The 113,965-nt window shown below is 39.8% G+C and overlaps 4 protein-coding genes across 6 annotated transcripts; 3 read left to right on the forward strand and 1 right to left on the reverse strand.

The window, feature by feature from the left end:
- Positions 1-807: 807 nt before the first annotated feature.
- Positions 808-26,869, reverse strand: snx33 (sorting nexin 33). Its single transcript, XM_042495470.1, has 2 exons — positions 24,545-26,869; positions 808-5,974 (listed from the first exon to the last, which is right to left on the reverse strand). The coding sequence occupies exons 1-2, from the start codon at positions 25,974-25,976 to the stop codon at positions 5,721-5,723; spliced, it is 1,686 nt and encodes a 561-aa protein (XP_042351404.1). The 5' UTR covers positions 25,977-26,869; the 3' UTR covers positions 808-5,720.
- Positions 26,870-28,410: 1,541 nt separating this feature from the next.
- snupn (snurportin 1) lies at positions 28,411-37,381 on the forward strand. Its single transcript, XM_042496311.1, has 9 exons — positions 28,411-28,498; positions 29,845-30,009; positions 30,422-30,605; positions 30,823-30,927; positions 34,508-34,604; positions 35,157-35,254; positions 35,419-35,496; positions 36,002-36,082; positions 36,295-37,381. The coding sequence occupies exons 2-9, from the start codon at positions 29,852-29,854 to the stop codon at positions 36,613-36,615; spliced, it is 1,122 nt and encodes a 373-aa protein (XP_042352245.1). The 5' UTR covers positions 28,411-28,498; positions 29,845-29,851; the 3' UTR covers positions 36,616-37,381.
- Positions 37,382-44,409: 7,028 nt separating this feature from the next.
- ptpn9a (protein tyrosine phosphatase non-receptor type 9a) lies at positions 44,410-73,311 on the forward strand. Its single transcript, XM_042495603.1, has 13 exons — positions 44,410-44,907; positions 53,348-53,491; positions 58,647-58,736; positions 60,830-60,954; positions 62,507-62,612; positions 64,090-64,200; positions 64,647-64,963; positions 66,931-67,018; positions 67,380-67,449; positions 68,064-68,142; positions 68,910-69,060; positions 69,625-69,832; positions 70,500-73,311. Exons 1-13 carry the CDS (start codon positions 44,875-44,877, stop codon positions 70,688-70,690), a joined length of 1,713 nt encoding a protein of 570 aa, XP_042351537.1. The 5' UTR covers positions 44,410-44,874; the 3' UTR covers positions 70,691-73,311.
- Positions 73,312-76,434: 3,123 nt separating this feature from the next.
- On the forward strand, positions 76,435-101,786 carry sin3aa (SIN3 transcription regulator family member Aa). Of its 3 annotated transcripts, none has more exons than XM_042495862.1 (21): positions 76,435-76,500; positions 83,589-83,805; positions 84,039-84,236; positions 85,174-85,280; positions 86,748-87,042; positions 87,209-87,457; positions 88,650-88,802; positions 89,073-89,228; positions 89,346-89,435; positions 89,517-89,635; positions 89,742-89,952; positions 90,176-90,292; positions 90,560-90,798; positions 91,391-91,574; positions 92,340-92,916; positions 93,361-93,530; positions 95,475-95,648; positions 97,001-97,093; positions 97,369-97,463; positions 97,759-97,951; positions 99,852-101,786. In XM_042495862.1, the coding sequence occupies exons 2-21, from the start codon at positions 83,620-83,622 to the stop codon at positions 100,080-100,082; spliced, it is 3,837 nt and encodes a 1,278-aa protein (XP_042351796.1). In that variant the 5' UTR covers positions 76,435-76,500; positions 83,589-83,619; the 3' UTR covers positions 100,083-101,786. The 3 variants fall into 3 exon arrangements, with proteins under 3 accessions (XP_042351796.1, XP_042351795.1, XP_042351797.1); XM_042495861.1 differs by lacking the exon at positions 76,435-76,500 and adding an exon at positions 80,943-81,135; XM_042495863.1 differs by lacking the exon at positions 76,435-76,500 and adding an exon at positions 80,943-81,135 and having other exon boundaries at positions 84,057-84,236.
- Positions 101,787-113,965: the final 12,179 nt, after the last annotated feature.

Raw genomic sequence — 113,965 nt, forward strand, 5'->3', positions numbered from 1 at the left:
CTTTAATACCTGAAGCAAATTTCACAGTAATCCATCTAGTCGTTGTTTTGATATATTTGCCTCAAAAACAAATCTTGCAGCCTCTCTGCAGGCACTGGAGAAAAAGTCAGAGGATCACAAAACTCAGTATGCTTCATCTTATGGCAATCATGAATGTCTGTACAAAATTTCATGACAATCCATCCAGTGATTGTTGAGATATTTCAGTCTGAACCAACCGTCTGCCAGCCACAGTGTTACCATGGATAAAAACACAGTAAAAATGCTTTGTGGTCAAAACATACAGATAATAGACTTAACAGATTGACTTCTGCAACACAATGAGAAGAATTCTTCTCTACTCATACTTCTAGGGACACGTGCACACATTTCTGTGAGTCATTTATTGTGGTATAACGTCACTGTGTCAGTATGTTTATGTGTACAGAGAATTTTGGATAACAGCTCCTGGCTGTCCTTGTTTTGGTTATATTCAGGACAAACTGTTTGTGTGTCATCACATCCTGCTCATAAATATCCTGATGCGCTGAGCATGGATAGAAAAAATACAAAAACAGTATTCTGACAACAAAAGCTCACTGGATAAAGTGGATGCATGTTTCAGTGTCTCACAGTTTCATCAGTGTTGCCTCAGTTGCCCTTTTTATACCTTAGATGGGAGATATGTGTGTTATTGTAAATAAAATATGATGCTGGCATGTTCCAGATATAAAACAGAAGCACTGAGTGGTCTAAATATGTCTGCATAGGAATAAACTCACAATATTGCTGCACAAATCCACAAAAGAACAGAAAGACAGTAGGCGATCACCATCATTACTTTTATTACCATTTTTAGGTCCCCTTCCCTTAAATCAAGTAACAAATTACTGACTGGAAAATCACCATCTGTTATTTCAGAGACTGAAACTAAAGCACAAAGTTCCCGCAACTCACCCGCTCTCGCATCTATGTTGAGAAACCGTCACTGGTGTGAAATGCCTGGCATTTAACTTATCATGCAGCTTTGGAGCATGAGCTGATAGTGTCATTAGGAAACCTGATTGAGGCTGCAAGCACTTCTCGAAATGTTTTTTTTTTTTTTCCTTTCTTTTTCTGTTGTACCTGCATGTTGTTCTTTTGCCACAAATCTATCTGTGCCTTTGGTGTCCTTATTGTTTCTTTGTGGAATGTTTTAATTATTTATTTATTTTTTGGGGTTTTTTTTTTAAAGTTTTTCCAAAAGCTCTCTTCACATTTTCCTCAGAGTAGAACAGATTCAATTACAAAACCAGAGAGCACATTTAATTCCATTTTAGTCAAAACACAGTAAAAAAAGGAAGCCCAGTAGAAAATGCCTGACTTCTTTGGTCTTGGAGAAATGGTAATGAGTGCAAATGCAAACAGATATTTAACAAAACGATGCTGAACTATGAAGAAGCAAAGGTTTTTCAAACAACAAACATAAAACAACACCACATTTAGACTGCAAAGAGTTAAAGGCTGCAGATGTGGACTGAACAGTACCAGTAACTGAGACACTCATAACTGAGTCACGCACAAACAGACACACACAGGGACCATTTGTTTACTGAGAAACCTGCACCATGAATCAGCACTTCTTTGTTATGGGAGAACCAAAATACGGCTCTTGACAATCACAAACACCAGGCAGAGCAAAATAATGTCTCCTTTCACTTTTCATATGCACCCAAACACACCACTGAGAGATCTAACTCTCTTCGATCAAAATGAAAAATCAAGTGTCTCACAACTGACAAATAAACACTGGAAACTTCTTGAAGAGAAGCTAAAAAAAAGTCACGTCTTGAGGTAATGCTTATAACTGCAACGGAGACTCCACATAAACCTCTAAGGTTAACACGTCGCTAAAGATAGTCTCGTCAACCGCAAGTTGCCATGAAATTTCTCTCTTGTTAAACACAATGAGTAATGTTACTGGAACAACTCTTATTTGGTGATAAACGCAGTAAAGAGTGGGACTCATATCCTCAGAGTCACTCAAATCTTATCGTGTGGAAACTTTACTACATTCACAGGCGAATGCACAAAAGGTTTGCATAGCTTTTGCGGCCGCTAAACCTGCTCAAATAAGATCCTGTAAGCGTTAAATGCGCCACTGACTGCGCTGCCAAGCAAATAGCGCCTCAGAGCTCCTGTGCTATTTGCATGGATTTAAATGTGCATACAGATGTAGCCAGCTAGAGTTTACCGTTCATCTGTGATGGGGCCAGGGCAGATTTGTGACGCAGTTCCTTGGTTGGTCCCTGGCTGGAATGAGATCCCCATTGTTGACATAGTGAACATAGAGCTGTCTCATAACGCCCCAAAGTGAAACCAATTGCAATGGTTTAACTATCCACCAGGCTGTGCAGTGATTATGGAACCAAAGTGTTTTTTCCGCACCTGAAATCTGCTGCAAAATCAGTTGTTTTGTATATTCCACCACTGAAAATCTGTGTTTCAGTGTACGTCACTGGTGTACTAGTTTTTGTGAAGGAAGCACTATCTCATGGTGACATGTTGAAAAGGAATGGGTGTGTTTATTGTTGAATCTTGTCATATCGTGTCAGGAAACAGGAAGAGAGTGAGAGGTTCCCAGTGGCTAGGAGCTGACTGATAACTGGCTGGGAACTGCCTGGATGATCAGTTCGGAAGGAAACTTCTAGGTGGCTGTTTCTATACATTTGGTGCAGAATTGCCCCCCCCTCTGAGCCTCAATGCAAAATCAGTTTAATTCACAAAGATCAACACTATTAGTCACAGGCAGTTACAGTGAAATTAATCGCATCTTTAGAGTTTGTGGTAACTGAATCTCATTTATGTCACACCCAGTACTAACCCTAATTCAGTTTCTTTTTGTCAATTTTAAAGTTCTGAGGAGTGCCTCTGCACCTCATCAGTCAGTAGCTTCAGGTCTGAAAATTTCATTGTTGTTCTTGGCAGAAAAGCATATTTATACTTTGCCACATGGATAACTGCAATCAGATGCAAAACAGGACAAATTGCACTCACCTGCAAAAATGTATGGCCATAATATAATAATATCATTAGCACAATATATTTTGTGAATCAGACCTTAAGAAGGAGCAGGTAGTGGTTGTAAATGATGCACAATCCATGATGCTATCAGCGGCCGCACTCCATTCTTTGTGAATTCGCCAGTAAATGTAAAAAAAAAACAAAATGGAAAAAGTGAAACTTCACTGTGGAAGAAGATTGGAGAAAGAAGATTATTAAGATATATGTATTAATGAATAGTTTAATATTTGGGGAAATATGCGTATTCCCTTTCTTGCTGTTAGTTGTTTAAGAAGAATGATGTCACTCTGCCCTGCAGCATGAATTTAACGCAGTAGTGAACAGTCAGTTAGCTTAGCTTAGCATAAAGACTGAAAAAAAGAGAAACACTTAGCCTGATTATCTGCGGACACAAAATCTACCTACCAGCACCTCTAAATCTCACTGATTCACATGTCGTATTTCATTTGTTTAATCCAATTAAAAACCCAATTACGGACAAGTTGTGGTATTACAGGAGGTTACATGCTGTAATATTGTCATAACCGCATGTAAAACCGCAAATTGACATTTTTGGTTGGATGAAACAAAATAAGATATAACATTTTTAGTTAGTGAGTAACGAGATAGACAGAGCTTGGTTTAGCTGTTTCCAGGCTATGCTAAGTTAATCATCTGCTAGTAGTAGCTCAATTTTCATGAAAGCAAAGTATATTTTCTAAAATATCAGAACAGTTTCTTTAAGTTATTTTTGGGTACAGTGCGGATATAATCTGAATTATGTAATGTGATTTTAGATGTTCTTCTAAAACACTTGATATGAACATTAAGTCGTACTGTTTTTTGACCCAAACTACATTAAACACAAAACTCTAGTAACAGGAAGAATTCAGTCTTGTGTCTACAAAATGACTTAAAACAAACATTGAATGCCAAGTTGATGTTCTGCCTCACACAACCAGTTAATCCACTTCAACTATCTGACTACTATCCATACTAGTTGGCTAGATAAACCTGCTGCTACATAAAAAGATATATTTTGTTTTCCACCGTGGTAAGGGGGAACTGATCAGCACAGTAGTTAAATCATTTCACTCTCACCCACACAAACACACCTCCACACACTATGACCCACCACAGATAAAAACGTGCAAACTTGTTCCTAAATCATTCCAAATAGTTTCCCCCTATATAACATAAGCCATGCTACAGACAAATGGTCCATTTAAAATATTCCATCAGAAGGCCTCAGACTCTTAAGGCACTTACTGCATGAAAATCATAAAAGAAGACATACTAAACTGAATTACATGGTATCAGTAATTCTTCCACGTGCTGCAAAGTTAAGACAGTCATTTGCGAATTGTACTAAGAGATACCAGAGAAACTTATGTGAATTTCAAAGCAGTGAACACCTGAGCGAGATGAGCACTCAACAAGATGATGGTGAAACTTCACTTTATGCAGTTCATACTTTCAGTGATTTCAATAAAATCCTAAAATGCTGCATTGAAAAGACATTTTGAATGTTTAACAGATGTTGGTAAATTCACCAGAAGATTAATGTGTTTAAATGTGTTTGCGTTACACATTAAAGGTACAGTGTGTAGGATTTAGTGGCACTGAATTCCTTCAGTTTTAAAAATTAAAAAAAAAAAATTATCTGCAGAGGTCTAATAGGCAGTTTCACATAAGTCTATGTTTTTCCGACACCGTTCGGCTCATCGCAGGCAGGCTGCTAGCCTAGCACCTGCTAATGTGTGCTCATCTTTTTCTCCAGATTTAATCCAGATTCTCAAAGTTTTTTTTTTTATGGGAGCTAGATTATCAGGTCAGGTTTCTTCCTCTCCAAAACAAACTGACTTGATGATTGAAAATGGCAAAAACGCAGAATAAAGTGGTTTCACGATAAAAATCAGTCTTTTTCCAACACTGTTCAACTCGCCACAATGGGGCTGCTAACTAAGGTAGCTGACGTGAAAATGAAAAACGCTAAAACATTATTGGCCCTGTTGAGAGCCAATGTTTTGTTTGTTTGTTCTGGAATACTGTAAGAACATGGCGATGCAACATGGCTGCCACCGTGTAAGAGGACCCGCTCCCTATGTGGATATAATAGGCTCATTCTAAGGTCAAGAAACGCAATGATTCTTATTTTCAGCTGATTATAGACTTAAGGAAACATGCTTAATTAATATTATTCCATTTCTGCCAATATATCCATCTAAATCCTACATACTAGACCTTTAAAAGCAACTTGGATCAGTCCCAGCATAAGCCAAAGTGCATGATGTTGGAGAGAAGGGGACAATGTCAAAACAGAACCCGTTTCATGGTGTCACACTACAGAACAATCAACTAGATTCGCTTAGATCTGAAACCTATATTCTTATTTTAATGTTACAAACACCTTAAATTATGTAAAATAAACAATATGCTGTGACACTGCCTATGTGATGTGTATTCCATAAAATAATAGGTACAGTAGGTTTTTAAAAAAGCAAACAAACTTTGAATCCATCAAAGTGAAAGACTGACTGGCTTTGTACGTCTTTCCAGTAACTAATGCTTCATTTATCTGCAGGTCCTTTCAAAATGAACCAAAGAAAACGCCTTGATAAAAGAGTCAAGACTTGGATCTTCCTTTCCTTCTCTTCTGTGGTTTTTGGCATCTTGAACTGGACAGCAGTTCGGCGTCCTTACAGACAGTCGTACATGCGCAGGGTGCGCTCCAGTTGCTGGACAATACGCTGGTAAAAGGCTATCTGCTCCGTGAGGTAGGCCTGCATCATGTCTTTGAAGTCCACCTCCCGCTGCCGATGGAAATGGCTCATCTCTGCCTGGAGGGCAAACCCAACCGTCCGACAGCGTTTTCTAATGCCATCTGCCTCGTCCTGGTCCATCTTCCCTTCGTCACTCATCCGCTGGCTCTCCTTCACCTTAGCAAAGGCACCTGGGTCAAGATAAAAAGAGATATTATTTATAAAACTGTAATATTACAGACACAAAATATTGCTGTCATTATCACTTCCGTCAAGAACTTGCACAGATAGATTTGTTGTCTGTTTGTCAGCAGGATTACGGAAAAACAGTTTTCTAGGGCTGCCTCTTGGAAGCTGAAGATCCAAATCATCCATCTTGAGCGCAATTAGCTTGTTTACCGTATTACCCTTTCACAAACAGTAGGCCTGTTAAAGCGTCCAAATGACATGGTTCTTTATTACCTAAAGTGGTGTGTGATGACACATAGTTTCAGTTTAACCTGCCAAATTTTTGAGATACCCATCTTTGCCACCACCCAAATGAAACAAAAGCATTTCATCACATACACAGTGCTATCTAGCTATGCCAGTAGTTTGGTTTTATTTTGTAGGTTTTGAGTTGGTTTTTTTTCATAACATTTATGCCTCTATCTTAGTTGTTTTTGCCACAAGAGCGACTGCCTTGCATCGCCAAGGTTCTTCAACAGTGCCAGAGCAGCCGTCCATATCACTGATTCATCACATTTCTGCTGATCACTGTAACAGTGAAATCTTAATCATCATTATTATTGAATGTCAGAAGGACGATCAATGATTCATTCATGGCGCTCATGTGAAAACCAACTGTACAGAATGCTCAACATTAAAAAGTTCAGCGACCACTGACAGAGAGATGAATGTAAATAAAAATAATCATGAACTTAATCACTTACAAATAATTTAAGATTAACTTCATAAATGAGCCTTTGAACGACAATTTACACAATGCAGTATAAGCTGTAAAAAATAAATCACACAATCAGTGAAGTTGTCAGATAACCTTAAAACATTGTTTTCTAACCCCTAATTTATATTTAATTTCCTTCCTATCATATCACCAGCAGCTCTCTCAGCTAAAACTGTGTGTACGCCTGCTCTGAATATGTGAATATGTGAGGTTGGCACATTTTTTACCACATATTCCTTCTTTATGAATACCATCTTATGTGCAGGAAAAGGCACGTGTTGGTTTTGTGCGTACACATCGTTTATGCATCTGGCTCCTGGTCAGTATCTTTTTATAAAGCCCTGACTTCACCTGAGCGCTGTGGGGGAACACACACTTAAACATCCCAAAACAGAATATGAGAAAATGCAGGCAGAGGGCAGAAGCTCTGCAGAAAAAGACACCACTGCAATCTTTTAGTGGGTCTTTAGTGGGGACTGAGAGGTATTACTTTTATAAGAGTCTGTACATTGTTTGTTTTTTTTAGAAATATCCTGCTTAGGGTACCTTTAAATTGACAGATAAACATGGCAAATACAACAAAACTAACTGAGTGATTAGATGCAAAGTGAGAAAATATGTTTCTTTTTTGTATCTGGTTGGACTGACCTTTTAACATCACTTTCAACATACAAATCACTATTTTCAGACTATGTAGAACTAACAGAGTATCTAAATAAGATGTTTGTGGTGGTAAGCTGACGTGAATAACTGAAAAGCTTTAAAATGTGGAAAAAAGCATACAAATAAAACACTATAACAGAAGTTCTCATAAAAGTCAAGTATATTTAAAAACAGTCTCATGTATTATTGCTCTTTGGTTGGGTCTATATTTCTGTACGTTCTGCTTAATGTAAAAAAATACAACAGTAATGTTATACCAGTATCTCCTCCATGGCCCTCAGCAGTAAAGACCAACATCGTAACTTTTACCCCAGAAATAAACTACTGCGAAGCTGTGCGCTTTATAGGTAGAGCAGGGACCACACAATTGCTTTTTGTTTCATTGCATACCAAACGTCTCGTTTCAGTATAATGTTGTAACCACATTTACCCAGACTGAACATGACGTCACTTTCCAAGAGAAGAACATGGCAGCCTAATGGCATGTTGCCATGCTGCATTTCCCATCAGATTAGCGAGTCTCACACAAGCTGAGCTCGATACCAGGAAGACGGCTGATTTTAGTCAGATGAACTAACTGGCAGGACTAGTTTACAGTTTGTTGTTGTTGGGTTTTTAATGTATCTGCTGCAGAATTCAGGTTTTATCCATTAATTGTATCTGCGAGTTCATGCTGCCCTGGATTTTTCATGGAATTCCTGGCAGAAGTCTGGGAAAGCATGAACAGCACTTCCAGTCTGTTCCAGCAAGGAGGCGTGTGGACTACAGTCTGTGGCGGTGACCTACATTCATGTATTCTGTTTTCCACATGAGAGGAGAATGTGCATCACCAGATAGCATGTCTGTGGGATATAAAGGAAAGGCTCTCATGGTTGTGTGTGTGTGTGTGTGTGTGTGTGTGTGTGTGCAGTGGGGGAATAATGGGGGGGTTGAATCAACATTTTTGGATCTGCTTTTGCAAAATCTCAACACAAAGAAAACTTGACATGCTCTTCCTTGCAGCAAAATCTGCTCTCACTATTGAAAGAGAAACTAAAAGCTGCAATAATACGAGCTCAAAAACAAATACTGTTTGAACAAAAAGCAAGGATGTCAAGGCTGCTTTTAATTCTTAAACCAAATTCCATTTTTAATGTGTTTGGGTCATCTAACGCTAAACCTCATCACAAAGAAAACTTGACATCCTCACCGTTGAAGCTAAATCTGCTCTCCAAATTGATGCAAAATTCAAGCTACAAACCCAATTCTTTTTCATGTTTGGATCAGATAAGCAAAATCGAATCACAAACAAAGCTTGGTGTCCTCTTTGTTGCAGCTCAATCTGATGCAAAATCTTAAAACCTAAAAATACAAGCTACAAAAAGGAAAAACTGTGACTGAATAAAAGGCAAATCTGTGTTAGTTCTCTTCTGTTGTACAAAAACCAATCCCTCTTTCCCACTTCAGGCTTTCTGCCTTTTTTCACCGAGTTAACAAATGCTCTATGATACACGGCCAGTGGGCTGGAAAATCACCAGATTTGTTTATCTTGCCCAACCAGCCTGGCTACCGCATGTTTTATTGCTGTGGCCGAAGAGAGACTTGAACTATTTCACGTGTGACAGCTTCATGGGTCTGTGCTGGGGAGATATTAGCACTCTGTAGGGGATTAAGAGGGAGTGAGAGGAGAGGAAAGAAAAGGAAAGGACAACAGTGTGCAGGGGAGTCAAAAACACTAATATGACTCCCAAGCAGGGTTTCTGCAGAGTTCACCAAGTTGAAATTAAGACCTTTTTGAAACCACACAAAATACATATTTTGTGGCAAAAGAATGGATTAATTAAACAATTAAATACAATTATGCTGCTGACTAAAATGTCACAAAAAAAGGATTGAACAGCCTCCTGTGCATATAAGCCACTCTTGCAACAATGTCACTTTTCGTTTAAGTGTGTACATGAAATTGGAAACAAAAACAGTTTGTAGCTAACAATGATGTCTATGAAAGGCAAGAGAAAGTATTCATGACTTTCTGATAACTTCTAAGACCTTTTTGAGAACTGAAATTAGTGCTTTTTAAGCCCTGCGGACACCCTGTCTAGTTTCATAAGTCACTCAGTATGTGTATGTGAATGAGACGGAGAGAAAAAGAATGGGGACAGTCAAGCGTCATTATGGCCACAACCCTCTGGGGAACCGAAGTCAGGCATCTGCTAAATTCCCCACTACCACAGCCCGAGGTCACTGTGGGATGAGTTCAGGAAGTGCAGCACTTCTTCTCTACGTCTTCATCTGTCTCTTATCCATTTGACACAAACATGAAACTGAGGACAGAAGTGCCTCTTAAAGATGTTGTATGTGTTTACAACATGTGTTGCTTGTGTGCTTGTACATAGTGTTGATGACATTTCCCAATTCCCTTTAGATGGGCTCCTTTTAAGCAAAGCCAGCATTATTTTCCTCCACAGACTGCAGATTTTTCTAAGATCCAAACTTAAGCACACAGCAGTTTCAAGACAAATGTGTCTAATTTTAACTCATTCTCATCTGGGACTGTTTCCAGTCACTGCCAATTAAATAATTCTTCCTGTTTAATCCCACAGTAAATACGTCATCAAACTGGAGAGGAGCCTTTTCAGTTGAAGAGGGTTTGTAAAAATTAGTTAAACCCTGTTTTTTTTGTATGTACACGGTCAACATAACTTAACATGGTTTGATAGGTGGTAGTGATACGTAGGTCAGCGTTTTCAAAAACTTGGGACAGCGCCAATGCGCCCTGCCCGAACTGCAAACATATGTGTTAATCAATGACCTGGCTGAGCACAATCCTGAAACTGCCAAATGTATACACTATAGGAGCACAATTGCTTACCATTATTGCTGTTTCATCTCTCTCTCTCTCTTTCAATGTCCTTTTTGTCATTATTGTAATTTAATTGTTATTTACAACATCTATTGCACGTCTGTCCGTCCTGGAAGTGGGATCCCTTCTCAGTTGCTCTTCCTAAGGTTTCTACCATTTTTTTCCCTCGTTACAGAGTTTTTTTGGGGGAGTTTTTACTTAGGTGATGTGAGGGTCTAAGGGCAGGGGGATGTCATATGCTGTAAAGTCCTCTGAGGCAAACTGTGTTTTGTAATAATGGGCTTCATAAATAGAATTGACTTGACTTGATTTGACTTGATTTGACTTGATTTGACTAGGATTAAGGGCTGGGGCAGGACAGTTGCTACAGCTATTATAATGTTCTAACTGTCCTGAGCAACGCAGCACTGCAGAGCATGCTGTTTTGAGCTTAAGTTTTGTCAGTTGCCCTGTTTTGCTCCACAATGAATGAGTGACAGCTGAGTTTTCAGTTAAAATGAAGCGTTTCTTGTATGATACCTCTGTCACTACAAAAACCTATGTAAGGTTGAAGCTGACTAGAGGGAGAATGTCAGGGAGCTGAAAGTTTCAGATATATAACCATTGCTAATAACTACCTATTTGCTGTTGGATGAATTTTATGTCATTTCCAGTAAATATTACAAATAAATGTATGTTTTCACTCTAAAAAGTACAAATGTGGGAAGAAAGCAAGTACTCCCCCATCTTTTAAGTTGTCTTAAGTATGATCCGGAGTGCACAACTGATATTTTACATGCTTTGTTTATGACACAGCAGAAGTGCATATTTAAAAGACTCACTGAGGACAGAGAAACGCATGCTTGCTGTTAGGACACGGTGTTAGGTCCACATACTCTCAGAGGGAAATATTTCAATTGGACATTATTACCAGAGAGAATTACATAGGTCCAACTTTTACAACCAGCAGATTTTCCTGGTCAGAAACTGGATAATGGAAACCCTAGGTGCAGAAGTGCTTGCTGTGTGTTGGTGGTGTGATAGTATCAACATTTGACAAGAGACTTTACTGTAATGGGTGTTTTTGGACAGCCACATGTAATGTGACCTGACTTGTTAGCTTAGCTAGCAAGCTGAAAAAAATGTCTTCATGTTAAAAATCCAGCTTGTTTCTTGCAGTACTATAGCCCCTGGCTGTGCTGTTATCAGTTTAGTTTCTTTTCCTACAAAGTAACCTCTTTAACCTCTTTTTGCAGAAATGATTGCATTTCCAAAACAAAGGCATTAGCAGACTGTTATTTGGAATAAACCAAAATGCCCTCATCATTATAAATCAAGATATTCTCCTACAAAAGTTGTACTTTCCCTTCAGAGGTTCAGTTGGATACAATCTCCAATTTCTAAAATCATTGCTTATTCCTTCACAATCCCCTCGAGTTGTGTGAGTCTGACAGTGAAACAGTACTGAGCTAATGTGTGAAAGCACAGTCACTAGTATGTAGTGACTTCCCAACTGCAAGGCAAACCACAAAACACACAGCAGCCTCATTTTTCCTTTAAAACTTGGAACTGGGCTAAATTTCTCTCTTGCAGTGTGAAATGGAAAATATTTGGCAGGTAATGGCATGACGCTTTCAAACACAAGATATTGTTTGGTAAACCAAAGTGACTGAAACAGCCATTATTCACATATATTAAAATACTAGAATACAGTCTAGTTTAAGTCTGAAACCCTTAAACTGCTTTATTGTCCAAATACTGGCGAGGAAACGTGGTGTAGCTGGGTATTCCATTTCGTGTTTGCGTAATCAGAGTGAGTCACTGTACTGTAAAATAAACTTAAGACTTCAAACACAGGAGGGATAACGTGACAGGGTAAGATTAGTGGATGTTTTTCACATTGGACAGACGGGTAAACAGAAACATTTTTCAACTGGGGACAAATGAAGCTTGTCCCCACAAAACACTGACCATTAGTTAAGGGCTGAGAGTGTGTGTGGGTGTGTGCGTGACGTCTGAGTCAAGCACCACAGTGAACTGATAAGACCTTTGTTCTCTGTTGACCTCTCAAAAAAGGTCAATGAAAATAGCTACAAATAAAAAGCTTTTTACTGAAATATATTGATAGAGGTCATTCCTTTTTCTCCCAGGGTCCTGTGCGCTTGTTCTAAACTAACATTGTAAGAGACTGGTAAAGGCTATCTTCTGCAAATAAATTAAGGGAGATTGGTGTTTTTAAATGCAGTTTGAATTGTAAATATCCATTTAGCCATTGGAGATATCAGTGTCTGAAAAAAAGAAAAGAAAGCTGTCTGCAAATTTGAAGGCTTTAGGTTTCAAGGAGTTCAACATGAGTAGACTTGAAGCTGTGGGTGGGTAATTTCAGCATATTGACCCGTGAAAACATACATTTCTGAGAACATGACACCCTTTTAAAGGTCTCAGTAATGTGTCATATTAGATGGATATTATGCTGGGGAACATAGGACCCTGGGAACATAGATATGCTCCCATATTGGCGATACAAAATGTTCTCTTAGCTGAGGTCACACCAGAAATGTATCTGTAAATCTAGGTGAAATAGGTGCTAGACACTTGCTGACATAAATTGGGCTGTCATCCAAATGAAGCGCAAAGTCTGACTAAATTTTCTTGGAATCAGCAGAGGAAAATGCAGTGTTATGTGCTTTTGCATCTACTGCTGTTATGCGAATATTCGGTGTTGGTTTGTTGAGAAAGGCAGTAGGTGGTGCTCCAGTCAGATGCTACTGTATCATTACAGAGGAAAGGGGTGCAGAGAAGCTGCTAAATCTTTCCATTTTAAAGGGGACCTATTATGATTTTATTTATTCTTTTGTCATGAAAATAATATTACAGTGGTGGAGGTTCATACGAAGTGTGACCAAAGTTTCAAAAAAATAGTTTACATTTGAGACAAGAGTTCATAATGGATCTCTTTATATGGTTATCTGCTCCAGCAAAATTACTACAAGTGCCATAACCTTCACTGCTACATGTAGCTACATGTAGTAAGTAAACGTGTAAACTTTTATGTCGATGCTGTTAATTTCTCCATGTTTTCGGATCATATTCTTGCTGGAACATGTCCAGTTGTGAGGGTTGTACTTTTTTTTACTGTAGAAAGCTGCACTATACTTTAATACAATCATTTCTCAGCTGCAAGTTCTACATGGGCTACATGCTATTGTCAGGGAAACGTGTATTCCTGGTTGCCGCTGTTGTTAAAATTTCCACGATTTTGGATCATATTTCCCCTGGAACATGTCTGATTACGAGGTTCTAGTTAAGAAACTTTTATTAGTCATTTTCCACGTTGAGATGTGTCACTACACTCAGTGACAGTTATTCCCTAGGTTGCTAGTACACTGCTATTATATGCAGCTACATGCTAATGAAATGCAAACATGTCAGAGCATGTCCGGTTGTGAAGACTTTGGTTTGAAAGGTTTTATTGGTGTTTTTTTTTTTTTTTTAATGGTAGAATGTGTCACTATATTTTCTAACAGTCATTCCCACAGCTGCATTGACGGTGCAGACACTGATAGTGCAGATAAGGAAGACCTAGAAACCCTGGCCTATCAAAGTGGACTAAAATGTATTTTGAACATACAAGCATATGAACATTTTCTAATAGAAATCCACATACAAGTATGAACCTGAAAATGAGCATAACAGGTCCCCTTTAAATGCCCATATGACTCAACCTTAAGTCTATTATGACAAGACAAATTAAAGTAAATAGGCTAGTGCCATTTAACTTGATGGAAAAGAGGAGATGAGAAAAGGAAAGAAAAAAGAGAAGGCAGAGGGTGTGCAGAAGAGCTTAAAATCTGAAAACAGAGAGGAAAGGGAGGCTTGAGAAGAGAAGAAAAACTGAGACACAGCTTCAAGAATGCATGACAGGGTCAAAAGGACTCTGCAATATCTGACAGTGTTTAATGTGGGCCCTAAAAGCCCAGAGGATACACAAACATGACAAAACCCACTGCTGAGTAAGCTAACAGTAAATGTGTTTACACCAGCCAATCAGATACTCAGATAAAAACAGAGCCAGGGTTTGTGTCCTGACCTGGAATGTGCTTTCAGATGATTTTGCCATCTCAAATATCCTTTGGCCATTTATCTTTGGGGCTAATTGGCTACGGGACACTGAAAGAAATATTTCCAATTCTTTGATTTTTCATTTTTTTATTACTTCAGGGTTCAGGAATGTTCAAAACAGAACCACCCTCTTTAGCCTGCACGGAGAATTAGGCACCAGAAATGCTTAATCTGTGCAACTTTCTTTGCACGCTCAATACTACTCTATGCACTCTACTACTTTTTTGACCGTTACACTTACAGAAATAAGACATGAAGCTTCCAAGAGCTCCAATAGAAGCTCTTAATTGAAGCCATGCATAGAGATGTTCAACAGATGTTCTTTCTTTCTTAAATATGTCCAGCGAATCTGATCTAAAACTATTATATACTTCAGTTTCACACAGATGGTGTTGTAAATCCCTGCTTCTGTCAGACATGTTCCTATCAAGATGTATTTGTTTATGTTTCGCACTTATGTTGAAGGGAGGTGTAATTAATCACCACTAATATCTCCCTATTTATCTCGCAATGTTTTGCTGCAAGGGGATTAAATTCAACCCTTTCCAGATCAGGTTTTCAAACATTTTTTTTAATGAAAAAAGGGTGTATTCAGTGAAATTAAAAGTTGGACTCTATGGATAAAAAATATTTGGGATTTCCAGCTGTCATACGGAACAAAATTAGCTTTATTATGAGTGATGTTGGCTTTTTAAACTCAACCAGCCTCAAAAAGTTCCGAAAAAAACTGATGTCATCACAAATCAAGTAAAATAAATAATCATGTCAACATTAGCTGTGACATCATAATTGTTTTGTATAACTTATCATTATTACTTTAAGCTTTGTGAGACAAGCGTTGTAATATCCCGAAATCCCTCCGAGTCTTAAGGCTTTCTCTTCTGTTTCTGATTCTGACATTTAATTGATTTCAAACAGTTCCAGCTCTTTTGTTATGCAACAGATGTATTATTTCCTCTGTGTGTTTGCTGTGCAACTTATGTCTAACTCTGAAGTGTTGCAATAACTTGAGAGAGGCAGTAAAATAAAAGAAAAATGCAAGATGTTCCTATGATGGGCTGATCAGAATGTTAGCTGTAACTGGCAATACAAAGCAATGTGCAACTTCAACCGACGACTGAAATTCTTAAATGACGAGGGTTTTCCATAGTCCTTACTTTTATGATGGTCTTTTTCGTGACACTAGAAAAGACCAGCAACAGCTAACAATGCTCTCCTCTGAGGGATGGCGTCTCCAATGCCAACCACAAGCATTGTGTCAGCGCTACCATGACTACAACTGGCAGTCACCCAGAACCTCTCTGACAGTTAAAGCTTCATTCCTGTCAAGGGAGGGAAAAGATTAGCAGGCTGGTGGGACGAATCTTCCCTTTAAACTAAACACTTGTAGCAAGACAGAGACAAAGAAGAAGTTGTTTTGTGGTACTTTAGCTGCACTGGAGCTCAATAGAAAGAGCCTGTAAAACAATTAATGTGTGAGCTAACTGGTGAACGTGATGCCAAAGAATGGATTGATCAAATCATGAACATATGCAGATGCCAATGACTTTTATTTTCCATTTATTCATAACAATGCAAGCAGGGACAACTTCCAAAACCACTTTTCCTGTTAACGGTTGACGGGGAGTAAAGTCTGCCCCAACATGCATTCAGTCAGAGGCAAGGTACACCCTTGGCAGGGTGCCAATCTATTACAAACATATAGACGAATAAACACATTCACATCTACAGGCGTCTTCAGGTTTTCCAATTAACCCAACCTGCCTTTCTTTGCTTCGAACCTCAACCTACCCGGTACCAAAAAACTACTATACAGAACTTTTGCAAATGGAAAATTAAAAAAGGAGCTAGTCGAGTAAAGCCCTGCAGTACCATGCAGTGGAAATAACAGTATAAGCTACCACATAATACTTAGAAGGTAGTGATGTGCAACAACTCGCAGGTCCCACAAGTTGAGGTGGCTTGGGTAAGCTTGTTAGAAAACCTCAAGGGGTTTGGTAGGTGGGTCTTTAAGTGACAAAGGAAATATTGTACAACAGTCCACCTTTTACCATGAAAATCTTTTGAAGTCTGAGATATGTCAATCTCTCAATTCATCATCATCATCATAACAGGCCAGGCTGGTGCAGGTTTTAAAACCTGCGCTTCACTATGAGCAGGCTCTCAGACTAGAGCAGCACTGGGTCTATGCTGTAAAAAATAATCTTCTGGCCACTTGACACATCTGGCGTAAATCTATTCACACTTCCAGCAGACACAGAGCAACATTAGCAAGCATTTGGAGTCTCGTTTTACCTCCGCTGTGGTCTCCACCAACTTCTTGAGAAAAATATCTAGCTCTTTAGCTTTGAAATGCTCTGCTACCAGCTAGTTGCTAACTTTGTCTGTCCACCAACGTGAGCTGGGCAGGTAGCCGGCTGAATTACACTTAAATGCCCCTGATCCATCTAGGAATGGGTGCGTACATGTACTTTATTGGCTAAACTAGTCCATGCCAAACGACACTGCATTGCATTGAGGTAAAAACTGAACATTGTTGAAGTTGGCAAAACTTTGATACCAATGCAGTGGTCCATTCAGAAATAAATGAGAGGGCTGCATTTCTTAACCCAGGGCTATTTTTTGTCTGGATGACCTTAATAACTATGGACTAACATGTTGTTGTAACTTAGGCTGTAAAAAAGTTTTTGTCCAATTCAAGTTCATGAGCGGGACAGAGCATTAAAAAAATGATGTGGAATAGCTATGGCATTAGTCTTTTCAAATTTAAGCTAACTCCTCTCTTACCTCATGCCTTTTCAGTCTAATGACACTTAACCACATAAGCTGTGGTTCTCTGAGAGGAGGAGGGAGGTGGCGGTGGTAAAGACCAAGTTCTTGGAGACATCTGTAATCTCCTTCAGTGTGAAACAGCAGTGCACTGGGGCCAACACAGACAGGAATGCAGAAGCATGTGGATACACAGTGTGTGTGAAGAAGAGAACCTAGCCTTTGTCAAGATTTATGAGTACGTTAACAGGAGAGACAAAACATTTGCTCTCCATAGTCACCACAGACAGAGACAGGGACTGCGGCCAACAAAATAACATACAATCAATGTTCAAAAGGTGCCATAACTGAGCCACTGCACCCTCCTGAAACCCTCGCATGGTTTCACGGACTGAGGTTTGCTTACCCGCTTACAGTGCTGCATTTGGAATTATAGGGAATGTTAATCTGCAACATGTTTGTCAGACAATCTAAACACCACACAAGCTTCTGGTCAGCACTTTGATAGATTAAACAATACTGAGATCTGTTCAGACAAAACACACAAAGACGTTCATATGTGCATGCAGGCACAATCCCAAAATATGTAGTTTAGACAACACTCTGTTGCATATCAAGGGGGCATTCACATTTACTCAAAACTGGCAACTCAAAATCTTTTCCTTCAGACAGATACAGCCTGCAAGTGGTGTTTTAACATGTTGCCATATGGAGGACAACTAACCTCTTGGCCAGATTAAAAGTCTGCTGGAGGCATCCCAGCGGATCTAGCTCATTCTCAACTGAATAATGCTCTGCTCTGGATCACAGAAGGTTTTATCCCACTATCAGCAATAGTTGATATGGGAAGGACCATCCTTTCTGTGCTTAATAACAATCCAGATGCCAAAAGCATGAGTCAAGATAACAGGAGAACAGTTTAAGTCTGGTGGATTTTATTTGAAAAAACTGTCATGACTTTTGCTTTGGTTTCATGTTATTCATGACCTTGTACTTCAGGATGTTCAACTTACTCATCCTTTTGGATTATCCACAATAATTTAACAGTAACCGTTGAGTTGCTTTCTTTAATTGAACTTCAAGTTTTAACATGTCGTTCTAAGGACACAGGTGACGCAGATCCAGATCTCCTGCAGAGCAAACGCCTCAGATTTCATCTTACACAACATGTGATTAGATCAGATCAGACTGATACCCACAGCGCGGGGCGGGTTGGTTTCACTCTATTGTGAAGCCTTTTGTGCTAATTCAAAGCTTCATGAGGTGGTTTTATCTCAGATTAGTGCCTCAGTTGTTGCCAGGTACAAAATCTGCAGAACATGATACTTGCTTTACTCTCATGAATACCTGACATGTAACAATTGCTGTCTATGTAACCTCAGTTCCAGAGAATAGCCCACATATTGAATATTTAGGATCAGATTGATATTAGACAACTCAATCACCAGAGTAAATGTGTGTTTCTGCAAACCACAGATACATCACACTTGCATATTATTATATAGTAGATGTATTAACACTTCATGCTTTAACAATGCTGTGGTTAACATGTGGTTAGGTTTACGCATAAAAAGCACTTGGTTATGATCAGATCATGTTTTGGCTTAAGGCCCAGACTCAACAAACTGACATCAAAGAACTAGTTCGGACAAAGACCAACTGTTGCATCGCCTCAAGTTTCTTACGTCTCGGCTAAAAGGTTGCACTTAAACACACTGCAAAGACTACTGTCAAAAGCCAGCTAGCATGTACGTTTTGCGCCTGCATGAGAGGAAATAACTTTTCATACCAGCTGACAGCAGTAGTCTATATTCATCATTCACAAAGGGAAACCTGGAGACCAGCAGGACGGATTCAAGATGATAGTTAGCCAGTTAGCACATTCACAGTCAGCACCACAAATGATATTTCCCTTGCACTAGAGAACAATAACACAAACCACTATGAACAGTTTATGCTAAAAAGCTCAATGGATAAAAAAAAGAATCTTAGCTAATATGACAAACAGAGGTGAGGAAAGCAAACAAATGACTATGATCAAGAGGACGGGAGACTGAAACAAACTTTTCTACTCGTGCACTGAGCTGAACTGCAAATCAGAGTGATTTCTCTAACCAAGGGCTCCGCCGGCTCAGACAAGAGCTGACTGGGGCTGACTAAGACCGACAACAAAGACCAGGTTGAGAGATGCTCACCAATAGCCCAAACATTGTCCAACAGCCGACTGTCTGCTTACTGTGTTAGGGTTCAAAATATACTTAGTTTTGGTGGCACAATCCCGGCAGGAAAAGAAACAATGTCTTTATAAAAAAATAAGTGCTTTTCGTGACGCTATCCCTAATGGAACACAGAGACGGGTTGCTAAAAAATACCAATTTTTGGTGGTTAAAAAGCCGCTTAAAAGTGATGACTCACTAAAGAACACCAGGTTTTGTTGTTTGTTGGTTTAAAACAGTGGTCTGCAGCTTGGCAGGCCTCTTACCTAGATGTCCCGTCATCCAATATCTCCTCCACTGCCTAATGACAAACTCAGCTCATATACAAAGTCACTTTAGAAACATTAATGTGATAAGCATGAAGACTACAAATGTAACAATCTGGTGTTTGCGGAAACATGCAATGCCAACATTTTCCTCTGGTGACGGGGATGTAGAAGAACAGCATTGCTCAGTTTATGATTATGTACATAAATGCATAAGAGGCACAGTCAGTTTCAGAGTCCAGGATCATTCGAATGAGTAATTGTGACTGGCAGTACAGATGTAGCCGGCAGGGCTCACATCTGTCTCTCGCACTGAAGCCTCAGAGGTCCATTATTCTATAACACTGCAATGTAATTAACCCTATAGATTGAGATTTTCAATTGTATTCAAATGAGATCATGGTCTATGGGATTAGGGTTGGCAGAGGTTCAAAGTACAGCAGAGCAATGTTAGGAGTCCACGCCTTTGGACCACACTAGATTTACTTTGTCTATTATTGAAACCAGGGCAGCTGCCCAGACAGACAGCTCTGATGTGGGTGTCTTTAGGGGAAACATGAGGGGGAAAGATTAAAAGAAGAAGATGGACTTGAAGAGGATAACGAACCAGACAGACTAACTCGTAGACTGACTAACAGTAGAAAGCATAGCAGAAAAGACTCAAAGATCTGTGGTCTAAAAGCTAAAACAGGACAGAGAAAATGGAGAGACAGACATGTCTGGAGCACACCCTGATTTTTTTCTGACATTATCCCGAACCCTTCTCCTCCCTAGATCCATTTTATCAAGGCCACATGCAGTCCCTGCCCAGCACCACGTTTCAAAGACAGTTAACATTCCTGCAGTTCACATGCTCTCCAGGATCACAGTTAAAAAAAGCTCCTATAGAATTGGTGAAGAGGAAAATCAGGTAGGAAAGAGGCAATAAGGACATGAAGAGGAGGAGTGCACCGGAAAAGGCTGACCTCAGTTCTGTGTGTTCTGAGTGTTGCCACAGCTGTATCTGGTTCAGCAGAACACAAGTCACATCAAGGGGAGTTATCTGGACCGGCAGGGAAGACCCAGCAGAGGGAAAAGGTCTCTGACTGCGCTAAAACACTGCTGCAAAACCTCCTTGTGCACATTATTTGTTGTCTTTGGGCTAAGGTTGGGTACCATTTTACTCTTTAAAAAAACGCTTAGGTACAGATAACAAAACTATAACAAAAGAAGCCAAGCTTTGTCTAAACACAGCCAGTTTTTTAAGATATTGCCAACCTAAAATAGTCTAAACTTGTCAAGATTATGATTTAAATAATAAACAATTTGTTAAAGAGAAAGTAAACAAAGCCACAAGGCATTTGCCATTGACTTTCAGTGTCTGAATAATTACCAAATATTAAAGGAATGCCAACTTTCAGGCAAGTATCAGGGTAAATACAAGTATATAGGGTGGCAAGAATACTGCTAAGTTGCAAATATATCATGCAATGCATTGCAGCATTTGCCACAAGACAACCAAGGTTATTAAGCTTAGGGTCAGTTGTCCATTCTCTTCAAGATAGAGAAATATTAGATGAAGCAAACAATCCCTCGATACTTTATTTTGTTAGCATAAAGCACACAATTGGGCTATACACAGGATATAAAACCCAATCTGCAAAATTAATAAAATAAATGTTGGCATTGTATGTTTCTGCTAACCACAGAGGCTGCACTTGTATATCATGTAAACTTTTCATTTCTTTATGTTTCAACAGCACTATGGTTAATGTGTTTTTGAGCATTTGCGCTTAAAACACTTGGTTGGTGGCTAAGAGCTGCAGCGATGTCTTGGTAAAAAAGCAACTGCTTTTCTTGGCATTAACTCTGCAGGAAACACAGTGTGACTTGGTAAAAAAAAAACAACTGTTTATCATAGCACTATCCCCACTGGAAACACAGCAATGTCTCACTAAAAAAAAACAATTGTTTTTCATGGGATTAGCCTTGCAGGTAACACAGCAACAGATGGCCTAAAAACAACTTATTTTGTTGATCTCACATCTTAGAGAAGTTGATATCATACATATTAAGCATACAATGTACAATGTGTAATGTATTTGTGGTTGGTAGAGCCAAACTATGCCAACATTTTCAATAATTCTCATCATCATCCTTTAATGGGGAAAAAATCCCTTGATGTTTGCAAAAATGCCAAAGATGATTGCAAAAACAATATTCAAATACCTCTTTATACTTTCTCTCTTTACTCTTCCTCCTACTTTTGAAAAAAAAGTTCCCTTACAGTGATGCAATGTGACTTTTGATGAACAGTGTGGCTACAAGTGACAATTACCAGATGGTTAAACTGGCTCACTCATGACAATAACACGGCAAATCCAACAAAAGTTTGCCAACATTAGCCATCATAGGCTTGAGTGTATTAAATTGAGCAGGCGTGGAAGTGTTGTTGCTTATTCCGTTTATAAGAGGAAGAACATGTTGCTTCTTTAAACAGTAAGTGTTATTTTTAAATGTCAGTTTGCCAAAATTAAAGAGAGACATATTTTTCTACTTAACCCCAGTGGTACATAGCCAAGCAAATATTTTTGGGATATCAACCTTTGTCATCTCATTATAATAAAGATGAATGGAATTTCCTGTGTGGTGCTTCAAGCATTTAAAAATTAAATTTCACAGTCAAATATTACACAACTTCGGCAAGTAAAACTGCAACTATCTGCACAGCCTGACACCAGCAGATAGAATAATAATGTTAACTTTTTGTGATTTTAATATCATTCATATAGCTTTGTGGAGTGACTGTGACAAGTTGATTTGTATTACAAATGACCTCTATGATAACCATCGCCTGCTGTTTGAAGTTAGATAACATATACAAACAGCACTATTCCTCACTGGTAGCCGCCCTATCCTTCCCCCGTAACTAACCCAATCAGCTGATAGTGTTATTTGTCTGTGAGTTGACACAGAACGCTGATATGCCACTGCTCTTATGGGCTGATCTAAAAGGGTAAGAGAAGAAAAATCCTGATTTGCAATGCAGACAAGAGAAGAACTAATATTCCACCATGAGGTTTATGAAAATCAGCTGCCACAAACACGACTGTCATGAGTATGCAAATCAGGAATGTAACAGATACAGGAAAATTTTGGTTACTGATTAAACACCAGTGAGCTTATGAGAGTAAAATAAAACATTGATTCCAGTGGTGATGCAGCAGTTTTCAGCAAATATAAGCAGTCTCTTGTCCCTAAAGGCATTTATTTGGCCCCGCGGAAGTGTCACCTGGATCTTTTTTTTTTGCCACATTTACAAGTGAGTTTGTTTACTCTTGATTTAGGTTTACAGAAATAAAAGTAGTAAAAATAGTGGATATTGCAGGGCCTAGTGTGACTAGCATTGTACTATAAAAATAGTGGTAACTGATTTTTTTTTTATTATTATTATTTTATTTTATTTTTTTTTTCCAGTTTTTGGAAACCTTTGCTTCTGCAGGCGAGAATACGTTTGAAGTTTGAAAAGAATATGAAATGGGTAGTTTGCACAGCTGGTAGGCATTAGTATCAATTTAAAGTATATTTTGATGGCACAACCACTGTGAGAAGGAGAAAGATGTCAAAAACATTGTAGAAGCAGAAGGTATGTAGTTCTCAGGGGAAGCTCCCCTGTGGACAGTTCCTCTCAGGAAGTCCCCAGAACAGTTTTCTCCAGAAGTGCCTAATGTCATATATCCAACAATGACTTCTATCACCAGCAACTCAGCTTTTAGGCTACTTCCCCTACCGATAGAATTCACCAAAAGTTTGAGGAGGGCCAACATCACAAAGGTTTAGATAAACTGATGACATATCACTTGTACATAAGCTACTCCCTGCCTGCGTTACTCCGGCGCCCTTGTTACATCATGGCTGTTGGTTGTAATATTACACCACAACAAAGCGCTCGCCTATTTGTCTCATCAACGTTTGAACAGAACCCAGAGGAATCTAAGGTGAATGTCCACAACAACAGGCACTGCCAATTTAAGACATATTATCAATAGTAGTTTTTTATCACTATGTACATAAATAGTTTAACTTTTTCTCTAATGGCTCTTTGGATCGGATTTTCTATTTGAGTATTGCATTATGCTCCACCATCTCTCCAGTGACATGTTCGTGTGGGTTGTCAAATTCCATCATTGTTATAAAAAGTATTTGTTAAACTGAGATATGTGGTAATATGTGGGTGTGTGTATGTCTGGTTGGAGAGAAGTCAAGGAGTTGAAGCAGGTGACCTCAAGTGCTGCAGGCAAACACTGGCCTAATATTCATCCTAGACTGACACATAAAACACACTGGCACTATGTTTCATTCATTCATGGGTTCAAATGGTGTATGTCTGCATGTGTGTCTGATGCTGGAGGCAAAACTTGACCCAATCTGTCAACCATAACTAAATACATAGCACATATTGTGAAGCAAAGTGTGATCACAGGCCATCAGCTCTGTTTGTTCACATCAGCAGACAGATTCTGTATTGTAACTTACAATTATTGAAACTTCTGACACTTTTAACTCTTTCCCACATTCTCACTGACTGTCTCGACTGTAGAACACTACAGCAGTTGTTACAAAGTTGTGATTGGTGGCTGTGTGTCTTAGTATTAAGGTGCAATAATAATCAGTTTGGCCACTCTGATAAATTCTACCTGCTGTGAGATGAAGAGCTCATTATGTGGCCTGATGGCTAGAAAAAGTTAAATTTTGTCATTTCAAACAGGGAATTTTCTTTGGCCATTTAGTTAAAACATGAATGAAGCTGCTGTAATTAAATTCAGATGGGACGCTGAGGATACTTCCAAACATCTGTGTTGATCATACTTGTAATCATTAGTATGGTCGCATTTATAATTTTCCGATAATTGGGTTTGCATGCATGATGACATTAGAGAAATCTCTCACATGTCAGAACTACGCGTGGATGATTTTACCTTTCTGTAGATGAATGATGTCGGGGAAGTTGCCGAGCAGGCCTTGATAGAGCGACAGCTTGTCCAGCATATGGAAGAGGTCATACTTAGGTTGCTCTGCAAACATCTCTCCAATGTTCTCATAGGTGCGGCCTGTATGGGAGATGGCGTTGTTGAGGGTCTCTGAGCTGTGTGGAGGGTCCAGCATGAATGACTGGCTGATGGACTGGAAGGCATTTCCAAGTCGCTGGAACTCCTTCCTGAATCCGCCCAGGTGCTTGCGCACCAGCTCTGAGGCAACGTGTGTGAGCTGCATCACACTGTCATCCATTTTCTTAGCAAAGGCCTTGAAGGTGTCAATGCGCTCCTCTACATCCTGAAGATCCTGGTGCTCATTGGGGATTTGGAGGGTCAGCATGAAGTGGGCACCAACCATCTCATCCTTCTCCGCCCGTCTCTTGCCCAGTTTCCACTGCTTGTCATCGGCACACATGAGAAAGTGCTCAAAGCCTTCGTACTGGGAGAGGACTGGATGACTGGTCATGTGGTTCATCCACAATATCAGTCGTCTCTTACGCTTCTCGATGAAGTCTTCCTCAAATCGCCCCGTGGCCTGCTTCTCAGGCAGGTGAGGCACAGAGATCACAGTGAACTTGTGCAGCAAGCGGTTGTACAGCCAGTCAAAGTGTTTGTAGCGCCTGTAGACGGGACGCCCTGTGTGGCTCGGCGTGACCCGGTACGAAATGTATGTCTTGATGCCCTTGAACTTTGTCTGTTTTGTGGGGTCTTCAATGGAGCAGGAAAAAGGCTGCGGACTCTCCTTCCACAGGGGACCCGTGGGACCCATTTCAATGGTGTATGACTCGGCTATCTTCGCCATCATGGGCACATCGCCCAACACGAACGCTTCTACACCTGAGCGGACAAAGCTGGAAAACCTGTTCAAGTTCCTACCCACCATGCTGCCTTTCCTCGAGCTGGAGATACTGTCCTGTCTCTCCATGTGCGGTTTGGCCCGGTAGTGCACATTGGGGTTGTTGGACAGTGGGCTCTGATGGGCATGTCCATTGGCCCCCGGGCTCCTAGTGTGGTCACCATCATCCACCACCGTCGATCTGTCGTCCCAGTCATCCCAGTCATCATCATCGTCATCATAGTAACTCTGCTGCAAATGCAGAGTGGTGTTTGGGGTTGAGGGGAAGTAGGAGGAGTCATTTCCTAAAGATCCCGCCGGGCTTATGGAGCAGTCAGTCACATTTGAGTTTGAGCGAGTGCGAATAATCTCCACATATGATGCAGGAAAGAGACCCCTCTCCCCTCGGCTGTTCTCCCCCTGAAACCAGCCATCCACCGACTTCTCATCAAAGATAACCAGTTCCTCATTCTCCTGGATGCTGATCTCCTCTTTGTTTTCACTCAGAAAAGTGTAGATTGCTTTGGCTTTCACTGACATCTTGATACTCAAGTGGGTCCAAAAGCAAGAAAACTTCTACACGCACATTGTGCCTAGATGATGCTACTGTCCTAATGCATGCTGTGTTGGAAACATCTAGCTCACTGTAATATTTAAAGTCATCTCAAATTACATGGCAGCTGTTAGATCAGGTGCAACAGTATGACTTGTGAAAATTTAATGAGCTGGCACTCAGTAAACACAGGAGAAGCCAACAGTTACGTAAAACTATTATTCCAAAATAAAAGCCTAAAATGTACCTACTGTGCCCACTAGCATCTTCAGCCCATTGAGGCTATCGCTCTTTTGTCTTACTTTCTATTATACTTAAAAGTCTATCAATAACTTTAGGCTATAAATGCTCTATAACACATTAACTTCCTCATAACAGAAGGGCTCTCACATTCCTCTCCTAACACAACAGGTTCAAAAACAAAACTGGTTTCACCACAGAGATCCTCCACAATCACCCACGGTGGTTTTAATCCTCAGAAACTGCACTGCAACCTCGCGTTGTTCCTTTATCGGACACTTGTTTCTCATCACGGAGCCTAAAAATGATCCTTGGTGAATACATCTTTGAGACAAAGTGTACCGGCGTGCAGAAAAACAGAGTGAGAAATGGTATCCCTGTGCATTGTGAGCCTGCTCCGCATTCCCTCAGACTGAAACTTGCTGCGTTTTCCTTGTAAACAGGTTCCTGCGCATCTTCACTCGATCCTTAAAACTGGATACAAAAAGACGCACATCAGTAACCAAAACAATCTCCTTCTACAGAGTATCAACACATCACGGCTCCGTGTTGTTTCTTTGGGTTTATTCCTGTGCGCGCTGCAACAAAGTAACTCTTTCCATGACGTTAGGCTTGAACAATTGAAGGCAAGTTCGCCTTTTTTCATCAGCTCCTTTATATTCTTTGTGGAGGAGAAACTGGCTCAACACCGCCCCCGACAGGAGGAACACATTATAACCTGCAGCCCACATTACAACATCCAAGATTTTATAATACATCCATGCAGCCAAGGGACACTCAGGCTTCAGATGATGATGATGATGATGGCAATAATCGTTAATATTAGGAGTATATCTTCCAACATATAGGCCTGTTTGCATATTGTACGGAACCCGAATGGCTTCTTTAGTAAATCACCACTATAAAGTTACTTCTAAACAACTTTTTTTTACTAGAACTTTTTCAAATGAAACTTTAAATGTTGTTTATGCAGTATTTCATATGCAATCTGTTCAGTTTGCTTCACGAGACAATAAGACTAAGTAAAGAGGGCCTACTTAGGTACAATTTGTATGCCAGTGTGTACAAGGCATGCACACACACAGACACACACACACACACACACACACACACAATGGTGGAATATAACAAAGTACATTTATTTAATTCAACTACTGAACGTAGTTACAATTTTGAGGTAGCTTTACTTGAGTATTTCCATTTTATGATACTCTATACTTTGACTTTAACAACACAATGTATAATTAACACACGATGTCAGATGTATTATCGTGGGTTAAAAATACCGAGCATTTTAAAACTATTAAATTGAGGCCGCCATTAAAGCTGCTACATTTAACAGGGATCCCTCGGGTCCTAAAAAAGTCTTAATAGGCATTTAATTCATTAATCTAAAGATAAAACATTGATTGTTATTAAATTGACTTAATCTTTCAAAAGGTCTTGAAAATGCTCAGAAATAGGAAGTAGGATATCATGAATATTTTTTTTAAATTGCTTTGTAAGAGCTCAAAATAATTGGTAACATCTATATTTTTTGTTAAATAATTTAATAGATTCCTTTTTTTAAACAAGTCATGATGGGAGTCCCAATAGAGGAATCTCACATGCCGATTGAGCGATACGAAATCACCCAGGAAACCCAGGATACTATAAAATGTTCATTGTCTTCCGTGTGCTCCACTCTTAAAAGGGTTGTTGTTCTTCAACTTTTGACGTAGATAATATAACTTTTTCCCCGGACAAAAAAGTCATGTTTGATATTACACTAAAAATTAGGCAAAATAAAGTTGTCCTCCTCTAGTTTTGGTTATAAGAAAGTTTGTATTACAATTTTATTCCGAGTGGCATTTAAAAAATATTTAAAATGTTTAAATCTTCCTTGCCTTAAGATGCAGGAACCCTGATTAAAGTGATTCTAATCCACTAATAGAAAAGGATATATTATTCTGAAATGAGCCATTCTGCATACAAACTAATAAAGTATTCAGGTCTTCTACTTGCCTATGTCTTTAAGTATTGTGAATAGTTCTACCACGGCACACACATATCTTGAGATGCAACAAACGCACTTAGTTTTGCCAAATTGTCTTTCGAAACAATTAGAAAATAGAAATAGAAATGGCCGAGCCTTTGCGTGCACCAGTAATTCTGCAGTTTGTGCTGATAAACTCCGGGTTAGTTCACTGCTGCTGTCGGCCAACAAAGAGTCGCCGCTGGTGGGAAAGATGACAGCGTGACGTTACAGCAGCCTCCCTGAATGTCCAAGGTATCTATATATTTAATTGTATTACTAACGCTTTGATCTGAACAAACTTGCTGTTCAGTTGTTACTCTGGGCTTCGTAATGAAGTTTATATAGTCGGAAATGAAAGCAGCAACGTAAGAGTCCAGAATCAGTGTTGCTAACGAGTGGCTAGCTAACTGTATGCTAGCAGGTTAGCGCGATGCTACCTGCTACGATGACAGGCTGGCTAGATGCACTTAGCAGTCTGTTATACAGGAGTCCCGGGATTTTTTTAATTGCCACCTGTTTGAGTGTATGTTTTTTTATGTATGGGTGTAATACATGTGCAGACATTGCAGTGACATAACAGACACAACGTCACATGTTATTGTCGTACCAGCTAACGTTTGGTGTAGCATGTAGCATTAAAACTAACTATCCAGGTGAAGTCAGTTGAGCTGCCTGTGCTCTGTTTAAGGGGCCATGTGTTGGTAGGCACTGATATAATAAACAGAAAATTTGTGAGCACAAACCGGATGTTAATAAACAATAGCCGGTGATTTGTTTACATGCTAACTGTAGTTGTGAGATGTTGCTGTCACAGTATAACGATAGTATCCCATTAAAGACTTCTACCAGCAGACTGCATTTCAAAAAATAAAGTATTCGTTACTTTATGAGTCTTTTATGGTTTTAGCTTCTCAAGTGTGAGATTCTTCTGCTTTTCTCTGTTTCTTTTATAGTAAAGTGATTGTATTTGGGCTTGATTTTGTTGGCAGAGCAGGCAATTTGAGGACATCACCTTGAGCTTTAAAACTGAAAAATAATCTTTAGATTACTATTAATATTCGTTATTTCGGCTTTCCGTTTACAGATGTGGAAAGCCAGTTTAGAAAAGTCACTGCGTGTAAAGCAACTCAGAGTCTACGTCACTTAAGATCAGACACAGAAACATGAACACGTGTGCCACCATGCAAATGTGAAACAGATGTTAGCTCGCAAAGGGCTGAATTGGTTAAAGTGAATGACGCATTTGTCTCGAATTACAAAATAATGCAATGCAGCAACCAGCGTCACTATTAATTGTTAAATTTTAGTCATCCCACCCCTCTTACACTGTTTTAATCACATATTGGTCATTTTGCACGTCACTCTTCTGAACTCACACGTGTTCTAGCACAGAGAAATAGTGTCAGTACTATTTCCAAAGATTGTGGAAGATCTGTGACACAAATATAGCTGCTGTTCTCAGTTTTAGACTTGCATGTTATACTGATACTTAATTAAATTCATCAAACACCTTTCCTCGCAATATAAGCAGTGGATTTGGCCTGACTGTCTCAGAGTAGGAAAAAGCTTATATAATCATGGTTGTATTGATGAAACAGAGTCCCCATGGATGACCTGACCCAAGCCCTCTCGGCCAGCTTTGCTGTGTCTAAGGAGCCCAACAGCACAGCCGCCCCCCACCCTCGGCTGGCCCAGTACAAGAGCAAATACAGCGTGCTGGAGCAGAGTGAGCGACGGCGGCGATTCCTTGACCTGCAGAAAAGGTAAACAGTAAACTATTCTGAATTAATCTTATTTTAATATACAATGGAATTGCTTCTGCCCTTCTTACTTCCATATTGCACCTTGAGCACATTTTACCACCATTGCTTGTAATGCAATGGAGATATATGCTTTTGCTTTGTACTTATTCCAGCTGCATATGTATGGTTGCACTAACAGTTATCAGCCTTAACTCAATAACATGCAGTTATAGAAAGCCCTTTAAAGAAGGCTTCTTTTCAACATGACAGAATTGGTAAATTCAAGGGGGGACATAGATGCTTGGGTGTCAGCTCCAGCTGCAGTTTTATACATGTGTAAATGTTTGGAGTAAATTATATAAATATTTTAATCTCTAAAATAAAGTCACAGTGCATGTATCTGAATGAGCCTTTTTTTCATCACTAATCTCAGCAAAAGATTAAATTACATCAATCATGCGCGGCGTCTGGCCGATGGGGACTGGACGGGGGCAGACAGCGATGGTGAGGAGGACATGGAGAAAAAGGAGGAGGGGGAACAGGGGCAAGACGATCACACAGAGGAGGAGGGGATGGAGATCGAGAGGAGGAAGCTGCCAAAACATTATGCGAACCAGGTCAGTGTTTGATGTTGTAATACTCATAGATATTGTGTTTTATTTCTCTGTTGCATTCTTCATCTTGGCCAGCAGAGGGTGCATGAGTTTATAAAATCACACCTCAGCTAGTAGCTTGTTGAATGCCAACACATTATCATGTTTGGTCTTTTTCAATGCAGTGTTGCTGAAGATGAAATGCAGATTTGCTGTTAACAGAGCTCTTCTTCCTCCTCAGCTCATGCTGTCAGAGTGGCTGGTGGATGTGCCATCAGAGCTGGACACTGATTGGCTGATGGTGGTCTGTCCTGTGGGAAAAAGATCTCTCATCGTTGCCTCCAAAGTAAGAATCTGTCACTGCTTTTCTGTTGATTCACTGCATACAATGAATTTTTTTAGTCCAGCAAGAAAGAAGATGATTTTATTTTTAAGACATCACATGAATAATTCCCCGCGAACAAACCTGTCAGTCAACCACAATTGAGATTCTGTGAGCTGCTTCTAATTGTCTTTTGAACTGGTTTTCATTGCGGCTGTTTTTGATGTGTCATCTTCCAACCCTGATTGAAAGTCTTGACCACTTTTGAAATTTGATTAACATGAATTACAGCAGTCATGATGTTTTCTGGTCTGATCGCACTGTCATGACTGTAGTGAATCAATATTATTAGAGGATCATTTTACTTTGCATTTATTGCTTTTGAATTCAGCACCGCGGTATCTGGAGAAGAACGAGATGAGTTGTGCTTGTGAGTAAAATAAACCACCTTGTCTGAGCAATCCCACACAAAATGAATAATGTGGGCGAACAGTTGGACGGAATTTTCCTGAGCCTGTGATGGAGTAAGAAATGAACAGGAAGGGATTTTATTATGAAACTGTAAAGATGTGTGCTCATAATGCCGTATGAATCATAAAATGAGTTATCTCCTAATTTAGTTCTTGTAATTTGAGTCTGAGTTGCTATTTGTGGCAACTTTATTAAAATATAATGATGTAGCTGCATATATAGACACTGGTAACACATAAGTATGCTAAGGGACTGCAAGAATATAAGGAAAAAAGAAAAAAGGGTCTGACGGTGACGCAGAAGAAGTGTTGAGAAAACTTAAAAACAAGAACTACAAAAAGCATGTTGCGTCAGACTCAAAAGCAACACAAATTTCATAATAATGGTCGTATTGAGCCACAGTGTGTCTCATCGTTCATAGGGAAATGAGAAGTTCTGATCATGCTGATGTAAATGTAAATAATGTCATTAGATTACAATACAGGAACAAAAAGAAAGGTGATCAGAAAACAGGAGGGGTTGTCTGCCTCCATACCGGAAAGGCATCTTGTGAAAAGAAGGAAGGTTTTAAGTTATGTAATATTTTGTCAGTTTTCTTCTACTTTGAGGTATGCTTAGGCAGTATGTAATATTTCATACCTTTCTGGAATTTTACGGTAACTGACGGTATAAGTGTGCCAAACAGACCAAAGGTTTTTGTGTATTTTCTAAAGCTGTAGTATCTCCAGCAGTTGTTCCCAAACTAAGGGTCATGGGCCATTACCGGGGTTCAGAGCTCAGCTGAGCTGATCACTTTTCTGGGTGGGAAAAAAAGTTTAAACAGGATTTCAGCAACTGTTTTATTTTCTCTGATTCTAAACACAGTGTAGATGACATTAGAGATTATTTGTGGAACATTCATTTTCATTTGGGTTTCTCAGTTAGGATAAAAAAAAAAGTTGCCTGCCTGCATGGCGCTCATATAGTAACAGAGGAAAAGGGCGATATACTGTCAGTAGTGCACTTACTGCTGCTTGCAGTAGCACTCATGGGAAGAGTGTCTCATCCAGGGAAGTTACATGGAAGTGAAGCCCATATTAAGTAGAAAGATGTTTTTGCATACTGCTGGTGGTTACGCCCTCATTTGAACTGAGAGTTTTACATTATAAGCAGCAAGGTTGTGAAATGAAGTCATGCTTTGGCCATTTCTTCCTCTGTACTGTGAATCTGCCACTATGACTCCTCCTTGTTGCAAGATTGACATCATTGTTTCGCAATGTGTAACTGTCAGAAAAAAAACATGCCAGCATCAATAAAAGGAATCGATAGGAATTGATAAGGTTGAATTCACGTGATTCCAATGGGTCGCACAATTTCGAGACTATTCTTGATTCCCATCCCAACTGTTTTGATTCATAACAAACCCATCAGTCAAATTCAGTATATCTCTAAACAATCCCCCAGGGTTCCCACAGTCCTGAAAAACTGAGAAAAGTCATGGAATTTCATAGTCACATTTTCCAGATCTGGAAAAGTCATAGAATTAGCAAAAGTTGCTAAAAAATGCAATAACCTTCCATGAAATATAAGGGCAAATCTATTTTCTGTAGCTGTTGATGTGGCACAGCTCTAATATGCTTCATAGTGTGACGTTTTTTTTACCATCATGTGCATTTCTTCATTTTCTGCCCACAGGACATCTCTTTCTTCATGTATGCCAGCTAACTGAATGTATGTTTGAATATATTTTGCATCTGAAGAAAATACAATTATTAGGGGTCCTTGAAAAGTCATGGAAAAGTTTTGAAATTTTATCCATGAAAAATGTGTGGGAACCCTGATCCCCCTCAACAGTAGTTTCAAAATCATCACAAAGACATCATTTATAAGAAGTGATATTAGCTTTCGGTAACTTGTAGTAAGAACTTTTGTTTGGGGTTTTTCCAGTTTACTCTCTGACAACATCGCATTTTTCTGTGGTCGTGTTAAATGTTACCACATTTACTACTCAGTGTATCAAAGTCTGTGGTTGATGAGTTATGGCAAGACTTGAAAATGCTTATCAGCGTGAGATTACTGGTGACTCTGGTACAACATGCCTGTCCTGTCTTACTGGCCGTGGACTGCAGTTTTCCACTCTAAACACACACAAGTCTTTGTTGCACCAGTGTCACTCAACACACCCTGTGATGCAACCGTCTGCATTATCATGATCTGGTCGTCATCTGGTTCCTCATTTCATTGTTTCATATCTTTACCTCATTGACAACAAATGTTTGGGACACAACAACACATCACTCATTATAAAACAGAAGCAGCGCACGTTCTCCGTTGCTTGAGTAAAAACTGAATGAGACCGGTTCCATCTGCTCGTGAACATTCACATTTATTTGTCAGTTACCCAGCGTGGCACCTCCATCTTCTCCAAATTTCTGTACAGCTCTGTTGGAACTTCAGGCACCTGATATCAAAAGTTAGGGGTTAGATATGTGTTGAAACAACCTACACCAAAAATCTATAAACTTTCTGGGATCTGTGGCCCCATTTTTAGGTCTCATTTCTCTCATGACTCCAGCGGTTGTAGTTGTCTGGTTGTCTTATGTATTTAAGTTACGTTTTTCTATTTTTAAGTACATCTAGGGAGCTTCAAATGCAGTTTGCCATAAATTATGATGTATTTGCATTACAGCCAGGCGTGAAACAGGAGTGTCGTCCTAATACCTTCAGTGACATCATATTGTACTTTACTGATCAAGTAACTGTATCAGTGCCAGAGATGATATTATACTGTTTTTAATTTTACTAAATTTTGTAGTTTAAGTTGGTTTCTTAAATGGAGGGTTCAGGTACGGCTTACATAAGATTTTTTTTTTAATGTTTTTTTTTTTTTTAATTAAGCACACATTCTAAAATAATTATACTATAATAAGTGGGGATTAAAAAAAGTGAATGTAAGCCACATTTTATATACAATAATCCCATTTTTAATGCAGTTGTTAACTGCTGTTAACTGATCCAGCCAACTAAAAGCAAAAATGTTTTTATAACCAATAACATTAACATGACGCAAGAGATTTCAAACTCAGATTAACAAAATAACATTATGGTAACAGTCATCTCTCTCCTCTTGTATGATATGTGTTTTTTTCTGAAGGGCTCCACAGCAGCGTACACTAAAAGCGGCTACTGTGTGAACCGTTTCCCCTCCCTGCTGCCCGGTGGGAACCGACACAACTCAGCCATGGGAAAAGGTAGGTGGAACTGTTGTATTAGAAGCACTCAGATTTGTTTTAGCAACAGGACGTATTCTTTTGTTCTTTAGGTTCTCCAGTCAGCTCTCAGTCACCTGTAATTTGTATGATTATGATTTTAGTGATGAGATTTTTACAATCTTAAAGATACTTAAAGCTACAGTAGATAATTTAACATAACAAGACGTTATTGTTTTACAATTGATACTATGATAGCAGTACATGAGGCAGATTTGTGTAAAAAAATCATGCAATCCTCCTCATAGTGCTCCTAATGGCATATCCATGTATCATGAATCATGAGAAAGTTAGCTCCAGCCGTTGGGCGGTGCTCGATTTCAGCTCAGTCCTTTCCAACATGGAGCTACCTTTCTCTTTTTACGGCTAAATGGTACACTAAAACATGTTTCTGCAAATCTTGCTCTGAAATATACAGAACCTAAGTCTTCTTATTTCATTTTATTTAACAGAGATAATATTAATGATTAAGACCACGTTTTGTAATAGTGCATGCTGTATATTTGTAAATGGCCCTTGGTGTGTGCTCTACAGACTACACAATCCTGGACTGCATTTACAGTGAGGTGGACAGAACGTACTACATCCTGGATGTCATGTGCTGGAGAGGCCACCCGGTGTACGACTGCCCGGTAAGACTGGTTTCTAATCCTCCAGCAATCCAGGAATGCTTGTCTAATTGCTTAAGTAGCAAAGTCTGGGCCACAGATGTGCTTTTTTGCCACGTTGCCCATCTCGTTGACTCGGGATTCAAAAATGAGGTTTTTGTTTACAGTACTTGTTTTCTCATCGACAGACTGAGTTCCGTTTCTACTGGCTGCAGTCCAAAGTCCAGGAGACGGATGACCTATCAGAAATCGCCAAACGCAACCCTGTGAGTAACCGAAATTGAGCCTCTTCATGCCCCATTCTGTCCCTCTTAGTTTTCAGTACTCGGTTGTTATTTGAGACGCTGCAACATGTTTGTCCAATCTTAGCTTTTCTGCATTTTGTGTTTGTTGTGCTTTCTGCCTTACTGCACCTTATTTCCACATATGGGATAAATAAAGTCCTGAACATGAACCTCCTCAGGGGGGAAATGAGACAAAGGAAAATTAAAGGCAAACTTCCATTACCATCTATGGTACTAATTGTGCACTAAAGTGATTATTACACACAAATCTTGATTATGTTGCTTTGGGGAAGCCTGAATGAACTTTGAGTTCAAGTTTCACCTTTTAATCTTCAGTGTTTTTGCGGTACAGCCCAGCAGGAGCTAAATCAGGCTAAGTCCTTGTAGAGTAAACTAGCCATTGGAAAGCAATTTCTCACATTTGACATGAAGACAAATTGTGTTTGTAACTAACAACGTGGTGCTCTGGTTTTGTTTGGTCCAACAGTTCCGGTTTGTGAGTCTCCAAAGCACAGACTGTACAGCAGAGCAGATTCAGAAAGCTCTGGCAGCCGAGTACAGCTTCAGTGTAAGAGATATTCTCCTGTACTTTAACTGTTTTCTGCTAAACCTCACTGCTGCTTTTTCCAAAAAGTGTTAGAGGTCCAGTGTCATGCTGCTCATGCCAGTTGTAATGATATATTTTGGAGATAAATTGTCTTTTTTATGAAGCACAAACAGATAAACATTTTTGTATCTCATTAGCCTGTCATCAGTTTAATCCTAAATGTCTGGCTGCAGGTGGATGGTCTCCTCTTCTACCACCGGCAGACTCACTACACCCCCGGCAGCACCCCTCTGGTGGGCTGGCTTCGCCCATACATGGTCTCAGACATCCTGGGTATAGAGGTTCCAGTCGGACACCTCACAGCTAAGCCTGAGTATGCCAGTCACCAGCTGCAGCAGATCCTGGAACACAAAAAAACGTCAAGTGAGGTCCGTCCAGCCAACAGAAGTGGAGGCTACGAGTTAGAGTACCTGTCCACCCCGAGCCAGGAAGGTGGGGACCCTCTAAACTTTCTGAATCAAAAGCCCATAAGGGAAGCACACATGGAGATCTGAGTGGGAGGGTTAACGAGATGCAAATTGCTATCTCTGAGTGGTGGCAGCCCACATATGGCTCTTTAGAATGTCTGCTGAATGGTTTTGCATATCTGACCAATTGCAAAGCATGGCTAATTCTAATCCGGCACTGCTCAGGACACCCTCAGAGTGCAGATTAGTAGAGCTGTGCTGCATGTGTTTTTAAATGGCTTAAACCTCCGTCACTTACATCACATACCTGTTGCAGAACTCCGAAACAGATTGGTTTCTTTGAGAGTAAGTGCAGCCTTTAGTCGTTTTAATTACTTAGTCACGGTCTGTTACACAGATTCCTTACATAACACCGTAGGCAGTCGCATGCGATCAAAAGATAGAACAAGAGGTTTCTTGTGCAAGATATACAGCAAAGTGCAGCACGGTACATGTTGCAGTGAAGCGTTACTTTGTTGCTTTGCACTTTCTTCACTTACAACAGATCTTGCATAAGAAACATGCTCAGCGCTGTCAGCTGTTTGCAGGGTTTCTGTGTCGATCACTGTCGCTGACCCACCAAAAAAAAATTACCAAATTTCTGAGCAGATCATTAGTTTGAGCAACAGAAATGGGGGTTTGCACTTAGTGTTTTAGAGGGTGAGGTGTTGCTGACCGGTCAGACCTTGTGAGCTGCGATCATGCCCAACAGCAGCAGTGACACAGACTTTTACAATTTCACGTAAAATTTAAAATTGCTGAGAAGATGTTTTAAAGCATATGTTTCTAAATAAATGTTTTTTATTGGCCTACACTCTGTTCACTGTTCCCACATTTTTTTGAAAGGACTATTCGAGTTCCTGAAGCTTCCTGTTTAATGCCACTCGCCATTGTGGTTATTGTAAAACTGGACCTACATTTTATTCTAAGATCAATTTAACACCAGAATTGAAGAAAAAAACATGCACCGATATCAGTTTATCCAAAGGTTAGTATTATGGACAGTTTTGCCCAAACCATTATTTAAACATAAAACAAGGCTTCTTGAGGAAAATTAATAACGTGTTGTTGGCAGGTTTTCCTGCTGATTTTTGTGGTTCTCACTCTGTTTATGAGAGTCCATTGCGTTGATTCCCATTGTTCCGCATGTGGAAAAAATTAATGCATAAAAAACCACAAGCCTCACATGCATTGCTTTGTTTCGGTTTCAGCATTGCAGCTTAAAACAAAATGAGTGTTGTGACAGTATTGTAAGAGGTATTTGGTTTTGGTTTTTTTTTTTTTAAATGGATGTTATCAACTATGAGATGGTACAATGTAATGTTTATTTAGGATTATCAATTCATTGCCTTTTAAGACTTTTTAAGGATCTGCAGTTGCACTGTCTATTTTAGAATGAATCCTGGTTGTTTTGTTTTTTGGATGCAATTAAAAGTATGAAACTAATTACAGAAACGCACATTTTAAAGAATGAGCAAGTCAATTTGGGGAATCACGTACATCACTAAATGGTGGTTCTGTGATAAAAGAAAACTTGGTGTATAGAATAAACCAAGAAAAAAAAATCTTCTATATAGTTTATTTATATAATAATGTTAAAAGGAAGTTTAGAAAATCCTTTTAAATTCAATTTTGAAATCATTTTGAAACTCCTCAGACTTGACAGCACACGCATTGTCGATATAGCGAGTAGCTGATGTTCCAGTATATGGTAAGAGGTGACTCATTCTGCTGATACCAGTGCTCATCAGCAGAATTCACGAGCACCTCCTCCCCTCTGAACTGAGCTAACTGTGCCATTTGCGTAACTGAGGAGCTGGGCGGAAATTGTCAACAGGAAGAGCCTCGAAAGTGTCTAGCGAGGTTGTGAACTCGTGAAAATGTCAGCGACCTGTGCCAACACGTCCTCTGAAAAAGAACACCTAAGACCATCGCCTCAGGTTATCAGATCTGAGCTGTATGAAGTACTTTTTTATTTCCTAGGAAGGGAGGCAACCTGGTTCTCTTCAGCAACCTTCTTCCTTTTTGTCGCCCTGTTCTTCGTGAGAATAGTTAAGTTGAAAAGAAGTTAAGTGAAAGTGCACAGTTTTTGAACTCCTTGAATCTGTATTTACCTTTGACTAACCAAGGTCTATTTTGTAGAAAATACTGATAGGACAGTTATGAAACATGCAATGTAACATTTATGGTTTGCAGAAAGGACTGGTGATTTCCACTGACAGTATAACAACAGGCATTTTTTAAAAAAAATCAAAATCCTCAAGATTGGTTGGTGAAAATAGTAGGCTGAACATCAATGTCAGCATGTTACTATTAACCTAAAAGGACAACCTCTAAGAGCGGCTCATTTAGCTGTAGACTCTATGTCCTGTTTAATTCTGAGTATTTTAACACAATGTTTGGAGCTGAATTTGTCATCCAGCGACCCATTTTGTTTCGTAATTACAGATAAAAAAGACACACATGTAAGGATATTCTGTTGGAGAGTCAAAAATTAAGCAGGCTTAATCGGATTATGTGTTTGACCTTTAAAATCAAACAGTTTGCACTAAGAAGTAAACATAAATCTCCAAACATCACACTGTAAACAAAAAAATGATTGTATTAAAGGCAGTTCTCTTCATCACTAACAGCTTCACTGGAACGCGCTGCAGCTGAATCTCACGCTGTGTCTTGTGTTTGTGCCACTACTCACATTTTCTACACTGGAAAAAAAATCTTTTTCTCTCCTGTTCTTGCTCTTACGATGGTATCACTATTGCGCTCACCACCTACACGGAACATCAGCAGGTGAAAATAACACGTTCACCTTTCTTATGTGGGGGATTGTTACAACTCATTCTGGGAAACGTAGGACTGAAGTAGAGGAAGGTGCACAATGCAGCTGAAGGAAACTCGACATACCACGATTATAATATCTGATCACCCGATAACTCCTGGAAAGCATCAAACATCACAGACATATGATCTCTAGAACAGTGGTAGTAGATAGTGTTTAGTAGTCGCAACTTTTTGGTTATCTGCTTTTGGGTGAGATTTCAGCTTTAACTAAATGTAGAAAATAAACACTGGTAAATATTGTAAAAGTGTTAAAAGAGTTTGTGTTGAATCAGATTTAAAGTAGAAGAGTTTTCTTTCCATGTGGTTTTAAAAATCTGTCATTGTTTAAACGCATCTGTGCTCAAAATTTCTACAAAAAGCTGCAACGTATTTGATTCCTCCGGACATATAGCATTTGAGAACAAAATGTTTTACAAATGCATTTCCTTGAGTACAGTCGGATGTTTTCTCTTTCACATCCAGTCATCACGAAACTGTGAGGTCTGACACAGAGCAAAGTCAGGCATGTGGTTACTGCGAGAATTTAGTCAGCAGCACCAGCGATCACTTTCCAGGAACTGAACACCTGTTAGTCCTCAGTTACACTCTTTAGAGCACGCAAAGTCTCCCACATGTAAGGGTATGTACACACACACACGCACACACACAGTCTTGGTTACTTAAGGTTTCTGATCTCTATGAAAACTCTGCCACGAGCCTTGTAAGGAGGCAGATTAGTGTTTCTGTTAAACATATAATGTTTAGCCTTTGTGGCTGGCAAATACTCCTGGCATAAGTGATTAAGATGCATATTAATTTGTAGGACCGTACAAGGCTGTAAACAGATTTTACGAGGCCACATCCAAATTCCAAGGGGCACCACTCCACCCTCTTCAGAAAAACATTTCCCATGAATATTTAATAGTAGAGGTGGGACCAAGTCATTCTTTTGAAAGTCATACGTGAATCTCTACTCAAGTCCCAAGTCCTGAAGTGTCAGTTTCTAGTCCTAACCAAGTCATTATGTGCTCCTCACCAAATACAATGCCAACAGAATAATTATATATTACATTTACAAAAATCTTAAATGGTTGTTCGTCTTATGTATCAGCCCTGTAATAGTCTAGCAACCTGTCCAGGGTGTTCTCCGCCTCTCGCTCAATATCATCTGGGATCTGCCTGAGTTGATAAGCAGTTATGGACATTGAATGAATTATTACTTTTTAAAATTTGTATTTATTTTTTAAAAACAAATTTGTCTCCATTTGTAATTTTCAACCTACATTTTTTGCATAGCCTGCTGCATTATGTTCTGTTGTAGACCGCTGTGTAGTTTTTTGTACACAAACGAAATTATCCTTGGTATCATTTTTTGTGAAGTTAGTTCTTTGTGGTTCACATAGATTGGAGGATGTTAGATTGGTTCTGGGGTTAAGTGTCGACTCTGGAAATGAATAGAATTAACATTAGCTGGTGAATGCTTCGTGGCACACTTTTTAAATAATGTAATTTTCAAGCTTTAAGGTAAGTTTTGAAGTTTTTTCAAGTCAAACGTTTAAAGTCCAAGTGAAGTCACAAGTCATTAGTTTTGAAGTCCAAATCAAGTGTAAACTATTCAAATTACTTGAGTCTGACTTTAGTCCGAGTCATGTGAGTAATGATTAAAATGACACCACTTTCATGTCTGGTCAGCTGTGCACCTGTTTCCAGTCTCTATGCTTAGCTAAGCTAACTGGCTGCCGACTGTAGCTTTATTTTTAAAGTGCAGACATGACAGTGGTATTGATCTTTTTGTGTAATTCTCGGCAAGAAAGCAAATACTTCCCAAAATGTCAATCTATACCCTTAAGTGTTCAATTCTGTTCTCTATAAATTCTGCCACAACACATTTATGGTGGCAGTAATACTAAATTTGTTTCAGAAAACAATCAGGTTTATGCATCTTTAGTCTAAAGTCTTCCTTTTAAAACCCCCAAATTCTCAGACAATACTGAGGACATGACCTCCTTGTCCTCAGAGGTCGTTCTATGACCTTGAGTCCACAATGGTTTGCTCAGCACATTTGTCATTTTACCAAAAACCCATGCAAATGTGATTTTCATGTAGCCTTAGCATAAATATTTTTAGATTTATTCCTTGGTGCCTAGAGTGGCTCAAGTGGTGTGATTTAGTATTTGGAACCACCATCAAGGTATCCTTGATCTTCCACTCCAACTTTTACTTACAGGCACCCTGAGTTAACCCTTTGAAACCTGAAACAACACGGATTTTCTTGTGCTGCATGCAGACACCTTTCACAAACATTTAAACCTTTTTTGAAAACATGGATGAAGAGGCAATCAACATGATGAGTGAATGATGTCCCACAAACTGCAAGAAATTAGGAAAATGGCCTAAAAATGATTTGATTTTTATTGTTAGAAGGTAACAATCATTTCTAAAACTATTGTTATTATTAATAATAATAATAATATATATAATAATGAATTCTTCTTCTTTTTTTTTCAATTTTTTATTTATTATATTAATTAATTTATTTATTTATTTTGGGCGGAGGATACCTTTTTTGTGAAAAATTTCACATAAATTTAAGGTAATTATCTGAAACTCATAACTCATAAATTCTTCCTGATTTTCTGAAAGAACTCCAGCCAATATGCTCAGATCTCGAAAAGTTAAATCAGGCCTTTAGCTCTTCCATGTTGTTTTTTTTATCAGGGTTGCGTTACGTGGGCAGGACTAAGGTTTTACCAATCACATTTTCCCAAATGACATGATGTCAGCAAGTTTAACAGGAAGTCTATTGTTGTCCACTTCCCTCTTCCCTTCAGTTTTCAGGCCAGACTTTCTCACGCCTTATTATTTACAGTGCGCCTATTGTGGGATCTTTATTTGGGGGGAAAGAAAATATAAACAGCATGTGAATGTACCTGTAACTTCCGACCTTTTCTTACAAAAACACTTGAAGTCAAAGAAATGAATTGCCTAACTGTCTCAAAAGGCGTTACCGTCTTTCACTGCAGCCAGAACAAGTTATCTGTGATGTGAAGGTTAACACAGCATTGAGAATTCTTCCCAACTTCTCACACACACACTCTCTCTATATTGCATCAAGTTGCTTTTACAACCTCATTAAAAACACATCCAGGTATGAATTAAAGGCCATCAGTAGTCTTGCAGGAAATGCAATCTCCTCCCTGTACTTGAACTGACATCCCTGCTGAAATATATCAGCAGCATATAATATTCCTATTGAGACCTGCAGGGTGTTTGTGGGTCATATTACAGTGACTTTATCATACTGTTGGGTATTTTCTGTTTCCTATGATGTCATGCAATTCCTGTAAAGTGCACTGGCTTATAATGCAGCCTGGGGGATGCATGAGTCGAGAGTTTCACTAATTAAATTGCTATTCTTGCAACCAACTATTGCGGAAAGGGCCTGCTCCTATTATTAGTTATTTCCTCTCACTTTATTTCATGCATTAGTAATGTGCAGCAATAGTTTGGAGAGTGCTGCTGTGATGTAGACCTATAGCTAATGCAAAGATATGCACAATACAATTTGTTTTTAATATAGACTTCAGTGGCCGATAAGCAATATATCAAAAATCCCTCTCTGATGTGGTTAAAGACATAAAATGCATTTGTCTAATATGTTTCAGCTAACCCATTGGCTCTCGCTGTTGAATCTGTGAATGTGCAAAGATGTTTTGTTTCTGAATGTTTAACTCCTATTTTCCCTAAAAGGTTTATATTCACATGTGCGTAAGGGGGGCGCCAAGTTTCTGTATCACCTGTGTGTAAGTTGCATATTTGACCACAGTTGGTCTTACATTGATGTCACAAAATCTTGTTTGTAAATGCACTTCTTAAACTGTGACTTAAAGCAACAGTTGCACCTTTTATTGCAATACTCATCGCAACATGTCTAAAATTGCAAAAAAAATATTTTAACATGGTTTTTGTATCATGATCATATTGTATTGTGGTGCCTCTGGTGATTCCCACCCCTAAAAAAACAGTAAATCCTTATTTTACTTTGTTTTTATGACATTGTTAAACAAAGGAGATACAGTAGCCCACATTAATCAGGAAGTTTTAGAAGTGCTTGTAAAAAAGATTAGTTTGGCCTTTGGAATGAAACCAGGCTAGTTGTTTTCTGGCTAACAAAAACAGACAAATATTGACGTTGCAAATCCTCTCCTCTTACTTTTGGCACAGAAAGTGTCAAACTTTTTTTTTTTCTTAAAGGTAAACTCCAAAGTTAAATTATACCTAACTATACTATTGTCAAAAATAGTCTAGACAAAGTTTTCCTTTAGGGACATACTTTTCAGTTGGAAAAAGATAAGAAATTGAAATATATCATAAAATATTTTATTGCAATACTCAGCGCATTGTAACATGTTTAAAGTTGTTATAATCTTGTATTATGACTTATAAATCGGGATAATACTGTATTGGTGTCTCTGATGATTCCCAGCACTTCAGGCTGGTGAGCTGTTTTACACTTCAGTTTTAGGACATTGTTAAACAAAGGAGACATAGTGGATATAGGGAGTTTTAGAAGAGCTTGTAAAGAGATTATTTTTTTGAATTTGGAGGGAGGCAGGCGAGTTGTTTCCTGTCTACATGCTCCTTTTCTTTCTTCTTATAGGTAAGACTTTTAAGTTTATCTACACGGAGACAGTCAAAAATCTAACGTGGTAAAATAACCTTAGCGATATAAATAATATACACATTTTGAGTGGAAGGACTTTAATGTTAGAGTAAATAAGTGTCGGTTTTTATGCGTAGCCCATAGCGTCGTGTATCTCTGCTGCCTCCTCAAACTGACACTCAAAATGGTGATTTTCCTGTTTGGTTTCCTATTTTTATGAATGAAGGCGGAGGTCGTGAGCTTTTGTCATTTTCTAGAGTTAGCCAGCAGGGGGTAGAGCAACATGCAAAAAGAATAGCCTCCAGTCTCTCTCTCTCTCTCTCTCTCTGTTCAGGACTGCGTGTGTGTCTCTCCCACAACATAAAGGCGACGTTCAGGGCGAAAAACTTGCAATTCATGGCATGGAGGAGTCAGCGAGCAGCTGCAGCCCTCTGATGTGTGTGAGCTTAGGTGGCTGAGCAGCAGATCATGCTCTGAACCCAGCTACCATCGAGCCGAAGCAAAGCCTCGTCTAGCTGCTCGAGCGTTGTCCTCTTTTTTCCTCTTCCCTGTCCTCTTTTTCTCCTCCTCGGTGAAATCCGATACAAAATTAGCGGGTTTTCTGTCTACTTTGGTTGGCAGATTCGGGCTAATTGGCTCGCGTGTTTCAAGAGAAAAGAAACATTCAGCTGCAGCGATTCAGATGCCTTCAACTTTCAGCGAGAGGGACAACCCCTAAACCCAGTTTTTACACGCGGGGACAGACACACAGACGTCTCCGTAGTCTTCCACTTCATGAGAAGGACGCGTCTCGGTAAAAGGTGAACAGAGAACCGACTGGGACCATGGCAGCTACGTTATCGGTGGAGGAAGAACAGGTAGGCCTGAACACACTTCATGCTTGCTCTTCTTACTTTCTGCGTTTCATCGCCCCTAAAAATGCTCCAGCCTCGGCCCTACCTGGAGGTATTTCGGCCCTGAGCATTGCGCGTGTGCGCACCACAGCGAGTGGCAGTGCGCAATGGATTTGTTGCGAAATGGTGCCGATCGCAGAGCGGAAATATTGTATCGATTTCTGGTTCTTTATTGCTCTCGTTGCATCACTGTCAGTTCCTCTCCGGTAGCTGTCGAGCTCAAGTGTTGCGACATAGGCCGAGCTCGTCTTTCTCTGCCTGTGCAGATGTAAAATATTCATTCCGGGTCTTAAGAGTTGTTCATTCGTGGGTACAGATCGTGATGTTACACCGGGGAAGAGTTAGAAAACGCTGCCACATTTGGCTCCCTCGGGAATGTATACAGTAGAAACTTGGTTTATACTGGCATGCTAGTGATGTGGCTTTTAAACACTTAGTGAACTGAGACATTTCATTCAATTCCAAGGATTTAAATCGTATTCCCCTCTTTTTTTTTCTTTTTTGTCCCTTTTTTTTGGGGGGGGGGGGGTGTTATCAAAGCCTGCACGAGTTTCACCCTGCTTAATGTAATGTGAACTTTTTCTGTAAACATGATAAAACTGCAAACCTCCTTCCCCCCTTTGTTACATCCCTGAAAATAAAGATATTGGTATAAATACTGAAAGGGGCAAAAAATGAAAAGTATAGGCTGTAGATCTTATAGGCCCACTGTTTTTTCATGTCATGACATGACTTAACTCTTTACCCTCTAAATGATCTGTTTCGAAAGACAGAGAGACTCAGATGATTGCTGGATTGGTATAATTGTTGCAGATGAACCCGTTTTTCCCTAATTAAGTGACTAATCATTTGACTCTAGTATGTAGGCTACCTGTATTATGCGTCACAGATTCAGACTCTGAAAACTTGACTTACTTTTTGGATTCAAAGACCAAATATGCATGCCACTGATCTGATACTGTTTTGTCAAGTTATCACATCACTTAACTCTGTTTAAAACATATCTTTCGTAATGATGCAACAATTTCAAAGTTGTTTAGTTTACAGCCAAAGTTTATGTCAGAAAAAGAGCAAATATTCACAATTAACGATTAAACGAGGGATTTCTTGGTCTATTTTGTTAAGGGAAAAAAATAGAGAGACTCAAATGATTACTTGATTGTTAGAATTGTTGAAGATGAACCAATTTCTGTTGCTCAAATAAACAAATAGTCATTTTCTCATATGTTCGCCACCTGTAGCTATTACTCTTCACAGATTCAGCCTTTAAAAACTTGACTTACTATTTCAATTAAATGACCAAATCTATAGGTTACTGATCTGATCCTGTTTTGCCAAGTCATTACATCACTCAGCTTTATATGTTTGATATTTTAGTGACCCAACAAATTCAGAGTTATTTAGTTTAAAAGCAAACGTTTATTTCAGGAAAAACAAAAAATATTCACATTTAAGAATTTGTGACTCGGGAATTGTTGGTATTTTTTATTAAAATGAATTTTTGCAGCTAAACCAATATCTGTCGATCAATTAAGCTCCAGTATGTAGCCTACCTGTTTTATGCTTCATGTTTTGAGGCCCTGAGGACTTTACTTACTTACTTTGTGGATCGAAAGACCAAATGTGAATCTTTCCAGCTAAACTTGTGCACCTCAAATCTACAAAGTAACAAGTTTATTAAGTAAACCCAGATAACAGTGATTGAGTTTGCAGTATCTTGAGTTTAAATCTATATATGACATTTTTTTTTTAGTCTTCTTCTTTGGTGCCTTCTCCTCCTGCTGACTGCTCTCATCATCTGGCCAGCAGAAAGCCTTATCTGGCTACTCCATTTCCTGTGTGAGCCTGGGCCCCTGCTAGGGTACCGGACGCCTTCATTACATCCACAGCCTTGTGGGGGGTGTTTGGGCAGATTATGTGTATGTTTTGTGTGTGTGTGTGTGTGTGTGTGTGTGTGTGTGTGTGTGTGTGTGTGTGTGTGTGTGTGTTTTGCAGGGTGGCTCTCTCGGGAACATACACGGGTGTAGTGGAACTTCATTCTGAAGGCAGCTGTTAAAAGCATTTCCACTAGACTCGGGGGAAGGGGGAGTTTATGAGTTACAGAGTGCGTTTGTGTGTGTCTATCATGTGCTTTAGAGAAAATGTGTGTGTTGTTGCGTGCCTGTGTTTGTGTGTGTTGCGAGTCTACTCCCAGGAAGCAGTGGAGTGAGAGAAATTGGGGAATAGGGAGAGAGTGACGTCATTGACTTCCTGTTTTGGTATTGACTCGTGCCAAATGGGACTCACTGAAGTGAAGCGAAGCCACTTGGCAACAGCAGTCCTACATTTGTAAATAGATTAGCATGGCATCTGTTATCAGATAGATTCTGGAAAGACTGTGTCAAGGGCAGCCATGAAACCTTTTAAAACATAATAATGAAGAAATGCATTAGCCCTGTCTGCAGGATCAAGGTGTAATCATGACGCTGCAGTAACCCCCCACTACTTTCCGTAACCCTTCATCAGAGTTTCTGTCTGTTGAGACATCAATACAGTCCCCATGAACAGCATGACTCCTTATGGCCGTAATGTGAATACAGTAGACATTATGTCTATATGCAGAAATTAATTCCTGTAACAAAGTATCATGGTGATAGTAAGTAAAACAATCAAAAAACAAATCTAATTGTGTGCCTGTAAGACAGCATATGAAACCATTGCCCTGACACTGATGCCTCTAATGAAATGCAGCTGTTAATAAAAATGATTTACACCTGTACTAAAAACCCCAAAATGTACACCACAAGGACGGTCTGCGGCAACGGTCAACAACCTTTACTGAGGAAATCTTAGGGTTAAAATGCAATGGTCTCCCTTTGCTGCTGTGCACCATTCAAAATGTCGCTTACTTATGTTTGTAAGTGCTGACGACTTCATTGCTATGTTGTGATATTATAGCCGACTCTAAAGACATGCTTGAGCCCTATTATGAAGGTAATACAGCCTATTAAGTGCATATCAGCCAATCCAATCACCATTACTGATAGGTTTGATTAAGCATTCATTGATATGTTTTGCAATAAGGTACTCTGCGGTGGGCTATTTATGATTATTAGGTATTGCAGTGTTTCACGGTGAAAGCAGGCATATCTCTCCATGCACTTTTCAATTCTCTATTTTATATTTTGGGTTTTGGGATCCATAGCCTTGCTATAGAGACTCAAGATTAGCCGCTGCTATTGAGATATGGCAAAATTTAGAGGACCAGGCCATGGGCTTTTTGCTGTACACTTTATTAAAATGTAAAAAAAAAAAACAACCCATTCATACTTGATATTTGGTCAAAGCAATGGGAGAAGGGCTAAAGAGCTGCACGTTGCCTGCCTATCTATAATGGTTTTATTAGTGCTATAGATACATGTATCTGTCAAAACCTATCACAGTAGGTAGTTTTAAATCTTGATAAACAAATTATTTGGAAATTCACTTTAGACAGTATTTTTACAGACTGTTTTTGGCTAATCTAGTGATTTAACTGTTTGATAAACCATGTAGAGCTAGTGTTAATAAAAAAACAACAGAAAATTAACTGGCAACATTGTTTATTAAAGTTATTTACTGATGGTTTCTTTTAGCAAACATGCTGAAAATGTACTGGTTCCAGCATCTTAAAAAAATGTTTTAATTGCTGATATTCATACACTTTTGTGATAGTTATGGGAATATCTCTGAGTTTTGTTTGTTTTTTTTTAAATACAAAATGCCCAATTTTCTTGTTTATTATAGTGGTAGATGGATGAAAAAGGAAGTGATTTCAGATTCAGCCGCTGTTTCTCCATGGCAGCAAATTTTCTCTGATGTCATAGTCCTGTGGGTCAGGGTCTTTAACCTTTTTGGACCTTTGGACTTGTTTTTAGGGCTTTTTTGGCAAAGAACCAACTACAACTTCATCCACTTACTCACAGCACAGTGTGTTCCTACCACAGTGAACATAATCAATTAGTTATCGACGGTCATTGTCAACAGCGCCAACGAACAACCCCTGACAACAAACTGGCTTATGTAACGTCAGCGGCTTATTGTTTAAAATGTCTCACTCAGCATTTGAGGTCGACAAAATGAGGACATAAAGACAGCTGAACCAGTGGAGATTTTAGAAAATAAAGACTTTGTGATGAGATAGAGACCAGTTCTGTACTTGCACTGACTTCTCATGTCAGGCAGTTTAATCCAGAATGAAGTGTCTGAAGAACTTCTAGGAAAATATCCCCTGCCATATCAGAACCGGAGCAAGTCAAGCAAATATTTATGCATCCTCCAGGAATTGAATAAGTCACTCCTCCGCAGTGAGTCTTCCAATGCAGTCGGCTGTGCTATCATGAAAACAAACTGGTTCATCCTCAAATTCCACTCTGGCGGATGTGGCCCCTAGTGCAGAAAAACCAAACAAGACTGGCTTCTCCAGGAACAGAGGGTCACTGCCTGGAGTTGGCAGGCTCTCCTTAAAAGGCTAAGTGAGAAAGAGCAGCTGTCAGACCATTGAAATCTTGGAAACCCGAGTGTACCTGACAGCAATCTGACAGGAAGTTGTCTTTGGCCAACACCGAAGGATTAACGCTTCACAGTGTAACAACAAAGAGCAGACGGCCCACATTCACTGGAACTTGTGGACTTTCTGTTCGAGGACAGTACCACAGAACTTGATAATTTGCCTGATAAATTGAAGTCCAAAACAGTTTTATGGCCATAAAAAACTCTGAAATACTGACAAAGATTGGAAAACTGACTCTGTCTCTGTCAACAGAACTACGAAGTATGCTAACAAAAACTGTTTTTCCTTGAAGAAAACCTTGTTTATCATTTCACCAAATAGTTGCTCCAGATTTGATGTCTTGTTGGCGTCATTTACTAGTCTTACTGCTGTTTTCAGGGTAAATCATTTTTAACTTTGAGGAGACAAGTTGAAGCAATACAAAATTCCCTCACACTGTGTTTTCAAATTCAGTCAACTTAAAACTTTAAGGCAACCCAGGAACTAACCATTTAATGTTGAAACAAATAGTTTCTAGTCTGGGTAGCTGGGTACTTGATACTTTTTAGTTATCCACTTGAAATAACCAAGTACTAATAAGTACTGAAACTTCTCCAGTGAAACGATACCTTTGATCGCTGTTTGTACCCAGATAGAAAACAATGGCTATTTGTATGATTTTGTTGGCAGCCAAACAGCGCAAGTGTTCTTCAATTTAATGCATGTGATGCTCCCACTATACTGCAGCAGCTACAACCCACACAGTCTGTGGTGAGGTCAACTGCGGTGCATTTGACACTTGTTTTTACAGTTGTTTAATGAATATTTTAATAATTTGAACCCTTTCATAATTTATTTGTTTAAAAATCATTTGTATATGGAAAAGTATTGGTGGCAATTAACGCAAATGAAGGCTCCATTCATGTGATGGTATGAAATGAAGTAGAAAAAAGGTATCAAATTAAGTACTCTATCACTTTTAAGGATATTGTAATATTTTGAACGATACCCATCACTAGTATAACAATCATTGCTCCATCCATACAGTATTGTCCCTTGTTACTCTTGTCTATTCAGCAAACCTTGATTTTGCTCCAGTCAAGCTTGATCCAAATCTGCTTTTAGAGTGCAGATGATTTGAGTCAGAAAGTCAGCTGTTGTCGTCAGTGGTCTTAAGCCCTGAGTCATCATCTTCTTTGTGATTTCCACCAGGTTAATAGCAGCAACTACTTGCAGTTGAACTTAATTTTAAGAGACACCTGCGGACACAATAAAGTATTGGTAGAGTTTTCTTTTTGTAAATATTCTTTAGTAGGACTGCACCCAGTTCTCCCACTAAAACAATCATTGTAGGACTGTAATGTGCATTTCATTGGTCGGTTTTGAGGTCTGAATCATTTATAAGTCAATTTATATTAACTGTCAACATTGTATGCCAATATAGTAGAATCTGCTCAAAATGATCAGAGATCCATTCTCTATGGCGCTGAAAAGCTCAGGACTCCGAATAACACCCCTCCCCATGAGAATCGGATATGAAACGACCTCAGCCCGGTCAGGTGCAATCATCCCTCATCCCTTGCATGTTAAGGCATCTGAACAGAGCAGAAGCTGCAGACCCCCCTGTCTGTGAAAGCACTGGCTTTCCTGAGGAGAGACAGTGGCATCCTGTCTCGAGGCTCAGCGCTCGTCAGTGATCGTTTTGTATTCCTGAAGAGCCATGGACTCCCAGAACTTGACTTCCTGTCTCCCATGCACGCCTCACTGCTGCTGTGCCTCACCAGAGAAGCGGGACCCTGTGTTTGAAAGTGTGAGCTTTCATTGCCTCCTGTGTTGCCTTTTGACGATTCACTGGGTGCTGACTCGCTAACTCTGCGGGTGTAGAGGGTGGTGGGGGTGGATTCCTGAGGGAGGGTATAATAAGAGCAAAAAGGAGGACAGGAAGCCCATGAAAGACTGCTGGTAAAATGCATAAGTTATTTGCAATATGGGTGGAGGCCTTTATGGTAAACACATTGTCCAAATTACAAGTGTAATATGAGTTTGATTGTTTGTTTTTCGATTTGTGACAGTGTCTGAGCTTTATGTTTGATTTGGAAAAGTGGGAAAAAAATAGCCACATTTTGTAAACCAGCTTTTTCTAATGCCATAACTTTAACGGCCCTGACACACCAAACAGAGGGTTGGCTGTTGGTCAAAAATTTTTTAATCTAAGATAGTCACTGAGCTCTTTAGCAGAAACACACAACAAATATTCTTTGCTCTTTCATTATTGGGTTGTGTTGTTAATGTGCTGGCTAACTAGCATCTTGAACTCATCCTGTCTGTCCTCCGCTTTCTCTTTTTGAATGATTAATACGGACTACTGCTGCGTTTAAATGAAACTTGTGCAGTCGTGTTCACGACATGGGAAGTTGTGTAAACAAACTCATGAACTAAAAGCGCTAGATTTCTGAAAAGTGTATAGGGTGACAGAGTCTTGACTGACACGGTGAGAGAAACACAATGTTGAGCTCACATGATCAGGATTATCCTACCATGCAAGTCTTTCCGATGCATTCTGTGTCGTCGCTTGTTCTTTGATGGCAATTTGGTGTGTCTGGGCCTTAAAGTGGCTCTTATAAATACTTTTATGGATCACATGACTGCTATTACGTGAAAGGTGTCATTGCAGCCTTGTACTGTTTTTCAGTTTCAAATGAATGGTGCTTATCTGCTGCTTGATGTGTAAATAAGCAGCTGTTTGCTAACACGGATAGCTGATGAACTTACAAGATGATATATGTCAGTTATGTTTATGCAAGTGGCCAACAAATCTTTTTGTAGGTTTTTGATTTTGTGAATTCCTGGTGCATGCTTAAAAACAAAAAAAAAACTTAAAATAATATAATATACTGCAATCTAAGATTAAAGATAAAAATATGGGTGTTTTTAATGCCACGTAATCCACCATAACGTCAGTCGCTGTTTTTAGCTCTTTTCCACTATGCACTTCTGGGGTTCATTTCTGCGGCTGCAGCTGGATTTCACAAGAAACTAATTATCTGGATCTGGATCCTGAAACATGTTAGATGCACATGTGTAAGCTATACCACACAGAGTTTGATGGCCAATTAATCATCATCAGAAAACTTGATTTGGGTTCGGGTAACAAAACATAAAATGTTCAAATTTCATTGTCATCAGTGTCACACTTTCACTGAACGTCATTTTGTTATCATGGAAGATCTCCTTTATTAGCTCTATCTCAGCACTCAGCTCCAAGTAACCAGCTTTACTGCCAAGTGCTATTAAAAGTCTGACTTGTGCCCTGTCATTATTGCAGCTTCATGACATAAACACCAGTTCAGCAGGATTGCAGCTTCTTCCTCTCTCATGCTTTTGCACAAACTTTACTAAAGCTGTGTGAACATTGTTAGCTCTAAACTGGAAGTTTTCTTTAACTTAAGTTCCCTGGTCATCTACATACTGCCTTTTACATGCACTGGATCTTTATTTTTCTGTCCCTTCACGGCTTTCACGAAGGGCCAAAAGTTGCCCCAAAATAGCTGTGGTTAACACACGAGATGAAACAGCAAAACTGAGGAATAACTTGCATAACACCAATCGTTTCAGATGGCTGCACAAATAACACTTCACGCATTTAGTTTTGTACCCTTCTGTGTGTAAACATTCTGTAAACACACTTGCGGCGAGCAGACTATACAACAGTGTATGAAACCTTATTCATGGATGTCTTACCAGGCAATGAAATTGCGTCAAATATTCTGCAGGGCTGTAGATAGCACTTCCTGTGAGGATGTATCAAGTTTAAAGCCCAGTTTCACTTCCTTTCCTTTTGACCCTTTGATTATGGGAGGACAAAGTTTGTGACCACATCTGTGTCTGTTTCAGGCTACCAGGCAGTTTCTGGAGGAAATCAACAAGTGGACCAGTCAGCATGGAGTGTCGCCGTTGTCCAGGGAATTGGCCGTCAAGTTCCTCATGGCTCGCAAGTTTGACGTCCTCCGAGCCATCGAGCTGTTCCACAGCTACAGGGTAAGAAGAGACAAGAGAATCATTTAGATAACAAATAACTTGCAGCTGCTTATGTGAAAACAACAGCAGAGCAGTTGTGACGTAGCCCTCATCTCGTAAACAGTGGCTTTTGAACAGGCGAACAACTTGTCCGTTTAAATACAGTCTAGCATACACAGGGAGTTTGTGCACACCCCATGTTGGTGTTGGATTTCGCAGCTAATATTTGATGCCTGTGTATTAATTAGCCTACAGAGTGGGCAGCTCACACTGTCATCACATTCTAAACACCAAATTTTGGTCGAAGTAAATTGTAAAGTAACTTTCTGTGAGTTTTGCTTTTTCTATTAGGGTTTTATACCTCTGAAATTTGCAAATGAGAACAGTGTGTTAGTTTGGATAACCATTTTAACCCTTTTTTTAATCCAACCCACTTATGCTCAAAGACTATATTTAGTATGCAGGGTTCAACATTAATGATTATTTTTTTTCACTTGCCTGGTTGCCTAGTTTTATTTATTAGTGGTTATTAACTGTCAATAAAGACAGTGAGATGCTTTTCGCTCTTTATAGCACAGGTGGGTTTTTGGGGGGGGGGGGGGGGCTTGATTTGCCTTTTGAAAACCGCCTCCGTTTTTTCCACCTTGCTCTCAAACTCACAGCAAACTGTACAGTACATAGCTAAAGTCTGGCCACATCCTCTAACTGCACCAACCCAACTGAAGTCAGGTTGCCGAGGTAACCGGCTTACGCTCCAGCTTATAAACTTGTTTTTACCCGCCATTTTCTCGTAAGTGCCCGACTGTGCAACTCCAAAAGAGATTGGAAGAAAGCAAGATGCCTCACTCCTTATCTACTTCCATCATTTGCTCTGGAATAAAGGTAATTACCACTTACCAGACAAGGCGAGGGAGATGCTAGATTTACTAGCCTGATGTGGCATTTTACTTACTCTGAGCAGCTTGGCGATGCCTATGATTTAGCCCTGGTATGATGAGGAAAAATGTCACAACATTGGTTCTGATTGGTCTTAAGTCTCGAAATCTTATATGGAAATGCTTTTGGCAAGAATATAACAGTGCAATCTTGAATTTTCACATGAAAAATCACACTTATCAAAAGACATCTTAGGAAATCTTAATCTTTCATACTCAGCTCTGTCATACGGGTTTGAAAGGTTTGAATGTTATAAATGTAATGTTACCATAAAAAAAGATTCCTGTCTGATCACTGCACTGTGCAAACATTAGACTATCACCTGTTTCGCTTTCTCGGCTCAGCTCAGGTCATGAGTGGGTGAAGGGAGACCGTTGTGACAGAGATGCTCATAAGTTGTCAACAGGTCCCATCAAAGTTAACAACAGCCCAAAGCTGCTAGCATGAACATTGTTGGCCAGTTGGAAAAGTATAACAGAGCCAGAGAAAGTCATTAGGTGAAGAAAATACTTTAATTTGGGATGCTGAGTCATTTCAAGATATAACTCTGGTTATTTTGATGAGAAAAATAGTTTCCAGTTTTTTTGCAGCCTAAATTTAGAAACCTTTCTCATCTGTTTGAAAAGTCTCAAAAGAATCTGTGCCCACGCTGGAACAATTTTATCTCATTCTACTGAATATCAGCCATTATTTCCACAGAATGAGTGTATTGTATGAACCGCTAGTTTGCATGGTTATGACACAACTTCAAAGTCTGTAACAAGCTGCTCCAGACTCATAACTGCAGTTCACCACCTTTGTGATTACTTTCGATGGAAAGAAATAACTGATGACATGTTACAAATGACGGTGAATAAAATCAGGACAACATGCGAAAAGTATAAAAAGGCCCAGAGGTAGAAAGGTGGAGGTCATGTAGGGAATCTTCACCACACCCACAGCACAGTAACACAAGGCCTTTTTTCATTGAACAAATGCCTTCAGAAGCACAAGCCAAGCGAGAGATTGCCTAAACAGATGCACCAAAAACCTGGGGCACACACACACACACACACGCGCACGCACACACACACACACACACACACACACACACACACACACACACACACTTACTTTCTCTCTCTCTCTCTCTCCCTCTGTTGTTCCCTCTCTTTCTTTCCCTCCCTCACACACTCCGGGGGGATATTTCAAGACGCAGCATGCAGGCTTATTCAGCTTTCCAGAGAGCTTTGAGCTTATCACGAAATAAGTGTTGCATTGTCGTCAGAAAAGCTCATTTTTGGTTGGTACAGTTGAGGTTGTGAGTAATGAGTTTTACAGGGTGTGTTGGCCGTTAATGCAAAACTGTATCTAACACAGCAATTAACTATTTCTAATGTATGCATGGTAAGTCAGTTAAAAGAGTTGAATGCTAGTGTTTATTCTTTTAGATAATTTGGAGTTGTTTTTTTAAATGTTAGAGATGAACAACAGGTTTCTGTTGACCATAACTTCTACTTTTTGTTCCTGTTTGTTCGCTCTTAAACCGGAAGATCAGTAAAATTAACCTGGACCACATTTACCACATGCATTACCAATAGCCGCCAGCTGTAAATCTATAAGTATCTGCAATAGGGGCGTTTAGAGGCCAGCTGACTGTATGCCACATCATAGCAGAGAAAATATGTCTGTTCACAACATGTCGCTGAAATAGCAGTTAGTGACCTTGGTGATATTATTACCATCAAACCGGAAAATGATGATCAAGATGAAACCTCCAGGGCAGCGCCAGTGGATCAGACTGCAGGTCTCATTTACTTTATGATCTGGAAATAACATCTAGATAATAACATAATCAAGGCCTTCTCCTCCGAGCCACGTAATAACTACCAGGGAGTCGAGGATAATGTCTTATTTTCTCCCTAAATCGTCTATACTGCTGTAAATTTCATTCTGGCCAAATTTGAACATGCAAAAGAGGGTTTATCTGCTCAGATCTGCTCCGGTTTATCCACTGCAGCAAACAGAAAGTTCACAGACATCTCTCGCAGATGATTATGACCAGAATAGCTTTGGGATGTAGCAGGACTTTACCGCCTACCTTTTTAAGTGACGTTGCTTCAAATCACCAAGGTGGGTTCTTATTTCTGCAATGAATAGTTGGCCTGCGTAAACACAACTCATTGGTGAATGCCTTGACTGTGACTTTGAGAGGGATTAGTCTCCCCTGCCACGCCACAGTTCATTTAACTCGGTTTAATGCTGCGTCAGCTCCCGGACAGAGGCTGGGGACAAGTAATTTGTTAGAACAAACTAAGGGGGAAAGTTTCCAGTGAAGTGTTTGTTTGGGTGGGGGGGGGGGGCGTGCAAACAGGACAAGCTGGCAGTCAGACTGAGGTGGTTGGTCGTGTGAGTAAACCCTGGCGTTAAAGAATTTGTGTGATTTTATTATACCATCTATTGTAACTGCTGCATGAGTCATTTCAACCAAGACTTACTGTACTTTTGTGAATCATAGCATTTAGCTCAGGCATGTCCAAAGTCTGGCCCTCGAGCCCTTTGTGGCTCGCAGACGGATTTTAAGCAGCACTTGGCTTGTCTTTCAAAATATGCCTTTCAAAAAATGGCCTGCCACGCAATATTGGTTAAAGAAGCAAGATCGCCTTGAGGGTTTTTTCTTTCTTCACCTCATAATGGAGAGACAATCATACAGTTTGTCGACATGCACCGAGCAGGAACCAGCAGGCAGAACTAATGTGTTTTCATAAACAGACGGTAAACAAGCAAACGAAGGGTTACCAAACAGCAGACATTTTCTGCTAGGTACCAGATATGGCCACAGCAAAGACGCGTAAAGTTGACCGCAGGGGCCGTCTTCACAGAAGCAGCGGGAAGTTGAATTCTTTTTCACAAGAAGATGAAACAGGTCCCATTTAACTTGTCAAATATTTGCCTTAGTTTCAGTGTCACCAATCATTTTCCAGACCTTAAGTCTCAGTGTCTCTGAGTTATCCGGTACACATTTAACAGTAAGACATTCGGTCTATCTGCAGGTCTTACATTACTTGGAATATGCCCTCCAGCACCATATATCCATTAAGCTTTTTAAGTTTCTTTTGTTGTAGTCTGGGCATTAGTAAAACATGAGTTAGTACTAATGAGAATAATGGTAATATGGCCATGCTAGCAAATTTATGTTTGTCTGTCTTTCATGTCTCTTTTTACCAATAACACACGATTGATTAAAAATAATCTTAAAAGAGTTTACAGTTTCTATCAGTTTTTCTTAACCAAATAAAAGGGCCTCCTTTAAAACTGAACTCTCTTTTTAAGGGAAAGTTCACCCCAAACTCATAATGCATATTTTCCTCTTATCTTAATGGCATCCTCGCGCAGAAGGAGGCCTGCATCTGCTCATGGACGAGAGGCTCATCCTCACGACGGCGAGATGTAAATATTAATGACGTCCTCCTCAGCTGAGCTGTAATGTCCGAATAGATGAGCGCTTCCTTCTGCGCAGTGATACAGTCAGCAGGTGTAACTGGTAGACAGAAAATACATCCTTTATAAAACTGTTCACAACAAGGTCCATGGATTATCTTGAGTAACCAGGTCCTGATTTCTGGAAAGAGACATTAAAATGTTCTTTTTTTATTATTATTTATTTATTTTTAACTTTGAGAACCACAAGCCGAGTGCCATATAGTTCCATTGTATTGGAGAGAAGGCAGACATCTCTACAGCCGCTATTTCAGCACTCAGCAATTCAAACCAAAACAATCTAGACTGATGAATAGCACTACAGGTAGGAGGAAAATATGTATTTCTGATTTTGGTGTGAACTGTCTCTTTAAATTTAGGAGAAGTGAAATTATGGGACAGTTATTTGAGGTTTTATGACCGTCCTCCAGGTAGGTCATGGACATTCTATATTTATCACTGGTCACAGGTGAAGTTTATTTGTATACTCTTTAATAACAGTTTAAGGCCCACATTATTTAAAAGAAAGAAACTAAAATACAATGGTAAATGGAAATGACACCTCACATGCTTGGCCCTTAAAATGTGTTCAAGAAACTCCCACACAACATCCAGGGGGGGTGGAAAAAAGCAATGGAAACCTTGCCGAGAGGGATCCTCCTGGCAGGAAAGTCAGGCGGGTACTTCTCCATTGTTTGCAGAGAGGAATTCACCTCAAAGTGACGGCCTGTTCTAGTTACTCCACAGCCTGACTTCACCTGCTGTGATCTGTTTTCTTCAGGAAACACGTCTGAAAGAAGGAATCGTCAGACTTCAGCCTCAGGAAGAACCTCTGCGCTCGGAGCTGCTCAGTGGAAAATTCACTGTGCTGGTAAGAGTGTTTTAAATCTCCTCTACAGTTGGCGTTTCTTCAATGGAAAAATCCAGTCTGACGTCATATTACAAAACAATTAAAGGATATGGCAGGCAATATTCTATAATCCCCTTATTATCAACAAATCAAACAAGACAACTGAAACCAATACTGGATTAATCCTACTGAAAAATATTGTCTATGTCCAAAACCTAATATATCTTAATCCTCTGTCCCATAGACCTCCATTGTTGTAAAAAAACAACACACGAACAATGAAACAGATTGTTGCACTGTGACACGTTCTTTCATTATGATGATAATGAATGGGTTTCTTTAGAAAACACTTACACTGACTTTGTTTACATGCATAAATCACTCCCCGTATCCCCGTTTTTCCCCGTATTCCCAAAAAAAGCATGATTCCTACTAAGCTGTGTAAATGGCAAATGCTAGAGAACGTCCCTCTTAAATTTTTGTTTGCACATAGCTGTGCATACTACAATTAACATGCCCTAACATGTTGTTTATCAGGTCAAAATGTGGAAAAGTCTTCTTTTTTTTTTCTTTGCTTTTTTTTTCTCCACCAGTAGCGAACTTGTTGGACTGTGCGAACACAGCCTCTCCTTGTTATTCTATCAACCACCTTCTTGGAAAGTTTGGTTTGCGATATTTGCGCATATCTGAAAAGCTGTTGATATCCATGTCTTTCATAATGTTTAAAAGTAGATGTTTTTCATCTACCGAGCAGAAATGTTGGCTTTTCTTTTGGGCATGCATCTCTACCCCAAACTTGCTGCAAGTTATTTTTTTGCATCCATGACAATGCACAGAGCCAACCATAAACAGGCAAGAGGCCGTATGTCGCAAACTGCAGTTAAAACTTAATTGAGACAATATTCTGATTCCGATATTCTGATGAAGCTTGTTGGATAATTTAGTTTTCGATGTTTTTCTTCTCCCCTTTCAGAAATGTAATTTTTTCTGGACTTTATAATGGAGTAGCTTGGCTTGAGGATCCCAACTCACTAATGCAATGAGCTCACTCTTCATTCACAAGAAAAGTTTAGGGTGCAAACTCTGAAAGCAGGCTTTCATAATGAAGAATTAAATGGGTCCTTTAGGGGTGCAAGAGATTGAATGACTGATGTGCCAGGTGGATTTCCTGTGCTAGATAAATTTAGCCTTTTGTCAGCCAAATCACAACCATGAAAGATGCCCTCCTCCCAGCGCGCGCACACACGCACACACACGCACACACACACACACACACACACACTCACACTCACACTCACACTCACACTCTCATGCGTTTCCCTTCTTCCTTCCCTGACGTGCCACAGTGGCATTGATGCTGCACATCCTCTTGTCTGACGTCGGAGGTCTCCAGCCTCAGCAGCAGGATTCATATCCTGCCTGAGGTATTTTTAGCCCCCATGCCCGAGAGCACAGGCTTATTTGCTCACAAAGGACGGTTCGGTAGTATTTTTGGTCAGCAGCTTCTTTCAAGTGTAGAGCCTGTCGTTCTCTTGACACCAGCACTTTTCAGGTTTGACGTGCAAATATGTGCTGTTTTCCTCTTAGGATGAAAAAAAAGAGCTGTTAGCAATGCAGCATCATTTTTGAAGAATTGGTTCTCCTGTTGAACTGTTGGCAGCCCTTATTTGGCAGCCTGCCAGTAACCAGCATATGAACTTAAGTGCCCCCCTGTGGTCATTGTTCATCTTTCAGTTTTGCAGAGCTTCCATTTGGCTGCCTTGTTGCGACACTTAGAACCAGCCCCAGTAAACAAGTTCCACGAGTTCTACTTTTTTTTTAAAAAACAACAACAACAAAACATTTTCTTCAGATTTCAAAATTCATGCATCCAGTGAAAAATTCAATGCTAGTTTTGGAACGCAGGAAAAATAAAACTTGAGGAATGCAAAGAAAACTTTCACAGGTTTAGCCGCCTTGCTGAAGAGAAGCGAGGGGCTCATGGAGGGGAATTAATTAAATACTGATTTTGTCAACGGCTCAATACAGGGAGTCTCATTTGGTAGTGAAAAGGAGGTAAACATGTCACACTGGGTCAAATGCTGACCTAACCCATGATTTTTTGTGTATTCCAGAGTGTACGGGATCCCTCAGGGGCCTCCATTGCCTTGTACACGGCCAAACTTCATCACCCAAACAAGACAGGCAACCACGTGGTGCTTCAGGCCCTCTTCTACCTCCTGGATCGGGCCGTGGAAAGGTGAGGACTGTAGGTTGTAGGTAGACAGTAAAATTGCGTTTTTGTTCGATATTTAAGTAAGTTGTTATCTGACTTGCTGTAGCTTTGGAGTCTGGTGCAGGACTTTACTTAAACTAGAAACATTACCAAATACATCACCCAGCTTCGAAATAAACTCAGCTCAGCTTTCCTTGAGGAATTCCTGAACCTGTAATACCAAATTTGACAATTAAAAGACAGCGTCTATACCGTATTTGAAATTATGAGTTACGTCATTAAACTGTCTCTGCCTTTGTTGAGAAAAAAACTTGCCTGAGGATGCCTAAGTTGTTTCCTGACCTGTTTGTTTGAAATAGTATTGAGCAAGAGTGGCGAAACAGGCTGCAATGGTGCTTCTCCATGCTCGCACGGCCAATATGTTTCTGTAACTGTAAGTGTTTGTTTTTGCCACTGACAGGCTCAGGTAGTTATCCTAAGTGTCTGATAACATTGTTAAAGGATTCCTGCAGAGATAGAGCTTTTTGTTGAAGAGTAAGATCCTTTTCTAAAATTACAAACAGCCCCAAAATCACCATCACCATCACCAGTTCTGCTAGACTCATTGAAATGAACATTTATTTTAGAGTTTTATAGAACCAGTCTACTTTCACATCTAAGTAGGTGAGTTAAGGGTTTATTTCAACCAAATGTGTTTAAATATGTTGTTTCTGTTGAGTCCAAATGAAGTTTGTTTAATGACAAAATGACTGTTTATTACACCCTTTGAAATCTGAGCAAATTGGCTTGATTTTTTATTAAAAATACGGAAAAAAGGCAATGAGCACCTTAAGTAGAAATTACCCCCCAAAAAATCACAAAAATATATTAAAAAAAAGTATGCGATAATTAGCACAAAAAAGTTAAAAAGCCAAGGAAATTACATAAAAAATAGCAAAAATAAAATGATTTAAAAAAAAAAATCCAGGTAAATTACCTTAGAAATGCTCTTAAGATATAATACTTAATGCTTAAATAATGAAGTTCATAATTCTGATAATTATAAATATAGTTGACATTTCTTGCCAACTTGCTCTATGCCTCTTTCCCATGTTTTCAAAAGAAATCAAATCAATTTTCCTCAGGGTTCAAAGGTGTAAATTCTTGTGAAAGTCATCTGAATCCAGAACAAGAAAACTGATGTAAAACTGATGTGATGATTGTAAAGGGTTAACTAGAGCCTGGTGGCTTTGGTGCTGTAGTGATTTTGGGTCAGTTTCTGGTTCAACAAAAGGAATCTTAATCTTTAACAAATGGGTCCATATCTTAAGGGATTCATTCCTTAATGGTGTCAGACACTTAACATAATAATCTTAACATGTCAGTGGCTAAAATAAGCACTTTTACTGACGTAAACTGATGGTGTAAACATGCTCCTCATGTTTACTGCAGCCTGTTTCGCTGCTGCTGTACGTAGCGTTCTTACTGAACACTGTATCAATTTCAAAACTTATCAACATTAGTCACTAAGACCCAATAATGTGGAAACCAGGGTAAGAAAAGGCCGACCTTCCCTTTAACTTGTGTTTGCTCACAGCTTTGAGACCCAGAGGAATGGCTTGGTGTTCATCTATGACATGGCGGGCTCCAACTACACAAACTTTGAGCTGGACCTCAGCAAGAAGATCCTCAACCTGCTCAAGGTCCGACTCACATTGCTGCATTTTACATACACGCATTACTGTTTTGATAAATTTACAGTAAATGCCAAACATCTGAGAAAATGAGATGCATGATCCAGAGACATAAACAGGCTAATTTTCACACGATTAGATGCTTATTGTAAACACTATAACATATTGAAAGGAGATGGGCTGGATTTTGTGCCATCGTTAAAAATGATTCACCTTCATCCTGTGAAGAAGCAGATTGATTAAAACAGTGGTGGTGTCTTCACAGAATTTACTGCCCGTCCAAAGGGCGAGACGAACAGCTCAGCGACTGGGTTGACAAGCATAAGAAATATTTAATCCAGACACCTTGGCTGTGTAATACTTAGTTGAAGGCGTACTTGCAGGTACCTGCCAAAATAAGCACCACTTTAAGTGATTTGTGCTTTAAGGATCTAGTAGTGTGTCATTTGGAGTCAATAGCACAGACAGCTATGGGGCCACAGCAGCATCAGCAGAGTGTGTTTGTGCTCTCGTATTGATCTAAAAATTGACTGTAGTGGCTGAGTTGTGCTCTGTTAAGGGGAGGCACTACATCTGAATGGGTTACATTTTTAAACTAATAGATATCATTAAACTTCCCCAGTTGAAAACTGAAAGTAAGACAATTATTTTTGCAAATGAGGCAGTATCTAATTGAATATGGGTTGATTAGCACACACTTTTGTAATCACTGCATGAACCAGAAAATACTGTTAACAACCATTAGAATTAAAATTTATATATATACCTATATTTTAAGAAAATGCTCTATAAGTCGGATTATTTGTGATATGTGAATAACCCCCCACTGTAAAATCCTGTATAATATGCTAGATAGGAACTGGAAAGTTCGGTGTATGTGCCACTGGAGCAGATATTTTTGTCTCCAAGTATTTGGAAAAAATAATTTTAAAAAAGACAAAACCACTTTTAAGGATATTTATTGTAAAATTTCATACACTTTTAGACAAAAAAAGAGGGGAAAAATAACTAATAGATATTATCCTTGAAACTTCCCTAGTTTAATACTCATATTAAGGCTATTTTCTTTTGTAATTTAAGTTGTCTGTACTTCTGTGTTTAACTATGCAAATGAGGCATTATCTAATTAAATATGCACTTTTGCAGGACAGAAATCTGAACATATAAGTATTTTGAAAGTTCTCTTTCCAATAGTCTGAAAGAAGACATGTTATGGAAGCAAAAAGCCTTAAATCTCAGAAGACCAGTGCATGAATTTTTCACTGTGGGTGTCTCTCTTAGTGAATATAAACAGGACTACCACAATATAAAATGAAAGATAACTGAAAGAGGGTGAGCTTCTTATGATAGAAGATAAACTGCTTTATTTTAGACCCAACAAATTTGCACGTGATTGTCTGAATCATGACTTTTGAGGAGGAATGAGATCAGTCCTGTTCATTCTGTGATATAGTTTGTTGTAAGTTGCGCTGTCTCTCTCCACCAGGGGGCGTTCCCTGCCAGGCTGAAGAAGGTGTTGATTGTCGGGGCTCCTGTTTGGTTTCGAGTGCCCTACAATCTGCTCAGCCTGCTTCTCAAGGAGAAACTAAGGGAGAGGGTAAATGGAAGAGCTTATTTTCTGATACTTGCTGCATGTCTCTGGTGATAAGTTAAGAGTTTTAAAAGATTCTGTTTGGTTTATCTGGGGTGGGATACAATGAGTGAGCAGGCGATTCAGTGTCATTGATCGTTGCAGGTGATCATTTGATTAGGGGGTTCTCTCTAACCACTAATCCACCCTGCTGCCCTCGTATATCCCAGGATGTTAATGCTCAATTCACAGGAGTCAATCACCCTGCCACATTACTGTCCCTGAAGAATTTCATTTGTATGGAATTTTTGTAGTCATCCGATGCTCTACTGTAAATTGTGCTTTAGTATGAAATCAAGAAGTTTGACATAAAATGGAAAAAAAATGAATACAGATTGTCAGGATATCATATTTGACTGAATGTTTTACCATGTGAACTTATTGACATCTGTCTATTTCTCTCCTGACTCCAGGTCCAGATGGTGAAAATGGCCGAGCTCCGCCAACACCTCCCCAGAGACTGTCTCCCGCAGCACCTGGGTGGCCTGCTGCCTCTGGAGTCATACAGCTGGAACCAGCAGCTGCTGGCGGGCCAGAACGGCCGGGTGGACCCAGTGGACGAGCTGGTGGGCATCCCCATGGAAGACTCTTCCATTCACGTCCCCGGACCTGAGTCCATGCGCCCACAGGAGCTGCTGACGCACCTCGGCAGGCTTCAGCGCTCAGGCATCCATCAAGAGTATGAGGAGCTCCGTAAAGAACCGCCGCCTGGAACCTTCCACTGTGCACAGTAAGTTTACAGCAGCATAATACGCTGTTTGTATGAAGACATAAGTGTGTTTAGAAAATACTTCACCTGCAAAGTGATGATTTCTATATCAATTCCTCAATGTTTTTTACGCAGAATTTGTGAAGAAAACTTTGTTTTTCTTGTATGCCCCCACGGTTAAGAAGCCAAAAAGGCAAACATTTTTCAGGAATTGAAGTAAACAGGTATGTATGTGGGCCTTGTTTACTTCAATTCATGAAGAGTGTCGGCCTTTTTTAGGATTCTCCATTCACCATGGAGTAATGCAAGAAAAACAAAGTTTTCTTCCCAAATTCCAGGTAATACGTGGTGACGAATTGTTACACAAGTACTACCCCCTTTCCACCTAAAATAATGCTTGTACGCAGTGTTTTCAAACATAAGTAAGCCTCCTAACCTCATTGCCAGTAGAGCAGAGCTGTGTACATGGCACTTTAGCAACCGAGTATGCTTTTCTGTGTGTGTGGGAGAGTTTGGTGTATCGGTTTGATGTCACGGACAGGCAGGAGAATGGGTAAACAGTAGAAAGCAGCATGGACAGAGGTCTGTGAAAACTTGATGGTGGTAACTTTGCTTTATATGTCTCTTACTTACTCAGTCTCTCTTTCAAACTCAGTGCAGACTAATTTGGATCGCTGTTTGAGTGCTGTTTGGACAAACACGGACGGCAATTAGTGGCGGTGCGTCATTGCATCTTACCAGTCAAGGAGCTGAAATTAGCGCATTCACCCAGGTGTTGTGTTACCATCAATGCAGGCTGGAGCCGGAGGTGATAAATACCCATGACTACTGCAGTCATTTGACCTGGGTGTGAATGCCGATCGTACACATTCCCATTAAACAACACACATTCACATTAAATAGCCAGATGTTAGCAGGTGTCAGCAGGGTTTTTGTGTTTCATTACAAACATGGGATTATTACACTATTCCCTAACTTATCACTTTTTATCAAAGCAATGAACTAGTTTACTTTTTTCCCAGGGAAGACTCTAAAACAATTGTCTTACTTCAAACTACTTGTGTTCATTGGGAGAATAATTAATGTTTGGACCGAAGCTCAAACTACTACCAGAAGCAGACTAAATGATAATCACTTCTTTTTAGAGCAGCTACAGTAGTACTGTCACAACATCCAAAAAGACATATATGAGATGCATAGTCTGTGAAAAAAAATCATGTTCCTCTTTTCGGAGTGCTACAATCTAACATGGTTTTCAGAAAAAGTATTTTTGTGTACACTTTAGCTATAAAATGAGAGTAAGTTCTGGCCAGTGGGCGGTGCTTTGTTTTGGCTCGACTGTTTTTAACATAGTGGCTACTAAACTAAACAGTACACTAAAATATGTTTCTGAAATCATATCAGGCGAAAAATGGGCAATGCAGTAAAAAAAATCTAGATTCATATTTGATCAGCGCTGCCTAGTTTGACAGTTTGATTGCAGTTCACGAGCCATGATTGACAGCTGCATTGGAAACTTTTCGGCTCTGATTGGCTGTTTTGTTCAGGCGCAATGGATTCTTGCCAGTGCCATCGAGAGCATTTGCAGGAAGAGGAGGAATATGATTTTATTCCGATTATCTGTCATGTACTGTTGTGTATGAATATAATGAAGTTATTTTCATAAAAGTTACCAACTATAACTTTAAATGATTAGTTTAATTAGTTGATAGACTAAACTTACTTAACTGCAACTATTTTGATAATTAAGCATTTCAGTAATTTTTTAATTGAAATTGACAATTTGATGGTTTCAGCTCCTCTGGTGTGATGATTTGGTGTCTGCCTTTATCACGTATGGTTCAGTAAACTTGATATATTTGGATTTTGGCTGTATTAAACAAGCAATTCGAATATGCCGCAGGTGTAGTCATCATTGTTAAGTATTGGTGTAATCTGGCTTATAACAGTAAGAGTCAGTGGTAATGTTTGGTATTATTTGCTTGCAGATCAGCCTACAATCAGGAGAGGAATCGTTATGGAGACGTGCTGTGCCTTGATCAAACAAGAGTTCGTTTGAAAGCCAGAAGGAACGAGGTTGGTACTTTTTTCAAATCTGCATTTTACAGTTGCCATTCACATGAAAAGAAAAAGACTGCCAGTTCCATTCATCATCATTCTCAGCTGCCAAGAAATGTGCCAAGCATCAGCATTTTGGAGTGCTGCCACACTGGCAGTATTCATCCAGAAAGTGAAACCAGAGTATTTTAATTCTATTGTGTTTATTTCTCTAAAATAGCTCAATAGATCAGCCCCACGCAGACAACTGGGCTGTGCAATTTCATTCAGGTCATAGCACGATTCAGTTTTTAGTGTCTTCATGAATTGATTTGATGCACTTCAGGGTTTTTGCAATGGTAACCTCAATCTGTGTCACAAAGGTTTGTTGTTTCCACAGAGATCAGACTATATCAATGCTAGCTTCATGGACGGCTACAGACAGAGGAATGCATACATTGGTACTCAAGGTATGACAACTGTCACATATTTTTAATTAATGCTCTCTGGATTGTTTAAGTAAATAAATAGATACTTAAATTTTCATTTATGTTTACAGATAAATGACCCCTAACATGAATGGTCAGGGTTCATCTCCTTGTTCCCAGGGTCCTATGTCTCTTTATATGAACTAAAATTATAAGAGATTGTTTAAGGCTAGCTTCGCTGTTTCAGTTGCAGAAGAACATAGGGAGATGGATGTTTCAAATGCAGTTTGAATGGTCGGAAAGGGTGTAAGTTTAGGGTGTAGTTTGAAGAAGTATACTGCAACATCAGTAGTCTATAAGCTGTATGTGGATAGATGATAGTGGACTGTAGGTGTAGATGGGTGTGTATTCAACATATTGACCCAAGGCAACATACAATGAACATTTGACCCAGGGAAAAACAACGATGAGAACATTAAACCCTGTTAACTGTGTTTAATGAGTCATATTTAAAGGATATTGAGGAATATAAGTTCCTGGAAACATGGATACATTCCCATGGTTTGTTTTTTTTTTGATGGTCCTATCAAATTAAGGCCATAAAGGCCAAGAAAACCTTAAAAATAAATAAATAATCTCCTTTTGTGCTTTTATAGGACCACTGGAAAAGACCTATGGTGATTTCTGGAGAATGGTCTGGGAACAAAACGTGCTTGTTATTGTCATGACAACCAGGTAAGTTGAGCTGATGTTGAGAAACTGAAAATTATGCCAGGTTTTCCTTTAAGGTTTGTCAGGATTACAAATTTGGTGTAAAGAAGACCAATTGTGGTCTTTTTTAGGTTCATACTTCTATTTAAAGTTTCTGCTTGAATGTGTTTACGTAATTTGTGGTAAAAAAAAAATAAAACATCTCATATTTTCCTACTGTCTGTGCTGGAACACCTGTATTCACCCTCTGTCTGAAATGCTCTGTTTTAGTCTTTTTAGCACTTTGTGAGTGTTTGCGGGTCTTGCGTATCTTTGCATCCCTGCACTGTCATTGCAGCCTAAGGATTACTGTAACCGAGAATAGCTGCACTTTCTACCAGGAAAAATAATCAATAAAAGCTTCTAAACCCAACCGGACATGTTCTCGCAGGAATATGGTCCAAAAATTGGGAGAAATTATCATCAGCAACCAAGATATATTCTTCCATGACACTTGCACTGAAGGCTATGTAAGGCAGTAGTGTACCTGAACCACGACCTTATAAAGAAACCCGGCACACTATGATGCCATACTGTAGCCAGAGTCGAAAAAACAGTTGGAAACAGTATTCAGAGCACTCTGAAGCTGCAGGTTTTTGCTCAGTGATTACTTTTACATACATTTACCTCATCATTTGAAACCTTTTAATCTGAACATCCTTCATTGTAACACTAATACACAAAATACAGTACAGCACATTAAGTCCCCTTTAAATGTGTGTCATCAAGCATGTCCTGTCTCTGTCCTGCAGGACAGATGAGGGCAGTCGGAGGAAGTGTGGCCAGTACTGGCCTCTGGAGGAAGGGGGGCAGGAGGTCTATGGCCACATGGCAGTGGTTAACCAAAGGGTGGACCACCACACTCACTACAACCACACCACCCTCGAACTGCACAACACTGAGGTATAGCTGTGGATCAATGCAAGAATATGTACTGCGACAGGAAAGTGTGTACCTGGGAGGGTTTTCATGTAGCAACAATATTAAGTTTGACAGTGCACAACAAAAAGCATACTTTGTGTATACATTCATAGTAGACTCAAAGATATTTTTCAGTTTTCAAGTTCTTGCCAACAAATTGCTATAATGAGATCTATCTTCCCCTTTTTATTTGTCAGATGGAAGCAGGAGAAGCTGTCTAGCCCAGATGTCCCTTTTTAAACAAATTAGATACAATGTGTTTATTAGTCAAATTTAGAGGTGTTGGTAGATGGGTTTTTTTGTGACTTTGCACAGAGCCAATTTTGTTTGCAGTCTTTTCTGTATAGCCTACAAAGCTAAGCTAAATGCCTGCCACCTTCCGTTTTATATATATAGTGTACAGACATGAGAGGTATTGATCTTCTCATCTAACTGTTGGCAAGGAAGCATATCTCTCATCATATCGAACTATCCCTTTAATGGTGCCATATTTTAAGAGTGTAACATACAGGAAGCATGTTACTAAAATATTTTTAATCCATTCAGACATGTGAACAGAGACAAGTAAGTCATTTCCAGTACCTCAGCTGGCCTGACTACGGCGTTCCCACCTCGGCAGTGACTCTCATTGACTTCCTGGGAGCTGTGAAGAGACAACAGAGGAAAATGGTGAAGGCTTTGGGACTTCAGTGGGCAGGCCACCCACAGGGACCCCCAATGGTGGTCCACTGCAGTGCAGGGATTGGGAGGACAGGTGAGATCCTGAGATTGTATTTTTCCAAAATAAAGACTTGACATCTAGTTATTTGCATTTAACATTGTGTCTTCAAAAGATTGTTTTGAGTTTGAATATTTCTTTTGTAAAATGCACATATGTGGCACGCCAAGACCAAAAATCAGAACTGCGTATCAGGACTTTGATTATGCTGTTGAAGTATATTAGTCATTTGATTTGCATAGACTAAGACAGAAGGGGTATTTAGAATGTTATTTAGCCCCCTTTACAACGAGCTATGCTAACATGGTCGGTACTAATACCCCAGGCAGTCTAGTTTTACATGGTACCACTACCTTTGCACTGTCTTGAAAAAAATGAGTGTGCCACAGTCTCTTACAGTCAGTAATGTCTCTTGCAAGAAGGGGCCATCCATTGTATCAGGGTGGCCATGTCCCCCTCTGGCCCTCTCTTTAGGGCTCCACTAATTTGAAAGACTGAAAAATGTTCCGACATCCGTTTGTGAAGTCATATTATGAACTTAGGGTATTGTAGTTAACACAGAGTGGATGATATTGGGAAGATTTGGACTAAATTTGAACACAAAAAGCTTCAATTTGAATTAGAATTTTTAAAACGGTATTAACAGTTAGTTTTCATTATCAGTAATCATTTCTTTGCTGCTAACAATCCCTGTGGTTTGTAGGTACCTTCTGTGCCCTGGACATCTGTCTGTCCCAGTTACAGGACGTAGGCTCACTAAATGTATGCCAGACGGTGCGACGCATGAGAACACAGAGGGCCTTCAGCATTCAAACCCCGGACCAGTACTACTTCTGCTACAATGCCATTTTGGAGCACGCCCAAAGGCAGGGCCTGCTCCCAGCCAATCAGTGAGCTTCAGCTCCAACTCCCCAAATTAATCCATGAGCCCTGAGATTCCTGCAGCCAATCTGTTAACCCCGAGCCGTGTTGTGTGACCAATTTGTGAGCCCAGGAAAGTTAACTTCCTCACAGAAGCTGTCTTCTGAAACTAGGCCATCCTTCATTGGCAAGCCAGACCAAGACAAGACAGTGACGAGAAAAGGCTGAGCGTTGACATTATGATGTTTCAATGTGATAACATTCTCGCTTCCAACAATGTGACATTTTGTTTACGCTGAACATATCTCAGACAGCGCGTGGCAGTGTGAACAAACTGCTCCTGTGTTGTGCAGTTCTGTGCTCTGTGGTCAGACACATTGGGTGAAGCAATCAAGGAAATGTTCATTAACCTTTTGTTTATTTATTTGCCACTTTAAACTGATGGTTTAGGGGACCTTTAAAGGAGTAGTTCACCCCAAAATAAAAGAAATTGTGAAGTTTGTATGAATGCAAAACAATGAATGTGACTTTTGATTTAATTTCAGTCAGATTCTCCTCAAATGCAAAAGTTAACATTGCCATTGTGAGACAAAAAATGCATGTTACTTTTCTCCCCACGACTGCTGTGGATGACTTCTTAGTAGCCGAATGGTGGCTAACTTTTATGCTTTTTTATTTACAAACTGTATTTATTGGAGTTTCAAAGGATAAATTCTATATTTTTCAACCCAGGTTTATTTTCCCATGTTTTGTGTCTAGGTGTGACGAAAGGGAAAACAGTTTTTTAAACTGGTCCAGTACTGAGTGACGGGGCTGAAGCCGGCATCAGAGAAACAGGTGGTAATGTACCCACTCGGGGCATTTGCAAACTGTCAATTTGAATCCACTAAAAGTGCTTGTTTGCCACTGACAGGCTCAGATTGTTATTTTAAGTGTCTGACAACATTATGGAAAGCATTCCTACAGAGATGGACCTTTTGTTAAACAGTAAGATCCTTTATTTTTACTTGCTCCGTACTAGACCAGTTTCATAAATTGTTGCTCCCACAAAAGAGACACAAAAATATGTAAGATCTAGGTTGGAAAATACCAAAATAAATAAATAATACCAAGACTAAAGTTACTGACAGTTGTAATTTTGGGGTGAAATGATCCTTAAACTAAGTACACCATTTTTTTTAATTCCAAATAGGAAGCTTGATTGCCACTGTCATGCAACAATAATAGGTTTTATTTAGGTCATAGTTTTATACCTCCTGTGTCCGGGAACTATTGCGTAGTGCATTTTTAGCACATGGTATATGTCATGTAGATGGTACGGGTTAGACTCAGGAGTGTCATATTGAGCACAAGGAGGTAAAACTGCCCAAATTGTTATATTAAAAAAATACAATTTAGACAGAAATGCTTTTGCCAAGAATTTGTTGTGATCCTTTTAGCTTGTGTGATGCATTCTCCTCTGCCCTAGTAAAGAATAACTTAATTGGCAGTAAAGAGGAATAAAGCAACTCCAAATTTATTAAAATGGCTGTTATATATACCCTCTTTGATTACTCATTCAATGACGTCCGTGTGAATTCCTCTTCAGTTTTTTTGTTCCTGTTTTTCCAAATGTATCCATTGAAAGCCTGACCTTCCATCTCACCAAAAAATTGAGATGTCCTGACTCACAGTACAGACAGAGACCGATGTCTGCGGCCGCCTTTGCTCACTCGCAGTGCCATCATGCTTCTGTGATTGTGGGAATGTATCGTTCAGTGCCCACACACATGCACACGCACACCTTTAGAGCAGTCTGCAGTGACTATGCCATCAAAGCGATCTGTGGAAGTCATCAGTTAAGACCTCATGAGTAGTGCAATACTTTTTTGTTTTGTTTTACACAAATCACATCTTAGCACTTTGAAATAACTGTGCTCTGAGATTAGTTGTCATAGTGATAGGTTAGGGTGACACTTAATTCTGTGGGTCCACTTGTGATGCTGGGATAATGCTAAATTTAGTAATGCTGATAAACATTTAGTGGCAATTTGATCTCACTGTTAACATCTGCATAGAGCTTTATCGGCACAAATCAAGAAGAATTACAGGGAAGACAGAAATTAATGACATAGCTGAATAAGCATGCACAAATCTGTGCCTACACCCTATAGAGTCCTTCTTGGGCACTCGAGAGTCCTAAATTTTGTCTGAAGTATTTTTTCATTAGTATTGTGTGACTTTAAGTTCTACAGACTGTGGTTGTAATCAGTGCTCTCATCTGGTCCCAGTATCTTGCCATTATTATAGAGTACATGTACAAAAACTGAATGTCTGTGTGTCATATGTTGCATTATGTTGTTGCTGGGTGAAAAAAATGTGTTTTTTGCTACAGAATTCATATTGAATTTGCTTGTAGTGAAGCATTTTTTTTTTAATTCTGCCATCCTCATGCACTCTGATTTTAGAATTATTTTTCCTTTCAATGATGGACGCAAAATGTGCCCTATTTTATTTTTCTATTGTTATATTCAACAACTGTTTTCATACGATTACCCAGGATATACAGTTATCTACATTAATTTTATATTTGTTCTATTATAACCTGTTACTTTATCATTCGTATGACTATTGAATCAAGCTATACTGTATTAAATACAAACTATGTCAACGTATACATTGTTCAGATGGGTGTTTTTTTCGGCTTACTAAGCTGATTTAATGGGAATGAAATGTTTCTCATTTCCAAGTCAAGAGTTTAGTGAGTATGGTATTTTCAGTTTGGAAATCACTCAGCCTGTTTACACCTGGTATTAACATCAGGGTTTGTATGGTCATGAAAAACCTGGAAAAGTCATGTAACTTGCAGATAGATAGATAGATAGATAGATAGATTCTTTGAAATAGCAGTTCCCAGGTCCAGAAAAGTTTTGGAAAGTTTTTGAAAGTTCTTGGGAAAACTCATAGAATTTTGTTTCACAAACCTGTATAATAACACATTATGTGTTCAAGGACTGTCGGAAATTTGAAAATCCAACGATGAGTTCTGTTTTTACAGTTTCTGTCTGTGATAAATGGTGTCATATTTGATAACTTTTAAAGCAAACATGGCTTCTTCCTTTAAAAATCACCAAACATTTTAAAGAAAAAAAACTTTTTTTTTTGAAAATCACCTTTTTTTTTCTTTAAAAAAAAAAAATTTAAATCTTCTTTTAAAAATTTCCAATTATTTTAAAAAAAAAAAAAAGATGGTCCATTTTTTTTAACTAAAGAAAGCATGCCTTTGAAGGCATCTTTTCTTTAAAAATGAGCTGTAAAATAAATACAAAATACAGACATTTAAAGTTGTATGCCCCTTCCCTAAAGTCAAAATTAAAAAAAAAAAAAAGCAGAAGTCCCTCCCCAGTGCTTAAAAGATTATTAGCCCTGTACAATTTAGATGAGACAATGGGTTTAAACTTTTCTACTTTCTAATCCAACTTAAACCAAATCCATCTCCCACTACAAGACTAGGTAATGATAACAGGTCATTTCAGTTGACAGCTGAAGGCCCAAACATCTATTTTCTCTTGAAATACAGAGCTTCTGGCTGCAGTAACACTCCTACACTGCTGCATACGCTCGACAAATGCGGTGAATATAGCTAGACTGTGGGATTTACAACCACACCAAAGTGAGCAGTGTAAGCAACAACGTTGAAAAGGGAATACCCACAAAATGATGTGTGCTCCCAGTTTGTTGAAATGCTGCAACCGTGAAGCATGCTGGGAGCTGAATTCAACAGCGTGTGGGTATTTCTTTCTCAACAATGCTTATTTCTGGGTGTGGTAGGATGTCCTCAGGGCAAGTTATTGCTCTCTGTATATTACAGTATAAAGCTTATCGAGGGCAAGATTCATGCTTTTATCTCATTTCACATTGAAGCTGAGTAAATGCTTTTTGCTAGCTAACAGCATGTTCTCAACATTTCAGTGTGATATTTGCTTAAAGTTTACATGTGTGTCTTAATGGAGATGTTTTAGAGGATCACTGTGATTCTGTATTACACTTGTCACTGCCTCAAAGGCTCTAAATCCTTCCTACTTCTGATTACATGGTCACAGACTAAACAAGAATGATTCATCTGAGATCCAAGACCTCAAATCATCTTCTTTTCCACATCAAAGATGTTGAAACCAAGAAAACAAACCTTGAATCAAAGTCTCCTGTTTTGTGTTATCACTGAGCTGCTGACTAACATCAAACCAGGACCAGCACATAGGAAGTTTGAAAATCTTTGAAACTAAACATATTAATCACAGAAGACTTTAATGGTTATAAATGCACAACCTTTGTCAGATTCTTCAACTTGATCATTTTTAATGAGACAGGAATTAAAAGAAAAGTTAAACAGTATTCCCAATATTTCTTTAATCTTGGTCATATCTTTGGCAAATTGACTTTGTACAAGTTTCCCTTTATAAAGCAAGTGTTTTTAGATTTGCAGGAAAGGTTTTCAAAGATCACATAGTCAACCTCCAGTATACATGAAAAGAGCTGCTTCATCAAGTATGAAATTAGAGTCCTGGGGCTTACTGACCTCGGAAAAACAGCCTCATAATGTGTATATTTTTAGTCTTCAAAAGAAAGTTTGTCAAAATGACATTCATAAGAATAGGAAATTCCCCAGTCTCACCATTAATTCTTTGAAACTTAAGCAAACTGGCGTGATTTCTGATGTTGCTCCAGGTTTCACAGGGTTAAGGCCTTGGAAATGAAAGCAAAGTCTACAAAAGTTTTCCTCTAAACAAATCTGACAAAAGTAGAAGTTTACTTCTTAAGAGCAGGAAGAGAAGAGAGAGGGCATTATTTTGAGTGTTTTCATCATTTATTTTATTTTACTGGATATTTTACATGACTGTGCACGATTAAATGTAATTGCACCAGAGTTAGCTAGCAGTGAATTGTATCTTTTGTCCCTGAGCAGGTAAACAAAGTACACAGGACAGCAAGTAGCCTACAATGCCTAAAACAGGACAATACATACAATTCCATAAATGTAAACATTTCACAACATAAAATAACACGAAAGACCACTGAACTATTTTAATTACTTAATCAAAGTAATGTAACTTACCTGTTTACTTTTCTAACTTTTCGAATAAAAGACCCTAAAGCATAAGTACATAAATGTTGTGTTCAGATTTGTCTCAATGGCTTTGCTGACTCACATTGTCCAAAAATACGCCAAAAGAAGGCACTCCTGCGTGGCAAAAAGATGTAAAGCAACAGAATGAATATTCTATTCAACATATAAACTTTTTACTATTTTCTTCCATATGCAATCACTTTGTAATTTCCAACGTTTTGATTAATAACAGTAATTTAATAACATTTTTTTTCTCAGTAACTGATTACAATTATATCTATTTTGTAATTTAATTACTCTAACTAGTTACTCCCCAACACTGCATGTAATTAACATCATAGCATTTTAATGAATTTATAATGCTGATTTAATTATAACAATGCATCATGTTTGTTGATTATGTAAAATTGAATCTGACAAGTAACTGTTGAAAATGTAGTGGAGTAAAAAGTACAGTGCAGTAAATTACTGTCCAAGAAAAGTAGGCTTTAAATACTCTAAACTGAGTATATACACTTGATTACCTTTTCCAATCATTTTCTTCCACTGTAAAGACACTGAGTTTCGATGAGAGTCAATGGTGACAGTGTTTTTATACTGGCGCTGCCTCGGTTTTAGCGGGTGATATTCAAAATAAAGTGACGTAGTTTGTAGTATGCGCCAATGCCAACGGAGGGGGGCGTCTCCAACTATTTTGTTACAAACACGAATCCGGAGTAAGGAGTCTTTTTCCTGGGTATGTAACAGCTGCTTAAACTAAATAATATTAACAGTATTGCTGCTATATGGAGCGAACGGTGTTTATTTCGAAGCGGGAAGCGCGCTGTGCTCAGTCGCGCCTTTTGTGTCTTGAAATGAATCGCATGGGGGTTTATTTCATAAACGACTACAGATTAGCCTCAAACATAACGCGATAGATGGCAACATCTGCAGGACGTCATTTTGTCGGCTAGTAAACAGTGTCCCCCCGGGTTGTGTGGCGGTAATGTGAGGCATCCCGCTGCCTGGAAGTCCAAACATTTTGTCTGCAGCGTTGTGTGAGCATGTAATGGAGCGGTGGTGGCGGGGGAGGGAGGGAGTTGTTGTGGTGAGACAGGTTAGACATTTTTACTCTCGGCTGTTGAAGTAAACAAAGAATATGATTTGCTAAGAGCGAGCTGTCTGCATGAAATGGGGGAGAAATGGGGCTGCGTGTGGTTTGGGAGCGCGGGGAATGGCGTGGCTCCACCGTGCCGATGTTTCCACACAGCGAGTTCCCGTTTCGTTTGACTTTGGCATTGTTTAGTAAGGGCAACTGGATCGGCTCTTGTCGCCTGGAAAAGATGCAGCCCGCCTATAGGCCCTACTTCACCGTGCCCACAATCGTTCACGCACAAGCGCCAGTTACCAGATGATGCGTTTTGGTGTCTTTTGTTTGGAGAGTGCAGTCTGCAAACACACACGACGAGTGCAGGATCCTCCTCACCCTGTGCACCGTGTTGTTCGGTGTTGTGGGGGGATCTCCACAGTCCGCAGTGCGTTGTTTTTGCATGCTTTTGCACAAAAAATACTTGCGAAGCTGCTTGAAAACACTCCTATATCGTGCGTTTAAAAGCTGGTTTGTTTTTTTATCTCATGCTTAATTCGATCTGGAGCATGTTTTGCACACAATAATTTTGGGGAAGCCAGTTAGGATAGTCGTGGGATACTACGTGTGCAGCAGTGCCTCCGGTCGCTGCTGAGTGCTCTGCCCGGGCTGGAATGAGGAATCCCGGGCTGGTGTTGCAGCTCCGCCTGTCGTGGGCGATGGTTTATTTTGGAGGTTCCACCTTTTTGGGGTTTGTAATGATGGTTGCGTGCGCTGATTGGTTGAGGTGTCCACAAAGAGGAGGGACACGAGTGCAAAAGCGGACTCCCTCCTACAATGTCACGTGTTCGCAAACTCCAGGAAGTAGCTAGTTGTGTAGATCATTTCATGTCATTTCATTTTTTCCGGTCCGCTCATGTTAATGAACAACAGTCCGTTTTAGATTCAAAACACACTATTTCTCATTCATGACCGAAAAGTAGCAGGGAGACAAAAAAGACCCGCCCCTTTTTTCAAAACATATGTAAACAAAATACATAGATGATCTGTCAATTCCAGTTACTTAACAAACAAAACTGTCAGTAAACCCCCAAAGTTTAAAATATTAATACGTGGAGAAGAATCAAAGTCACCTTCAGCAAGGGGACAGATTCTATCGGACAACTTCAAATAGTCCAATTATTCTTTCTTTTTTACATTTTCTTACATTGAAAAATATTTATACAACCTTTAAATTTTTCTGTAGATAATCCCAGAGTTTGATGCCAACCACTGAAGTACACATCTGCTTCCATGCAAACTGGTGCTTTCCCCCTGTGCTCCTCATCCTCTCAAATAAAAACTTTTGTAAATTTTCCGGTAATACTCCGCTTTTGTCCTATACATAACTAGCGTCTGTTACACAATTAAATCTTTAAGTTTGAATAATCCCGATGTAATAAACAGTCTGTAAGTATATTCTCTTGGATCCACTTTATGACTCATTCTCACTGCTCTTTTCTGTAATATAAACAGATAGATAATAAGTCCAATAGATTGATAGATAGGACTCTGAAACTCTAAATATAACCAGCCATAGTGCCTGGTATTATGATGTAGCCTACATGGTTAGAGCAAGTCTAGACACTGTATTTTGTTGTACTGCTATGGTGCCTGGTTGAAAAAATGAGTTATAAAAGTAACTGTTGAATCTGTAGGTTTGTTATATATACCAGGCTGGATTGCCACAAAGTAATAATCTTGTGTGCCTGTCCTGTAGCGAGGCCATGTGTCAAAATCTAGTTTTAAGACCTTTGTTTTTAGTTTAGGGACTGTTTGTCATTTATGAGATGGGAGGTTGGTGGTGCAAAATGGGGGAGGCATTTTAGATATTTTTTTTTAAGCACTGGGGAAGGATTTTTGATTTGGCTTACACTGTGTTCACACTACAAGTGACAATGCAACAGCTACATTATCAGTGAGTGTTGCTCAAGTGCTTGTCAACGTACCACATTGTCATGAGCTTGTGTGCGTCTGCATTTGGCCAAAAAGCACCTTGATTATTAAGTTTGGTTTTATAAAAAATGCTTCTGATCAGTGTCTGATCCCCATTTTAACATCACTTTTTGCCATCCCATTGGATCCCCATGTGCGCATAAAGCCAGCTTAGCATCAGATAACTCAGCTAGATAACATAGAATCACAGCTAGAAACAAAAAATAAATTATTGGATAACGCTTCAAGGCATTGCTGTAGCGCTGAAATAAGTTGAGGCCAGCAGCGACAAGTGTCAGGCGTCAGTTTGTAGCCATGTCACCAACTTCCATTGAAAATGACCTGCCGCTTGTGTCGCTTGTAGTGTGAATGCAGCAATAGAGAAGTGACATTTAACTCTAATCGGTTGTGTATTGTATTGAATTTAGATACACTTAGAAACCCAAAATCTGCAAGTTGGCATGATTTTCTTTAAAAATCTCTAAAATCACAACATTTTTTAGTGCCAGAATCTGTGAAATATGGTGATTTATGGTGAAGTGACTGGAGTGTGACTTCATATGCGATTTACATCATCCGTCTCAAGTGATTTCTATCATCCCAAGCCACACTGCAGCCACACTGATGGGTAAAGTGCAGCCCCTTATGTTATGCTCACATGGTGCATTTGTAAAGTTGTACTACAAGGAGGACTACTTGTTTTGTGCAAAATACTATGAAGCTGCTGTAGTGTGTTATTGTGTTCACTGTACTTAATGGGAACTTTGAGGGAACGGGTCCGCCAAATAGTTAATCAAGCCATAAAAACACGCAACACATTAAAGGGAAAAAATCAAATTAGTTATGCTTTTAAAAGTACAAGTGGACGGCATTTATTCAGTATTCATTATTAAATAAACAAAGATGAACTGATATAATTAATATAATTGAATGTGTTTTTGTAAGGCGAGAAGAAAAGCCTGATGCTTCACTCTCAGATAAAAGATCTGAAGCATCAGGCTGATCTAATTATAGTTGCTTGACTACAATCATTAGCTAATATTATTGTAATATTACATTGGAAAAAAGTGTATGTGTTTGTGTACACTGGGTGAGAAGCCACAACCACAGGAATAAATATCCTATCTACTTATTTATTTCTATGGGAATGACATGTTGATGTGCGCATGGGCCTATCGGGCACAGGTCAAGGGGCCCAAAGTGCCAGGGGCCCTCTTGGCCCTCACCTGCAAAATGTCAGTTAAATTAACACATACCAGCCAAAAAGAGACTGACAGTGACCATTAAAGGGCCAAGTAATTGCAAAGAGATGAAATAACTACAAAAAGGGACTAAACAACCACAGAGACACAAAAAGGACTACAAAGAGACATAAAACAACCAAAACACACAAAATTACTTTGAAGAGACGCAAAGTAGCCTCACTACAATAAGTGGTAAAACAACCTCAAATTATGTATAATGTCTACAAAGAGACTCCAAACAACAACAATTACAACAAAAAAGAGCCAAAACCACTCACAAGTCTGCTTCTTGGTCCTGTGTAGAAGAGGTGGTGGGGCCTTTTGCATTGTCTCATAATCTGCCAGTGAAGTTATTGCAGTTGCTATAATAACCCATAGTAATGTGAAAAAAATGTGTTTTTGCCAGTCGACTTTTGGTGTATATATATGTTTAATATTTCTCGCCATACGTAAGCCATCCTGTTTTGTATATATTTATTATTTTATAAATGCAAAACATCCCTTTAAACATGTTTTAGCTGTGAAGGAGGATTATGTTGTGCAGGATAAAAGAATAGTGCTGCAGGAAAAAAGAGGCATATCACTTTTATTGGTCAAAAACACACTGAAAGTATAATGTCAAGACATTGCAGTGGGTCTTAAAGTTACCTCGGATGTTACACTATCCACATAATACAAGCGGGACTCCTCTGTATTGTCGCGCTTCAAGTCAAAATGGGCGTGCATGGCAACTGTGCGATAAATCCTTGACTGACAGCTCAGATTCACAACCCAGGCTCTTCGCCCCGCCCTGCTGCGTATCCTCTGAACGAACTGGCCAATAGTGACTGTCCGGGGGCGGGACTATACATGAAAACCCCGCCTCCCCCTAGAGCTAACCGAGCGGAGATTGTTTTCCTCTCTCGGGGAGATTTTCACTTTGCAGCCTCCAGCTTGCATTATTTTCAAATCACACGCCACTCATAAGTTGCCTTTAGCACAAACGTGACTTTGGTACCTTCCCCGGCCAAAGGTGTAGCGGTTAACCCACAAATAACGGATTATCAAAGCATCATCTGCGATCTTCAGCTTGCTATTTGGGAGAGGGGTGAGTTCATTAAGCAAGCTAACACAGCTAGCTACCGTTAGCAGACGTTTTAAGTACATCACACCGGGAAACGACGTTTCCTTGCATGTCACTTACTCAGAACTAGAACCTATATGAGTACTCTAATAGACCGATAGCCATTGCTCGCTTCAGATTCAACTAAACATACCAGATCGCTGAGCTGCATGTGCTTCCCAGCTAACCCCGGACGGTGCTCGCTGTCCGGCTAACATGTTGTTTACATTAGCTAGCAGCTAACTGGCAGCCCACAACCCCTGTCGACAAAACAAGTTCTCTGCGTGGTTTATAGAAAAAACCTTTTCGTTTACTTGTAAGCTGGATAGGGAGCCAAGCGGTTAGCAAGTCCGCTACTTTCCGAGCGTACCTGCTTGAAATGGAGTGTAAATTGCTGCACTCCTGCGCCACGCTCTAAATGGCGGGCGTGGGGGGGAAGCGTCGTGCTGTAACTCTAGGTCGGTGCTTGTGTTGCCAGGCCATAAAGGGGATGGTGAATCGCTGTTGTCTGCTAACGGCTGTTAGCATGTAGCTAGCAGACACAGCTGCATTTGCTTGGCTACAGCGTTGCTACACCAAGTGAAGTTATCTATAAATACTGCAGCGTCGCTTTCTTTGGCCGCGAGGATTTCGCTGTTGCACAGTCGGAAGCGTTTCTTGTACACTTTACTGTGACAGACATTGTGTCACTTTTGCTCGACATTCGCGTTTCTGAAATGTAATTTATTCTGCCCCGGTCGCCTTTCGTCTTACGCGTCGTTTGTCTTTAACGTTATTCACTCAGATGCTTATGGAGTTGTTGCTGTGTTGAGGAAGTTGTGAATGGCAGACGGACTCCCACGTTCCCACAGCACCTGTTTGTTGCATCGATGACGTAGGCTGTCTGTATTTCATTGGCTGCGGAGACTGAAGTTTTACATTCAGAGCATGCTAACGTTTAGATGCATTTGGTCATAGCTTGAGCACTGAGCAGTGGTGGATGAAGTACCTGAAAGCCACATTTGAGTAAATCTGCGTAGATTTTCCACCAGATTACTCTGGTAGAAGTTAAAGATACCTGTTAGCAGTGGTGAATGGAGCACCTGTAAGCTATACTTGAGTTAAAGCACAGATTTCATAACAGAAAATGCCTTTGGTAGAAGTTTTTTTTTAATGATACTAATTCTTTGAAACTTGTAGCAACATCAGTTGCTGCTTTCAGACACCTTTCACATGTACTTAAACTTTCAAACCCTTTGTGTATTTTTGTTTGTTTGTTTCAAAAACATGGGGGAAAAGGCAATGGGCAACCTGGTAAGAAATGTTGTGCAAATTGCAAGAAATAAGTAGATTCAGAAAGTTTCTTTAAAAGAAAAAAAAAAAGGTCAGGAAAAATGTTTAGATAAAAAAGAAAAACATTGGGAAAACTATATAATTCCATATTTAAAATTATAATTCAAAATTATTAGGCATTTTCAACACTTTCTATTACTCATATTTGCATTGTTTGTTTTTTCCCCTCGTTTTCCTCTTATTCTTTCTTAAACTGCTCATTGACTTCTTCCCATGTTTTTGAAAAATAATCAATACAATTTTCTGAGATTTCAAAGGGTTAAATAGTAGGGGTGGCCCCATGATTCAGTTCCATCATGATACTTCAGTCACAACACAATGTTATTGCAATTTTAAATGTTTAGTGAGTATTGTGATGTGATCTGTTTGATCAATCTATTTCTCCTTATCAATTGCATATTAAAGAAGAAACTTGGTCAGCATTTGTTTTTATCTTATATATTGAGTTTGGAAAAATTATGGAATTTTGTTGTGTAATAAAAGTGTTTCAATAATGTCCATCTGTGCGACAGTCTACTGGTGACGTAGTTGCTCTGTTGTTGCGTATGAAGCAGGATGGAGCTTCAGGTTGGAGGCTGATCGGCACATCTCTTGTGTTTACAATTCTGGCCACAGCGCTGTTGGCTCTGTCTGTCGGCAAATTCAACCAAAAGTGTAATCAGACACTTGAAGTCATTCTCAAATAACACACACAAACTTGATCTTATGTTAGTGTAACTTTGACCTAGTTTTAGAAATAACATCCACAAAAGCATAAAACAAACTTAAAATGGCACGCACAATTACAATTTAGTAAATCAATACGTTCCTGTGTAGTTGGCCTCTGTTAACCCTCAGGCGTCTTTGTGCCTCTAAAAGCATTGTGTGTTTCATTGGCTATATGGTCAGAGACCATGTAATCATTTTCTTCCCAAGCCAAACAAGAGAAGTGGCTAGCTGGCACTGTGTGTATCCATAAATTCACAGATGGAAGTAAAAAAAAAAATTACTGCCATATGCTCCTCAGCAAAGTATTGAATGAAATCAGGGAGGTGATTTAATGGATTCTGATAACTTGACAGAAGCTTGCCGGTATAAAATAAGGTCCATATGCTTTTTGTTTGCAGGTCTCTCAGCTCTTCCGAGTATGAGTTCATAATGAAGCGGCGACTGGAGGATCAGGAAACGGTTTTTGCGTCCCAGCAGCGGCGCCTCGCTGGCAACGCGGAGGCTTTCCAGCATCGTGTCCTGGCCCCTGCTCCAGCTCCAGCTGTGTATGAGGCCGTGTCGGACAACATGCAGCCCACAGCAGGCGTCCAGTACTCCGTCCCCCAGGGATACCAGGTATACTCCGCTTGTCCGCTGCAGATTTTTTTTTTTTTAAAGATTACTGACTTTTAGAATTAAAACTAGGCCAGATGCAGAAACAGTTTTAAGGCACCTGTCGCTCATAACTCATTTTAACCCCTGTCAGCTTGTGTTGCTTTAAATGATCCTTTAATCACAAGGTCACAGTGCTATCCATCACATATCCTAACAGAAATACTGATGTTAACTACTTGCCGTCACTGTTATAGGTGTCTCTGCTTTCCCAGGTTCCCACCGTGGCCCAAAACAGTGCCGGACATGGGCACACTCCGAGCCCAGCCGTCCATGGCGGGTCCCACCACCACAGCCCGGCAGTCCAGTCCCATGGGCCTTCAGTGATGTCAGGGCACAGCCATACAGCTGCACCTCAAGCCTCTGCACAGGGCCAGCAGTTCCAGAGGCTCAAGGTCAGTCAGCCCATCTTTTTTTGACAAGTTCTTATACCCCTTTTCCACCAAAATTGGTGCATGTTAGCGTTTTTTTTAAAACACGAAAACCTGCTAAAAATAGGTTATAATGTAAATAGGTTATAGACTCCTTTCCCATTGTCAGTAGTAGACAAAGTAAGTTAAAGTAAAGTTTAAATGCCACATTATTGATAAAAAATATATACATTATCTTTTAAACATTTAGCTGTGCTTTAAGGCACAGTTAGTGGGGAACCTATCAAATAAACACATTGGGGGTTTTAAAGAAATGTGTGTAATTTTAGACCATTAACTTTTTGCATAACTTTTCTTGTTGCTTTCAGGTGCTTTTTAAAAGTATTTAAAACTTTGAACAAATTGGTGAAGTTTCTTGCAAAACATAAAATAAAGGCAGTGAGCAACGTGTTGATTAATATTTCACAAATTAATAGATTTTGAATTCAAATAAAAAGCTATGTAAAAAGTAAAACCTACATTTATTATTATCAGGGGTGATTTCTTCTTTCTGCAAATGATTATAGTTTGGACAGGTTTTTTGGTTAGGTAAATGGCCTCTTTACCTGAATCACAAAAAAGTCCTAGTTTCCCCTTTAACTCTGGTTGTATGCATGTAGCCATGCAGGTGGTTCACAAGGCACATTTAAGCAAAACCATGCTGCAGTAGATTTTTTAATGTAACAGTTTATTACCTTATGTATTCATTTACTGCTTCTTTTCTCAGTGTCTGTCAAGATTTTGAAATTTCATGCTGGGGAAAATTGTCACTGAAAAGTTGTTCTATGTCAGTTCTTTTACTGTATAAATGTCATGTGTTTAATATCAGTTTCAAGACTGCTGCCAAAAGTGAATGTAGGAAAAAAAAAAGACTGGCGGTCAGACTGATGAAATTAACTTTCCCTCTTCCTCCGTCCCTAAGGTGGAAGATGCTTTGTCTTACTTGGATCAAGTGAAACTGCAGTTTGGCAACCAGCCTCAGGTCTACAATGACTTTCTGGATATAATGAAAGAGTTCAAGTCTCAAAGGTGAGGCCAGTGTCGCGATTTTACAGGAAAACACTGTGAATTCTGAGGAGGCACACGCACATTTGCCAACTTTGTGTTCAGAAAAGTAGCTTCATGGATAACTAATTTAATCAGTTCAATAAAAATAATAATGTATGTCCCAGAAATGATGAAAAGTCTTTTACAAGTCTTTTGTTATTCTTGAAATATCATGAAATGTTTTTGCACCTATAAAAATAATTAGCATATTTTCACTGACCTACTTTGATGAGGATGACCGGCCTGTTATTTCTGTCACAGATGGGAGCTAAAAGATGCATTTGTACAGAATGTAATGTCCAAAGAGCGTTACCTGCTCTTGGTTTGGTAAAACTCTTGACATCCTACAGTGTTGGCAACTCTTGAATGCACCTAAAGTCATATCCCAGGTACAGCAAGATGACATCTGATGCAATACAGCTGCTGCTGTATCCGTCAGATTGGGACATTAAATGAGGATGAAACTGTGACTAGGGTTAGGGTTGTTATAGAGAATGTAAATGCAAGGTAATTTAGGAGATTACTGTCAGAGGCAGCTCAGCACTGTTTGTCAAGTTTTTATAGTCATAAATATGTAATGAACATTATGTTTTGCGCCTGTTCAAACTTTTAAAGTTTAGAGTGTAAAGGGGCTTCGAACATTATGATGGAAGTATAAGACGGCCATTCGCTTGCCCAATTATGTCTCATAAGTTGCTGAAGTAGTTTTTCTTGTTGATATTATTTGTTACACAGATTTGGTGCTAAGTGAAGAACCAAGGAACGTTATAGAAGAATCCATGCTGTGATTTGTATCAAAAACATTAACATTGGGGGATTTTTTCCGCAATTAGATGAAGAGAGCTTCTGTTCTTGAAGTTGCTCAGAAACTCATTGTCGATATACCTATGAAAGCCATACGTCTTCTGAATGCCCGTGGTCTGTAGTTTGTGGTTGTATAGTTTCAGGAGGCTGCCATTATCCTAGAGGTCACAATGGTTCATTTTACACAGCGTGGTCTAGTTTCAGTAAATGGTCTCACTACAATGAAAGGGCCACTATGAGGACTAAGATCCTCATATGTGAATGAAATTGGGCTTATTGAATCCACAAGAGTCTCTGCTTTCAAGTCACACACAAGTTATGCCATTCCAAGACTGTTTAGGGAACCAAGTATGTATGTTTACAAAAAAAAAACATTAATACTGCACCGGACTGCATGTCTGTAAAGAGAAGACTTATGGGTACCCGTAGAACCCATTTTCAGGTATCTTGAGGTCAGAGGTCAAGGGAAACGTACATTTGTTGAGTCACAGTTATTGGTATTCACGTAACTTGTTGCAGTAATGAAAGGGCTTGTTTGGCTCGTACTTCTGTATTGAAGCGCTTACGCTCAAATTACAGACATGATTGACAGGACGAGATTCGGTGTATCTTTGAATTAATTCTGTCTTGTTTTGTATTTTCCAGTATTGACACCCCCGGGGTCATCAGCAGAGTGTCACAGCTTTTCAAAGGTCACCCCGACCTCATCATGGGCTTCAACACCTTCCTGCCGCCGGGCTACAAGATCGAGGTCCAGACCAACGACCTGGTCAATGTGACCACTCCTGGTCAGATCCACCACATCACCCCGCATGGCATTTCAGTCCAGAACATCCCCATAACAGGAGCAGCTACACAGCATCCGCCCCAGCTCCCATCTGCTGCCGCCACCACCGCCCCGCCCCTCCTGACGCAATCCACCCCTGCCAAGATGAACAAGGTGAGTAATTCACAGCACAAAGTGATCGACGGACACCAGCAGAGTTTTGCAAATAAAAAAGATACTGTTACACCCATCTCTACAAATATTCAAAGTACAAAAAAAAAATAGTGAAGCAGCATCTGCTTAAATACTCCTAAAACCTAAATGTCATGCTCTTTCTCAGCCTCTCCAGCCCCAGGCGTTGACATCGAGCAGTCAGAGCAATCCGTCCATCCCCGCGTACACCTCTCCTCGCTCCCCCCCCATGCAGCTCCACCCGCCACTCAGTGGGACCCCCACTGGGCCACCCATGCAGAACAACCAGCCTGTGGAGTTCAACCACGCCATCAACTACGTCAACAAGATCAAGAACCGCTTCCAGGGCCAGCCTGACATCTACAAGGCCTTCCTGGAGATCCTCCACACGTACCAGGTCAGTGTCTGTAACCGACACTCAGTGATACTCCGGTATACAATTGTATTGCGGCTTTTTCTTCTTCTTAATAAAAATGAGGCTTCCACAATGTGTCCGTGGGGGAGTGTTAGTACACTGTTCGTCTGCCCGAAATATGTTGTTAACATGTAATTTTCTGCAGCTAGGAATCTCAATCAAAATGGCAACAAAAGTCAGAAATTCTGTCTTTGCAGTCAGTTTCTTTTGCTGAGGATTCCCTGAGTTTATTGTTCAGGAGCTTTTTCCAGAAGCTGAATCATCCTCAGAGGTCTCTTCCTCCTTCAGTCCAATACACTCTCTGATAAAAACAAAGAATAAAGCAGTTTCGTGTTAAAAATCTGTGTTTTTCCAAAGCTGTTTGCCAAAGCATGGGCTTCCAGATGTTGGATGACTGTGACTTTATTCCATTAAAACAGAAGAAGATCTCAAACATACATCGTAAAAATGTGGCTTAAAACTAGGGGCGACCTCTAGCTCACCTGCATCTGGCAGAGTGTGCGCCCCATATAGGCTGAGCCCTCTGTGGTGAAATGACATGGAGCATCTTGTAATTAAAATGACAGATTTCTCTGAGTGTGAACATTGTTGGAAACATTTGGGCTAGTTTAAGAACACAACTCAACAAATGTATAACATTGGACGGTAGTTGTTTTTAGACATTTAATTCTGGCCCTTACCTCTCTTAAACTCTGAATACATCATATATTCAGAACAAATATAGAATATAGCAGACTTCAAAGTCTTACCCAGTGTCGCCACAGTTAGGAAGGCTTCAGAACTGAACTTTTTAATCTAAGCATACAAGGAAATTTTGAGCAGAAAGCACATTATCTTTTAAATGTATTGACATCAACAAGAATCTATGTGATTATGTGTACAGTGTTAAAAAAAAAAGAAGTGGAGTTCCTGTTTAAGGTAAGACCCGGTTGATTTGAAATGTTGCTGTTTCAGTGATTTAACCCTCTTAAAAGTGAGCTCAATTGCTTTAGCTTTGTTTGGGCCTGCAGGAGCAGTGGCACAACAAGTTCGACCCTATTTTCAGAAATGTCACCTTTTTCATCCTATTGGGGTTTGCAGGTCTGAAGAGCATTTTAAAATTAGGGGAGGCCTCTGTAACCTTTCACATTACTTAGCAGTAACTTCACAGTAAACTTGTGTTTGTCCAATACAGAAAGAGCAGCGTAACGCGAAGGAGGCTGGTGGAAACTACACACCGGCTCTGACGGAGCAGGAGGTGTATGCTCAGGTTGCCAGGCTCTTCAAGAACCAAGAGGACCTGCTCTCAGAGTTTGGACAATTTCTTCCTGACGCCAACAGTTCTGTGGTGAGCAGAGACCCTTTTCTTCACTTTAGTGCAGATGTATGAGCACTTGCTTCAGGTATGGAGTCAAAGAGTTGCTTTTAGGATGTGCTGTTTCTCAGTGGGTCTTATTTAGATACTATGCGTTAGTAAAACAGTCCAACCTCAGTATTCAACCTTGTTCATAAAAATGACCTGCCAGATTGATGCCATTGTAATACTTCTGGATATTCAGAAATGAATATAATGTATTCATGTTCCCTTATCTTAATCAGTACTATATCTTCTCCGTAGCTATTAAATAAGACCACAGCGGAGAAGGCAGAGTCTGTACGGAACGACCACGGTGGAACTGCCAAAAAGCTGCAGCTCAACAACAAACAGAGGCCCAATCAGAACGGTTGCCAGATCCGTCGTCATCCAACTCCAGGGACCACGCCCCCTGTCAAGGTACATGCATGCATTCTCAAATACCGCTGAAGCTTCAGTCGACTCCCGTTTTCTTTGTTTCCCATCTGTTTCTGTAATAATTGTATCAGCGTTCTCTCATATGCTGTTTTGCTACAGAAGAAGCCCAAGTTACTGAATTTGAAAGATTCCTCGGTGGCAGAGGCCAGCAAACATGGAGTCGGGACAGAATCTTTGTTCTTTGAAAAGGTGAGCTTTCTGTATTCTGTGTTTAAAATTAAATAGGTTAACATTTCTGTCTACCATTCTTACATTGGGTTCTCATTTCAGGTGCGCAAAGCCCTGCGAAGTGCAGAGGCCTACGACAACTTCCTGCGGTGTCTGGTGATCTTCAATCAGGAGGTGATCTCCAGGGCTGAACTGGTGCAGCTGGCTCTGCCCTTTTTAGGGTGAGTAGTCAGTCATCTCACCTGGAAAATTACATCAAGTTTTTTCCTGCCCAGTTACACCATATATATATCGTTCACATGTTTCTTACTGAATTATGTTATACAGAAAATTCCCCGAGCTGTTCAACTGGTTTAAAAACTTTCTGGGATATCGGGAAATGTCCCACATCGAAACGTACCCTAAGGAACGGGCCACCGAGGGCATCGCCATGGAGATTGATTATGCTTCCTGTAAGAGACTTGGCTCCAGCTACAGAGCTCTGCCCAAAAGCTACCAACAGCCCAAGTGCACCGGCAGAACTCCACTTTGTAAAGAGGTAAGAATGTAAAAGTTAAGAGTAGACATTAAAAAGACTTGGACAAGTCATACATTGCATTATCATCTGTGTGTAATCGGTCAAGTTTTAGGCATTTCTGCTTTGACAGCGAGAGATATAGACAGGAAAGGCAAGGGAGAGGGACACAGTTAGTCTAAAACTCCACATCAATGAGAGTGTGGGCCCTTAAATATGACGCAGTGTGTGTTTCTTCTGTGTACAGGTCTTAAATGATACCTGGGTCTCCTTCCCCTCCTGGTCTGAGGACTCCACGTTTGTCAGCTCCAAGAAGACTCAGTACGAGGAGCACATCTACAGATGTGAGGATGAACGCTTTGAGGTGAGCAGCAACATTAAACATTTATGACTGGACTGCTGATGGGGTGAAAATTAATTTATTCCCATAGATGTTATGTTTGCCTTTTTCAGGACTTCTTTTTCTTTCTCATCTTTGTTTTAAAACATCCCTGAACAAAGACTTTTGAATTTAGGTAACTCGCTCAGTGGTGAACAGCATTAGATATTATACAGCAGGAGCTTTTTAATTAAAGATAAAGGGCATTCACACACAGCATTGGATATTAAAACTGTGCTTTCTCACCCACAGTTGGACGTAGTTCTGGAGACAAACCTGGCTACCATCAGAGTCCTGGAGACGGTACAGAGGAAGTTGTCCCGCATGTCAGCGGAGGAGCAGGCCAAGTTCCGCTTGGACAACACGATGGGCGGCTCTTCAGAGGTCGTACACCGAAAGGCCATCCAGAGGATATACGGAGACAAGGCACCCGACATCATCGACGGCCTGAAGAAAAACCCAGCTGTGTCTGTCCCCATAGTGTTAAAGAGGTGAGACCTACTTCTAAGTTGATATTTTTTAATTTCCTTTTTAATCAGCTGCTTTGTCTTTTAATAAATAGAAGCTTTTTTTTTCTTGAACTGCAGGTCTGTTTTGTAGTTTTAAATGTGGTAAAGAATCAGTCAGGTGCATGTACGCAAACACAAAGATTCACAAGCTCTCTGTTTACGTAGTGCAGTAAATGTGTGTACAGCAGCTTGTTTCAGGGCCAGACTGAGGCTATGAACACCAGCTTATAAACTCACTAATCCACACAGGGGAGGAAAAGCCAATATGATGCTGGAGTGGTGGATTTAAAAATGGCTCCTGAGATTTAATGTATGTTTTTATATATTTATTTTCTATATATTTTATATACATTCTCAAATTCTATGAAGGGATTTGAAAAGAAGACTTTTAACAGGATTGTTATTCGGTACTCCTGCCTGAAATGCATAATGTTGCAGCAGATGTTTGTTTCATGTGGCGACGTGAACTAACAAAAGCGATACCTTTTGTTGTAGTTTCAAAGCTGCAGATTTTGGTTTCAAATGTATTTCAGAGATTGTGTCTTGTTCATTACTTGAATTCTCCTCTAACCAGATTAAAGACCAAGGAGGAAGAGTGGCGGGAAGCCCAGCGAGGCTTCAACAAGATCTGGAGGGAACAGAACGAGAAGTATTACCTCAAGTCTCTCGACCATCAAGGCATCAACTTCAAACAGAACGACACCAAAGTGCTTCGATCCAAGTCCCTGCTGAATGAAATCGAAAGCATTTATGACGAGGTACATTTCTGTCCTTTGTACCTCAGTTGAGTACCAGCACTAACACTTACCATCGCTTTTTTATATATAAGATAAACTCCACTCTGAGAAACTGAATTTCAAATAGGAGACTATCGGCGATACTGCATAAAAATCTGAAAGGACGCGGTAAACTCACTACCTATGCATCAGGGAGATGAACCCAGTTATATTCCCTGATATTGCTAAATTGAAGTTTTCCGAGCAGAAATCACTGAAACAACATTGGTGTTGTGTGACGTCTTTGAGAGTATTTCTCATGTCACAGAAACCCCTGAGAGTCAGACTGTTTTGGATGTTATTAACACACTGTTGGTGATATGTGTCGCTTTTGTTTTTGTGCTCTGTACTGATCTGAGACTCTTAATCCCAGCCCCGCCATTTCCTGTCAAAGCCGGCGGTGTCGGAGTTATGGCACTAAGGTCCCCGAAGACCCCCTGTAGACAATAATTGTTTGTTTTTAGGTTTATAATATGTACCAGAGTTCCAGATTATGTAGGATATCATTACAAAAGATGTCCCAATCAGGTTTTTTTGCCCCTGATCCCAATTCGAGTCATTTCATTTTGAGTATCTACCGATACTGAGTCCTGATACTCCGATACTTCTGTTATAGTAGATAATACAGCTGCACAATGCATACTTAAAGTGAGCTTCTTTAAATGTATTAAGATCATTCCAATATCAGACAAAATCATTGGTTATGTGCATCTAAAATGCTGAAATTGAATTATTCTTGCTATGCAGCGCCAAGAGCAGGCGTCCGAGGAGAACGCCACTCCACCCATAGGCCCCCACCTGACGCTGGCGTACGAGGACAGCCAGATCCTGGAGGACGCAGCTGCACTCATCATCCACCACGTCAAGCGGCAGACCAGCATTCAGAAGGAGGACAAATACAAGATCAAGCAGATCATCTACCACTTCATCCCCGACATGCTGTTCTCCCAGCGGGGCGAGCTCTCCGATGTAGAGGAGGAGGAGGAGGAAGAGGAGATGGATCTGGAGGAAGGCGCCTCCAAAAAGCACAACGGCGTCCCTGGAAACAGAAGCCCCTCCAAGTCCAAGCTGCTGTTCAGCAACACGGCGGCACAGAAGCTGCGTGGCTCAGACGACGCTTACAACCTTTTCTACGTCAACAACAACTGGTACATCTTCCTGCGGCTGCACCAGACGTTGTGCTCGCGTCTGCTGCGGCTGTACGGGCAGGCGGAGCGGCAGATCGAAGACGAGGTTAGGGAACGAGACTGGGAGAGGGAAGTCCTGGGACTGAAGAAGGAGAAGAACGACAATCCGGCCATCCAGCTGAGACTGAAAGAGCCCAGTGAGTAACAACAGACACCCTCTCATGTTTTATGTCCTTTATTAAACAGTACTGTGTTGATTTTGTTTGCTCTTGAGCATAGATCCTGTTTTCATTGACTTTTTTCACATTCTTGCTCCCTCTCACATAATTCACATTCCTTTTTTGTCCTAGAGAAAAGTATGTCAAAAATGTTTGGAGGCTTATTGCAAACAATGGACATTGCAAGAGCAGGGAATGAATAGTTGTATTGAAACTGATAGATAAATAATAACACGAATAAACAGTGAATGATAAAAACACAAAAACTCACTGTATATTGAAGTAGGAAATCACTGTATTTGGAAAATTAAAACTGCTGCCAAAATGAGCAATACTTGCCAAAGTTGATTGCTTTGGAACTCTGTCATGTGCGGATCCACTCAGCCATCTGATTTTTGTCTTTATAATGTTTCCTCTCTCCAGTGGACATTGAGGTGGAAGATTACTACTCCGCCTTCTTGGAGATGGTGAGGAATTTGTTGGATGGAAACATGGAAGCTTCTCAGTATGAGGACTCGCTGAGGGAAATGTTCACCATTCACGCATACATCGCCTTCACAATGGACAAACTCATCCAAAGCATTGTACGGCAGGTAAGCATCTTTTTGTTGTCTCCCCTCCAGTTTTCGTGTGTGTTATTTGGCAGTTGCATTAAAGGGATGCTTTGGATTTTCTGAAGTGGAGCTATATGAGGTACTTATCCATAGTCTACTGTATTACATACAGTAGATGGCAGTCAGAGCATCCAGTGTTTGGAGAAGCGTGCAGGACTACTGACACGAAACTAAGCAATTACTGCTGTGGACGGGGGCAGCAACAAACCATTTAGCACCCATACATGATTGAGTCACCAGAGCCAGAATCAAATTCGGAGCCAGAGGACACTGACCTGCCCAAAAAACAACCGTGTTCTTCTCAGTCTGTAACAGAATAGTAATCTCTATTTATTTTTTCAAACAACAGAACTCAACGTCCCTTGTTCTTGTATAGTGTAGAGATGGAGCTTATGCTCCATCATGTTGTCAAGCAGGCTTTTGTTCACGCCCAAAAAATCCTGAACACAGAAATGTTGGAAAATCTCTGGACTTCGCCACACTTGCAGACCTGCAGACTATGTTTGCGGGACGGGAAGCCTGTGAGTGCTGCGGACTGTCCAAATCTACAATTCATCCAGTACATAAGAGGCCTTAAGGGGACTTTCTGTAGACTTCCAGAGAGTCTCGCTCAGGGTGCAGACTTCATTGGACTTGGAAGGTTTAATTACATTTTATAGCAAATCGGACATGATGCTCTAATTTTTTCCAAATGCCAACTAAAAAACTAAGTAAACTTATATGTTGCTCAATTGAAATGTTAGGCCAGAAATAATATTCAATCACATCATGGCACAGAAATCTGCAGAAAGTTAAATAATCTAAATTCATTGTGTTACTGCAGCCCTCTCTAAAGGCTACAAACTCTGCAGTGTAACACCAATATACACGCGAAGAAAAGTGACTGAAAAACAACAAAAGAAGGCCGTCCAATGTTGGTAATATCCAAATTATTTAGTCACAGTATCCTTATTTACAAACATTTATGTGTTAAATGTGTGTAGCCTGTATGTTATATAGAAATGTGTGATATCATTTTTTTCTGTCACAAAAAAGCATTTACATGGGACAGAATATGACAGCAGCGATCACCGTGTGCATGATTGTATTTGGTGCCCGAAAGTTTCCACGGCAACGAGTTAAACAGACTCAAGGCCTTTCTGTCAAGTGTTTTCTAACATATTTAATGTGTACAGGTATAAATCTTTATCCTATATTTAAACTTGCTGGTAAGCCAAAAGCGGTCACGGAGGTCTGTGGCCCGGCTTTGCGCCGCTTCCTCCTGTCAAAGGAGGTATCCTGCAGCTCTGCGGAGCTCTGTGGCTGGCTCTCAGGCTTCAAGACGCTTCCTGGCACTCTCGTCTCCTTTCTAAACCCAGCGTTCACACCCAGATGAGCTCTTAAGAACCTAAATTTGACACCAGTGGATATAATGCGAATCAGTACTCTGTAGTACCAGTGTTATTCTGTCATCCTTGAAAGTATTTAGTACAATACCCAACCCTAAATACAAACAAACTAACTTAGTGAGTCAGCAGTAGACCGACAGCTCAAAAGGATACCGGTGGCTTTCAGGAGAGCGATATAGCGGCTCAAGTTTCGTATCAGAAAGGGCTGTCTGACGGAAAGATGAAAATATTCAAAATGTAGGTGTATGATTGTATGATTAAACTGATATAAATTTTTTTAGGGGGCTAAAATGCTGCTGTCCCTGTCCACTGCAGCACTTTGCTTAGCTTCCGTGTCAGTATTCCTGCCTGCCACTTCAAACTGGGGGCGAGCTGACGGACATCTATTGTATGTAATACGCTGACTATGGATAATTACAATCCCACTTCAAAAGATCCTAACTCTCCCTTAAGCCTCCGTTAATTCCGTGACATTAATCTGGACACTTTTAATTAGTTGTATTCAACTTCAAAACAATTCCCTTTCTCCATCCAGCTCCAGCACATCGTGAGTGATGAGATCTGCGTCCAGGTAACGGACCTCTACCTTTCAGAGAGCGCGAATGGTGCCAGTGGAGGAACCATGTCCACTCAGTCTTCAAGGAGCTCTGCGGAGGCCATGTACCAGCGAAAAGCTGAGCAGCTCATGTCTGATGAGAACTGCTTCAAGGTAAACACATTAGGCTCATACCGTCTTTGTGAGATGATGCAATTGGATTAGAGGAGATGAAACATAGTGCAGAAGTTTTAAAAAGATATGAAAATTATTAAAGTTCATGTAAGGAGAAGTACTTAAAATTACTTATTTTCCACAAGGCTGCAAGAGTGGCTGCTTTAATTAATCCAGATATGGAAGTTTGTTTACTGCAGAGAGGAACTGAGACCGTGAGGATTTCTCGCATTGTTTTCAATTTAAATTCTGGTCTTGGGTGTGTTCTTAACCAATAAATCTTCTCCATGTTGAAACAAATTAAAACTTGCTGTACACAGTACTCAGTAAGGAGTCTATTGGCATCTAAAGTGTCTAAAATGAGCTCTAAAAAGTTTACAAATCAGCCAGCCTGAAAAACATGAATGTGCTGTCTGCAGTTAACCAAGTATTATGAAATGATGTCATTTTTAAGTTTTACTCATAGAGCACTGGCTGTGTGTAAAAGCAGCTTCGGGCCACGTGCCATACACAAGCACATTCCCCTCTGATGTACTTTGAATGCTTCATTTTTTGCTGTTGATAATCTGCTCGCTTCACACAAGTTTGTGTAGTTTTGTCCAAAATGAAACAACCAGATCCAGTGTCGAAACACATTTTTTAAAATGAAATCACTCTGCAGTGTTTTTTTGTGGCATCGTTTAGATGCACTCTAGTTAGATAGAAAAGAGAGAAATCTCATGAAATACAGTCTAAACATGTACATGATGTTGTTCTCTGCTTAATAAAAAAAATCTTTTTTCTAAGTTGTTTTAATGGACTAGGGCCCAATCCCAAGTACACTTTACCCAAAATCCAGTTATTTTTATTAGTGTTAACACTGTGTAGCGTTCCTGGGCACGGGGCGCTGACCTGGCTGGAGTCCACTTGAAAAGATGATTTCAGGTACGGTTCATGTGTACCGTACATATCAAATGTGAACACCAACTGTAATAAAACAGTGAAAAGGATTTAATGCGACACTTGGGAATTTTTAAACAGATATGCTACAACGGTCGCAGGTTCGATTCCAGCCTCGGCCCTTTGCTGCATGTCATCCCCTCTCTCTCCGCCTTTCACACTGGAACTGTCCTGTCAAATAAAGGCGAAAAGCGGGTGTGGGGGGGTTGTGCTTAGGCACGGTACTACTCATTCATACCTCAGATGAAGATTAAGTCGAAATGATTCTGCACTCCAGCCTAAGATGTTGATGTGAAGTGACCTGGTTTGCACCTCAGCCCTCTGAGCCTTCATCTAATCCTGGCTTTTTTTTTTTTTTTTACCGGTTGAATTATTTTTTATTCACATTTTTTTTGTGTTTGTCACTTTCTCAGGTGATGTTTTCGAGGAACAGAGGGCAGGTGCAGCTCACGGTGGAGCTTCTCGACACAGAGGAGGAGAACTCGGACGAGCCAATGGAGGCCGAGGTAAGAGACTAGTAGACTGTCGATTTTAAGGTTTGGCTCGTTAGCAAAGAGCCACACAATAATTTCAATATACCTATGTTTTTGTTTTTTTGGTACTTTTACAACCTAGTTCAGATTTTTAACACATGTAGAGCCTCTGTGATGGCTGATAAACTGCCAAAATGAGGAGTTGTGCAAATTCCCAACCACAGTGTTTTGGTAATTCTGGTGTCAGCGGGGTACAGTGTGTACCTAATCTGTCTGAAATTTATGTTATACTTGTGCTCTGTTTGCAGCGTTGGTCTGATTATGTTGGACGCTACTTAAACCCTGATTCCACCACGCCTGAGTTAAGAGAGCACCTCGCTCAGAAGCCAGTTTTTCTTCCCAGGTGAGTTGTCTCATCAGGTCATCTATTTTTCAAGAATTTACAAATCTGTTTTTTGAATTGTGAATGTAGTTTTATTTCTTTCTGACTCAAAATAGGGTGATGTTAATGGTAAGAATTTCTTTTTTTTACTACATCACATCCGAGTAAGCAGTAAGCTCAACACATCTCCAATGAAAGTCAAATGCAGAAGTCGAAACATGAGTCCTTTTGAATAAATTAACTCCAAACGATTTGTTCCGACACATTGCTCTCATTAGTCACACTCATTATGTTTGTGTCTGCGCTTGTGAACCAGAAATCTGAGACGGATCAGGAAGTACCAAAGGGGTCGAGAGCAGCTGGACAAGGAGGCGTGCGAGGGCGGCAAGAAAGCCATGGAAAAGGAGAAAATGGAGTGCATGTTCAAACTCAACTCTTACAAGATGGTGTACGTCTTTAAGTCTGAGGATTACATGTACCGACGCACTGCCCTGATGCGAGCTCACCAGGTATTCACTGCTTTTCATTTCTGCTACTCTAACCCTCCACATCACTGGACTCAACATGACAGACTCAGTTAAACTGGGTTTAAGGTGTGGGAGGAGCAGTGAGGGTGGTTTCTCCCTGAGTTCATGTGATTGGAGGATGTGGGTTGGTCTTTATTTAAACATATTCATCTTTATTAAAAATTCACAGCTAAAAATACATTTAGCAAAGAAATAGGCTTTCTGAAATCATTTTTTTTAAATGCATTAAAAACAATGTTTTTTTGCAGCATCTGCAAAAACAATTTTGTGATGCAGATGTAATTAACCCAAAAATGTATAGTTCATATTTTTTTTAAACATGTATGAAATCATATCAAATGGAGATTGGCAAAATGAAATCTGACTCAATAAGTCAAAGTCAAGTTTTCCAATGTAAACATTGAGTTTATTATTCAACGTTTAAGCTCTCAGAGCATTTAAATGTACTTTTTTAAGAGGAGATAACTCATAGAGAATTACAGGTAATTTTGCTAATTACAACAATTTCCTTCAGGTTGAAGAATTAAAGACTGACTGTCTTTTACTTCAGCATGATTCTGTTTCCTCCTCAAACTGTTCAAAGGAATAGACATTATAGGAAACACCTGTATCCACTTTCTTGCAGAGAGCACAATAAGAAGACTGATACTGTTGTCATATCTTAACATGTAGATATGGAGCTGGAGCCAGCAGACGGTTAGCTTAGCTTAGCATAAAGACTGAGGTCAGGAGAGAGCAGTTTTGTCAGTTTACTGTGCAGGTGTGAGAATGATATCGCTCTTTTCATCAAATTTCTGGCAAGACCGCAGTCTCAGTAATTTCACTGCCATGCATATCAAACTGTATGTCACAACTCGAATGACAGTTGTACTTTGGTGCTTTTCTCTGATGCAAAAAGCTCCTGCGGTCACATTCAGACTTCAGACAAAAGTGGTCAAAAGTAGCACTTTTTTTTACTCTTATGTGACTCAACTATTTTCTCATAACAGTAAAAACACCACGTCACCAGGAATCAGATCTTTTCAGTTTTGATTTGGTCCACTTTCATATGCGGTCCCAAAAGTCAATTAGCAGGTCTGATTTAGTTATTGTTCAGAATTGGTGTGACCTTTACACCACTCTAGATCGACATTAGTCACAATTTTGCACTGGTGAGAGTCACTGTGCACACAGATACATAAGTACTGAGGGTCTGTTTCAATGAAGCTTTTCACATCACATTCCCAACACATCCGGACCCATTGCATCCACACACACCTCCTCAGTGTAGCAGCCATTGTTCCACAAAAAAACAGAATTAAAAATGTTGCTCTTTTTATCCTCAGCCTAGTTTTCTGCTTACAAATTTGCTGACGTCCATTGCACTAGAGGTGCAACTAACAACTATTTTCAGTATCGATTAATCTGCCCATTACTTCCTCCATAGATTGATTAATGGTTTTTAAAATAAAATGTCAGAAGATAGTGGAACTTTCCAGTGCCCAAGGTTTTTTTTGTCTGACAAAGTCAAAAAATCGAAAGCTGCTCAGTTTATTATCATGTAAGAAGAAAAGCATCAAATTCTTACATTTGAGATGTATGAAACCTGCAGATGTTTGGCTTTTTCTCCTTCAAATTTTGCTAAAAGTTTTACTCACAGTCAAAATTGTTGCCATTTAATATCCCATTGATCCATGAATTAACTAATTGTTGCAGCTCTACACAATCTATATGTAGCACATGGCAGGGTAGCTATGTCAACATGCTTTTTTTTTTTTAAATCTTAAAAAAAGCACTAACCATGTACTGACTGTCTCCAGTCACTTTAGAGTCTCAAACCCTGAGAGTGTAGATGTCAGCGACTGCCCGCAGAGTATTATAACAGCATCTGGTTTCTCCTCAGTCACATGAGCGGGTGAGCACACGACTGCACAAACGCTTCCAGGCCTGGGTGGACATGTGGGCTAAGGAGCACGTCACCCGCGACATGAGCGCCGAAACCAATAAGTGGCTGATGGGCGAGACGCGCGACGGTCTGTTACCCTGCACCACCAGCCGCCATCCAGAGATCCTTCACTTCATGAACATCAACAAGTACCGCGTCAAATACGGCCCGCCCAGCAAGGCGCCGTAGCCAAGAAGAAACAGGAGAGACTGAATCCTTGGGGTATTGGGTCTGAAGTCAAACAGGTCAGGAGTCGAGGTAGGAACGAGGGCTTATTAATGTGTTTTTAAGGCCGACATGGGAGCACAACTAAGCTAGCTTACCGTGTACGTTGCACCCAGGGCGGCAGGATTACTGATTTTTACCAGCGTTTTTAGCTGGGCCCATTTCTTCGCAGGGCCTTCGGTGCCAAAACTTAGGAATCGTCATGATCCAGTCACAGACCTGAGCTCTTACCAGCACTCGAGCCACTTCTCAAACTTCCCTGAGCCTTTTTTTTTTTTTTTTTTTTAACGAGGCTTAGTGGCGTAACAACAGTGAGCCTGTGAGAGATAGAGTGGTGCTTTTTTTGTACTTTATCACAACTGAGCTTCGGTTTCGACTGACCGTTTTGTCTGAAGCCATCAAGAGTGAGAGCGCTCCATTGAAATCAGTCATACAGGGATTTCTTTATGATAGTGTTATCCATGGAAAACAATATGGTGGACAAGTGCACTTATTTAGAGAGGAAAAAAAAGTTTTGTTTCCCAGATTGAAGGTTTGAAACGGGAGCACAACAACATCTAAGAGATCTGGTTCGGACATTCCTGCGTTAAGGCCAAATCACAATTATGTACCTATCGCTAGACGGAAAGAGGGTTTCCCTTTCCAGAACACATGGCAGCATTATTAGAAACTGTGCCTGAGCCCCAAACAGTATTGTCAGGTTAACATCAAATAGCACTGTTGCATTTATGTAAAAAAAAAAAAAAAAAGACAAAAAATTACCCTTACAACACTGTTTGGTCTCAGACTGTAAAATTGTATAGCTTTGAATGTCAGTTACTGACATGTATTCCAGTGTATGTGTTGTGTATATATATTATATATAGTTCTATTAACACAAATGATCCTCGCCGCCCTGGATGTCAACCTTTTTAAAACGCCCTCTGCCAGTACACCAGCTCGCACACACACACACACACACACACACACACACACACACACACACACACACACACACACACACACACACACACACACACACACACACACACACACGCGTCTCATTCTGGGAGGACTGTCCACATGCCGCTCACATTGTAAATACACTGTACATAGTCTCAGACTTTTTATGACAGATCTGTGTTGTTGTGCTAGTAATACTTTCCAAGCTTACTGTGGACTTTAGTGATAAATGGCTAAAGTTAGTATGTATATGAAAAAGACAAATGCAAGACCATTTATTACAGTTTTTACCAAAGGGAGTTGATTATAAAAATAGTTGTTTTCTTCCCCCCTTTGTGTGTTCCTTTATGTCTTCTCTTTTTAATTTCTGTAGTAAAAACGTGGAAAAGTAGAAATGTATCCAGGTCTTTCAGTTTTTATATATGAGATTCTTTTTCTTCTGAATGTGACATTTGGTTGGCTAAAAAAAAAATCACTGCCCCCCCTCTTTTGACAACCAACACCGTCCGTGGCGATGGTGGGACTCATTTCATTTTGTCTTCAGATGAATGGACTCCACAACGGTCTCACCTTGTGATGCACGCTTCCCTCCCTGGATAGATTTCTGCTGCAAACATCACCCCACAACCATATTTTTGATAATGGAAAAAGTCACACGAGCATGTCTTTAGTCCCTTTATTTAGACATTATTTAAAGTAATAATAAAAATGACATTTGTAGCCTAAGGAGCCCTTTGTGGAGTTGTTGAGTGATTCATTTTGTTTCTACAGTAGGCCAGAATGGACAAATCAGACATTGGCCATTTGCACTCTTACATCGGTCACCATAGTTCTCCTACATGCTCAGTACAAGTTTCAGTTGGTTGAAATCTATAACCTCAGCTGCCAGATACCTCTAAATCATACACACCAGACATTTGAATTAATTAATCATTTTTAATGAGTAAAATTCATCCATCCTTTTCTGCCATTTATCTAAATCCAGGTCACATTAATTGAATTTACTATATCATTAGAAACTATATACTGCTGGGAAGTACAGAGAAATGTCATATAATAATAATGAGTAATTCTAGGCCATATTCTCCCCGCTGGTTTTCAATCTTACTTTCATACTGAAATGTTTTTTTTGGTTTGTTTTTAACTAATTTTCATCAGTATCAAGACAATATATTGATCGCATATAACAGAAGACAGTGAAATGGGTATTTACTCGATTTAAAAATGTCTAAAATTTAACATTGATTACATTTCCAAAATCCAATGCAGAGACAAGATTTAAAAAGCATTTTTTTTGAACATTCATTAATGAGCAGTTGTCAGTATGAAGGGTTTTTTTCTGTCAAATGATGGTTTCCCTTACAATCCTGCAGAGGGAGTCCTCGAGCTGTCAAAATATGGAGCTCCTTGAAGTATGCACATACTGTACTGTTTTTTACATGGGTGAATGTTAAGCTTCCTTGTACAGTAGTTTAATTTAAAAGATGTCATGACTTGATTTCATTACAGTTTTCCAATCTTAATTTACAGGTTATGAATTAGCTGATAAATGTGGTAGTCTGGTTTCTTTCTCCCATGATTATTGGACCAGTCTCAATTTTCATCACACCACAAGCAGTAGAGAAGCAGAATTTGGCCGTTAGCTACTAATTTCTGTTTTCATTCCTGAGTTTCTGTAGATTTATTTATTCTGTAACACTTTCTATGTCGCCCTTGTCTGTAATGCAGTATAAACATAACCCTCTCATGCTCTCTTAAACATTAAGGGGCTGTTTGTTAATTATGAGGCTGAAGCAAAACAGAAGGCAAGTCTAATATTTTTTTCGACACCGGCGAGGAACTAATGTTTTTTATATTGGCTTAGGGGAGAGACATACAGCCTTTAATGGTTGTATTTTGTATTTATTTTAAATACCTTTTAAACCACATAAACCGTAACAGGTTTCAAAGGTTTGTTTTATTTTTAAAAATGTCAAAATTACAGAATGCATCAGCCAGACAGTGCTTAAACACATAATGTGCAACCAAAACATTGTAACTAAAAAAGTAACTACATTTAAGTTTAAAATAGTGATAGTTAATCAATATCGCTTTATTCTACACGTCGCATTTTAAATTTTGCCAAAAATAAACCGTGCTCTACCATGTATGACAACAATAACTACAACAATGCTTTTTCAAACTTTTAACTTACAGTCCTGAAAGGGTAAATGTTTGATATCTGCTAACGTTTTGCTGCGGTGCATACACAGCTTGTGTGATGGTGTGATATTGTTACGAGGATCTGCATTTTGCTTAAGAGTTGCTTAAGCAAAATGCTTGCTTTTTTTTCACAATCATTCAGGGATGCTCACAGAAAAATATATAAGGTCATGTTTTGTTTTGGTTTTTTTTTAAAAAGAGGAAGAAATAATTTCTCACAAATTACTGTGACGTGAGAGATGATAAGACTGATGTATGTCTTGTGAGGGATGGGACAGACATCTCTTGTCAGCTTTGTGCAAGATGCAAATCTCATCGGGGACAATCTGCTCTGTGATGCAAAAAGTGAACTCGACTGGGAAACTGGCCCGGCTCCAGTTAGGCCTCTCTGGGTGGTCCCGCATACTGTACAGAAAGAGAAGTGAACATGTCCCCGATCCCAAACTTCAACCTCTTACAGTAACTGCAGCTTTCAACCCCTTAACAAACCCCCAAAGACACACACCCTTTACCCACTTGGCCGTGGCGGTGCTGAGGCCCTGACGAGGAGTGAGGCCGACACATGCCAGCAGAGCCCTCCATGCCTCCCACTGGCAGCGCTAACAATGAGTTCCTCAAAGGCAGCACCGGCTGAGGGGGAGTCGTTTTTTCTCCCCAAAGCTCTTCTGCGTGATTTCTTCCTTGGAGTGCACGCTCCTGAACTTTCAACAGCTTTCAGCTCCCTAATGTCGGCGCTTCCGCAACTTCTGACTCAGAGAGCGGAGCTATTGTCACAACTACAGAGCTGCTATTGTCCCTCAAGCTTGGAGGCCTTGGCACCCACAATGCAGAGCAATTAACTCACTGAGAGCGACCACGAAGATTTCTGCTCTTTATTCTTGCATGTGTGCAGGAGGAGTTTTTTTGTTTGGTTGTCTTTTTATTTATTTATTTATTTTTTTTGCAGTGTTTCAAAATTCAACAGGCGCTTTCACTCTTTTCCAGAACAAGCCATCCGAATACATGTCCTGTGCTTTTTGCTGGAGTCAACAATCTTGGCAACCATGACAAAATGTTTACAGTATTCAGATGATGTCAGGTTTTCGCTCGATGTACAAGACATCAACAGCGCTGCTAAATAAGGGCAGATTATCCAAAACTGTGATGTATTTCTGGACTGGTTTGAAGACCGGCAGATTAGAAGAATAAGGAGCATGAATCGGAGCAGCTATTAATAACACAAAGCACCCATCCTTTTTCTCACAAGTCATCTGTCTCACAGCTTCATGGGTGATTTCTAACATCCAGAGGCAGTGTGTGTCCACATGAGCCCAGCTGAGATGTCTCTGTTTCACAGGCTGATTTGTCTTGATGATGAGAAAACCTGCAGGCTCCTCTGCTCCTATAAAAGGATTAGTGGAGTCTGGCACTCTTACATAACCGCTGCAAGCTCCTGTGCCACACAGTCGGGTTTGCATGCTCAGTTTCAACAACTTCAGCAGACGAAGGGGAAAAAAAAACTGGTCACCAACTGGTTTAACCTTTTAATGGCAGTTTTACAGCAGAGATATCAAACACACGATGGTCCACGTAATGGATATCCTGTGTTCTTATGTCTTTATTAAGCTACAGATTACGTGCTGCGGTGTTGGGAAAACAGAGAACACTATGCACCTGCTTACACATTTCCAGAGGTTGTAGCTGCATTAATGGCATAGCTCTAGAGATGAAAATGTCAGTGTCGGTCAGTCAGTTATTGAAATCATTCACCATTTTTAAAAGATATTCATAGTTCCCAGATGATTAACCCTTTGGTGATTTTTCTGACTTTTCCTCTGGCGCCACCATGAGGTTCGCAGTGATGGTTTTGAGTGAAATGTTATAGCAGCAGCTATTGGCTGAATTGATATTTGGTAAACACATTCATGCCTGCTGCTAAAATATTCAAACAATTTTGGTGGTCCCCTGACTTTGACTATAACGTCTTCATAGGGTCAAATTTTCAATTTGTCCAATATTTTGGTTTACAACACATATTTGCAAAACTAATGACATTTCCATCAGCCACAGCTGCTCTTTATGTTCGGTTAATTGGCAGCTAAACTAAGATGGAAGACATAAACATTATACTTAATAATCAACAGCATCTTAGTATTGTCTGAAGAGCATGTTTCTCTTTCTCTTATTTTTTTTATAAATGCAGCACTTGAAGTATCTGCATATTTGATAAAGTTGATGTACTGGCTTGATTCTTGCAGGTTGGGGGTGTCGTCACATTGTTGAATGCACTTATTGTAAATCATTTTGCATAAAAGCTTATCTAAATAAATGTAATGTAGTGTAAAATTAGCATGCTGCAAAGCCTCACAGAGCTGCCAGCATAGCTGTAGACTTAGTCTTGTTTTTGCATTATTAGCAGGACATAAAAGCCTGCTTGTTGTTTGAGTTAATTTGAAATGCATTTAAAAGTGCAGCCTAATATAGTGGCTTATACTGTATATCTATAATAGTGGACTAATGGACACAAGCCGCAATCTGAAACTGCACTTGCAGTCAAAGTTAAGAGACATAATTTAATTAAAGTAATTTTATTGCTGCTGATGTATGACTCCTATATAATGATGATGTGTCATTTTTTAAAATTACTGTCATCTTTGTTTTCTTCTCACATAATTAAATGATTATTTCATGAACATTACCAGTTGGGACATGTGGTTTTAATCAAGTTAACACTGTATCTAGTGACTCAGTATCAGATTCATGGACAAAACTGTGGCCCTGCCCAAATTACTCATGTAGATAAAATGACACGTGATTTGTAAAACGGTCATTAACGGAGAACAGCGCCATTCCAAAGAGTGTCGACCTCTGTTAGCCCCTACACCTGTTGTCACCTTATGTATATCAGCTTTAGCAGGTGTGCCACCTTTTTAAAACTGCAGATAATCAAAACAATGAAGTGGAAAAATGATTTATGTTGACTATTATTTTATTTGTTCTCACTGCTTGAATGACAATTATACATTCAGTTTTATATTTCTAAACATAAAGTATTTAAAGATAAATTCTCATCTATATGATCACTCTACGGAAACAGGGGTAAACGTGTTATTGAACTCTTGTTGTATTTAACAACTTTTTTCTTTCTGTGAACTGTCTGTGTGGTTAGATGTCACAAGAGATGAGAAAATGTGGGTGAGTTGAAGCTTAACAAATGAATGCATGCAACATGAATCGTTGCCAGTTTGAATGCTTGGATGGACAGGGAATATCTGGGAGAGAAAAGTAATACATAAATGCAAAATCCAACAGTTTAACTAATTAACCCTTTGAAACCTGGATTGACATTGCTTTTCCCGTGCTTTTCCCAGACGCCTTTCACAAGTATTTAAACCTTTGATTTATTTCAGCTGTAATTTCTCTCAAAAACAGCAAAAAAAGGCAATGAGAAACTTGGATAGAAAAGATCAATAAAACAGTAAATTAGTAGATTTAGAAAGTTCCCTTTTTAAAAAGCCAAAGGACATTTTTTGAGAACGTTATTTATTAAAATTATATGATGATTTTCGTTTACAGTTTCATAATGTTAAGCAGTTTTTTTCTGGTAATTTAATTGTTAATTTAATAAAAAAAAAAAAAACGTTCCCTTTTGTTTTTCTTTTTGTTTGTTTGTTTGTTTGGGGTTGTGATTTTCAGTAGTTTTCTTGTACTTTTTACTAATTTCTTGCTAATTTTGGGGTCATTTTTTCTTAGATTGCTTATTGTCTTCCTCTCATGTTTTTGAAAGAAATTATGCCAATTTGCCCGAGTTTCAAAGGCTTTAAACATTACATGGCTATAGTAATACAGAAGCAGATAACAAATATTAAGCAAACTTTGTCACTGACATAGATGATGGGAACTTGAATGTGTCTTGACCTAAAAATGTTACTGTTTGGCTACAACTTCTGAAACGTAGATTTTTGCTGAATGCATCCTCATGGACAAATGGCATGCATTCAAAATAACTGTAAAATGACAAAATGTTAAGGCAAAAAAGTGAAGAATTGTCTACATAAAGCAAATTTCTGCAGGTTGGTCATCATTCCCTGATGACACAAAAAGAAGGAAGGAAGCCAGTAAATTAGACTAAGCTGTAGGAAATGTGGAGCTAAATTATGGTTAATAGGCTAAAACATGCAAAACCACTATAATAACCTTGTGTTTTCCATGAAATAAGAAAATTAATCATGTGCTCGAAGTGAATTGTTTTTTTGTTTTTTTTTAATCATCATCATCATCATCATGTTTGTACCTTTCTTCCTCTTCTCCTCTCCTAGCAGACGTTTGTGCAGAGTTGCTGGAGTGCTCTGAATATGTGCATGTCCCCTCCCGAGAAAGCCATTTATCGAGACCTAAGTGTGACTAAATATATCACAAGATGAAAGTCATCGGGACGTCAGAGGCACAAAGCTCTCTGGGTAATTTAATGTGACAGCAACCCCCCCAAACCCAGACAGACACACACACACACACACACACACACACACACACACACTCACACAAACAACAAACTTGGCTGAACTTGACCTTTTCCTTCCTCCCTTGTTCATATCCAATACATGTACATTAATATGCTGCATATTCCACCTTCTACACCAGAGTGGAGGGTTAGTCAGCACCATCTGCCAGGGTTAAACACAGCTCTGCACTCATTACCATTTACTGACATTACTGAGGCCTGTGCTGTATAACTTTAGCAGCGTCATGACAGCACAATGCTGGTATTACCATTTTGGTTTGAGCAGTAATGCCAATCATCCCTGGTTGCATAAGAGTGTGTGAGCTCACAACTTTGCTCAAACTATATTGTAGCTCAAAGTTTCATCAGAGAGTCTGCCTATAAACTGTGATGGATGCTGATTGTGATTTACAACAAAAGTTTGCATTGTAATTTTACTTTTTTTCTCCATTTTCTCTTCTAAATTACTGATAGATAGATAGATAGATAGATACATAGGTAGATTAGAATTGATTATCCCAGTGGAAATCCAAGGCTGAGAAGCCAAGGACAATATCAGCAGACAGCCTGTCACTTAAAGTGGCCCTGCCTTTAAATATGTAACTTTAAGCCTTATTAAAATGTAAACATCTGAGCTATAAAGTGATGTATACTCCATACAGTTGTTATGAACAGGGAGATATGTTAGAAAGGCCAAAACATTTTTAATGTATTTTTGTGTACAAGGCTGTAAACATGTTTATTTCTGCTGTCAAGTTGGACATTTTAACATGGGGGTCTGTGGGGATTGACTCTGAGAAAAGGGAGAAGTGGTGCAGGGAGATATGTCAGCCCTCAGCTTGTTTTAAATGTTTTATCATAAAAAAATATACATCCCACTATATAATCGATCCTGGGCCCAGAACTGCTGTCATGCTTGGCGTTGGGCTCGGACAGAAACTGTGCAGGTTCATGTAGGATTGGGCCTGATGTTTTTGAGGGGGCTCAATCAGAGCTCTACTTGGCCCAAGTTCTGCAACCATTCCAGTAGATGCCACTAAATCCTATACAATGGACCTTTAAAACATGTCTGATCACCTGACTGCCCCATTAAACCAACCTTTCCCAGCAATCAACTTGGTTCGTTTTTCCGAATATGAAAACAAAGAAAATTAAACCTAGCAAAATAAAAGGTTGCTAGTCTAAAGTTTAAATGGGCCTTTTTCAGCAGCATCCTAAACTCAAAAGCCTCCTCAAGCCCTGGGCGGACCTAAAGTGGGACACCAAGTGGAGACGAGGAGGGAAACTTTTGTTTTTTTTGTCTTTAGGAAACAGCGCTGTGCTCCACTGTACTCACAGAGGCTCCACTGTTTGGTGCCCAGAAGAGAGCAGTAAGACAGGCTGAGGGGCCCCTTCCCAACAAAATGGAGCATAAACACAACAATCCCTTTATTCAGCTGTTTGGACCTGCCATCTGAACAGCAGCTTGTCATTAAATTAACATCACAGCAGGCGAGCGCCCTGGCCCTTGCTTCCCGGAGCATTGTGGTGCACTCAGGAGGAAACTCATTCTTTTAGGGGATACCAGGTCAAAAAGCAGGGGTGGTATAGACTCGTCCCAGCAGCCTTGGCGTTGAGGAATGGGAACAGTCGCCACTCCACTGTGTTAGTCCTCACGAGGCCGAGTGCTGAAAGGACAACTTTTTAATCCCTGGCAGCCGTGAAGGACAGAGACAGATTTGCTTTTTGTTTTTGATGTTGTGCCACTTTCTAGCCATATCCACCCCGAGGACAAGGCTACAGTCCATGGCCAAGGCCTCTGACCGCTGCTGAAGCTGCGACACAGTTGACTGCAGTGAGGCAGCTGGCGCAGATCATACACTCATGTGTCGTGCACCTGCTCCGGGGAAGTGTCTTGAATGAATTCCCCAATGGTTTTTCCAGTTCAAAGATTTGGATGGTAGCAGTGCACAGTCTGGCTCATACACCAAAAACAGTAAATTAGCTCCTAGGCGGTACTGAAACACTAAAACAAAAGCGAAGTTATTTGTTAAGACAAGTCAAAACTCAGATTTTCAAGAGAATGAAATACAGTCGCTTTACCATTCTTATTCGAATGAAACAGTTGGGAGTATAACGTGTGAGCAGACTCATTTATTTTAGTCAGCCAGTTCTCTTTGAATCAAGCTTTTGGCATTAAAGACCTTTCTGGCAAACAAAAAAAAAGCCCAAGCTCATTAGAGGAAGTAGGAGGGATTACTCTTCTTTAAAGCACAATGTGTTTTTTAAAAACAATACATGAGTGAGCCTCAGACCTTCGTTAAAACCAAAGACTCTATAAAAGAAGTGCTTGTAGTGATGTCATCCATTGGTTTGAGGACTCCAGTTTTGAATCCTCAACTTTTGCATTTTGGCCATCACCATTAGTTTTTTTCTTTGGATTCAGAAATGAGGGGTGGATCTGACTGAGAACATAGCTGTGGTAACCTTCATTAACCTTCATTGGGGGCTTAACTAGGACCAAGCTTTATTTTGATGCTGTTTTCTGAACACTGGCACCTCATGCATGCTTAAAATACAAAAGAAGGAAAAAAAAAAATCCCAGTGTGAATCACTAATTTCTGTTGTGAATTTGGAAATTGTTCGGGGTGCCACATTTGGCAGACGGGCTGTAAGTTGAGAATGACTGCCTTTGAGTATACCCTGCTTTCTGGTCTATATATACTGGACATAATTTTGCAACCATTGGAGTCACCCCCTGCACAGTAGCTTAGAGTGCAAGTTTCCATCTTCCATCAGTTTCTTCTTGAGTGATTTACCATTTGCCATCTGCCATCTGCCCATCCATCCTTCCATATTCCCATTAGTATGTCAGGGCACCACAGTCCACGACTTTTCCCCCAGCACATACCTTCAGATATTCCTGAGGGATTTGTACAATGCCAACATTTTCTTCTGGTGACTGGGCTGTGAACCTGACGAGCTCTGGCAAATCTGCTTTATGCTACAATTGCATATCTTATGTATAGTCCAATGCCCGCCTCAAATGACCAACCACATGCAAACACACCTTGGTTGCTATATTTGGTGCTACATCAGCTCCTATGATTTTCCATTTTCAACTCGGCCATTGCTGGTATGGAGACAGTGTCGTCCAACACATCTCATCCTAAGTCATCATATGTTGCGGCTTTGCAGGTTTCTACCTCTACATCATGTTTTAGGAATGCGCCCTTGCACTTATATTACATTGCTACCGGCAGCATTTCAACCTGTCGCCATCCCACTGCATTTCATGCAGACGCAACAGGTGCCATTCGGTTAGGTTCTCAATTGAAGCTTCATCTGTGCATATACGTATCATGCGGGCACAGCAGGTGCTGTTCGCCAAAAATTAGCATCACAATCAGTTCTATTTGGCTGCATTCTCATCTGACGCTATTCAGTGGTGTTTCATGTGCAAGCAAAAGGTGCTTTTTTAGCGTTGCTAGCTTCTGCCAAAAGCACTATCTGAGTGGTCCTGTTTTACGAGTTTGGAATGAGAACATGCTGCGTTGTTGCACAGCCCCAAACTCTGGTTCTCCCCTGGTTGACACCATTACATTTGTAAACTGTTGCTGTACTTTAGTGCTATTTATGGAGTTAGCGCTGTTAGCTGCTAGCTGCTACGCAGCCACCAACCTGTTGAGCCAGGTCCAGACAACCCATACCCTCTGAATTTTGCATAGAACCCCCTTAAAACAAAGGTAAAAATGGCATATTTAAAAAAAACAAAACACTTGCATCTTCACTACAGTATCTGCGCTTTCACTGCACTACATAGAACTGTAGTTAAGTGCAATAATGAGCAATTACTCTTCATTTATGCAAACAAATTGTAGATGGAGAAAATAGGCTTTAAAATGTTCACAAATGTTTTCCATCTTTCCAATCCAACCTTTAACTTAGATCCCTGGACCTCTTAACAGTATCATCCCACATTCCTTTAGATTGTCCAGGTATAATAACACTACTTTCTCAGCTATTATCACAAACACAGCTCCCATTTTTTCTTCTCTCCCTTTCTGTACACTGGGCTTTGTATCTTAATGTTTTTGTCTGTCTGACCACCTAGATCTTAAAACAAGAGAAAGCATAGACCGCTGGACAATCAGGTTAGAAAGGCCAGTGAAGTGAAAGAGGTCAGATAGATGAACTGATCACCGCGCTACTGTGTCTGTTCATTCCAATATCATCTCCTTCACATGACAAACCTTGAAGGGAAAGTCACATGAGGACAACTTTCCTCTTTTCTCACTTCTATTTGAATTCCAAAATACATCGTGCAAAAAATAACAAATGTCTCCTCGTGCCGCTCTGAATTTGAAACCCAATGTGAAGAATGAAAGCTCTTAATGTTGCCTGCCTCCGTGAAGTCGACTCATGTAAATGTTCAGCCATGGTGTTAGTCACGCTGGAGCGACAGGGCCCTGCTTGGGAGCTTTTGACTGTATTTGCTCCAGTCTGTCGGGTCTTATCTCACCGCCCCACTCTGTCTTTAATCTTGTTGCCTCAGAACTGTATCAGACACAAAGACGTGTCTCTCGGGATCGTCTGGGAAGAAGCAGAGCAAGTGACGAATGGCAGCAGGGAGTGGGAGGCTGGAGCATGATGGGATGTGGGGTGCTCTTTTTAAAGGGGCAGTTTAGGATGTGTAAACCAGCTACAAGGGGTTTTTAACTGGATATGAAACAGTCTCAATATAACACTGATGCCTCTATATGACCTACATAAGGAAACAAAACCATCAGCAAAAAGGTTGCCTTTTTCTATATAGTCATTCTTAAAGCCTGTCCTTTGGTCCAATTTCCTGCAAAATCATATGAAATGATTTACAGCATGCAGACCAGAAGAGGCTGTTTATATTTTCCCAGGCAAAGTTTAGCAATGTGTCATTTCACAGCTAGTTCTAAAGGTCCATAATCACCTGGTGAAAGTAATATGTATATTTTTGTGTCGTCTGCATAATTATGGTAGACTACTTTGATATTTTGCATGATTTGGCTTGTTGGAGGCATATAAAGATTAAGCAAGAGAGGTCCCAAAATGGACCCCTGTGGACACCACATGTCACAGCCATCTGCCCTGACTTACAGTTTCCAATTGAGACAAAGTATTTCTGTCATGAAGATGACTTTAACCATTTAAGGACAGTTACAGAGAGTCAAGCCTAGTTTTCAAGTCTTTCTAACAAAGTTGTATGGTTCACTGTGTCAAAGGCAGTACTAGGGTCCAACAGCACTAAAACAGGGACTTTGCCTTTATGAGTGCAGTCTCAGTGCTGTGATGAAGCAAAGCAGTTGTTTAGCTTTAAAAAGTTGCTAAGTTGCTGGTGAAAAACTTTTACAATAACTTTACTTAAAACGTTTGAAATTGGCCGATAGTTGTTCAGCACAGGGCCAGACTGCTCTTCTTTATGAGAGGTTTGATGACTGCAGATTTCAAAGCACATGGAAAAGTGCCTGATTGAAGAGAGACATTAACTTTAAGAGTGAGTTGTTTTACCAGGCTGCTCAGTACAGATTTAAGATAGGTAGTGGGTAAAACATCAAGGCAGTAAGTGGAAGAACTGAGAATGGAGACAATATCTCCCATTGTTTTGTCACTGACGGACTTAAATTGTGACATATTTAACAAGTTACCTTGGGAAGACCACATTGATGGTAGACCTACTTTGTTTTTTGGCATTAAGGAGTTAATTGCATGTCTGATGCCTTGAACCTAGTTAATAAAAAAGGCTGAAAGCTTGTTACATTTGCTGGTGGAACCTAGCTCTAGAGATAATAGGCCCAGAGCTAGAGGGTTAGTTAATCTGTCAGCAATAGCAAATAACACACAAGTTGGTACTGTTTTGACTGCCTTGGACTTCTCAAGGTCAGATTGTAAATATGTAATTTTTCTTCATAGATTTCAAAGTAAATGTGGAGCTTTTGATTAAGCTTTTTGGATGGCATATGGGTAACGGCAATGCCTGAGACCTGGCCATACTAGGGGTGAGCGGGATCATTAATCCCAGACTTGACTAAATCCTCCATCTGGCTTTTGAACCTAAGAGGTGAGACAGTTCTGATTCATCCCAGATAGTTCTGATTCTGATGCATTACAGACAAGGACGTAACACAAAATCACGTAACCATGTGATGGTTGTTTTGGTGATAGCGCGGTTATGCTCAGTAACTTACCCATTTTATGTGAAATTTGAGTG

This window comes from Plectropomus leopardus, chromosome 11, assembly GCF_008729295.1.
Source record: "Plectropomus leopardus isolate mb chromosome 11, YSFRI_Pleo_2.0, whole genome shotgun sequence".
In the NCBI taxonomy this organism is placed as follows: domain Eukaryota; kingdom Metazoa; phylum Chordata; class Actinopteri; order Perciformes; family Serranidae; genus Plectropomus; species Plectropomus leopardus.

Coding starts and splice junctions, on each gene's coding strand:
- snx33 (XM_042495470.1), bottom strand. CDS start 25,976: ATGTCAGTGAAAGCCAAAGCAATCTACACTTTTCTGAGTGAAAACAAA. Junction 5,975..24,544: donor CATCATTCATCTACAGAAAG/GTAAAATCATCC, acceptor ATCTTGACCCAG/GTGCCTTTGCTAAGGTGAAG.
- snupn (XM_042496311.1), top strand. CDS start 29,852: ATGGATGACCTGACCCAAGCCCTCTCGGCCAGCTTTGCTGTGTCTAAG. Junction 34,605..35,156: donor CAACTCAGCCATGGGAAAAG/GTAGGTGGAACT, acceptor TGTGCTCTACAG/ACTACACAATCCTGGACTGC. Junction 35,497..36,001: donor AAATCGCCAAACGCAACCCT/GTGAGTAACCGA, acceptor TTGGTCCAACAG/TTCCGGTTTGTGAGTCTCCA.
- ptpn9a (XM_042495603.1), top strand. CDS start 44,875: ATGGCAGCTACGTTATCGGTGGAGGAAGAACAG. Junction 67,019..67,379: donor TGAAAGCCAGAAGGAACGAG/GTTGGTACTTTT, acceptor TTGTTTCCACAG/AGATCAGACTATATCAATGC. Junction 68,143..68,909: donor GTTATTGTCATGACAACCAG/GTAAGTTGAGCT, acceptor TCTGTCCTGCAG/GACAGATGAGGGCAGTCGGA.
- sin3aa (XM_042495862.1), top strand. CDS start 83,620: ATGAAGCGGCGACTGGAGGATCAGGAAACGGTTTTTGCGTCCCAGCAG. Junction 87,043..87,208: donor CCCCTGCCAAGATGAACAAG/GTGAGTAATTCA, acceptor GCTCTTTCTCAG/CCTCTCCAGCCCCAGGCGTT. Junction 89,953..90,175: donor GAACTCCACTTTGTAAAGAG/GTAAGAATGTAA, acceptor TTCTGTGTACAG/GTCTTAAATGATACCTGGGT.